At 44.3% G+C, this 144,179-nt stretch overlaps 1 protein-coding gene across 3 annotated transcripts; it reads right to left on the bottom strand.

Annotated features, from left to right (window-relative positions):
- Positions 1 to 28,504: 28,504 nt before the first annotated feature.
- Positions 28,505 to 142,592, bottom strand: AJAP1 (adherens junctions associated protein 1). 3 transcript variants are annotated; one of them, XM_054009418.1, is made up of 6 exons: positions 142,510 to 142,592; positions 93,973 to 94,733; positions 50,433 to 50,520; positions 45,154 to 45,396; positions 42,975 to 43,106; positions 28,505 to 34,182 (listed from the first exon to the last, which is right to left on the bottom strand). In XM_054009418.1, exons 1-5 carry the CDS (start codon positions 142,536 to 142,538, stop codon positions 43,034 to 43,036), a joined length of 1,194 nt encoding a protein of 397 aa, XP_053865393.1. In that variant the 5' UTR covers positions 142,539 to 142,592; the 3' UTR covers positions 28,505 to 34,182; positions 42,975 to 43,033. The 3 variants fall into 3 exon arrangements, with proteins under 3 accessions (XP_053865393.1, XP_053865392.1, XP_053865394.1); XM_054009417.1 differs by having other exon boundaries at positions 93,973 to 94,751; positions 142,510 to 142,591; XM_054009419.1 differs by lacking the exon at positions 42,975 to 43,106 and having other exon boundaries at positions 93,973 to 94,751; positions 142,510 to 142,591.
- Positions 142,593 to 144,179: the final 1,587 nt, after the last annotated feature.

Genomic DNA, 144,179 nt, shown 5'->3' with positions numbered 1-144,179 from the left:
ACCTGGGGTGCACACCTGCCTGGCTGCTGACTGCGTCTGGTTTTGTTGTCACCCTTGCAGCACTGCGTCTCAGAATGAGGAGCTGTCACTAAGGGGTCGCACTTTCAAATATGCAGCCAAGTGTATTCAGCTCCTGCCAGGAAAAGGACAATCCTTCTGCAGGGGGACAATGATGAGGGCTGGACTGGCCCAGTCTTGAGCGAAACTAGTGGGAGGGGAAGTTCTCCCCCGTGCTAGGATCAGGCTCAGTTCTCTATTTGCAGCGATCAAATGCACAAGTTGTCATTTCCAGGGGAGTGAGTTTGTAGGCTCATTCTAGAGAAAGTCAAAGTATCAACCTTTCCTCCAGTATACACAGCTTTCTGTGCTCCAAAGCAATGAGACAAATCCCTCTCTCTCTCCCTCCTGCACTCCTCAGGACAAAGCCGTGAACCATCATGAATTTACCCCATCTGGAATTTCAGTGTTGTCACAGCCAGAAATAACCTTTCATCCCAAACTAAATGAGAAAGGCAAAGCGATATGCTGCTGAGAAATAGTTTATTATAAAAGGTATGTTGATGTGACCCTACTGTGTGCCTATATAATCATGTGATTATCATATCATTTGCTTTACCAATGTATCTAAGCCACAGGTTTTGCTTAATAACTGCAAATGGATCCCAGCTAAGTATAGTTCAGTTTATTCTGCTGAGCCTCTAACATTGCTGTCCTTCTCTCTGCTCAGCCAACTAGAGCAAGGAAGAGCAACTGCGGTGATCATTTTTCTATTCCAGCCTCTTCTGGTTTATTTTGTAGGAACAAAGCAATGCAATGAAACAAGCAGACAGTGATTTACTTAACCCCATGTTTGGAGGTAGTGAATCTCCCATGGATATCTTTGTCCGTCTTTGCTGCCGCCACATGTTTCCTGACAACTGTGTGCCCTGAAGCAATATCAGAAAGTCTAAATTGCCATTGATTTGCTTCCTGTTTTCCCATTCCTCGTGCTGTCTTTGAAATATGCGACATTTTATCCCTGTGAATCACCGACTCATGATAGTTAGGAGGGAGCCAGAGTGTGGTGTTATCCAATCTGCCCCTGTCCTCAAGCTTCCTGGGGGTGGATCGGGCTGGGGTGGAAGAGAAGAAGGAAAAGTGTTGTTCTTGGTGGTTTTGGAAGAGCTTTACATGGGCGTCATTCTCTATGAATTTTGTTTGTATTTTTAACAACCGAATAGGTCCCAGATTTCAGGATAATCCATTTAGCCATTCAAATAGAGAAATTATATAATCTGTAGTAAACTCTCATCCAGCTCAGACTGGAAGATCTGACATGCTATCCGCCAGCCTTGTGAACTGATAGCTAGCCAGATGGGCACCACTCCGTTAACTTCAGTGGTGTTTCAGCCCTTTACAGTAGCTTAGAATTTGGCCTGGACATTTTTCTCTGCCATCCACACAGATTGGGTTTTTTTTTATACTTATTTTCATCTTATCCTTGCTATTGAATAAGAACAATTTCCCTCCTACAGCATCCCGTCAGGTAGTTTGGTGCCAGAATTGTATCCATACCATTTTGAGATGAAAATAGGAGACAGACTTGCTGAAAGTCTCTGGGTAAGGATAAAAGGGGTAAAAAACAAGGGTGATGTCATGGTAGGGGTCTACTACAGACCACCTAACCCGGAAGAAGAGGTGGATGAGGCTTTTTTTAAACAACTAACAAAATCATCTAAAGCACAGGACTTGGTGGTGATGGGGGACTTCAACTAATCAGACATCTCTTGGGAAAATAACACAGCAGGGCACAGATTATCCAATAAGTTCTTGAAATGTATTGAAGACATTTTTTTATTTCAGAAGGTGGAGAAAGCTACTAGGGGAGAGGTTGTTCTAGATTTGATTTTGACAAATAGGGAGGAACTGGTTGAGAACTTGAATGCGGAAGGCAGCTTGGATGCAAGTGATAATAAAATGATAGAGTTCATAATTCTAAGGAACGGTATGGGGGAGAACAGAAAATAAAGACAATGGATTTCAACAAGGTAGACTTTAACAAACTCAGGGAATTGGTAGGTAAGATCCCATGGGAAACAAATCTAAGGGGAAAAACAATTAAAGACAGTTGGCAGTTTTTCAAAGAGACATTATTAAGGGCACGAGCAAATTATCCCACTGCGTAGGAAAGATAGGAAGTATGGCAAGAGACCACCCTGGCTTAACCAAAAGATCTTCAATGATCTAAAATTCAAAAAAGAGTCCACAAAAAGTGGAAACTCAGTCAAATGACAAAGGATGAATATAAACAAATAACACAAGTATGTAGAGACAAAATTAGAAAGGCCAAGGCACAAAACAAGATCAAACTAGCTAGAGACATAAAGGGTAACAAGAAAACATTCTACAAATATATTAGAAGCAAGAGGAAGACCAAGGACAGGGTAGGCCTGTTACTCAATGGGGGGGGGACAATAACAGAAAATGTGAAAATGGCAGTGGTGCTTAATGACTTCTTTGCTTCGATTTTCACCAAAAAGGTTGGTGGTGATTGGACGTCTAACATAGTGAATACCAGTGAAAATGAGGTAGGATCAGAAGACACTAAAATGGGGAAATAACAAGTTAAAAATTACTTAGACAAATTAGATGTCTTCAAGTCACCAAGGCCTGATGAAATGCATCCTAGAATACTCAAAAAGAACAGGAGTACTTGTGGCACCTTAGAGACTAACAAGAAGAAGTGGGCTGTAGTCCACGAAAGCTTATGCTCTAATAAATTTGTTAGTCTCTAAGGTGCCACAAGTATTCCTGTTCTTTTTGCGGATACAGACTAACACGGCTGCTACTCTGAAACCTAGAATACTCAAAGAGCTGACGGAGGAGGTATCTGAGCATTAGCGATTATCTTTGAAAAGTCATGGAAGATGGGAGAGATTCAAGAAGACTGGACAAGGACAAATATAGTGGCCATCTATGAAAAGGGAAATAAGGACAACCCAGGGTATTACAGACCAGTCAGCTTAACTTCAGTACCTGGAAAGATAATGGAGCAAATAATTAAGCAATCAGTTCACAAACATCTACAAGATAAGGTGATAAGTAACTGTCAGCATGGATTTTTCAAGAACAAATTGCGTCAAACCAACCTGATGGCTCATTACCCTGTCAAAGAAAGCTTTGTGGATAGGGGGGAAGCGGTAGACGTGGTATATCTTGACTTTAGTAAAGCTTTTGATATTGTCTCGCATGACCGTCTCATAAACAAACGAGGGAAATGCAACCTAGATGGAGCTACTATAAGGTGGGTACAAAACTGATTGAAAAACTGTTCCCAAAGAGAAGTTATCAGTGGTGCACAGTCAAGCTGGAAGGGCATAACGAGTGGGATCCTGCAGGGATCAGTTCTGGGTCCGGTTCTGTTCAATATCTTCATCTATGATTTAGATAATGGCATAGAGAGTACACTTATAAAGTTTGTGGATGATACCAAGCTGGGAGGGGTTGCAAGTGCTTTGGAGGATTGGATTAAAATTCAAAATGATCAGGACAAACTGGAGAAATGGTTTGAAGTAAATTGAATTTCATCCTATAAGAACAAATGCAAAGTACTCCATTTAGGAAGGAACACTCAGTTACCCACATACAAAATGGGAAATGATTGCCTAGGAAGGAGTATTGTGGAAAGGGATTTGGGGGTCATAGTGGACCACAAGCGAAATATGAGTCAACAGTGTAATGCCGTTGCAAAAAAAAGTGAACGTCGTTGTGGGATATATTAGCAGGAGTGTTGTAAGCAAGACACGAGATGTAATTCTTCCACTCTACTGTGCGCTGATTAGGCCTCAGTTGGAGATTGTGTCCAGTTCCGGGCACCACATTTCAGGAAGGATGTAGACAAATTGGAGAAAGTCCAGAAAAGAACAACAAAAATGATTAAAGGTCTAGAATACGTGACTGTTGAGAGAAGACTGAAAAAATTCTGTTTATTTAGTCTGGAAAAGAGAAGACTGGGAGGAGACATGATAACAGTTTTCAAGTCCATAAAAAGTTGTTACAAGGAGGAGGGAGAAAAATTGTTTTTCTTAACCTCTAAGGATAGAACAAGAAGCAATGGGCTTAAATTGCAGCCAAGGAGGTTTAGGTTGGACATTAGGAAAAACTTCCTAACTGTTAGGGTGGTTAAGCACTGGAATAAATTGCCTAGGGAGGTTGTGGAATCTCCATCACTGGGGATTTTAAGAGCAGATTGGACAAACACATGTGAGAGATGGTCACTTAGTCCTGCCATGAGTGCAGAGGACTGGAGTAGATGACCTCTCGGGGTCCCTTCCAGTCCTATGATTCTATGATTTTCCCAGGCTGCATGAGTCTGGTGTTATTAGAAGCAGAGCCCTTCAGCACTATAACTATTACTAAGGAGAGCTGAGCACCTTACTGGATCTTGCTTTTGGCGCAACATTTTCAAAAGCGGTCAGCAATTGTGGGTCCCTAACCTGGAAATCTTTGAAAAATGACATATAATGATCCTGAGTGGGTGTGTATGGAAATCGTCATGTACACTCAACGGAGTGAGATGTGCTCCTTCTTGGCATGGTAATGTATCATAGCCTGGCTCCCTTTGCAGCTAATATTTAATATCAGAGCCAATGTATTACAGTGATAGAAATTCGGAGGGTGTTACCAAGCTTACATCATCCCCATCTCCGCTGGTGCAGCTCATCTATCAGCCTTCCAAACAACTGAGAAAATACCAGTGCAAAACTAACAAATAAAACATTCCCAAATCTAGATGTATTTGGCTGATAGTAAAATGAGTCCCTTCTGGATAGCTCTCCAGTTTCACTGAAAGCGAACGTTTGTCTGAGATCATGGCTAACTGTTGCCGTGTGCTGGTTTATGGCCTGTTACAGGAATATTGCTCTTATTATTGTATAAATGGATTTGGCCACATTCCATTCTGGTATGTTTACAGCTGCTGGTCTGGATGTCTGCACAGCTTCTGAGGGAAGAAAGAGGGAAATACGAATGAAATAGGAAAAAAAATAAATGTCAAGCTGGGATTTTTATAGACTGAGGACAAAATGCTAGCTAGCCTTTTAAACTCTGTGAGGTGGAGAAGGATGTGCTGGTAACTGAAAACATGAGGCCAGAGGGTTAGAGCAGAATTCAGCTCTTCTTAGCAGCAGGCAGATCTAGCACCTGGCTATTTACATTCTCAACATCATGAGGCAGTCGTGTTTCACCGCGTTTGGCTGTTGTATTAATGTTGATGGAATACATGATCCCAAAGAGTTAAAGGTGTGAGCATGACCCTGCTACGGTCCAACATTAAACAGTTTTAAACAAGGCTTGGGGTTTGGAACACAGAGACTTTAGCCTGCTTAGTATCATGGCAAACCACTATTAATATTTTAACGTTTATTAAAGACTGAGAAAAGAAGGAAACAATTAAAATATTTGAAGTGTAAAGTATTAAGTAAGGCTTTTATGTTAACATTTGTTGCTCCCTTTTTCTTTAGTTTTAGTCAGTTTTTAGAAAGACTCTGACAGTGTTTAAAATGATATTAAAGATGGCACTAACCATTCTTTTTGGGGAAAAGAGAAAAAGTTCATTGAAATGGGCTGGATCTGTTGGTAAAGATTAATCCATTTCCCAGGAGACAAAGCAAGGCGAGCACACACTAAAGAGGAAAACAAAAAAAACAGAGACAGAAAATGCAGCTTCTGGCTTCAGCATTGACTCTCCCTGGCAGCCTCGCTGTCGGAGACACACACACACAGCACAGTCTTGTCTGCCACTGAGATCTGGCAAAGGTGTGCCAGCACTGGGCTCCTTAGAACATTGCTGCGTGTGACAGAGCTTCACCAGGTGTAGATCAGCCTCACTCCACTGAATTCAAAGGGGAGACCTGATTTACACCAATGGAAAATCTGGCCCCAGGAGGCTTTTGCTGGGTAAATTGCTCTCAGCAATGAGTAGATTAGAACTCGCTACCGGAATTAGGTATTAACATTGCTGCCCCCTTGAAACCTATGGTGATTTTCCAGCAAAAAGAAAATGGTGACTCTGTCAACGCCGTCTGGCATGTTTTTCCCACACCAGCTTGATGGGCTTTTGGGGCAGCAACCAGAAAGGAACTCATGGGAACCAGCCCCTTTGGGGTGGGTCTGGGAGCACTGGAGAGGTACTGGATCTGTGCAGAAGTGCCTTCAGCAAATGTCCTGATGGTATTCACTGGAGGCCTCCTACACGGAGGATAGCCCAGGACTAATGCTGCTTAGATTTTGAGGCCTGTGGGGAATCACGGCACATGGAGGCAGTTTTGCCAAAAGATTGAATAAACCAGATTAACGTTGGAGAGTGGGTGCTAGATCGAGCTGGGTGAGCAATGTTTCTGTATTGCTCCCTCTAGAAACCAAAGTCCTAAGTTAAAAGTAAAGGGCAATACTCCCAGATGGAATCACTACGTGATATATTGACCCATACTCTGCAGCTCAAATCATTAAGCGATATACTTCCCAAAACCCCCCAGCTGGAATCACTAAGCGATACCAACCAGCTAAGCAGTAGACTCACCAATACTTACCATTTGGAGAATAAGTACTAGAGAAAGCAATCAGCTGCTCTCTGATTTAAACTGACTGAAATCAATTGTTGTAGGAGGAGAGAGTGGTCAACCATGCTAAAGCCCTTTGACAGGTCAATAAATATTGCACCTGTCAAGAGACTTTAATCCACAGAGGAGGAAATGTTTCCAACAATGTATTTGTTTTTCAAGTGAACATAGTGTGTGAGATGCTTGGATGGAGTGTACCAGTACTATGTACTCCATCCACCCTGCAGCCTATACATCACAGAGCTCTGACCTTCAGCAAACTGCTAATCAAGTCGTAGGCTCCACACACAGATCTCTTCATGCCCTTCAGTGCTGACCTACAGCACCCTTTCTTTTCTAGTTCTCTGCTCTCTGCACAACTCTGCCAAAGCACCACTCACAGCATCTCCATATTTCCGTCCTGAGGCCCCTGTTCTCCAGTGGACTCCTGCACTGCACATGTAAGGGAGAGCTCCCTTGTGCAAACCTGGCTTGCTTTTGTTCTTGGAGGTAAGAAACCTTTTCAACGTGGAGACGTGGCAAAGCCTTAGCTCAACTCTTTCTGGCAAGCGCTGTCGAAGCAGGAGTTCCGGTCTCTGCACCGTTTCTCCGTGAAAACAGGCTAAACTCAGCAGCTCCTGGGTACCACCTGCTGCCCCTTCTCCAGACTGTCCATCCATTGAAAACAAAACAAAAGGGAAAGGAAAGGGTTGATCTTCACTCTATCACATTAACTTTACAAGTCATGGCGAGGCAGACGTGATTCCTCACAGCTGGGAACAGCCATTTTGGCGGAGAAATAAATTTTCTCCAGGGATCGCAATTTGACTTAGAAATCAGTTGAGTACCTACTGGTCAGTCACATTCAATTTCCACTCCACATTCATCTTCTTAGTCCGGGTTTTTAGGAGGCAGTCTCCTGAGACGCCTGCAAATACCATTTCCATTTCCCCTTCTCCTAGGGAGCAGGTTTGAAAGAGAGCCTGGCTCAGCCAAGCTTTAAAGAAAAGTAGTGAGTGGTTCTAATGAGCCCCTCCGAGAGATCCATCAGGTTCCCCGTCATGGAGGAGAGAAATGCAGTTCCAGAACAAACCAATACAGGGATTTCATGCACAGTCAGTTCCTGGACAGGCCTCACGGGTGCCACTTTTCTTGTCTTCCCTCCATGTTCTTCCCAGCATATCTGGCGCACGGCTGACTCCCACTGCCCAAGGCAGAGCAATTCGTTGCCAAGTGAGATTTGCTTGGATGAGCAGCCGGTTGGGGGTGGCGAGCAGATTGCTCAGTGCGCCATTCCCATTGCTGCATGTATTTCACATCCTCAGATACTCATCACTCGAGCTTCAATCTCTGTATGGGACAAAACCAACAAGCCCCCAAAACATGTGGCCTAGTGAAAGCCTGACATGAGACTGAGATAAATGTGAGTTCTGTGATTGTGCGTTTCAGTTAATAGTATCTCTACAGTATAAACAGATCTAAAAATACAGAGAGAATTTCATTATGGTAAGTTTATTAAAAACATATAGACAGGTCACTCCTGGCCGAACTCTGAGCTGGTCAGAGCCTGTAAGATCAGATCACGTCACCCTCAGTAGAACCACCACTGGATCTAAAATCAACATGGCGCTTGCAACCCTGCTAATCCCATTCACACCCACTTCCTGAGCCTTGCTTTTAATAAATCACAGTCGAATAGGAATGCTTATGTTTCAAGGAAACATCTCAAATCATTTATATGCTCTTCTACCTCCTTCTCCATTTCCCAGTTTCCCTCCTCATACTCTCCCTGGGTGTGGCTGTATTAAGCAAACCCAAATTTGGAAGCCACTGGTCCAGAAAGACCATTTTAGGGAGCAGAATGATTTTGCTTGGACTTTTAGCTTTGCCTTTTTGTCCCTGCAAAGGAAATATGTAGTGCTTATGGACCCCATCCTGGACCTCTAAGTCAATCAGTCTAGCTTTTGAACTAGCTGTACCAAACCAGGACTGGGTTAATACCGCTGAACATGGCCAAGTTTCTCAGCTCTGCTGAATTCTCTTATCTTCCACTGACACCCTCTTTTCCACCTCTGGTATAAGAAAATAATTTACACTGTCAATCATTCTGTAATGAAAACTTCAAGACAGGTTGCCTTTCTGGAAGACCTGATTTCGTCAAACACAAGTTATTAGGCTCTAGACAAGGGGTAACTGGGTGAAATTCTCTGGCTGGTGTTACACAAGAGGTCAGACTAGGTTATTTTATGGTCCTGTCTGACTTAAAATCTATGAACATAGGCACAAAAAGCTTATCCATTTGATGGACTGGATCCATTGCTCTGTTGGTCCATAGTCAGTTCTAGACCGCCTAGTTGACATGAGTAAGACTGGTGAAGTCAATGAAGCTGCTTCGGTGAGTGAGGTGAGTCCTAAATTTGGCTCTACATTTATAAATCCTCATATTTGTTGGTAGAACCTTTGTTCACAAGTGCAACCTCACAATACGAGCATCAGAAGCTTTGGACGGGGATTTGTTTGGGGTGGAGAAAGCTAGAGAAAAATCCTCCCCTCTAAGCGACAGGTGTTCTGTTCCAAAAGCTCACTAAGTTGCCACATAGGGATGGTATTTGGCCCCTACTCCCTTTACGATTTTTGCTCTGGTGTGTATTCTCATTGGGTAAATACCTTGTGACATACTGTTTGCCTCGGCCTGCAGCTTGGTTGTGGATAACACAGCTAATTTAGGGCCAGATTATTCTCCTTGCTATGCACGGCAGCTCTGTTTGCTGCAACGTAGTTGTCATATTCTGCATCTGAAAGTCTCTAGGTTTGCATTGCCTCGATGTTTTTCATGTGGAATTAGGAGAGGACACTGCAACACAGACCTGCACATCGGAGAGGGGAATTACTATGTCATTGCCCAGATACAGTGATATGGTGATTGGCACGCTGCAAATACTCTTTCTAAATTGTTCGCTATAAATATATCAGGGCAAAAACACCAGGGAGGGAGAAGAGCTATTTAAGCTAAAGGACAATGCTGCCACAAGAACAAATGGACTAACTGGGCCATGAATAAATTCAGGCTGAAAACTAGAAGAAGTTTCTAACCATCTGATGAGTGAGGTTCCCGAACAGCCTCCCAGTATAAGTAACGAGAGCAAACAACCTAACTAATTGTATGCAGGAGCTTGATAAAATTTTGAAGTGGATTATCTGATGGGGTTCCTGTGATAGCAGGGGACTGGAGTCCACGACCCAGGAAGTGGCTTCCGGGCCTATGTTCCTAAATACCCCAGATAGATGGACAGACCAGGCCAGATGGATTTTGCATGTAGCCACCGAGTATGATAATGCAGCCAGAGACTGCAGGTGTCTTTTTATGATTATTATAATTATTATTTCCCTCCCAAAATTGTCTTTAGCTGTTGCTCTCTCAGAATTCCTTCTCCTAAATGAATTTCTTCCATAATTCAACACTTTGCTGAGAGACTTTGCAGCTTGAAACTGCTTATTACCAGCAATTGCCTTGAAATAGTAAAGCGCTTTTGAAATGTTAGCTATTCACTGGGAGTGCACGTTCCTTAATATGAACAACGTACATAGAAAAAGGAGCCTTGCTTCTTGAGCCAAGTGCTCACCAGACACTTTGAGTGCCTCAGATGGGAACTATTATAGGCATTTACGTCAGCTAAACATTCTAAACCTGCGTATGTGTTCGCTCACAGCAGGTATAACTGTGCATTAGTCCATTAAATCCATTGGACCTTGGCCCATGTACACCAGCTGAGGATCCATCCCCCAGTCTCCATCAGTGTCAAGTCAGTTTTCAAAGTGGAGGCAAGGGATGCAGCACAAAAATCACATTGACATTAGCAGAGGAAATTAAATTGCACATGCAACTCCCTTGCTGGTGCTTTTGAGGTTTATTCCAGACAATTGTGCTAAGCCTATTAATGTTAGAGTGTCTGGTTTTACTCTTCCTAGTGGGGGTTGTGTCATAGCCCCTGATTCAAGGGTACATTCAGTAACACAGTACAGTGCGAATGGAGAAGCACTCCATTCCTAGCTCAGACTTTCCTTTTCCACACCAGAGCTTTTACCAGGAGGCTCAGCACTTAGAAGAGTCCCCATGAACTGGCTGCCATGATTGGTGTCCTTAAGCAATGATAAAACTACCTCTTGCCTTCCAGAGACAGGAAAAGAAATGACCTTTTGTGTGTATCACCTTTTTTGGACATCCTAGAGTTCACAGAGTTAGCAATCAAATGCCACCACATTTAACCCATGCATAGAACAACTTCCAGCAGAGGCAACTGTAGCGTAGACCCAAGTTGATCAGCTAGGAGGAACTCACCCAGTGCAGCTTCTACCTGGGGGCTCTGGGGATTGCAAGTCAAGTCTCATCTACAATAACATGCAGGACATACAGAGACGGTGTGGTCAAGGGATAGGGCATCTCTTCTTGGTTGCGTTGACTCCAACATCTGGCCACCAGCTGGCTGACACAGCACGACATACATCTTCCCCAAAGATGTTATTTAAGTGGAAGCAAGGCTGACAGAGAGTCTATTACATATCAGATCCGCTGATGTCTTCATGGGACTGTATGTTTTACTATACAACTAATGACCGTTGAAAAGAATAGGACATATGGAGATCTTGGATCTAAGACCCATCAGCTCCGATGATGTACTAAAACGTTTAGTAAGAAATACCACTCAATTTAGCACATGTGCAGCATGTATTGAACAAAAACAACAAGGAGTCTGGTGGCACCTTAAAGACTAACAGAAGCACCTCCTGTTGCTTCGGTTCTGAGCCCTGATGCCTTTCCTGGATGAGTGAAGAATGATCCAAAATTATACAGACAATTTGTAACATCCAGCCAGAGAGCCAGAAATCTCAATAACCAGCTTAAATGATTTTAACATCATTAAATCACTCTGTACCCCGCCAAGCTTCCTCAGATATATTACTAAGGGTACAGAGACAATGGACAGCCAGGTGCACTCCATGTTGCGCTCTCTCACAATTTTATCCCCAGTCTCCTGCTGTTTGGGGTTTTTTTTTTTCTTAAAGCCTCATGGTTGCAGAGAAAAGCTTGAAACCATGACACAAACGTATCCTGACATCTCAAAAAGAAGAACAGGAGTACTTGTGGCACCTTAGAGACTAACAAATTTATTAGAGCATAAGCTTTCGTGGACTACAGCCCACTTCTTCGGATGCATCTCAGTAACCAGTAGGCCCACTGGAGACACCCTCAATTTGTATTATTTTTTTAAACTCATGATTTTAAAGCCAATCGCATGATCTGGGGAGCTTGACTTGTTATTGTTTGATCCCTTGATGCAGGCGATACTGGGGAGTTGGATGGCTCAGCGCATTGTTAAATTGAAAACAATTTTCCAATTCTAGGTTGCTGGTTTGCTGGCCTGATTCCAGCCCTGGCTAGTAGTGCACTAATCACTACATTACCAGATCATCTGATTATTTCCATGCCTAGTTTTTGAACAAACAACTTTATTAACAGCAGTTTAAAACCTTACTTTAACAGTGTAGTGTCATTTATTCACCACTAGGTGGCAATCATACATTAATTGTATCTTACTTGAAAACATATGAACATAAGAACGGCCCTACTGGGTTAGACCAAAGGTCCATCTAGCCCAGTATCCTGCCTTCCGACAGCGGCCAATGCCAGGTGCCCCAGAGGGAATGAACAGAACGGGTGATCATCTTGTATAATCTTTGCATTCTGTATCAAGGAAACACAGTATTTTAGTTTAAATACAGTTAAGCACGAGTAGAGAGACATAGAGGCCATTATCTCAGTAACTGCGGGAGAAAATAAATTAAGTTTTCAGAACCCCCCCCCCCACCACACACACACACAAATAAGCCAAATTTGAATCAATTTTACACAACTTTATATTGAGCGCCCACATTTCTTTAAGTGGTGTTTTGCCCAGAACTGAGTGTTTCACTGTCTTTTGTTGCTCCAAACCAAGCCTGACACTCAGGAGTGAGGAAGACTGCCACACAAATCAGCTAGCCGAATGACCTTGGCACCGAGGGTATTGGATACTGTCTATTAATGCCTAAGCTCTGTGCTAGTTAACAGCTTGTGCTGCTGCCAGACTCCATCGGGGCTGGGTCAGAATTCACTGCAGACGAGCGCAGGATGACAGCTTACATATGGCACTGAGACGGTTGTGTGGCATTTGCATCTGCAAAAATTCCTCTGCTGACATCTTTCTTGCTTGACATGAGAGGATAATGGGACACATAATTGCACATAATATGAGCAACCCCTTCACCACCCCAAATAAAATGCTTTTCATGTTTGCTAAAGGCAAAGAGGCCAAATTAGGTATTTTTGAAGTGTGTGTAGTTACGTGTGAGTGGTTAGTACCTGCTCCTGGAAAAATCAGAAACTCCTTTTTCAAAATAATATGTTGACTGGTGCTTAAAATACCTCTGGCAATTACTTCTCTCTAGTATAATTACAATCATTAAGCATGGATAATGGTTAGCGCTGATGTTTAGAAGAATAATGCACCAATATAGTAAAGCTTTATTTCCCACTGTATTCCTACAGTTGTGTGAGCTAGGACTTGCTGTAAAGCCTTTTATGGGAGCTAGTGTAGTCTAGTACTAGGGAAACATGGTCAGGACTCCTGGGTTCCATGCTTGGCTTTGCCACTAACTCACTGCATGACCTTGGGTGAGTCACTTAATGACTCTGTGCCTTGGTTCTCACCTGAACAATGGGGATAATTCTGGCCCCATGAGATTGTTTTGAGTTGTAATTAATTAATGCTTGTTAAGCATTTGGAGAACTTTGGATGAAAGGGGCAGCTGCATGAGTATTCCTGTCACTTACTGACCATGGATCCGAGAAATGTCAGCTCTAATTAACAGGCAGCAAAGTTCTTGTCCTCATAGCTGATCTATGATGGGTTTGAAAAGCCCAGCCAGAGAAGCTGGTTCAAACAAAGAATCTCACAATGGCCTATTAACATTGACAGTGAAAAGCAATCTCACTGGGCCAGCGCGCAGAATTGTAGTAAGTGTTTCCTTGGGCTGGAAATGTTTATAGGTTGTGCTGGGAGCAGCGAGCTATGGGGATTTGGAGTGACAATGGGGTGTAGAAGGAGGATGCATCACAAAAAGGGCAGATACCCAGGGACTGAAGCCAGCGGATCTCATTCCTGCTGTCATCATAAGAAGAGGAGGTGTTAGGGAAATGTGCTGTGGGTAAACCCAAGGCCTGGTGGGGTAAGAGGGCATTTCCATCAAGAGAACTGCCTTTGGTTTCTGGGCCTGGGCCACTTCTGGGTGAGCAAAGGAGCCGTTGTTCCAAAATTCATTTTAGGCAGGCACACCTGGAAGGGAGGCTGGGAGTCGCATACAGAGATTGCTCTCTGCTGTAATCCCTCTGAGTAGAGTCGATTCTTGGGACAGAGTTGGTCCCTGGGAGCCGGGCAATAGCACCTGGCTGAGATGCCTGAACAAAGGGAATGCTTGCGTGTGACGGCTGATCACCTCTGTTCCAGGCCTTGTGCGCACGAGGAATATACCCAGCCCCTGCATCCCTGATTTCTCTGACAACAGGTAACCAACTTCCAAGCCTGACATCTGCTACCATTCGGCCGACGGGGTGACTGTACATGTGCGTCCTCCTCTCCAGCCCTGCAGACTCTGCAGCTGTCATGCGGAAATGGGTCACCTGTGTGAAGGATGCCCAGGCCTGGGAGGACAAACTGCTCAAGTGTGCCTTTGGCCCTCACCTCCCTTTCCTGGGGCAGACACGGCCTGCTGAGCTTTCTCCAAGGCAAACGCTTTATTTCCTGATTCTATTCCAGCATTAAGAGGCCCGAAAATCCCCTGCCCTGCACTGAACAATGGCAGGGCCCTGAACGCTGGGTCCATGTCCTGCCACCCCCAGGGACATGGCTGTGGCCTGGCTTTGCAGTTTGCAGGGGTCGATGAGCACTGCCTTCCTGCCTGCAGTGCTAGGAGACTCACTTGTTTGTGCTTTATGGGCTTGATTGCAGCAGGGGACAGATCTTTCCCACCCCCTGCGCTTGGCCTGGTGGGGCGCGTCCACGGGCTGTTTCCCGAAACTCACTCTCCTGGGCCAGCAGCACAGATGTTGTACAAACAGCTGTGAAGATCCCCTCCGGGCCAGTCACATGGGTGGGGATGCTGAAGCTGGGCCATTTGTGGTGCAGTCATACTTTCTGGGCTCCCTTCTCCCCTCAGCTCATAGCTGCAGCCAAGTATCTCAGACTCCACGAGGGTCTTGCAGTGCGGCCCTGTCCTGTGCGGCAAGCGCAGCTCTCCCCGAGCCCTGCACAGCGTGCCCCGCTCCCTCTGTAAACGACGGGTGGCTGCGGCATTAATCTGTGTCTGTCTCTCCTGGCTCCCGCCCCACCCTTCCTTCTGAACCTCAAGGCACCAACTTGTCAAGACGGAAGATGCTGTTTCGATGTGCTGCCCACCCGCACAGCCACGTTCGCCGAGCGCTCTGCCAAGCGATGAGGCAGAGCATATGGCCCATAGATATTAAAAACTGCAAGAGGAGGAGGACTGGCTGGCTCAGGGGGATTGGGAATGGGAGAAAAAGCCTTTTCCCTCTCTGGTTCTGCTTCCAACCTGGCCCAGGTAGAGAACACGGGAACGTGGCTGCCCTGGGATGCTGTGTGCGATGTGTCCAGGGTCCCCGCTGGCCAGCTGCTGTGGGGAGAGATGGATCTGCACAAGTCACGCTTATCTCTTTTGCTGGCGGTCTGAGTCTGAAAGCCAAGGTCTGAGGAGTAATGAGGGCCGTGTGACTGTCTGTCCCTCAGAGACAGGGCCCTCCTGAGGCACAGAGAGGAAGGATGGTCCCAGCAGTTTGGGCACTAGCCTAGCACATGGGAAACCTTGGTTCAAGTTTCTGCTCCTCCAGAGACTTCCTGTGTGATCTTGGGGGAGTCAATGAGACTGGGAAGCTGGGGTATGACTGTCTTCCCCCCAGACCCCGCTAGCCAACTGCAGTCTCATGCCAGCGGGCACACTGGCAACACCTTATTGAAAGGTCAAAGGGCATCCACAGAGCATGGCAGGCTAGTGTGAGTTGACAGATTGCTGCAGTCTAATTGCTCGTGCAGCCAAGCCCTGCGTCTCCCCGTCTATACAATGGGGATACCAGCACTGCTCTGCCTCACAGGCGGGCTGGGAAGATATAGACATGAAAGACGGAGACATGCGCAGGTACTGCAGTAATGGGCGTCCAAGAAGAACCTTAGATAGATGTACTTTATTCAGGAATGTAGCAGAAAGGCACCAGTCGTCGAAGGGATTCTTGGGCCAGTAACTAAGGCATGTCTAGCTCTGTAGGGACTGTGGTGGCTTGAGGACTGTGATCTTTACTGGGACATAAATATGAGGCAAAAATAAAGCTGCTGATAATAAAATGGTGACATGTCTGCTGCTTTTCTCTTGCAGAGTTATTGGTTGCCTAAGTCCATTAGAGAAGCTGTATTCTGTATGAAACACATTCAAATATAGAAAAGCACAGAACACAATATTGCTCCAGCCATTCATCTCCAGCATCAACTTCCATAATATCTGATCTCCTGTATTGCAGAGCTCAGAATAATATTTTTCATTTGCTCTTAGAGAAATGACACTCACAATAACTCAAGCTGCTAAATACGTCTCCTGGCATGATCAATAGCAAGGAATGGAATAAAATTCCAGCACAGTATTTCATACTGTAAATTTCACTTGCATATCAATGTACAGTGCTCCCCTGATTGAGATACATAGCGTCAGGTTTAGTCTCATTCTGTTAGCCTCTATACATCTTCGTGGTGATCAAAGCGGACAGTTTGGTCCAAAAACGAGCATCTCGTTTTGCCCCTCACTACTTCCCCATCTAACAGGGTGTTGACAAATCAGGATGTGTAATATCCACAATATCCAGTTCCACTTTCCACGTGCCATTGGGTGTGATGTTTGGCACAGGAGAGGATAAAACATTCATGTTGTTCCAACCTTTTTTCTTTCTTTCCTTTGCTACCTCTGCATATCCAAATCACTCCAACATTTCCTTGTTGGTTTTCAGATGGTAAGGAAAGACCCAGCTTTAATGTCTATGAGAATTAAAAAGCATCTCTTTTATATCAGTCTGAAGGGTAGAAGGTATTCCCACCTCCATAGCCCTGCTGATCACTGGCTGAAAGTATCAGCAAGGGCGGCCAGTTGGGTCAGTAAAGGGTTCTCAAAACAAACAGAGCCAGACCCTCAACTGGTGTAAATCATTCCAGCTCCAGTGAAATCAGCCTAGCTCTGCTGACTGATTTCCACCAGCTGAGATCTGGCACATGATTGATTAGACATGTAAAATTAAAGGGAAAAAGGCTTTCAGCATGCAGAGTGTCTGATGACATGGCATGGTGCACAGGAAGGTTCGCTTTGCCAAGAGTTTGTGGTGCTGTGAGCATAATGGGAACAATCATACAGCAGAGCTTCAGTAAAACAAGGTAGTCTGCCTCCAACACATCTTTGCATCATTAATGAAGCAGGAATGCAACCTAATTAACATGACTGGAGCTTCTCAGAGTCACCACGTGGATTCCTGCTTTGCTCTGTGAGGACAGCTTGGCCGCAGCCACAGGCCAACAGAGTGCAGCAATTATTGAAATATCATCTCTTCACTGCATCCATGCTGCTAAATCACGCTGCTAGTCTACTACAGTATTTATCACAGCGCTTTATGGTGGGCGAGTTTATAGATTGCAACACAGCAGGCAAATGGGTCACTTCTCAGAGGGAGAACCCCCCAGAGCAGGGTTTTTTTTTTCCAGATGGAAGGAATTAGTGGGATTGCAGTGTTAAGTCAACAAATGCATCTGTATCATTGGCTGACATTAGCACAGCTCTTCTTGCAGTGAAGCATACAGGAGCTTTCTAGTTTGGTTACTCAGTCTATGTTGCCACAGGCTGCAGTGTGCAGAAGGCAGATACGAAGCAAGGAAAGTTGAGAGGCAAATACAGACGCAAAAAAGATAATCAATCCGAATAGCACTTGTAGGTGGCCTTTAAAAAAAAAAAAAAAAAAGAAGCAGCTTTTATCCAGAAGTTACCAGGCCATTTGATTCACAGCCCTTGGGCAAACTGACACCATGCTCCAAACAGCCACTCCTGGTGCTGCAAGGAGCCATCCTTATCAGGGCAGGCAAAGCCATGCTGCGCTTTGAAAGCCGCCAGTATCACGGCACAGCTTGGGTAGAGTGAACCTGGGCAAATCGTGAGGAAAATTTTCATTGGGAACATGCTTGTGAAATCCAAATTGCAGTGTGATCTGCCATGCTCCAGTGCAGTGCTGCTTTGCTTGTGCAAACAAGCTTCAGTGTCCGGGAGGATATTCTGTTGGTGCAAGGATGGGTAGAAATGCATGAACACCCATATTCCTGGGTTGATTAGTGGATTAGTACCAGAAGTGGCCCAGGCTCAGGTACCTGCTATGTACTGGCTTTAACCCTCTTCCACCAAAGCACTAAAGCATGTTCTTACATCCCTTTGATTTTAAAATTGAATTTTTGGGGGACCTGAGTGTTTCTTCAGTTCCACTGTGTATGTGTACTGGTCTGAGACAGCCACAGCTATGTAAGATATTTGGCTGACATAAGAGCTCTTAAAGGCTCTAATTCTTCAATTAGGTCATCCTCAGACACCAAAACTGGATGCAGCAGTTCTCATTTATCTTTCATGTGAGCTATAAGCGATGCCTTCCTAGGGAAAAAAATTAAACAGCTGACAAAAAGGAGGGTCTAGGATCATGTTCAGTAACAATCTTCAGAGCAACTGATCCGAACGTGTGATTTGAACCATAGAAATTGACTTGCTACTGTGCATCCTGAGAACAATAAAGCCAAGACTCTCACGGTGCATTCATTTGTTTTCACAATAGATTAGGGATGTTGTTTGACTGTCTTTAGAATTGCCTTCCAGGATGATGAGTCTTTGAACAGGAGAGTGCACAATCAGGATCCAACACACCTTCAACACACAGATGTGTTTAGGAAATAGCTCTCTGCACATACGCAGTTCTGCTTTCTGGCTGGGGTCCACTCTCCAGACATGCTGGGTTTCCATGTATGTCCTCTCAAAGCACACTGGCTTTGTGCAGCTCTTTTCTAATCCCACAGGTAGCTGTGTTTGCAGACATTCCAACTAAAAAGGGAATTAGGTTCCTCACCTAGACATAATGATGAACCAAGAGGACATGGAGCTCAGAGGAATTCCCTCAGCATCTTGGCAATGGGACAGGATCAGGAGAAACCCAGAGTGGGTTATTGAACTGTCCCTGGCACCGCCTCGGATGCTCATACTCTGATTTGGCATCTGGATGCTCAAATGATCAGTGTCTCCTCAGGTGTCACCCAAATGTGGCCTGCAGTGATATCATAGGAGGCAGGAACGTGATGGAGCAGGGGTGTCTTGCCGTGACTCTTGGTGTGCTGTGGTTTTAATGATCTGGGCAAACAAAGATTACATGAGCCAGTCAGAGTGCAGCTGCAAAACAGTCAAAATAGGTTCAGTCTAAAGGCAAGAAACGAAAACCACAAATCTCCATTATTATTATCCATTTCATCCTCAATTGGCATATAATAAATATCACTTTCACAGTAAAATATACATCAACTTGCAATAAATATCCACTTTCTATGTATAATATGTATCTAGGTTAAGCGGGTATAGAATAGATGCTTATCTTATTGCATAGCTGTTTATTTAAAACATCTTTAAGGATGTTCAATTAACTTGATAACTGTCCCATGAAATTTTAAATGACTTCCCTGTTTCAGGCCCTTTAACCCCTCCCAAAAGGACTCTCAGGAGTGATGGAGTCCCATGTTATACAAGGGGAAGGAGACCTGATGGATTGCATGGGCTCATCCATAACAGTGGGAGCTTGGTTTGAACAGCACATGTGCTGAAAAACAACCCCAGTGAAACCCATGAGAATACTGTCCACGGGCTTGGATTGCAATGATGCTTTTCGTGCTGTCCCACCAGTGGCAGGACAGCTATGTTGTTTGCTGTGATTTACTTAATCCAGTGTCATGCTGACAGGGGACATCTGAGGCACTACAAGTGCATTGCTCAAGCATCAAGATCTCATGACACCACATATAGCTAAGTAGCACATTATGAGGTGCTTTAATTTCAGATTCAGAGGGTAGAAATACTACAGGCCGAGAGCAGAGATGTGTCCTTGACTCAAGCAGCAGCACTCAACTTTTGTACGTAAGATCCCCGAGTTCAAATGTTATCACTTAGCTTTGACTTTGTAACTGGTCTATCTCTTGCCATTAAATGAGCTAATTTAATTCTGCAACATGCTTCGTTAATGTGCGGCCAAGGGAGCACACACAGTTCCTCCATGGTAATTGCAAAGGGACTTATAAGGAGCAGCCTGGACTGCACTAGCATGGAACAACTTTCGACTCCCTAGTTATGCTGTCCTCTTGCAGCTTCATGGAGAAAATAGGAACCAGGACTTGGAATTCGCTGGGAAAGGCTGTGCATGGTCAAAACATTGATCAATTTACTGAACCATCTGTGTTGAACAGTGTGTGTGTGTTTTTCTGCAAACATTATTGACCCCTGAAGTTATTTAAACCCAAAGTTCTTAGCAGATGGGTCAGCCTGCCCTCCCGCCCCCATGCATTTAATGGGACTGCTCCTTACATCGTCCTCCTTAATATCTCCTTTAACCTGTCCATGACCCTCTGTATTCAGGGTGCTGTGAGCACTTCCCTATGCTGCTGGCTTGGATGGTTAAGTTCCCACAGCTGGACTTGTCCTGTTGAATTATTTCCATGTGTCTTTCATAGCTGGCCCCACTGGGTGTCAGGGAAGGCAGGGTGCAAGAGAGCATTTTGTAAGGACAGTCCTGGATTAGCCAGGTGGGGAAAGGCTAAACGCCTTGATAGATCTTTTCTGCCTCTAACTGTAGCAATTTGAGAACTCTCCCTTTCAGGAAATGTCAGCACATTCCAGCCTTTGTGAGGTCTGACATGACTATAAGAATTGGACTGTTTCCCTAAGGTGCACTGCAAAAATACCATCTTCAGCTCATGCTTGTTAGTAAATGAGTTTATTTTAATTGTGTCCAGGCTTTTTTGTTGGCTTTTGTTTTAATTCGTTAAAATGACCAAAATGGTCCTATTGTTTCTGTTTGTTGACGACAGTGATGAGCCTCATTCATCAATCTGTCTGAGGTCATTATGCCTTTTGCGGATTAATGAGGCTCTTTTCCCCCCTCTTGAATAGGAGGTTATTTCTCGGTCATTCATCTGAGGAATGCACAACTCTGAAAGAAAGTAAAAACTGCTAGGAAAACAAGAAAAGACAATTTGTATGGCATTGTGTAAACTACAGATATTCAGCGTGAGCAGAAAGAAACCATTCATGAGGGGAGATGCATAAATTACTGCAGTTCTCAGGCTGCTGCAGGATGCAGTGTGCGGCTGTAATTGATGAGGCTATTAATAATTCTGCTACAGAATGAAATTGCAGCCTTACCTTTGCCAAGTCTGGCACTGCCCATTCCACACTTTGGGTTGCTTCCGAGAGAAAGGCGGTCACAAAGAAAAAGGATGCATCATGTGGGCTTATGTCTTTAGCTTTTCAAATGCAGGCACAAAATGTGAGTATGCAGCTTGCTGTGTTCGCTAGTCCCATGTTTTTGCTTGCTGATGGTAGTCAGGTGTGCAAGCAGGTTTGGACATACAAATCCTTGTGCCTGTGGTGGTAGTGAGCAGCTATCCAATCAGCATACAGGAGAGCCCCTGTATACATGCAAATATGGGGTGTGCGCTCACTATAGATGCAAGTCAATAAAGCTGGTCAAAACACTTATGTTTTTTCCTCCATGTAAGATTTTGAAAGAAATGATTTTATTCAAAATTTTAATTTTTTTGCAGGAAAATTTGTAAATGAAACTAAATGGAATGTTTGTTTCATTTTGTTTCAAATTGAAATTCTCTCTCTCTTTTTTTGTTTCCTTAAAATAAAAAATATTTTAAATTTCAATTTTTTGTTTCTCCCCTTTTTTCACCATTGGCTGCAATAGAAAAACTTGTTTCTAGGGTTTGTTTTTTTCTCTCTTCCATTTTCCTTTTTCCCTTAACTTCCTTCAACTCCTTTTGAAATTGCCAACGTTTTCCAGTTTGTGAAAACCAAAATGAAACAAAAAATTCAGTTGGACATGAAACAGAATGAAAACAAATTCTTTTACTTCTGAAGTAAATTTACTTTACTACTGAAATATAGGAAAAATATTCAAAAATGACAATTTCCTATGGCATTTTTCTTTAATGAAACCACATTTTTTTTGGCAGGAAAACTTTTTGACTGACAATTCTCAGCCAGCCTGTCAGTAAGTCTCTTGTGGCAATCCGGGCCCACAGCACTACCCCATATTTGAGAAGGGATGACCCGTGACAGGATGAACTGTCCTTTTCTTCTTTTCTTTCTTTTTTGCTTCCGTTCTGGTGAGAATGAGATCTACACTGTAAATACAGAATGAAATGGGCGACAGGGGATGGATCACTTGGTGATTACCTGTTCTGTTCATTCCCTCTGGGGCACTTGGCGCTGGCCACTGTTGGAAGACAGGAGACTGGGCTAGATGGACCCTTGGTCTGACCCAGTATGGCCGTTCTTGTGTTCTTATAAAATGAATGTGGAGCTTCAAGTCTGAGCGTCTTCCCCTCGCTTGCTCTCTGCTCTTGTCTCTGACTACATTGCCCCAGCCCCTCTGCTCTGCCAATGGTGCCAGCTTCCTCCACCCATCTTCCTCTCATAAACACGTAGAGCCTTTGCCCATGCTGTCCCTTACAGAAGGGAGGCCTACTCTCAATAAGGCCTCCTCCACATCCTTCCGTAAGACTCCCCTCAGCCCGGGTGCCCAAATGAAGCTGGCTTGAGGGGCAGAAGGGATCAGTTGGCATTTTCACAGTGCAGAGAGTGTGGTAACTTGATGTAGGCCAGCAGCAAAATAGTATCCCCTAGGAACAAAGAGAGGACAACTCCTTCTGTGGGCTACGCCTCAGGTGGCACCGCTACACAGGGCTTGTGCCACATCCCCGATCTCCTCCTTAACCTGCGAGCTCTTCAAGGCAGTGGCCATGCCTCTCTGTGTCACTGCCGAGAGCCATCCAGGAACAGGCCCTGATCCTGACCAGCCCCTTTGCTCTCCCCATTTGAAGGGCCAGATTCTGTCTCCCTTACTGATGCCAAGGGGGGCATGGATCAGTGTTCATGTCCCACTCCCCATCAGCACCCTGGGCCAGGGAAGCTAATGATCCAACCAGCGGCCCAAGTTTGGTGATGAATTCTAGTCATGTGCCACGTGAGGCACATTGCGTATAGGCTAAGAAGAAGACTGATGCGGAGGGGTACCGTCCTGCCCAGGCCAGGTACTAGTGCACACCAGTAAGGCTGGGAGCACTGGGCCCGGCATTTTGTGTGGGAAGTTGCTGACACCTCAGACTGTGGAGAGAGCCGCGAGTCAGAGCTGAGCCAAGTCATTGCCACCCACCCAGACACTTGTGTACATCTGTGTGACAGTGTGTTCCAGAGAGGCAGATTGTGCCATCTATCAGCCTCTCAAAGCCAGCCAGCCATGCCTCTTACAGACATGCATCATAGCTGTCCTGGGTGCAAGGGCGAGTTTCACCGGAGAAGTGCCAGATTCACAGGTTGGCAGGCTCAAGGCCTGTCCTGATCCACACGAAGGAGGCATCCTGGGGAGAGGCTGGTCAAATTCCAGCCACAGCACCCTGACCATATGCCTCATGTCCACTCGTGGTGGCCAGAGAGAAGCTGAGTGTCCTATTGAGCCCTGGGGCTGATATTACCACCTAGTGGTGATGTGATAACATGCCTAGCAGGAATGGATGCACATAGTTAACTATTATTACGTAATACCATACAAGATGTCACAGGAGCTGGATGCAGAAGGCAAACAGCGACCCACTGTAGAACTAGACCCTGGAGCCCATTTCCCAAATGGCGGTCTGAGGATGCAGGGTGGTGTCCAGCCAATCTCTAGTTTAGAGTTAAAAAAAACAAGTTAATAGGAATTTTGTGCCTCAGCTTGTTGGCAGCACTCATGATGGGCTGGATCCTGTTGCTGAAAAAATAAAATTGTGCAGCATAAGCTCCCAGAAACATACTGTCACTGAGATCCGGCGTATACAGAGAACTCAGAATGCCTGCTGCTAGGAAGATGTTCCAGCCCCTTGATATTTAGCCAGAGAGAACTTCCAGCTGCTCACGGCCATTGGCGAAACTGCAGAGACTGACAGGTGTTTTCTTCCATTCAAATTACAGATATTGTATCTGCGGGCAAAGCACCACAGATTCACGGGCTCTTTTCTGGGCAATCCAGAATCAGATAAGAATCCAAGGATTTAACAGTGGGCTCTGGGCCTGTCTAACCTCTGTGATTTCAGTGGGTGCATTGATTGCTCTCTATGCTTCTCCCTTGGATCTTTGTTAATTCCCCTACCCTCGGCTAAATGACTGATAATATTTTGAAACATACAGGAGAATATTAAGGGATGCAAAGCACATTGAGAATAATGGGGAATAAATGGTTTGCTACTTTTCTCAAATATTAACTTTTGATTGTGGGAATAAAATTACCACCACAAGTACAATAAGGCAAACAATAGTAGCTCCTTCATCATTAATTTCTGTAGGCTCTCAAATTATTTGCAACATCTTTGAAGAGTTTTTTTGTGAATATTTAAAGAATTGTGATCATAGGAACCTAAAGTCAAAACTGTTTTTTTTTCTCATCTTGTTTTTTTAATAGCAACATCAGAGTACTAAATATACACAGGGAAATTGTAATAGGGTCGCATATACAGTGCTTTCCAAGTACATAGCTTTGAAATACAGAAACAAATTAAAAAACACTCTTGGATAAAATAGTTCACCTGTATGGAATCACAGCCATTCGACTCCCTCCAAAAACCCATTGTCATTTATTAGTAGTAATATGGCCATGATATGCTTAGAAAAGGATAGTACAACATTAAACTGACACAACGGTTTAAAGCCGTTAAGACTGATACACTACGTACATGTATGTGAGTTTATGTGTGTGTGCATGTAGATAATGTGTGTGTGTGTGTGTGTGTGTAAGTGTGTGTAGTTGGGTGGGTGTATATCCACATATGGTATATAATTTTTGCAGAAAAATAACACGAGGTATTCCATATGTAAAATTGTGGTTACCAAGTAAAAGATTCCTTACATTAGACTTTTTTTTGGCAAAAATGAAGATAAACTGTAAACTTTTTTGTACATGTGCTAATAAAGCAATAATAATCATAATAATTAATACATAAAAATAAAAAATAAACCCCTCTGAACCTAAAATCATCTTGATCAGAAAACTGTGCCCTTAGTGTATGTTTTGTGCAAGATATATTTTTTCCACACATTAAGTATGTGTCTACAAATGTTGCAAATAAGAAAGAGTGTGCGGGAAGCATCATGTGACTTCTGCAGTATAAACTGGACCCCAGTTGGGCTTTTAAAATGGGGAGGGATTTCTTACTGGTTTGCAAATCTCTTGCATATTTCATATCTGATTGAATGAATTTTCCAACTGCATTATATATGAAGGACATGGGTGAATTATATATATAATGTGTAGAATATTTACTGTTTGACTAATCTTTTAGCTCCATTGCACTCCTTCAGAACAAACTGCCAGTGGAAAAGAAGTAAACTGAAACAAATCTTTAAAATAATATTTCAGACTGTTTGAGCCATTTTGCCAACTGGGCAGATGTGGTGGGAGAAATGGCCATATTTTAAGGTACAAGGAGATATCTGGATATTTGTAAAGATGCTGCTCAATGAAGACAATTATTTTTCACTTTGGCTGGAGGACAATAAAACCACATCAGCATTTACCCAAATCTCGCCATTGCTGAAAGATGCACATCTTTCCAAGTGATGCTAACACCAGTTGCTACCTTTTGAAAATATTCAGTTTGCAATAAATTAAGGAATTAAGTGTTCTCCCACTAGTGATTGGCAATGTTCTGGATAAGCAGCCAAAAGACTGGATGCTTGTCTGACTCTGTCTGGCATGGAAATGAGGCTGGAAGTACTAGCATGAGTTGCCTTCTATTTCCAGGTAACACCAGCAGATAAGAGAGCCTTGGGCCTGATCAAAAATCCTGATCTAAAGACTCCCATTGACTTCAGAGAACTTTAGAACAGGCTCCAGGTCCTGAAGTTCTTCCTAAATTTTTGCTCAGTCCTTACTGGGGGAAAATCCCCACTGAAGTCCATGGGAGCTTTTTCTGAGCAAGTAAAAAAGAAGGCTCTGGTCCGTCAAACGTCTCCTGATGCAACTAGTCCCAGCTCAGATCTGTTACAATTGTCAGGAAAAGGCCTGGATATGGATTTGGTACAAAAAATGAACCAAACTGTTCTGAACCTTAGAGTAAGTTCCTGTTGCAGGTTTAGCTTCAGGGCAAAAGGACTGGCAGCTTCCTGGTGTATGTAACCCTCTGACTCGGACCTCTTACCTTTACTGAGAGAGAGTCACATGCACTAGGGAGAGAGTAGATTGCTGCAAATTTTGGAATCCTATAGCAACTTAATTGTTGTAGTGTATTTGTTTGTTCTTTGTCAAATAAAATGAAATGAATGGAAACTGAAAGAGGTGAACTGAAATTGTCTGGCATGACAAACACCACAGTTCTTTGTTTGAACTGCATTATCTGCAATGCACTGAGATGAAAAATCAAATGTATATTTTTAAGGATATGACACACTCAGGGTATATGATGTAATGAAATACACATACTTCTGGCTTACAACCTGTATCTTGTGTTGTACACATATCTGGATATCACCGCAATCCATGGGTGTCTTATCTGTAATGTTGCCATGGTCTCTGAGAATGCCTGCAGACCAGCAGACAACAAGGCATTCCCTAGTGCAGTGCTACTGATTGGACATAATAATACTTAGCACTTACATTGTGCTGAACATGTTCAAAGCAGAATACAGACAGCAGATAATTAATGCTCACAACACCTCTGCCAGGTAGATTTGGGAAGCGTTGTTATCCTCCATGTGAAGGAAAAGAGGCAGAGAGAGAGTTTAAGTGAATTGTCCCAAATCCCTCAGTAAGTCTCTGGCAGAGCTGAGATTAGGTCAGGAGTTTTTGACTCCCAACCCTTGCTCATTGAGTGCTGCCTCTCTAAACCTCTTGTCCATCTATACATTCTGTTGTGACATCACATTGCTAGTACTTTGTTATGGCTTTCTGGGAACATGGGCCCTGCTCCCAGCAGGTGCTGAGCTCTCTCCAATCCCACTGAAATCAGCTCTATTCACTTGAAGAAGGAGTTTTCCAAACTGGGTCCAGTAAGTGCTTAGAACCTAGCAGAATCAGGCCCGGGAACATAAACTGAAAACAATTCCAGAAAGAAACATTCTAAAGTTTGCATATATATATTATATATCCCACATATGCAGCAACAGAACTCTGTCATGGAGTTCTGCTGAAAAGCAGCCCATCCTTTCTGTTTTGAGTGTCAGCAGAACCCTTTGATGGAACTCTAGTCTTAGTATTCTGTATGGTTACTTATTGACATTTAGTGTCTATAAGTCTATTCACAATAAATATATACCCCATATTCCATAGCGTGGCATTGTTGCAAAGCATATCTCCCTTGAAATATAAGGCATATTTACAGGAGACTTGCTCTGACATTGGTTGCCCGTGAGTGGAAAAAGCTATTGCCCCAAGTAAATGTAAATAAAACTAAAATGTCCAGGATCTTCGTGCTCTATTTTGATGTACAGGATATCACACCACCCTATGGAAAAGGGATTTGGTTCTGATTGCAATACTAAATACTTACTTAGGCCTGATCCTACAAACATCCACCCCATGTTTTCTCACAGGAGTAAGTCCCATTGAACTCAGTGGAACTACACGCATGAGGAAAGTAATTCTATAGCATAAGCATTTGACTCTTCATCGCTAAAGGATTTGGGGCCAGATGTTCCACTAGTGACAACTGAAGTCAATGGAACTATGCCATTTACCACCCGCCCTGGATGTGGCCTACGTGCTCACCAGAAAGGGGAAGCATTGAAAGATGATAGCATGCTGCTGTTGTAAGATTCCCATGGAGAAATCTGGCTGAAGGCATAACGTAAATCTAAACAGAGGAATGTACCTGCTGACTCCTATCATCAGATACAGAGTGTGGGGGAACCTGTTCTCTCTAAAGTAACAGAAAAAGAATTGGTAAGCATCTATTCCACACAGCCATATAATTCTACTTTTTTTTTTTTTTGGCTTCCATTAGATACAAGGAATGAATTAAACCTAATTTGTTGTTTTTTAGTTGAACATATAAAAGGCCAGGACATTAGAATTCTGCACGGTGAACCGTTGTATTTGCAGTTTTGAATTCTAGGTCTCCTGCCAGTAGGTCTGATGGCTGGTCCCTTTATTGGTTTGTTTAGCATGCATAGGGATGTGAATATTTTTTTTGATAAAGTGCAAGTGCTGTTGGTCCTTACAAATAAGGGAAGTTTGTGCATGTTGTTTTATTTTCTGTTTTGCCACTGTCTGGTCTCACAGTGACCAAATCTGTCCCTTTGCAGACTGTATGGAAGGCTTCTGAAATCGTATTTGAGTCTCCTGAGGTCCAAGGTATTCTCTCTTGTGGATGCTTATCTAGATGATTATCCCATGGGAGTTTGGGCCCTCCTGCTTACCGCACATGGGATACAAAGTTCACTCCATTCCCTACTATAGTCTATTCCTGCAGTCTAGTTCAGACTAACGCCATAGATGTAAAAATACATAACAATGCTTCAAACATTTTGGAATAAGGGATTTGAAATATATTTTATGATGTCAAACTGCCATTAGGATTACATTGGAATACCCACAAGTACTACTCAGTGCAGCCAACAGATACAAATAAATAGAAGATCAATGGGTAAAGGTACAAAACACAGTCTTCATAGTTGAAAGAGGGTCAACGCTATATAAGTAAAACAAAAAAGGAAAATTCATATACTCTGTGCTGGCGAGTTTTGATAGTTTTTGAGGGCTGCACTGTTTACACTGGTAAAATACAAAAGCCCCCATATACTGAATCAACAGATTGCACCAAAGTAATCACCCGAAAATCACATTAATCGTGCAAGTTTTGGTTTAACTGCTTGCTTAAAAAAAGTGTTGCTTATTAGGTATATCGCTAATTGTGATCAGTGCCTCTACAGTCTGTTGAGTGCACTAGGTGGTGCTAAGGACTGCTTAACCCTCGTTGTATGGAAGTTGTGATATGCTGACAGACTCGGGTAGGACTCTGAGGCGTGCATGCTGGGGGGTCTCAGTCTCATCTCACTTAAAGGTGCTTTACTGGTGTAACTCCACTGACACCAATGGAGTCACTCCTGATTTACACCAGCGTGAGCTAGAGGAGAATGAGGCCCGTATATATATATAGAAATAATAATGCTGATTAGTAGAATTATTAATCAAAACAGGGTAGTCAGTTATGCTTATTAATTAAGCTTTCGGCACTACTAAAGCAATCTAGTGTGTTCACAGCCTCTCCTCCATGAATGTAGTGCTTGCATCATTATGTCTGGGATGTCACACTGGATGAGCATAGCACCTCAGTGAATTTGAATGTAGGGGCTGGTCTACAATGGGGGAGGGAGGGATCGATCTAAGATACGCAACTTCAGCTACGAGAATAGCGTAGCTGAAGTCGATGTATCTTAGATCGAATTAAAATTACTTACTTCGCACCTCTCACCAAGCTGGAGTTCAGCAGTTGACGGGAGAGCGATCAGGGATTGATTTATCGCGTCTACACTACACGCGATAAATCGATCCCTGATAGATCGATCGCTACCCGTACGTCTGGCGGGTAGCGTAGACGTACCCTAGTAGGAGGTAGACGTCAGGCTGTTACGTGGCATGGGTAACACTCCACTGGTGACTGGAGAAAGGTCAGACAGGATCTGCCCCGCTGGCAGTAATGTTTTGGAAAGACGGACGCAAAGCCCTGAATACACGTACATTATATTTCCAAGGGAAGTTTGTTGAAGGTGCTTCAGTCCTTTGATGTGAAATTCTCCCCTGTATAGAGAACAGGAAACAAAGACTGTGTACCACTTAAATCCTGCTTAATAGGCTATACATGGGACTTCAGTGGTGCTCAGGGGTGAAGTTCTTTAAAAAGTAGCCCTGGGAGATCCTGGAATTACAGATCAGCAAACTTCACCCTGCTACAATAGAAGAGTCTAACTAATCACAAAAGTAGAGTACTTGGGGAAGTATATGTAATCTAACACGTCTGTCTAGCCTTGGAGTTGTTTGAAATAGTTAGCAGATAATGTCACAGAGGAGCACAATTTACTTGTATTTTCTGAAACATTTTGCTGAAGTCACCCGTAAAATATTATTAAGGGGAAAATTTCTGATCCCCTAACTCACACTGAACAGTGCCTGACTGTGAGTAGTCTCATTGGAGTCAAGTGGTGTTTACTCAACTTAAGAGGATCAGAATTTGGCCCTCAGGCAATAAATGACCATAGTATCAGGAGAAAAGTTTTGTCATGGAATAAAAACTGATTAGGTGCTCTATAAAACATAATGCTAGTGTATAACAGCAGCACACAGTGGAGAGAGATTAGTAATAGGTTACTTTGGGGGTTAATATTCATAGGGAAAATGGAGGCCGAGTTGATGAAGTTTGCTGATTAATTGTTTTATAAAACCTGTGAAGGACAGTGAGAAACTTAAGCTGGATGTAGACAATTAAATGTTGAGCAGCACAATGGCAGATAAAATTTAACATGGAAAAAAATAACATCATGCACATTGACAAAATTCTATTATACTTTTCATAGATATCACCAGAGTGGCTCTAGAGTGGCTGGGTCTTCTGAGAAAAAGAATGTAGGGCATGAATCAAAGTCCATCAGAGTCACTGGGAGTCTTTCCAATGTCTTCAAAGGGCTTTGAGTCAGGTCCATAAATGTTCTGGTGGAGCAGGGCAAGGAAGATTTCCTCCCAGAGATCAGCAGCAGATTAGAAAAACACAGGTGCATTAAAAATGGATAGAAAGTAATATAGAAAGACAAGCGATTGCATGAGTTATAATGTTTCACAGGTGCAATGTGCACCATCACCTAGATATAATGAGGAGTGTTTTCACTCTCTTCTAAAATAATTTAAATGTTGAATGTAATACAGAAATTGAGTCTAGTACCTAATGTATAAATATAGATGTAGCTCTGGATAAGCCCAACGTTGAGAGAGCAGTTTAGAAAGGGGACTTAGGGGCTTTGGGTTAAAAAAGCTGCTCTCAATTACCTTGATGTAGAGTAACTCCATTGACATTTATTTCACTGGTTACTCCAGGTTTACATCAGAATCACTAGAGCAAAGTTTGGTATTTTAGACATGTCAGGTCATATTAACTATTTGTGGTGGATGCTTCAGCTAAAATCATTCAGATGCCACTATCTAAAAAAAATTAGCTACAAGCCTTGGGAATTTGAGAAGCAATTTGTGAAATGGGGGATGCCCTCTTTCAGGCATGGGAGGGGGGCAGATTTTAAGGAGAGGAGGAGCCTCTGAAAACTGTTTTCTAAAGTCTATCTTGACGAGTCGCCAGTTATTGTCAAGGTGTGCACACAACGGGACACCTGTCAATCTGTAGAAGCAGTCCCTGGATAGATATCAGCAGCTGTAAGTGGGGTGGAGCTGTTCCCACACCTGGTATTTAAAGATGACAGCCAAACTTAACTTTGGGTTTGATCTAGCTATCCAGCATGTCGCCGCCTGCTGCACTACTGCCAATTATCAGAAGCCCAATCCTACTGCAAAGGTTAAAACAGCAAATTTTAGTGCATAGGTCAACATGTTCAAAATAGTTTATTACCCTTAGCAAAAAAGAATATCCCGAGAATGGACACTGAAAGGATCATGTGATACATTATTAGAAAGTAAGAGACTGGAGCTGATTAAGCAAAAGCATAATTTATCGCAAGAAATTTGCCTTCACCTTTTCTGCTGGCGGAATCTCTGTGAGCAGACTGATACATTCATTCAGTTTTATCCATTATACAAAATAATTTGAGGTCTTTTTTACTGGCTGTGTAGTTCTTTATCAGCATTTGCTATTCATGCTACAGACATAATCTAAGCCCAAGGAAGTCAACAGAAGGACACCACTGACTTCAATGGGCTTTAGATCAGGTCCAATGTTGGTTAGTTGTTATTGGCCGAAGGAGTCACAAAGAATTGTTTTTCTTCTCTGATAGGATGAGAGTGCAGGCTTTTCTGGCATGAATAATCACACAAAGAAATCTGAAATTCAGTCTCCAAGAGTACTCACGTCTGACTTAGAAATTCACTTTATGGCAACAAAACACCATCAGTCGCAAGCTCACAGGAAGCAAACACCGAAGAGGCATACCCAGAGCCACAGCCACAGTGAATGTATTTAAAAATCAGCCTGAATATTTGCCCGCCTGTTTTGGGAAGTACTCTGCAGCTCCACGAGGGAACAAGGACTGTAAAACGCTACTTCACCCATCATCTATGCAGTGGCTTCGTGTAATATGGTGATTCATAATTTGCCATGATAAGATGAGACTGATATGAGTGAAATACAATAGTGTCAACAGTGGAACCTTCTCCTACATTTCCCAACAAACTGAGTAATGTTTAAAACTTGTCCCTGGCCAGCCCCTAGATATAACACCATAAATATACAAATAGGGGTCAGGGCACTATAAAACAGAGGAAACTCAGAGTTGTTTTCAGGGTTTCCTTCTAGGCTCCTTCTTGATTCATTAATCCAAAAGCTAAAAAATGTTCTCCACTCAATTTCCCTGGGCAACCACTAAAACACCTATACCTGGCTTAAAGTGAGAGTAACCCTTGCTGCTGGTTTCAACTGTTCATTTCTGTGAAGCTTCTTCAGTATTTATTGTTTAATGAATGGATACAGGTGCTGATGCAGCATTCAGACTCTGCTTTTAGATTTTCAGCAGTCCAGTCCAGTGTATCTTCTCAGCCTCATATGTCTTACCATAAACTAGAAAGTGCTATGGCGAGCTGATCACTTTGGTGACTTTACAGATGCAATGTCTAGTGACTGGGGCTGAGGAATGGAAGGGGGGAATTTGTCTTTGTCAAAAATTACCTCATGCTATTTTCTTTGTGGTAAAATCAACAATCTTGGCCAGCGCACAATGGTTTACATGGAGCAGAAGCCATGCCACTTCAATCGTATCAGCCGGAATTTGGAATGAAGTCTGGTTTTAAATTTACCCTCCAAACACAGAATGCACTTCTAGCTCCTTGCTATTTCATAGAAGGGCTGTTACTTGAATTCTGGGCTAAGATCTGAAAGTATCTGAAGGGCCGTGCTCATGGGCTCTTCTACAGATTACTTGCCTGTGTGGTTTAAATTTGGGGATTTTTTTTAAATTTCACAATAACTGGAATGTACTTTGTGAATTTGGCCCAGAGGCATCTATACTTTAACTGTATTCAAAACACATCTTAATTCTGCTTTTGTTTCAAAACAGCCCCAAATACTATTAACCATTCTCTTTCTTTTGAGAACTGTCAGAACCAACTGATTATATAAATGACCATTGCCATACGTTTCTTCTTTAGGTCTAACATAATCCCTTCTGGGTCTTGCTAGCACTCTGGCAACTCTACAATGGATAGGAGAACTGTCACTTTAACAGAGTTTCAGTACCTTCTCAGGGAATCCTCTATGAGCAATGGTTTATTGGGCCTGGCAAATAATTTGTTCCCTAGTGGAAATTTTATTTCAAATATGTGTGTGTGTGTGTGTATATATATATATATATATATATATATATGTTTTAAAGGCAAGCTGCCAAAGTAGAAAACATCAGTTTATTTAGTTCACACTAAGAATGTTAAAGAAATCAGATTTGTAACCCATGACACAATTTTTTAAAAATGAATATTTAAGATTTTCAAAAATTGCTACAGTACAAAAAGTGTTTGTGTTTGTGTGTGTGTGTGTTTGTATCTATATATATTTATATCTATATGTATATATGTATATTAACCAGAAATACTGACTCTATCAGAAGAGATTCCCCACCCCGATTTTCTCTAATATTTCTATGTGTAATTCACTTAGCTTCAGCTTCTTGTGAAGTCTTTCAGATCAGTACATGGCACATAATGGTATTATTGGCACAGGTTCAGAATCACAGTCCATATCCCAAACTCCAGATGTTCAGTCCTTTTCTTTATTTCGTCTTAAGTTCCTCTTTCTTCATGGGCTTCTTTGCTTGCACATTTTTTTCTCTTCTCCCATAAATGCGCGCTTTGAAAATGCAGTTTCCTACAGGTGTGTTCATTTTTATAAAAATATATTTGGCACATAGAGTGCTGCTGTTTGAGTCTCCTACTGGTAAACAGAAATGGTAGGTATAGGTAACCCTTTTTTTTTTTTACAGGTTCACCAATGGAATCCTGTTAAGGATGAAAAGAAAATAAAGATTAAATTATAACGGGTAAATTTAGCCAGAATATATTTGGGTTTTTTTGGTAATGTCTCAGTCACGCATGTTTTCATGAATACTTGGCTAGTTTCTTTTCCCTACATTAAAACCATCATTATTAATATTTATCCTCTTAAGACACTGGATGCTTCCATCTTTCATGAAACTTAGTACCACAATAAGATTTATGGATATAAATGAAAATGGTAATTGGTAAGTGTCCCAATGGTAATAGTTCATAGTCAAAGAATGATGTTAGGGATAGATTCTATCACCCAGACTGGGACATTTAGTCTTACTACAAAATGAATCACTAAACATCACACAGAAATGACATGCTGAGCTCCTGCGTCAGTTAAAACTGTTGCATCCAAAATGTATGCCACTTCATTTGTTTGCCTGCGGTAGCTTTTCTCTGTATACACTACAGAGCATTAACTCACTTTCCAGTTTCGTTCATACTAGACTCCTCCTGGGAAGGACAAAGTAACCTGGCTGCTAGACTCATTACTGTATGAGTAAACTGAGCCCATTAATATCTTACTGGTTGGCTGGAAAGCTACAAAAGCCCACAGTTATGAGGAAGGGTTGCAGGGTAACATGAGGAAGAGCATCAGGTGCTTCTCATTTAGTCGAGCTTGCTGAGCAGAAAAATCCATATTGTAAATACACAACCACACAGTCAGCTTGATGTACATGGATAGGCTAAGCCTGCCGGCCAGGAGTTAACAAATTCACTGCTTGCCTGGGGACCTTTACCAAAATGAGGGACCCGAAGCCCTGATGTTTGACGGAGAGCCACCATGCAGCAGCAATTACACGACTATTAAAATACCTTAAGAAAATCTTTTCTGGTGGTTTTGCTAGTCACACCAGAAGCAGTAAACACTGGAAGGTCTCAATAGGGATGCATATTGCCATGTGCTTTCCAACCCAACTTTACAAAACGAAGAAGTTGGGATATTTTGGATAATGTTCTTAAAATACCCCCAGACTTTGGGGCCAGCCGCTCAATGGCAAGCCGGCCCTTTTGCACTTCTCTTCTGGTCCAAAGGATCTTGAAAGCAGCTGAATCTCCCGGGCAGTCAGCTCCTACCTCACTTAACTCTGCAATCCCTGCCATGAGGGGCCAGGTTAGAGGGAATGTGGGCAAAATGCTACTGCACCAACTGTACTCAATTGATGAACAGTGACTTAGGGGGCCATAGCCATCTACTTTTGAGGGTACCGTGTTCAGGGGCAAAACTGAATCTAGAACCAGGGACCCATAACTAGGTCCTCTGTGGCCTGGCACGTACCCAGACTGTTCTACCCAGCGAATTCCTGGATCTTCAAATCTTGTTAATGGTCACACATCACTAGCAGTAGTATTGCATATTTCTGTTATGAGACTGATCTAGCACATTCATTGTTTTTAAATAAGAATTTCAGATTGGCTTATCTACTTAAACATCTCTTGAAAATCTTCAGATTTGTACGGCTCACCTAAAACTCGAGTGTGTTTTGGGGGAAAGATGTGTGGGTAGAGATGCTTCTTGAGAACAGTGCGAATGACTCAGCAGCTTAGCTGCTCTTATTTTACACTTTCTCGTAAATATGTTTTCCAAAATATAATTTATTTCTGATCATCCTTGAATTCTAGACCCTTTCACATTCAGACTAAGCACCATATTGAGTGGCTTGGCAAATGCGAAGAAGAATATGAGCATTAACACGATTTTCTAAAGTTTAAATGCCTTAAAGGAATCCATAGAAAATTGGTTAAACACAAATTTCTCTTTAGCTGTTTATTTGTCCTTTTCTTAAAGCTCGCTCACAACATAATATTCTTTAAATCTTCTATATGGAAATTGTTGCTTCTATTAATGAGCATGTTAGTGTTTGAATGTGCATGTATGTGCTGCATATATACGGTATGCATGTGTGTTTTTGCCTATATGCACATATATGTGTGGGCTGTTATTTATGTCTATGTGTGAATATATGATTTGTGCTTAGTGGTGGGTTTTCCATGCATATGGTGACTACCTATGTATGTGTATGTGTAGACATGATGTATGCACACCTTTTCGTATGGTCTGTGGGGCATGTACATATGTAATTTTTGCATGTAATTGAGAGTGCAAATGTGTGCAAACATGACATGTAATGAGTGCATGTGTGTGTGCGTGAGTGAAATTTTCATAACACTTTAAATGCTTCAAATATGCATTTAATTTAGATTTAAGAAGACAAGATTGTATGTTAAATAAATACTACATCATAATTAAAATATATTTATAGAGGCTTAACTGCCATGTAAGAGATATATATCTCATTTAGTTATTAAACATTAATTAAATCTTCACAATTAATTGATAATTATTGTCTTTTAGATAAGTATCTTATTAAATCAAAAGGGTCTTTCCTCCGTAATGATTACTCTGACTAAGGTGAATGGAGAGGAACAAGTCCTCAAACACCTTCCTTCTTATTAATTATTGTAGCATGTAGAGGTCTGAGCATTGTGCTGGATGCTAAACAAAATCATTGTAAGAGACAATCCCTACCCCCATAGAGCTTACATCCTAAATAGACAAGCTAGACAAAGGACATATCATCATCACGACCATTTAATAAGGGAGAACTGGGGCAAACAGAGACTTCTGTAAGGGCTGGGACTTGAACCCAAGTTTCTGGGAGACCAGTCTAGTACCTTCACTGCAAGACTAGTCTTTCTTTGACTCACAGACTTTAGGGTCAGAAGGGACCATTATGATCGTCTAGTCTGACCTCCTGCACAACACAGACCACAGAATCTCACCCACCCACTCCTGTAACAAACCCCTGACCTATGTCTGAGCTACTGAAGTCCTCAACTTGTGGTTTAAAGACTTCAAGGTGCAGAGAATCCTCCAGCGAGTGACCTGTGCCCCATGTTGCAGGGGAAGGTGAAAACCCCTCAGGACCTCTGCCAATCTGCCCTGGAGGAAAATTCCTTCCCGACCCCAAATACGGCCATCAGCTAAACCATGAGCATGTGGGCAAGGCTCACCAGCCAGACACCCAGGAAAGAATTATCTGTAATATCTCAGATCCCACCCTATCTAGTGTCCCATCACAGGCCTTTATGAAACAGGCACCCCATGCTAAACACACACTACACTATAATTTCTGCCCTCTGTTACAACTGGGCAAACCCATGACAGTTATAACCGAGGGCAAAAATGTGGCCCTCTATATTTACCTTAAGTATTTACTGAGGATTAAGATACTTGTTTGCTTTCCTTTTCTTTGTTTCTATCAGGAGAGAGATGATATTCACCGCTTTCCTCTAATGCTAATATCATACTGACATCATTCAAACGCACACCTTGAATACCGCATGCACTTCTGGTCACCCCCTACCAAAAAAAGATAGATTAGAATTGGAAAAAGTACAGAGAAGGGCAACAAAAATGATTGGGTGGATGGAACAGCTTTCATATGAGGAGAGATTAAAAAAACTGGGACTGTTTGATTTAGAAAAGAGACAACTAAGGGGGGATATGATAGAGGTCTATAAAATTCTGAATGGTGTGGAGAAAGTGAATAGGGAAGTGTTATTTACCCCTTCACATAATATAAGAACCAGGTGTCACCCAATGAAATTAATAGGCAGTAGTTTTAAAACAAACAGGGAAATACTTCTTCACACAATGCACAGACAATCAGTGGAACTTGTTGCCAGGGGATGTTGTGAAGGCCAAAAATATAACTGGTTCAAATAAGAATGAGAGAAGTTCATGGAGGACAGGTCCATCAATGGCAATTAGCCAAGACAGTCAAGGACACAACCCCATGCTCTGGGTGTCCCTAAACCTCTGAGTGCCAGAAGCTGGGACTGGATGACAGGGGGTGGGTCACTCAATAAATTGCCCTGTTCTGTTCATTCCCTCTGAAGTATCTGGGCACAGCCACTGTCAGAAGACAGGATAGTGGGCCACATGGACCATTGGTCTGACCCAGTATGGTTATCCTTATGTTTTTACACTGGTACAACTGTGTCTAACCTACTGCTTTTGCTGGCATAATTTATACCGGTGCCCTGAGCAAAATAATCTATACCAGCAAAAGCAATTTTATGCTGGTGTAACTGTGTTTATACTAGGGCTAGTGCTGTTGTCATGTCACCACAAATCACTGATAGTGCTGCCCTGACAAAAGCTTCTGGTGTAGAACTGACTTAGATCTCTACCTGAGTGTTAGGAACTGATTTGTCATGCAGTGGAGATGACTTCCCGATGGTTTCTCAGTGACCTTTCCGTGGGACTCTGAAAGTGCTATGCAACAGAGGGGCCTGTGGCACCTTTGAGACTAACAGAAGTATTGGGAGCATAAGCTTTCGTGGGTAAGAACCTCACTTCTTCAGATGCAAGGCAAGGTGCCACAGGACCCTCTGTTGCTTTTTACAGATTCAGACTAACACGGCTACCCCTCTGATACTTGAAAGTGCTATTACTCTTAGAAGAAGATGATTCTCTGGTTGTTGTTTTTTTAAACGCTTCTAATTTAAGCTCGCTTGTTCTTTAGTTTAAGACCACAAGCTATTGGTAGATGTCCTTGGTCAATAAGGGTTTCCGCCTGCAAGGTGCTGGACAGCTTGCCATGATCCAGTAAAGCATTTAAGCACAAGAGCCAGGCTGTTCTGTTCAGCACAGCCTGAGTGCTCTGCCCCTGGCAGGACTGGAGCCAAACAGCACGTGGCTGGCACAGTACATTTATTCTGGCCTATGTTCTCTCTGTGCCCTGGTTGCCCAAGTGCAAAATATCTCCTAAAAGAGAAAGTCAAAGACTATCAAGAACTTGTTTCAAATTTACCCTTTGTACCTTTCTCATTTTTTTTATCTGTAACCAGAAAAAACAGGTCGTCTGTAATTTGTTTGATGTTTTTTAATGCAAACTGTTCAATTCTCTTGCTGGAAGGGGACTACAGAAATATCAGCTTTCACCCATGGAAAGCACTGAAGTCTTAATTAACTGGATTCTTTAGAATACTTAATCTCGTGTAACAGGTCTGTATATGCAATGCTGTTATTCTTCAGAAGACAAGCCGGGATATTTTATGATGACTCATTATCTGTTAATATTAATACAAAAATGTGCTGTTGTTAGGCAGAATGAGGGCATCACAGCAGCAGGGAATTCAAAGCAGAGAATTACCGTAAAGTGCTGTGACTTCTACCTACTCTGTGAAAGCTGGGACAGTTTCAGCCCTACAATACTGCTAGCATTTTAGAATCCCAAATAGTCATTTATATAATAATAATTCTTAACACTTACATAATCATGTACAAATGGCATTTAATTAATGCACTGTAATCTGTATGTAATATTTAGATTGCATTCTGAAGGGCCCCTGTGTGCAAACTAGGTCAGCAATTGATGTGCCTTACAGAATTTTATATGATCTCATTCCATGTTGTTTAGTCAAACACAGCAGGAAGCCAGAATTCAGGACAGGAACCAGGTGAAACACCAAATTTTGATTCACAGGAGTTTGTGCAATACCATTCAGTGTCTATCTCTGAGATACTCTGAATTTCAGTTTTGAACAAAGGCCAAGAATCAAAATGAAATTCAGCCAAATCAACCACGTTTTGTCTGGTTCCAGGTCAAACCCATGTAAAATCTCTGTCATTTTCAAGATGTCCACTGGAAATTGTAGTCTGTTCCAGGGTCCCCAGAAATTCCTCCTAAATTAGCAAACCTCGGAAGGTCACAAACTTGGCCTGCGTTCCAGGTTTGTAATTGGAACTGGATGAACTATTCATCAAATTTCAAACTTTTTGGTTTGCAAATCCCCTGTGAGCAGATCACAATTACTATTCATTGTCCTAACTTATTCATATTCAGCTAATGTTTAAGGAGAACATATTTTAGCCTCTGAGTTGCTCACAAATTTTTCACCGCTGGTGGTCTTTTTAGTATTCAGCAGCTGCCTTTAACTTTCAGTCGGAACTAGTTGTTTCACCTGATTTCAGTTAATTTACAAAAGCTCTGTGCAGACACACCCATGTGTTCTCTTCTTGGCTCTTCATCATTTCCCTCTCTAGCCACATACCTGCTCTGTGCCTCAGTTTCCAAATCTGTGAATTGGGATAATAACTACTAATGAAGAGTGCTCTGAGGTGTAATTAATTAACACTTGTAAAATGCTTTGAGCTCCTCTGAGGAAAGGTACTAGAAATGTTCAGTCTGATATAATTGATATTATTCCATAAACAATACTATGATTTAGGGAGACTTTCACCACTGGATGTTGAACAATGCCCTGTGGGTGGCCTGGGTCATGCTACAGCCAGTCCAATCCTGCCTTTCTTACACACCCCAAACTCTCAAAGAAAGAGGTTTAAATGCTCTGGGAAAAGGAATGCAGGATCCAGGGGTTGCCTGTATCTAAGTGGTTTTGCTCTCTCTAGCAAATCTTTCCAACTCTCCTGAGATGCAGCTGGTTAAAGTCGACTTACTCAGCTTCAGGCTGCTTTGCTGGTACTATCAAATCCAGCCAAGAAGATATTCACACTTGCAGCAGATGGCTGCAGATTGAAGTCAGCAAGAACTTCTAAATACATTTTACACCACACACAGTCCTAGAAATAGGAGCTGGGAACCAGTCTTAAGCTCACCATTTCTCATTGCATTTTGAAGGGTCAGTCCAGTGACAGCGCAGTAGAATGACAAGTAACAATTCCCAAGTTAGCCAATCAAATATAGCCAATGTAGCCGATCCTTGTTCTAAGGACACTTTGTCTTAGCTGGACCAAACTGAATACTTTAAGGTTCACATGTCACTACCTAAGGTCCCGATCCTGCAGAACCTTATGTCTGTGAGTAGCCCCTAGAGTAGCCTAGAAGGCTCTCTAGCCTACATGTTGTGTGGGATTAAATCGTCATGACACTATTGAAATGTTTTTTTAAAAAAAGACAGAGTCCAGACCTGTAGACTCTTGCTATCCCCATTGAATTTGGAGGGCTGGATAGAAAGGGACATGGAACTAAACCATCCTTGCTTTGAGTATTAAACACAGCAAAATTGACCTAGAGGTCAAACCCATCCTGGTTAATCCATCTGCAGTCCCCAGAGCTCTCTGTACACCTCCAGAAATATTCTGCAGCATGCTTTGGAAAATAAGGTGCTTGGGGCATCGATACATCCTGGGATTCGGAGCTTTATAATTTGACTCACATGCCGCTCATTAATGAGGCGGCCTGTTGACATTTACCTCCTGCACCCCCTGGAAAGGAATTTCTGTACATGTGGGGAAAGAACGTTTATCCATTACTGACCTGAGTCCCAGTCATGTCAGGGTGTGTGTGATAGCTTACAAGGTGTAGTGTGTTTATCATATTATCTTTCTAATGTCATGGAAAAGCCCTGCATCCATCTGGCTCTGATTGGTACAGAGATTTTACCACAACAAAAATGAAACTCCTCCAGCCATAAACCAGGTTCTTGGTTGCCATGTTCATTTTCAACTACAAAAGGAGTGTCATTTGCAGCTTTAATCAGCATGATAATTACAGCATTGCAGACAAAGAAGAAAGACTCTGATGCGAATCCTGATAAAATATTTGCTGTCTGGTATATCCCGTCCTAATCAATGCACTTAGTTAGGTGCACATTTCACCTTGCCTGCCCAGACAAAACCATACCAAGCCACAGCAGAGACTATTAACTTTTTATTCTCTTTCCATTCTAATCTAATTATATTTCTGTGTTCAAAAACTGAGCATCATGTTAAAAAGGTTATTTCGAGTAAGTCACAGTTAGGGAACGTTGGAAATTTCATTTAGAGTGAATATGTGATTCATTACAGCAGGGATTTGGAACTGACCAATTAATTTGCCTGTGCGCATGGCTCAAACTGGCAGTGCTGCCCTACAGTAAAATGCCACATAGTTAATCCTAATTGCTTTTCCTCCCACTGCTATCTGCAATGCCACCTTCCCAAGGAAAAAAGGAGGAGGAGGAAATGGCACAAGCTAAAAAAACCAACAACAACAAAAGAGAGAGGGAGAGATCTGCAAAACAATGTTTTTTCTACTAGTTTGGGAGTATCAGCCCCCAAGCTCTGAAGACTCCCCAGACAGACTAAGTGATGGCAGATATGGTTTCCTGCAAGGTAAAGAAGGGGTTTGTCGCTACTGTTGCAGTGGAAGCATGACAAGGTCGCTTATTCCAGAATCCCAGCCATTTCAGCTCTAGGTTATCAACGGACTACGCACAGAACACGTGCAGTCTCTGGAGTTCCATCATGCAACAAAAAAGTTAATCACAAAAGGAGGCCATTTAATAGCACTGATGTTCACAACATTTGCTGAGAGCAAACCAGTTCTAGAGATGTTCCCACATGGGACTCAAAGTCTGGATCCAGAGGTGAACTTCTAAAAGGTTAAGTGTGCTCTCATCTGGGTGTGCTAGTTTGGCCCTCTAAAGAGGCAGAGGCCATCACTCCAGGAAATCCAGGGGTGAATGGGTCTTGAGTTCCAGTTCATGCCCGCCTCTAATTCACCAAATGGAAAAGCCATTTTGGTACCAAGTCCCCCTTTTATCTTAGAAGACATTTACCGTCCCCTGCACAGGACACCTAGGTCAAGTCAAATGTTTAAAAAAAGAATCAGCTAGTGGTAAGCGTCACACAGGGAATACAATGGTGAAGGAGACCTCGCTATGCACAGAAATGTTCATAGTTATGTGAGGTGGAGTGGTTGGAAAAAAAAATGTGTAAGAGTGGTACGTACCAGGAAATAGACACATGGCGTCTGCCCTGCCCCCAGGAAGTAAAACAGACTTCGGCCAGTCAGCAGGAGATTTCAAACCATTTCTCAGACACAAAGGCCACAGGAATTAGATGCCGATCAGAAGAAGAGGGTCTGCAGCGAGCAGAAAAATGGGCTTGCGCGTGCTGGTACGTAACACACAACAAGCAAGCCTCATCAGGCCTGCTGCCAAAATTAGCGTTTCGTTGGTTTGTTTTTTTTTTTAAGAGGAAAAAAATTCTCTAAAATAATGCTTTGAATGGGTTTATTGGCCTTTGCAATTGAGGGTTGCACAAAGAAGATGAACTTTAATGCCATGTGTTTTCAGTGGAAATGGAAAATATTGAAATAAGGTAACTCTTAAGCCAATTAAGGATGCAAATCTGGGGGGTTTTAGACAGTCCAAAGATGAGTCACAGTATCTCCGTGTTTTTTAAGTATCTTTTTGTCTCTCCTTTTCTCCTGAGCTACTTTCCTGTTTTTCCCAGCTGCAGTGCATGATTGTCGTCCCGATACTGCAATGACAAATAGAGATTGGTCACCTGGAAAAATGCAGTCCATAAGGGGGACAGCTGGTTTGTTGCTGGGAGAACATATGACTTTGCCATTATTAGTGACTTATAATGTGACTGCTCAGACTGAACCAGGCTTCAGAGAAAAGTGTGGAGGCCAATATATTCCAACAAAGCATTACCTTAAGACAAAAAAGCAATGAACCCTTTCCAACCAATGCTCATATACCAATGGACGGCGTTAATAGCAGCGCAAACAATAGACACTGACAGTGATTAGCACCATGCAGAGACAGGACAGGAAAACAGAACAAAAATCTCCCCCCCTTTGTGCCCCAGCATTGGTGGCTGGGGTTCATGTGAGAATTAACATATACATACACTCAATGAAATGGTTTGAAAATCCTTGCCAATTCTCTGCCTCCCAAGATCGGAGGAAATCCCAGAATATGACAGCTAGCAAAATTCCACACACACACACACAAAGATATTTAAAAATATGTTTATTATAATTGTTTGTCTTTAGATTTCTGCTCTTCATGCACTTAGGATAAGGGACTTTATAATAAATATCCCTTAGAGTTCAACATGGTTATATATTTGAAGAAGGTTTTGGGGGGTGGGGGTGGGGGGTGGGAGTTATTATTTTTTCACTTCCAATAAATTGTTTTCTAGCTTTGACAGCAAACATACATTTACTGTGCGGAGCAATTCTGGAAAATCTCTGCACCAATCAATAGTGAAAATCCTCCTCCTAAAAAACATAAACAAAACTAGCAACATACCCAGCACCCCATGCAATTAACCCTTTACTAGAAGGCTAACATTTTTAGTGTTTCTTTGTGGGTAAAGGTAACTTACCAAGTTCTCCAATCAGCCTCACTTTCCACACAGACAATAGACATATAGAAGAATGGCTCAAATCTTTAATTCCATATTCTGTCAACTCCCCCTTATTAATGTATCATTATTTCATACCAGACAAAATGGATTCATGCAGCCTATTCTTGTGTTAATCACATTGTCACTTAAATCTGAATAGCTTGCCAGATGCCACTTAAAAAAGCAGCATAGAAATTCGGGAAGATAGATTTGAGGTAAATTTCCTTGCTGGAAGTGGGAGAGGGGAGTTGAAAAATGTGTGGTACTATGCAACAGCACAGCTTAACAAGATGTGTTCCAGGTGAGCCTAGCTGGCATTGCAAGGACAAAAGCAGTACTTAAAATTGCCATTTTACAGGCATTAAACATAATAGATGGGCTATGGCTATGGGTCACATAGGCCATGAGTAATCATTTGTCCTCATTTTGAAGACGGAGAAGTTTGATATTCCCGGTTCTACATAGTAGATGGTGCTAACCAAACCAGACCCATAGCTGGCAAATGTTTCTAACTGACTCGTTAAATCTGGGAAGGAAAATGCACATCATGGCTTAAGGAACCATTGGAATCCAATGATGACAATTTCCTTCACTACTGGATTTTGTCGATATTGATTATTAATTGGAATTTCTGTTACATATCAAAATAATAACTTGAGTGTAATCGCTTAAGGAGATTTTTTTGAACCCCAAATAAATTTGAATCCTCTAAATGTAAATGTGCATGAGAGATTGTCGAGTAAGAGACTGCTCAATGCCTGTCTTACCTGTTTCCATTGAACGTTGTTTTATAATCACCGGGCGAGTGTAACATCTCCTCTGTATACACTGGCATTGGTGTCCTGACGCACTCGTGGGAGCACTGGAGTGTTTCATTGTAGGCTGTGAATATGTCCAGGTTACTGGGCACACGGGCTGGAGTGAAGTCCGTCAAGTTCTGGCAACTCTCTTCCTGTTGATTGATTTTGCGTTGGTGGCTGTTCCGCCGTGTGTTTCCACTTTGCACACAACTGGGTGTTAAATTTTTTTTAAAGAAAGAAAGAAAGAGAAAAGAAAAAGAAAAACCACAACCCAAAATGCAACTATATCCTTGAGAGAGGAACTTACATTATCTACCATTAATTATACATAATTTAATATTAGATTATAATTCACAAGCACTTTGGAAAGACCAGCCATAATCAAGCAATCAATTTCCTTTATTTATTTTATTTTTTATGTTTAAATTTAAATTTTAAATGTGAGCCATTTATTCTCAGAAGAATTACTGAGATAAGTGGTGCAGCCATATTTGCAAGAAGTTAGAGCTTTCTTTGCACAAAGATTTTAAACAAGAACAATCAACTTAACCCTTTTGTGTCCTTGAAGCTGTTGTACAGAGAACAAGTTCCTGCCATTATTTGCCACATGTCCCAGTGCTTCTCTCACAGACCATGTACAGATACATTGGATATGGTTCAGTCATTGATTCTGAAGCCTCATGTAATCACGCCTGACAACTCATTGGTGTGTTAGTCTACAGGGGAGATTCTATACTTCAGCCCCTTCCACCTATTGCAGCTCGTGAGTTTGACATGGGATGTTATTCTTCCTTCTAGAAACGTACTGTATTTCCAGATCTATATAGGCACAAAATAGGGCACCTGCTACACAGACATTACATGTCCTGGACAATTTGGAGAACCATATGTACAGTCATACAATTCAAAGATAGCGAGCTGCAGTAGGTGGAAGGGGCTGAAGTATAGAATCTCCCCTGTAGACTAACACACCAATGAGTTGTCAGGCGTGATTACATGAGGCTTCAGAATCAATGACTGAACCATATCCAATGTATCAGCACAATACTCAGAAGCCTGAACAGACCAGCACAAGATCAAAATAAATGGTGGAAACTGGTGGACGCCCAGGCACCCGAAGGTGCATGAGGATAAAGAAGAGAAAGATGTACAGCCATTTGTTATTACAAATAACAATAATGGGAGGAAAGGCTAGAGAGAAAAGGGAGGGAGGGGATCCTTAAGACTGATCAGGAATATTTACATCTAGAGGTAGGCTAACCTCTAAAGTTATAGTTTCAGGATAAGCATTGGAGTGCTTTGCTCAACTCCGTTGTTTTCCCTATCCCCTAAGAAAAAGCTTCTTGTGAGACTTACAGCCCCTTTGGTTTGGGCTGAGTTAGAAATACTGAAAAATTAGCCTCCCACATGCTAGTGTCAGTATTTTTCATTGGCACAATCATTGGAGGGACCTTCTCTCACCACCAGCCTTTTAACTATCCTGCCTGATGTGGTTGAAACACTCATGTATTTTCACTCCTGGAGTGAAATCCTGGCCCCACTGAAGTCAATGGTAAAGCTCAGATTGACTTGATTGGGATCAGGATTTCATCCTTGATCTCTCCCACACCCTAGTCCAGCCAAGAATAGTTGTATTTCTAGTATTTCCAGTTCCAAAAGAGCCCAGGATCGTTAGAATTAGTTCTGAAGTTTTAAAAGGACATGGGGTCATTTTCACACTTGTGATGCCATACCTACGATAGCAACCACCGTGGCTTTCCAAGGTTTAAATATCATCATTGCAAAAGATATAATTGAGGCGAAGAACTTAGTAGAATTCAGAAAAAGATTAGGGGCTAAATTCTTTGCTGGCATAATTCCATTTCAATGGATTTACACCAACAGAGAATTTGAGTGTAGGCATTTGTATGGATAATGGGAATATTACGCTTGATAGAATATTGTTTTACTTTCAGATCATAAGAAAACAAGCTAGCTGATGCAGGTGAATAAGAACCTTTCCCTTGAGAGCACATTATTCCATAATTGTCCATTATGGGCATTCATCCAAACCATCTGCTACTGGCCACTGCTGGAGCCAGAATACTGGAATACATGGACCCTGGTCTGATGTTGTCTGGCTGTTTTTATGTTGTTCTAAATAAGCCTAAAGTTTCAGACTTAGGTGCTAAAGCTAGTTGCCTCAATCCTGAATAGAAATGACGTAATGTGCAAAACTATTGAGCATTGACTTCAGCGGCACATCAGAGGGCTCGGCACTGCAGTAAATCCGGCCACTTTTATTTAGTAAAATATGGATTTATTAAGATCCTGACTTTTTCCATGTTGGCTCGAAAATGCTAGCGATAAGTATCAAGTGGGAATTTCAAAGATGCCTGAGGAAATTAGGCAATCAAGTCCCACTGAAAGTCAAGGGGAATTAGACACCGAGGTATGTTATTGGATGGGATTTTCAAAAGCCTCTAACTCTCTAAACTAGATTCACGGCCGGCAGAAGCAGGAGCAATCCCACTGATGTTAATAAAGTTACACCCACTTACACCAATGATTGGTTTGGCCCCTTGTGTACATCCAGACGTCCGCCCATAATGGTGATCTGTACAGTTTCCATTGATTTCTCAAACTGAAATAGACACCTGCTGACGGTAAGCAGTTCCCATATTACGAATTTACACAGATAATATAAACTTTGCACTGCACAGAGCAATCATTCATCTCAAAGGGTTTAGAAAGTGGGTAAACTACTAACCCCATTTCATACAACTGACAACTGAGTCACAGCGTGGTTACATGACTTGCCCAAAGTCACAGTCAGTCTGTGGCACGAAGGGGTTCACAATCTACACATATTATCTCCCTGGCTACCACTCTTGTTACTGTACCACATTGCCTTCCTTGGTATATACAAGGGCTCAAAATACAATTTGACAAAGATTAGAGCTGCATAAATAGATCACAATGCCACAGGGATTTTGGCTCTGTTTTGCTCTTGCGCATATCTCGGAGTGAGATTTCCTGATATTTTAGCTGTTGTTTGAAATTATCCAACACTGTTTTGTTTTGGCAGATTTTTTCCCCCACACTGGACTGATCACAAGCAGTTCTCTCCAAGCCTTGCTATTTGACCTGTGCTAATTAGTTGACATTGGTCACATAAATCATGTAGTATTGTTTCAGTTTTCTGTTTTGATGAGTGTATAACAGTCTAGTTTGTCAGGAAAGAGAGGAGGGAAATGGCAAAAATATTTGTTGAACGTTTTCCTGGGTTTTTTTTTCATTGAAATATTGATGAGTTTTTGAACAATATTTTAAAAATTAAACGGATGCTAAATTAGTTGAAAAAAGGGGGGAGGGCAAAAATCACATGGATTCTCCTCCTTTTTCCAAGTTTTGTCATCAAAATGTGAAATTTTGATCTTTTTTTTTTTTCATCTATATTTTGAAATCCACAAAAGTTGGCCAGGTCTAATAAGCACTTCTGTTGTGAATTTAAAATTAGCTTTCTGCAAATGCTGGTACATGAAACTCTGACATCCTCTTTCTGTGAGCATCCATGCCAGGAAAATTGAATTGCAGAAAGCGGACAGAAGAGAGCTACCTGCATGTCCAAAGCAAACTCCTTTATAAATTTGAGTAAATATTCTCCCAGAAAGTTTTGCAGTATTTGTCCAGCTCTAAGAAATACCAATGCCCTCCAAGAAGTCGTTAGGCACCTAGAAACAGAGGCATCCAAAATCACTAGTGATTTGAGAAATTCTTGCCTTGTAATACATATTTTAATGGCATGTGGAAGTATATATCTCTGCTACAGGGCTGACAAAAACACTTCCTCTAAGAACGTTACAAACATTTTCAACCATTTTATTTTTGTAAGACTCTAACAATACCCAATTGGGCGAGAAGGTGTGTATATTCTAACTACACAGGACATAAGATGAGCCTTCTCAATTCTGTTTAATAAGGGGATTCCTGATGATCAGACTTTTCAATATATTTCTAGTGTCAATATCTTATTTTACCCAATCACCTGAGGAGAATACTGGGATCACCTGCGGGAAATTACAGTATATGACAGATAAGCTTTGAAGCTATTAGAGAATATAGTTGCTGGGAGGAAAAAAACGACAGTAGACGAGAACTGTGTAGAAGAGAAGCAGAGTTACGCTGCATTTTTTTCAGATTACCCATGGGTGCAATAGCATTATTACATCCAGCAAAACTGACCTCAAAGTAGGACAATTTCTCTTGGAAAATAGGTAACGGCAGGAATGCCTGAAGCTAAGAACTAACCTATTTTACTATGTGCATAGCTGATGTTGAGGAATAAATGAGAGCAAATTAGGCTAGAGGAGTGTATGGGCACTCTAGGGGATGTGGTGAATGTAAAACTGGATGCATTCAAGAGGCTCAGAAGATGCATTCAGTCCCTAGAGCCACAGAAAAGGTCAGAAAATATAATTATTATATGCTGAGCCAGTCTTGTGTTTAAAGGAATAGCTTAGGTTCAGACAGTAACTCAGCAATAAAGTCATTCTATTCAGGGCAGGGGGCATTACCCTGGTGGGGAAACCCAGAGCAGTAGAGTAAATTACTCTGTCCTCGCCAGAAGATACCACTGTTGAGCACCTAAACTAAGAGTGTGCAATACCATCCTTTGCCAGTGTGAAGTCCAAGGGGTATTATGATGTGAAGCTGAATCACTTAGCTCTGGCAATATGCAAACTTCTCAGATGTAGGGGCCTTAAAATGAGATGCAGTTGTGTAACCTGCATTTTGACGTATGACTCTGGGGGTGTGAGTGCATTGACTAGCAGTAGTCATAGAGTGCCAACGCTCTTTCTCCCACCACAGGGCTTAGCTGATACATTAGTGGTGGGGGTGTTTTTTCAGGTGCCCATATGGTGGGCACAAGCTGTTTTGTTTTCCATTCTTGCAAACATGGCTGGATAGTGCAAGCTTGGGCATAATACCAAATTCTAAGTTCTAAATAAAAAGACAGACTTCAAAGAGAGTTGAGGGCCCTTCTTTGAAAATCTCAACCTAAACAAAGATTATTTTTAATTTCTCTGCAATTCTCTGGGGCTCATTCCCATGATATCTGAGCATCTATTGATTTTTTTTTTAATTCTTTGCAATTCAAAGGAATCATTATTCCTGTCCCTCCCTCCTCATCCCCCGTCTAACCCTCCACGCACTCCAGCACCAGCCCCAACACTCAGGCCAAACAGATTTCCAGTGGTCCTTACCAATTTTTTAAGACCAGAGTTGTTATCAGAGCAGCTATGACCATGATGAGGGACACTGTGATTGTGATGATCTGATGGACTGCCAGACCTGTGAAGAAAAATCAACAGAGAGTGGAGATAGATAGGAAACAAAAGGAATCCAGGATAAGAATGAGCAAAAACCCAAACTGCAGTTGAATTCCTTGGTAAAACTTCAAGCTCTGCTCAAGTCAAGACTGCCAAGCTCTGGGAAGCAGATGCAGAGCCAGCAACAAGGCTACAATTCCACCAGGTTGTGTGGGGATGACACAAGAGTGCCAAGCCTGAGAAGGGTATACAGGCTGGGGACCCCAAAACGGTGGTTCTGTAACTCACAGTGTCCCTGTGTGCTTGGACCTGAGTCTGCACTGGCCACCTCTCCCTTAGAAAGCACAGCAGGTTCCCATTGCTCCTTCCACCAGTCACCTCGCTACCCTCCAGATGCTGCCTCTTCCCTATCTGCCCCTTAGACCCCACGGGCTCCTGGCACTGCCCCCTCCCCGTCTTTACTAACAGGCTCCCAGGGCCACAAGGCTCCCACGACCTCTGCTTCCATTTCCTCCAATCAGCCTTTCAGGATTCTCACTGCTGCTTCTCCAGGACTCTGCCTCTCTCTCTCTGCTCCCAGCAGCTCAAGACATTGTGACTCACTCTATGGTGTATCCTCTTTGCGTCCCGAGCAGCTCAGAGCCCCCACACTGCTGTCCCCCTCGTCCCTACCTGAGTGCCACTGCCTGCTCCAGCACGACGGAGTGGCCTAAGCCCTGGGCGTGGCACCACATTCATAAACGCGCAGGGCGGGGTTCTGTAATTCACGGGGAATGAAAGAGTTTAATTGATTGAAACTGACTGGCTGGGATTCAGACTCTCTAGAGAGCCTGAGTCCGGCTCTGGTACGAACTACATCCCAGGGAGGCTGTTGGGGTGCTTCCTGCCACCAGCATGGGAGTATGACAGTATGTAATTCAGTGAGACAGGGAATATGAATGACATTTACATGCACCACCAATCGCTGCTGCCTTCCCCAAAAAACCCTAATAACCGTCGGGTGGCACTGGGAAATAACTCTCTCCCTGTAAACCCTGCTTCGTCCACTGAGGTCTCCCTGTCTCCGAGTTTGCTGCGTGTATCCACCCTCAGGGGGATAGCATGAGATATTAATTCTCTCCCTGCTCCCGCCAGCTCCTCTTCCCATTCCTTACAGTCCATTAGGGCCAGATGGGGATACCTTTATTGCTGTGGAATGGGAAACAGCCCTGCTGAAGTCACAGCATGAGCTGCTACTCCACAGCAGAGGATCACAGTCCGGCCCTAAGTATTTTGCATAAATAATGATTTTTAATAACCTTTTTTCAGTGAGGTTGGTTTAGCTGAAAAGTGTTTGGACTAACCCCTTGGGCATCAAAGCCCTCCCAAAAGGCTGCTAGCGCAAGGACAGTGGCCACACAAGCCAGACAGAGCGAAAACGCAGCCCCATTCCCAGGCAGGTCTGTCTATCTCCTGAGTGCCCACTGCAGTGTTAGCTCCTGACACCTATCCCCTAAAAATGAGAGCAAGACTCATTCACTCTCCCAAATCATTTCACTCAGCGCCAGCGAGCCGCCATCAGACAGCAGCAACTTAATTTTCTGTCTTGCATTATATAAAATAATCTTTTAACCAGGCTTCTTATTTTCTATCCCCTCAACTATGTTGCTTGTCAGGCTGAATTAGGCATGAAGAACTGAAGAAACATAAAGACATATACCCTCTGGAGGAAAGAAGGAAACTTTGGTACAGTTTTGTAGCGAGAATGGGATTAACCATAGATAGCACTTAGTACTGTAATTATTATCACTTAGAAGGTCAGATGGGCTCATTTTCTCCTAATTCACCTTGCACGGGGTATAATTTTGGCTCGTGCATCATTCCTAATGAGTAGTTTGAAAACAAAAGCATCTCAGTGTACAGTAGGTTTGTGGCTTTGTGCGTGTGTTACAGTTGCAATTTTGCAATGAAATGATTTTGCTGGCTGCCGCCCAAGGACGCTGTCTTTTGCAAACAGATGTTAGAGCTCCAGTGAATATTATCCTGGTGTAAGATACTTGTAATAAATAAATAAATGCAAGTGTGGCACTGAAAGCAGCAAATGTATGTATGTGTATAATCCACTGGTTTGATTGTTTCCATGTCTTGATAGAAAGTACTCGGTGCCAAGGGATTCCCAACCTGCTTCCTGGGGGTAAATCCCACATTCAGAAAGATCTAGTACAATGGGCAGCTCCTTAGCTGATGTAAATTGTCATAGCTTCAGCTGAAGTCACCGTACTATTACGACAACTTACCCCAGCTTCGGATCTAGGCCAAAGCATCCTCTATTGGATTAATGAAATACTCTGAAGCAAAATTTCCCATAGTCTGAGTTTCGCAGTCTGTAGTGAAAGAGGCAGGGGGGCTGACTAGCTAGGAAGGGCTTGTCTACATGTGGAAATTGATCGGCATGGTTATTGCAGAATAGGCGATCCAGACTAGGCCCTTGTGTGAAGTGCACTAATTATTCCAGAAGACTGTTCATAAGAGGGCCTTTACCTTCTCCCCCATGCTGGCCATGTGTCAGATGCAGCCAAGGTTCTGCTTGTTTCTTGCCCCTCTCCAACCATTCTCTACTCCCCTGCTCTAGGAAGGGAATATACAGGTGAACAGCCCTGTTTATTCCTGCATACCTGGACCCAAAGTCTGGGTAGCCCTTGCAGGCATGAAAAGGGGGCTCTCATTCCCTCCTATTCCGTATAGTCCGCGTCACAATCTAGCCCTGTATTTACTGCTTTACTCTTTGATAAACAGGAAAAGGGGGGGAAGAAGGCGTATTTGATTAATGTGTCTCATCAGGATTTATGACTCTCATTATTACTAGTGTGACATCGCTAGTATCTTCCCCTGTCAGGGAAGGGACGGCCCCTACACGCACCAGCCAGGAGATGTGCTCTAGAAGCTTATTGACAGCTGAGACCACCTGGATGATGGCACTGTTATACCACCAAGAGAAGTCAGACATGGAGACAAGTATCTGGAGCCGTTTGCATGTGCTACTGGCTTTCACCTTAACTCTGAGTTGTTGCCCGCACATATTCAAAGTACCGCTAATTTTCCAGAAATGTCACTGAAATTTGTTTCTGACCCGAAGACGAGTGAAAGACATGGACCAATACCTGACAGCTGAAGTCTATTGTGACATCTGTTAGCTTCCGAGCAGAGGGAAAACGCCCTTCACACGTCACCCAGGAAGAGAGATGTCACAACAGAGAACAGCCATTATGTAGCTTGTTTCCTTCCAGATTCCGCAACCCTTATTCACACTAATTAGTTCTTACCTAGGAGGTCAATGGGATTACTCACTTACCTCACAACTGTAGAGAGCCACATTTCCAAAGGCCCCTCTGACAGATACATCCTTCTCTCTTCCACTCTCTTAGCCGGGAGACTCAAGATTACCCATGTGCACTAAAGACCCAGAAATAGATCTTCCGCTGATGTAAATAGGCATCGCTCCATAGTAGTGAATGTAAGGATGCTAATTTACATCTGCTGAGGATCTGGCCCTCGAGATTCTGTCTATCCACGTATCTGTCTGCCTCCATATTTATGCTTTGCTGATCTGAGCACCAGTGCTCCATGTACACTACTCAGTATTGTTATTTATTTTTCATTACTCAAGTTTAAACTGCAGCAGCCTCACTTTCCATCTGGCAGCCTCCTGGAGGAGGTGGACTTTTACTCAACATTGCAGTAAAGGGATAAAATATCGAAGCTGTTTATAGCATGTTGAAAACATCAGTGAGAAGTGACATCTTTTTAAGAAGTGGTGCAGACTTCTGTGCCAAGATGCATACCAAGTATAAATCAAACACTCAGAAATGTGAACTCTGACAGTTTAATACAACACCACCAAGGTCACCTTTAACAAGCCAGATTTACCAACACTTTCACTGCCAAGTGCTTGGGTAGATAGCTTGAAATGGACTGGATACTTCCCCACGCCCCAAAAGTTGGTTTGTTAGATATGACAGAGAGCAGAAATACCACTTAGAACCAGAGGATGGAGCCAGCTCTGGTGAGTACCCTGCTAGGACCAGGCACCTGGAAAGGAGCTGTGACACAGAGACCCATTGATGGTTAACTATTCTGTCAGCAAAAACAACGAGGAATCTTTGTGGCACCTTAGAGATTAACAAATTTATTTGAGCATAAGCTTTCATGGGCTATAACCAGTTCATCAGATGCATGGATGAAGTGAGTTTTAGCCCACGAAAGCTTATGGCCAAATAAATTTGTTGGTCTGTATAGCAAAAACAATGAAGAATCCTTGTGGCACCTTAGAGACTAACCCGGCTCCCCTCTGAAACCTATTCTGTCAGCAACTCTTGTCAGATCGCTTTGTTTTGAAGATACCTGGTCCCCTCGGTAACCCAGCATGAGAGATAGTAGGCTAACGCTTCCCCTCCTTTGAATGTAATCCTAGCATTTAGAAGAATATCTACCAAAAATCCAGTCCCATGGACGTGAATGAAATACGGGAAGTTTTTCAGGAGAAACATCCTGTGGAGTTTGCTGTTAATGCAAGGACAGTCATTGCAGCATCAACGCTTAGAAAGATATGGGTAAAAGCAAAACGATGGTGCACAAAAAGCCTTGAGCTGAAAGGAGGAACTTGGTGTCCATTCATGCTTCTGGTGGCTGCGTCAGCAGAGGAACATATGCTGCAGATTCAGGTTTCGACAACGTTGGGAGGAGGTTTATTCAGGCACAGTGCTCACCAGTCCCTGCCAGAAGGAACTACCCATACTCCCACAGAGCCATGGCCGGGGAGGCGTGAGGGGTGGGGGACGAGTGGAAGACACGGACATAAAGATCTAAACAAGACACCACATCCAGATTCACTAACTTAACCATGGGAGGCTGACTGAGAACAAGGGCTAGCTCAGTGCAACCAAGTACTACACCACCCACCCGGGCCTTAATCTCAACCTACGCTGATATGCAGAGCTGATACGATGCCTATCAGCTGTGTTGGGGGAAATGTCCATTCACAGGTGGAGATGCTTACAAGAGAAACTCCGGAAAGCTGGAAAGTTCCTAGGGTGCATCAGATGAACTCATCCCCCTGTGGACACTGCAGCCATGGTCTATCTCTAGGCCATTCTTACTAGGTGCTGGTGAAGGTGACTAAGGTGTCCGATTGGTCCTACTGTTCCATTATTATTATATTAGTGCCTGGGCCCCAACTGAAATGGGGGCCTTATTGTGGTAGGTGCTGTACATACACACAGCACAAGTCAATCCTGGGTCCGAAGGCCTTGCAGTGTAAAAGACAAAGGAGGAGAGGGGGAACAGACACACAGAAGTGGAGCGATTTGTCCAAGGGCAGTAATGTAGCCAGCCGCAGACCCCAGTTGTCCCCGCTGCCTCTCAGTTGTTGCTGTTTAATATTCCTTATAACAAGTAAACAATTAAATTCCATTTCCAGATTTTAAGATGCCAGGACTGTCCCAGTGCCCGCACAGCCACTTCTGGTTTCCATCAAACTTTTACTGTCAGGCATTATTATTCCAACATATTTAGTAGTTCTTTGTATTCCTCCGTGATTGCACATTGAGTTTTAATGTGGCTGAGAATCAGTTGTCATGCACATAATGAAAAATTATACATGGAATAATGGCTGGGGACAGATGGGTCAGCAAGTTATAAATCAATCAATAGGATTCCCCCCCTTGATGGCTGTATTGTTGTGGTTTGTAATAAAATCAAACCCTGCAGACTGATGTGTAACTTGATAATCCCTCTGCCTCAAGCCATTGTTTCTTTAATAGTGCACAATACAATGTAATAGTGCTATAGACAGAAAACGCATTTTAAATTAAAATTAAAATGACATTAACATCTATATATCTATATCTTGCTTCAGGGAGATGTATCTATCTCTATCCATATCTAGATCTCCCTGAAGCAAGAAGAGAAGGGTTAAACTCAGCCCTGGAATGAGTAATTTTTATTAACTTCTCCTCAGGAAGGTGGGGAGGCGGGGGATGTGTTTAAATGATCGAGAAAAGGTGCATTAAAAGAGACTCGTTTTGTGAACTCAAATATTTTATGGGGCTCACAGACCCGCCAGTTCCATGGAGCTTGTCTGTTTCTGGTAATAAAGGCGAACAAAACGAATCACCAGAGGTGCTGAGAACGTGTGTCACCCGATCCCTATGCACCATCCCCTCAAATAATGTTTAAACCAGGCCCACTCCTTCCTGTTTGAAATCATGCCGAGCTTGCCCTGCAGCTACTCCTAGTTGGGTCTGTGCTAGCCACATCATGCTCTCTGTCCACAAGGATTGGGTCGGTCTAGGGCTGCCTGGACTGCAGGCACCAGCAACGGGTTCTCTCTGCTTGGGCAGGAGGCACCATTCCAGACACACATTCATACCTCCCCTATCTCACGCTGCAGGAGCCCTCCAAGAGCCTGAGATGGCCCAGGTGCCTCTTAGCCATTTAGGGTGGAGAACCTTTCCAAGCCTGCCTCTCCTCAGGCTTGCTGTCAAGGACCTTGGGATCACGGGGGCCCTGAGGAAGTGTGAGATGTTTCTACAGAAACCACCTCCCCATACCTCACTGTCCTCTTCCCTCAGCCACTAGCACCTGTTTGTGTTATGACCAACTCCCTTTCTTCCTCCCTGCTGATCAGGACAGTGTCTCTGCAAGAGGAAACTTTTCTCCTCTCCCTTCAGTGTGTCAGAATCTCCTGAAGAATTTGGTCGTCTTCATTCTGACCCTGTTTTGTGTTTCTGGCTCTGTTCTGGTGCCAGTGACCCTCTCTTCAGGAGCATTCTCCAGAACAGACAGTTGTGAGGCCTGCCTCATGGCCCCATAATCCAAAGCAGTCACTCTGCACCAACGACCCACTGCAGTTCCCATTGTGCAGCAGAGGTTCTCAGCTGACAGGCCACCTAATGAGCAAAATTGGTGGAGTTTGGGCTTTGGTTTTCCTTCTCTTACTGACCTCAGGGTGTAGGTAGGTAAAATGTCTCCTCTGCCAGCACACAGCCAGAGAAGGCTCAATCTACTCAAAGTGCTAATGCTGTGAGACAGTCAGCAGGGATTGAGAACCGGAGGAGGCGGAAACCGACTGCGGTGCTGACATTTTGAAAGCACTCAGGGATTAGCAGCTTGCTTTCCACATTACCCCAGTCTTGTCATTTGCAGAAATATCAGATGTCAGGATTTCAGTCACCAGCTGAGACTTGCAGCGTTAAAAACAATAAAAGCAAAGAGGGAGCTGGTACACAGAAAGAAGCACACTCTCAGCATTTGCCAGCATCTTAGGGGCATGGGAGTGAAAGTCTGATGTGCAGAACTTGAAGCAGGAGTGGAATTTCAGAATGTCTTAAAAAGGGACAGGAGACCATTAGGGGAGGGGGAGGAGGAGGGACTGGGCAGATGTCACTGGTGATAAAGTCATAGCTAGCGAGGGGGGCAGTACATTTTATAGAGGCACAGTAAAGTGAAATAACTTCCTCATGGTCACAGAGAACCAGTCTCAGAGTCAGGACGAGACCCAACGTCCCTTGACTCCCAGTTCTATGCTCTAACCACTAGACAAGGCTTCCTTCCCTTAGCATCCCCACTTCTTTGCCATTAGATGATCAAACCCCATAGGGGATATTTTAGGTCTAGCTTAGCTCATGGTTCCTTCCAATGCATGTCTAGATTGGCTAGATATTTTTGGCAGGAGGCAGGGAGGTTAGATGCACAGACTCCTTTCAGCAACAAAGACTGTCACAGTCGTAAACAAAGCTAAGTGCTAGCCACAATGACTAAGAATGATCCATTTTGCTAACAACGCCTCCTCACTCTAAGCACCAAATTCAGAAAGCAGACCCCTTCCCGTTCCACCTCGACAGTAAAATGAAGCACAGGCTGTTGGGTCCAGCAGCTCGGGGACCTGGCGATCAGATACAAGGCTAGTTATTAGTCAGGAGCAGCTAAAAATCATTATTGCCTGACTGCAGCTGCTCAGTGACCTACGTGAAATGGTTTGGTATCACTGTCTCAGTCTAATTCCTAATGAACTGGTGGCCTCAGCATGGTATCCCCAGGCAGCAACGGCTGCTCTTTCGGGAAGTCTCAGCTCTGAGGCGGAGGACAGCATGGGCCGTGGAGGACACATTCCCTGCTGTGCTCTAGAAGAGGCCCTGTCCAGGTCCTGGGGAAGGTACTTTGACAGAGAGGCAGAAGAGTGCAGGTCCGGGCAGCTCACAATGCTCTTTGGGAGAGTTTGGCTTTCTGGGAGCAGCACCTCTTTCCAGCTCCGACTCACTTAAAAGTATGGGCAGTGGAATGCTCAAGAATGTACGTATTTCCGATGTTCAAGGGTTTTCCCCCCTTCTCAATCATGGGGGAATTGCCTCATCTCTCCCCGCTCCTAACGGCAGGGGTGGCAGTTGGCCAGTGCACCAGCAATGTCTGTGTGGTGAGAAATGGAATAGATGGAGGTGAGACTAGGGTATTTTTTGTCCCCAAACTCAAGCTTCAATTCTGCAGATGACCCATTTCCTTAATTTACTCCCAGTTACATTTCAGTGTTTCAAGCAAACTATACCACGGTTCTGCTTGTGGAGAATGGCTGCCCATCAGTGCCAGCAAGAGGGTCAATGGCTCCAAAGGGTAATACACTCACGATCTCCATCAAATGATCCTGGTTTGTAACGATGGAAAGACGACTTTCCCAGTACAAGGGGCATCTCTGCATTCCCAACCAGGCAAAGAGCACTCAAGCATTATTATTATTAATAATAATATTATAATTAATATTACATTATTCGTCATGTACTTGGTTGACTCCTATTGACAGTGCTTTCCTTCATGGAGTGCTTCTCCATTCTCTATTCCCACCGCCAACTCCCACTGAATTCAATGGGATCTGCAAGTGCTCAGCTGTTATGGACTAAAGCCATATCTGATGTGCCCAAGATAACACAACCAGGCAACAGCAGAGCTATGAATGGGAGTCAGGAGTCCTGACTGCTAGATCCCAGTCCTAGCCAGCAGACAAGCCACACTCACTGATTCACTCACTAGCTGGCTCCTTTTGCTTGGTTATAAAGTGAATAACTCTTCTGCGCAGGCCTTGCTTTTACCAATCAGTTAGCCCTGGTGAATGACAGGCAGCAGCTATGTCAAATCATCAGGTCTAATTTACTCATAAAGTGAGACTGGGGGTGGGGAATGAAGAGGAAACAGCAAAACTTCATCTGTGTCTGGTTAAATGCTTCCAAACAAGAGCATGGCTGGGTCCAGCGGACTATCTCCAGCGCCCCCTGAGTCCACTGGGGCTTTAATGCAGCCAGGCAGCAGGAGGAAGATAGTTATCTCAGCGTTTCATTAAAATCTCTATGGAGCAGGGAAAGTTTGGTGAAATTGCTTTGTTACTTTGAAAGGGAGGGGTGGGGGAACAAGTGCAGAAGCTAAATATCAATCGCCTTCCCACGGGGTTCTGCAGGGATTTCTGAAAGGTTTCCTGGTGGGCAATGCTATTAAGTGAAATAGCAGCCACTGTGTTTACACTGCCAGCTTCCATTTCATTAAAAACAGTAAAAGATAAAGGGACACATAAAATAAAGCCCAAGCAACAACACAGTCGATGTCTTGGCTGCACACTCGGTCAGCATTTTCAGGTGCAATTCCTACAGGGAACCCTCGTCATCTAGCAGGCCGTTTACTAGCAGCAAAAAGCTGCAGAAGGACAGAGAAGGGCAGGATGTCAAGATGGGCAGTCATGTCAGGGCGTGGATTCCATCTGGTGGCACGGAACTTGGTCATTCATCCAGCCGTCAGAGGAATGCCAGAGGTATCGGCTCAGCAGAGCTCCTGGAAATCAAGGGCAGAGGAGGTGAAGGGAGGGGAACCTAATCCTAAATATCAACAGAGGTGTCTCGAGATTTTGAGGCTGCCATGACGACAATGGGAACAACCCACAAGGGTTTTGACTCACAGACATGCGTTCGGTCTCCGGTTTTGTGTCTGTAGGAATGAAATATGTGTTTTCCCACACTGAGTTAGGGCAATTTTTGCTCAGCGAGGTACTGGAGGTGCTTGGGGAAGTTCTACACTAGAACCTACCATTTGAAGCCATGTCGCTCTTGGCCGGTGGAATCTATTGGGAAGACATTTGTTCCATTGTTGGTGGAGACTGTCCTTGCCTCCCCCACATACCCTAACCAGAGCCAGGCCCTGACAACTGCTCGTGTATTGCTCTGTCTCCAACCTTCCTTTTGTGATGGAGAAGAGGTGATGGGGCTTTCACTCTTTGACCTCTTCCAATGGGACAAGGGAGTTCCAGAAAGTCCAGCAGTAATTGAAAGTCCTTGTGACATCAAGAGCGCCGGACACTCCAGTCTGAACCAAAACCCTCTGAAGTTATTGAGATCCTTTCCACTCAATGTATCTAGATCAGGCCCTCGGGGCGGGGGTGGGCTTCTATAGCAACCTTGACTCCTAAATGCCACGTAACAGTTTTGTGACAATGGAATGAAGGCAGAGTACAGAATGAGACCCCACCAGCTACCCCATGAGAGAGACTGGCCAGTGCAAAGGGGTCATCTATACCAGTGGTTCTCAAACTAGGGCTGCCGCTTGTTCAGGGAAAGCCCCTGGTGGGCCGGGCTGGTTTGTTTACCTGCCGCGTCTGCAGGTTCGGCCGATCGTGGCTCCCACTGGCCGCGGTTCGCCGTACCAGGCCAATGGGGGCTGCAGGAAGGGTGGCCAGTATGTCCCTCGGCCCGCGCCGCTTCCTGCAGCCCCCATTGGCCTGGAGCAGCGAACCACAGCCAGTGGGAGCCGCGATTGGCTGAACCTGCGGACGCGGCAGGTAAACAAACCGGCGGCCCTAGTTTGAGAACCACTGTTCTATACTAACCCTGCCCAGAGTATGCTCTCAATAGAGCAGGTGGTATTGCAGATCGGATGACCGAATGGATTAGCTCCCCACACCAAAGAGGCACTGTCTAATATGCCTCAATAAATGTTCATGTCGAAGCACAAATGCCACACACGTCCCAAGGTCAGAAGCAATACAAATCCGAGCAGCTGTAAAGTGCAATCAATCTAACTGTATCACACAAAATACCTGGACCTGCTCCCAGTGGGACACTGCTGCAAAAAGCTAAAAAAAAAGGAATGAATTCTAAAAATATACTAGAACATGTTAGTGCTGGATCCCTCTGAAAGGCCAGGAGCTTCGACAACAGGCCCTGCTGCAAGGTTGGGGAGTAGGGAAGAGGTGTTGGAAATGCAGGTGGCTCAGCATCCCAGAGGAGATGTGACTACCCGAGCAGAAGGCACAGAGAGCAGGTTTGAAGAAGGGCTGGGTAATTTTAGATCAGTAGAATAAGAGGAGTTGCCATATGTGCTAGGATTAGAGCTGGGTGACATTTTTCAGCCAAAACTTTTTGCAGTGAAAAATGCATATTTGGCGACACCAAAACATTTTATAAATTAGTGTCTGTTTCACCAAATTGTTTTGGTTGGGGGCGGGGGGGAAATCTGGGTAAAAAATCCAAACATTTCAATTTTTATTTAAGACACAAGCAAATCATTTAAAAATGGTCAAAATCAAAATGAAACATTTTGTCTGACACAAATTTTACTTTTTAGATTTGCAACAAACTTGGGGGGGGGGGAATATTTTTGGTTCAACCTGAAATAATTTGTTTTCCTGATTTTTCAGAACTGCCAGTCAACCAGAAACTTCTGCTATTCACGCTGCTCTAGCTAGGACAAATGGAAATCAAGGCTTAAGTTTCAGGGTGCAAGATGTTCACCACAGGGGTCAGGAAGGATCCTTCCCCCCTCATGTACAACTCTGCATAGATGGGCAGGTGAATTTCAAGAGGCAGAGTAATTACGCAAAAAGAAGAACAGGAGTACTTGTGGCTGGAATCCTGGCCAGGACAACAAGGTCAATGCTACAGGGCAGTGGAAATGCTGCCGTTTGATTCTCAGGGAATGGAAGCAACCATCACTTAGAGTTTTGAATCCGACAAACTTAAATTTCCAAGAGTATCTTCCCCTTCCCCATTTGCATTCTGAGCTATCTTCTTCCTGCCCCGCGTCCTGACAACACAAGGTTGTTGTGTTGCTGTAGGTATGGAATTGCTGTAGGCTACCACAGCTCAATGGTGCCATGGACTCAAGGCAAATAACTACCAATTCATAAATACAAAATTAATGCAAACCAGGTGTCAAAAACACTGCAAAGAAATAAACATGTGACAGCACTGATGGGCATCTGCTTGTCCTTTTGGAAGAAGGAGAGGCTAATAGGGAAGGTGTACTTTCTCTTATTTGCTGAATTAGGGTGACCAGATGTCCCGTTTTTAAAGGGACAGTCCCGTTTTTGGGGACTTTTTCTTATATAGGCACCTATTACCCCCTGTCCTGTTTTTTCACAGTTGCTATCTGGTCACCCTATGCTGAATGCAACATCCTTTCCCGCATGCCCTCAAAGCAGTACATGGTACCATGTAAAGGAAACAAAATGCAATATACGAAGCCTGATCTAAGAGCTTGGGGCATTTCCTCACAGCCACAGTGGACATGGTGTGTTTGAGAGAGAAGGCCAAGGAGAGCAAATCTAGCTATAGGATCTGTGTGGAGGAAAGGAATATGGAGTGTAAAATCAATAGCTGATAAAATAAAACCACCCTTCTTTATTTAGTGAAAGAAGTAAAATGTTTCACTCTGAATGTTAGTAGCTGCGAGTCTGTAACTTTAAATAAATACATAAGAAAACGGAGTGCCCTAGAAATTAAACTTCTGGAGCAAAAGAAGGAAAATAATTGAAAAGGGGAATTATTGTGAGTCATGTGTATTAGTTAATCTTCTTAGCTTGCCTCTCACTTGGCTTTTCCAACTCTACTGCACATGCCAGTCCAAAGCATCACATCTCTCACACGGTCCAAAGAGAGACCCTTGTTAGCGGGCTGTGCCCTGCACCACAAGCAGCTCTGGCTGATCAATTAGTTCTTGTGCCAAGGGGTCAATCTTATTTTACGCAGCATCAGATGTGTTCACTAGAAAGGAACCTCCACGAAGAAATGAGTCTTCAGTCAAGGCAAATGATTTTAACTGCCTTCTGACAACCTGAATGCTAATGAGTGAGGCAAAGCAGGTAAGGAAAATGGGACCTACTGGTTAGAGCAGTGCAGTTAGGGAGACAATGACTGGGAATCAGGATTCCTGGATTACTTTTCCAGCTCTGGGAGAGAGTTTGTTCTATTGGTTGGAGCAGAGGCCGGGGAGTCAGGACTCACGGGTTCTATTCTTGGTTCTTGGAGGGAGCATGGTCTAGCGATTAGAACAAGGATGAAGTGCCAAAATTCCTGGATTCTGTTCCCAGCTCTGCTGCTGACTCCCCAAGTGATTTGTGCCTTGTTTTACCCACCTCCAAAATGGGTATAATTACATCTGTCTGACAAAACTGCTGTGAAGCTTAATTAGATAAAGTTTCTAAAGCACTTTCATAGCCTTAAGCAAAAAGTACTATATGCATGCTAAGTGTTGTCGGGATTTAAATATAATGCACTGCTGAAGGGAATCATCTACAATTACTGCAAATAGCAATCCAATTCTTCTTGCTAACGTTTCAAGACAGAATGCCCTGATGCATTTGAAGGGGAATATAACAATATATAAATTCACAAAGTCCCCGTGATGGAGATGGCCGGGGGAACGTTTCCTTTTCTGGCATTACAGTATATTAGTAATCTGTTATTCAGTAAGAAGTGGTAAGAAGCATTATTTTTTTCTAGTGCTGAATAATCTTGTTGAAAATTCATCAGCACAAAGACTGTCAGACAACTTCCAAAGGTCTGTGCCGTGTATAAAGTTGATAGGCTTAATACATACACGTGATGCATCTTTAGCTATGACACAAGGTGATCTGTGCTGTGTGTTGTAGGCGCAGAAGCTGAAGTCTGTAATAGTTACAGGAGAGTTTCCATTATTTTCTGATTCCTTGTCACTCTGACAGAAGAGTCTGATTGAAATACGGAGCATCAGTCAGAATCATGAAATAAAATAAAGTCCAGAATTTCCTAAATTTAGTATAGCCGCCTTACAAATATTTTCATTAGTAAGGAACATAATCCCGAAAGGAGGCCGGGAACAAACTGATAAAATGACAGGGGAGAAATTCTGTTGACCTGAGTGGGGCCAGGAGTTTTGCCAGGATTTCACCCAGTGTGTTTTCTTCTACGTAACGATCACATTTTTCAAACACTACCTAAGCTGCTATGAGCTGAGCTAGCTAGTGTCTGGCTAGACAGTAGATTCATAGATTCTAGGACTGGAAGAGACCTCGAGAGGTCATCGAGTCCAGTCCCCTGCCCGCATGGCAGGACCAAATACTGTCTAGACCATCCCTGATAGACATTTATCTAACCTACTCTTAAATATCTCCAGAGATGGAGATTCCACAACCTCCCTAGGCAATTTATTCCAGTGTTTAACCACCCTGACAATTAGGAACTTTTTCCTAATGTCCAACCTAGACCTCCCTTGCTGCAGTTTAAGCCCATTGCTTCTTGTTCTATCCTTAGAGGCTAAGGTGAACAAGTTTTCTCCCTCCTGCTTATGACACCCTTTTAGATACCTGAAAACTGCTATCATGTCCCCTCTCAGTCTTCTCTTTTCCAAACTAAACAAACCCAATTCTTTCAGCCTTCCTTCATAGGTCATGTTCTCAAGTAACTAGGGACACCATGAAATCTACTTTGATTTTTCCATTCATCATTCAAATGAAGACACTGAGAAATGGATCCCTAACAGACATCTCAGTACATCAGAGTTCCCAGTGTGCTAGGTGCTGTATACATACGTAATAAGAAACCTCCCTGCTCTGAGCTGCTCAGTGACTAAACAGACAAGACAGACAAGGAGTGGGATTACCCAATAACTTGCCCAAGGGAAACTGTGGCAGTTCGAAATTGAACCCAGCTCTCTTGACTTCCAATCCAGGGCCTTAGCCAGCTCTAGAGGGGAAGGATTGTCTCATGGTTAATAATAACAACCCCTGTTGTTATCAGTATGTTTCTAATCTTATCAGAAATAATAATAATGGAACATTGTTCAATGTGTCATTCTAGTCTTGCATCGTAAGGAGCCATGAATTCCCTTCTTTGGGGTCCTCCTGTACAGGGATATTATCTTTAACAAGCCCCTTCATTTACTTATTCTTTCAGCAAAGGTTGTCAGTTTGAATCTCTGCGGGCAAAGCCCCAACAGCTGAGTTGGAAATGGCAAGATATTACTCTGTACATCATCCAGTAGCCTCCAGCCAGCTGTGCACTAAACCTTGAGCCATCAGAGAGCATTATTACATAAGCAGCTCAGATATTTGCAGCAAGGTACTTCAGACTAGATTAAACTGTTTCACTCTGTGAAACAGTTTTATGTTGGCTTCAAGCACTAAGAAGAGCCATGTGACACGATCAATATTGAGTTTGCAAATTTTTGCATGTGGAAACTGAAGATTTTTTGGTGAGCTTTGCTCAGCTTGGTCAAGGTCAATCTTTGGAAATTTCCCTCAGCCAGCAGAGTTGTGCACAGGAGAGAATGAATGAATTCCACCGTACAGCAAAATGCATGTTTGCATAGGTTTGCCTGAAATGCAGATGTGCCATTTACTAAGCAAATAAACCGGGTTTGTTTTCACACTGAATGATAGATTTTAGTCTGTCAAAGGCTATTTTCATTTTTTGTTGAAAATGACAACAACAAAAAATTGTGAAACTTTGCTATATTTGCAGAACAGAAAAAATTTGACAATTAGGATTTCCCCCCAACTGCTGCTGCACATATTTCCTCTAGTTCCAGTTTGTAAGTCCCATACATTGCCCTGTACATGAACCTCACCAAAACTGAACTTGCTACTTAAACACCTCTTGAAGCTGACACCTTCCTAAATTTCAAATGATAAACTGTGATCGACTTTGATTATGCAAACCTGTCCAGAATACTTAGGGCATGACCCAAAGCCCAGTGAAGTCAGTAGGAGATTTTCTATTGGTTTTGATAGGGTTTGGATCAAGCCATTAGTTTGGTAAGGAAAAGTCATCAGATGAGAGATAGGAGGGGTATAAAATAATTAATCATGTGGTCAATCAATGACTCCTGTGTAAAGAGGAACCATATGAAAGGCATTATCTTTCTGCACATAACAAATAATAATAATATTTAGCTCCAATATGGTGCTTTTCATTGGTAGATCTCAAAGTGCTTAAAATGTTCCATTTTACAGATAGGAAAACTGAGGCAATTAGCCATGAAGTGACTTTCACAAGGTCACCCAGCAGGTCAATGGCAGAGCTGGGAATATAACCCAAATTTCCTGAGTCCCAGTGCAGTACTCGAGCCACTAGGCCATATGGTCTCTCAAAGTGCGTGACCTATGGAACTCTCTGCCACATGATAGTACTGAGGCAAAGAACTTGGCAAAATTAAAAACAACACAACTGGAACTGTATATGAAAAAGAATGTCTGCAGTGAACCTAGTTATGAAAATAATATAGGGTTTATTTATCCTTATGCTTCACTTTATAAACTCATCAACAGCTTGGGTGTGGACCTGGCTTGTTTTTCTTTAAATTTTATCATGAAGCACTAGCACAATTTTGGGTGCCATAAAAATTAAGTCATTATCGTCCTCCATAACACCTCCAACCCCGCCCACTTGCAATCCTTCATCCGCTGGGGAACCCCAAACTCAAAATGAACCTCATATTCAAGCAAGGGCTTTTGCATATCGAGGTTACTACTGAGACCAAAGCAGAAGTGCTCAAATAGCAGGAGAGACCCTATTCTTGAGAGCTTCTCAGCCCACTTCTGCAGATTCCAGGGGTTTGCACAGTTTGAATAAAGCAAAGCTCTCACTGAGTCAAAGATTTCACCCTGAACCGATGGAGGTTGGCCCACTATTATGGATCCAGTCCTGTCCTGGGAAGTGCTAAATGTCTTCATCTGTTGACTTCAAGGGACCTGAGAATGCTCAGTACCCTTGGGAAATCATGGCCCCTACGGTAAAATGCAGACCCACCATTCCTGTCACAGTGAAGGGACATAGCACCTTGGAAAATCAAGCTTTAGTGGAAAGGATTTCTCTGAGGGGTGATTGTAGCGAATGGGGCTATTGTCATTAATCAGGAGAGCTGGCTGAAACTTTTCATTCATAGAGTGTTTTTTCTGATGAAAAATGGCATTTCATAGAAACAATTTTTTGTGTTGAAAATGTTCATTTTCCTTGGCATTTACTGAGTTTTAATTTAAACCTTGTTTTCCCCAGGTGTTTGGATTTTTCAATGATACTGCCCCAAAATTACAAGGAAAATGAACAATTTTCCATTTCAATTAAAAATGTTCACAACCTCCTCTTCCCACAAAAATCCTCAGTTTCTGAGCCAGCTCTATTAACCAGGCGTTATTTACTTCTTTGTGAAGGTTTTACTGGGAAACAAAGCAGTTCAAAAGACAAATCCCAAGTTTAACTTGATTCCAACTTCACGAGATCAACTTTCTTCGAATGCAGCTGATTGCTGTGCGTGAGCTGGAGGCCTGCAATTTCTCTAGTTGCTTTCACCGCTCGGTCTCTGGGAAGCAGCATAACTGTCTCCATGTTTAATGAATACTGTTATCATCATCTTAAAAAGATTGACATGCAAACAGCACTGGGAGGAACTTTGTTTGCATTAGTAATTGGAAGTGTGCAGGTGACAAGCTCGGAAGACAGAAAGCCACACGCCTCCTTTCGAGACAATTTGTAGCAAGTATTTCATATGATGTGTCTACAGTATTCGAACATATTGGGCTGAAGTCTCTATTACTTAATAGCTGCTCAGGTATTTGTGTTCCTTTCCCTGTTATACGTGAAAGAAAACATCAGATAAACATCGGTAGGGAAATAAATATGGTTGGAAAGTGTCACCACCAAGACTACGGCAGTTACTATATGACGAAATGATAACTCCCACTGTGGAGACGTGGGAGAGAGAGGAAATACATTTTCCTTCTGTATTTTCTTCTCTATGCATGAAAAAAATAACAAAATGAGATCTGAAGGGGCTAAGGGTGGTGAACTGGGTTGGGTGCTCTACAGGGCAAGAGATATTGAAGTAGTAGTAGTGCTGGTATCATTTTTTTTATATAAATTAATCCTTTATTGGACGCTGGAAGGACAATATATAAGATATTGTGTTCATCCTATCTTAAATTAATTTTTAAATCGCTGTTTCTAACAATCCTAGCTAAGCTTGACACTCAAATAAATTCCTTATTATTGTAGGGTCCTGATACTTGTTGAAATATAGGCACACACTGGGTCAATATGGTTTGAAAGCTTGTAAATGAGATTAGGTTCTTCTTGTAGGGTTACTCCTGAGGATGATTAGTTATTATAGGGTTTGCTTGAGAATGTAGGTTGTGCACAAGCATCTGTTACTGTGGTGTTTGCTCAGAAGGGCCCGAAACTCACTATGGCTTAAGGAACAGAGAGTCCACGAAAGCTTATGCTCCCAATACTTCTGTTAGTCTTAAAGGTGCCACAGGACCCTCTGTTGCTTTTTACAGATTCAGACTGATACGGCTCCCCCTCTGTTACTTGTCACTATGGCTTGGTACTGAAGGTTTGCCCAGCAGCTTATTATTGTGAGGTTGTTCAGGAGTGCTGGGTTCAGACCTGTGCAACTCTTTGAAAGTCTCTACGATGTAAATAAAGAAAGCTGCTAACACTTTAAACTGTAAAGCTCCAGTGTCACCTAAGTCCTTTTTTAACAACTATGGAAATAGTAATTAACATGTAATTAAATAGTCACCTATGTAGTAAATGGGCTGATAATTACATAGCATGAACCATATTATTACTGGATAAATACAGGGATATTTCTTTCTCTGATACAGTGACATAAGTCTCACAGGAAATACCTTGAGCTGTACAAAGTGTAATTACCTAATAATCACGGTGGGGCTGCAAATCCTTTACTGCTTCAGGGCATTTACCAGTAAAACTGACTCCGTGACCATGTAACTCAACAGTAATTACAGGAGAGGTGTGTAATGGAATTTAAAGTGTGGCCACAGAACTGGTACTCATGTTAGGGGAAGAAGGTTTAAAAGTATCAGAAGACTGGAGGGGATGCAAGCTGTTCTTTGAGCCCCATCTCTCAGAGGCTCCTGAGTGTGCTGGAGGTTTCGACTCTCCCGTGGCCCTGGTACAGGTCTCAGCTGGGACTGGCGGTGTTATCCCAATGATGCTGATTTGTAACTCATCCAAGAGCAGGGTGAAGATGCTTTCTGATCACCCTGGCCAGTGCACAGTGCCTTCATGGCAAAGAGACATCCTCTTACATCTCTGTTTTATTAGACACATTCATTATAAATGGGCAGAAAAAAATTTGCTTTCTAGAGAGCCTTAAATACTGTCAAACACTGCTCTGGTACATAATGAGAGCGATAATGAGTTGGGCCACAACCTCTGCCCTTCTGTCTCCAAATGAAAGGACGAGGATCCTCTTTTCCTCCTGCTTCTATCCTGTAGCATTTTGCACTGGGAACCTTTGAGAGAGTGAGATGAAGCATGTTTCAGAACCTTAGATAAGTCAGTTCTTTATGGCAGGCTCCCCCTTTGGGCATGGGGAGGTCTTGCCCTCAAGCTGCAGGGACAAAATAAGATGTGTAATTTACGAGAGTAGTAACCACCAGTGGAGCTGTCACCATGATTCACAGGTGTCATCTCTGCCAGTATAGACCAGGAAATTTACAAACCTAAGTCACTTGTTTCATACTGGCAGTCTGAAACAGTCGCCACAGACCCTGGGGCCAGGACTTGGAAATGGCAGTCATTACTCCTTCGAGGTGTCCAGCACAGACCATTCTTGGCAAGCTTCCCATCCAGTTAGGAGCAGCTCAGACTGTGATCTGCTCATTTGGGCTTGGAATTAATTTCAGCTTCATTAGGCACTGATTTTGGCAGGGATGTTAATTTGATTTTGCTGGACTTTAGAAGAATATTACCCACACTGACGTAGAAAGAAGGCCCAATATCCATTCACATGAATACCATTGCACATACTTCCATTCAGACACGCACTCATACACACAGAGATGTAAACATACACACAACAGGCTGTCGAATCCACTCCCAAATTCCCTACACTATCTCCGACACACAAAACAAAATGCAGTTTATGCACTAGAAGCAGAAAATAATAGTTTTTTTAAAAAGACTACACAGAGTTAATATCACAGACTCCAGCAAAATGATGGAAGGAACCATCAAGTCCAACCCACTGTGCTGAGCCAAGATCAAGTGAACCCTGACCATCCCTGACAGGTGTTTGTCCAGCCTGGTCTTAAAAACCTCCAGTGAGGCCAGAAATTGCAGAACCTCCCTTGGAAGCCTGTTCCAGAGCTTAACTCCCCTGAGAGTTAAAGTCTTTCCTAGTAGCTCACATAAATCTCCCTTGCTGTAGATTAAGCCCATTACTTCCTGTCCTACCTTCAGTGCACACGGAGAACAACTGATCACTATCCTCTTTATAACAGCCCTTGACATGACTGTTATCAGGTCCCCCTAAGTCTTCTTTTCTCAAGACTAAATCTGCCCGGCATTTTTAGCCTTTCCTTATGTGGCAGGTTTTGTAAACCTTTTATCTTTTTTGTTGCTCTCCTCTGGATTCCCTCCAATTTGTCCACATCTTTCTGAAAGCGAGGTGCCCAGAACTGGACAACATACTCCAGCTGAAGCCTCCGCAGTGCTGAGTAGAGTGGGACAATTACCTCCTGTGGATTTTATTAGCCTTCTTCCCAACTGCATCACATTATTGACTGATATTCAATTTGTGATCCACTGTAACCTCCAGATCCTTTTCAGCAGTACTAAGCACCTTGCCAGGTATTCCCCATTTTGTATTTGTGCATTTGAGTTTTCCTTCCCATGTGAAGTACTTTACATTTGTCTTTACTGAATTTCAGCTTATTGATTTCAGACCAATTCTCTAATTTGCCAAGGTCATTTTGAATTATAATCCTGTCCTCCAAAGTGACTGCAACCCTTTCTAGCTTGGTGTCAGCTGCAAATTGTATAGTCTCAACTCTTATTATCTCACCTCCATTAATGAACATATTGAACAGTATCAGACCCAGGACTGACCCCTGTGGGGCCACACTATATACGCCCTCCCAGTTTGACAGCGAACCATTGATAGCTACTCTTTGAGTATGGTCTTTCAACCCATTGTGCACTCACCTTATAGTAAGTTCATCTAGACCACATTTCCCTACTTTACTTATGAGAATGTCATGCAGGGCCAGGCCAAAAGCCTTCTAAAACCAAGATTCATCACATCTACCGCTTCCTCCCCACCCATTAGGCCAGTTCACACCTTTCAGCTCGGTGCAGTCTGCAGTCCTTGGGATTGGCCGCCAGATAGCTCAGTACCAGTACAACTAATTTCATGAGAAAACTTATTTGGGACTAATGTTCTGCAGTGCTCTGACTAGAAAAGGAAGGACGTGCAGTAAGCGGAAGTCCTTAATTAAAAACAAAGGGGCCCCCTCTGCCTTCTTTTGAAAGCATTGGTTAGGAAAACCATATTTTGCATTTTCCCAGTCAAAACAGCTACGATCTGCAAGTGTTTACAGACTCTCACCGATGCCTACAACCTGCACAAACTTCTAAACAGAAGTTCTTGGCTTTATTTTGGAGGATATGAATCTTGATTTACTGTTAATGGTAGAAATGTAACAGATGCTTTGAATACCTGCTCCTTGTCAGCAATGAGAGCTTTCTTCACATTTAGCACCTAAGTACTCTCAGCTCATCTGTTCCAATGACTCCTGCTTCTCGGAATGAGCTGTACCTTGAGTTCCCCCCCCCAAACTGGTTTGGGAATGTTCTTCTCAAGAACACCCTGAGTAGTTGAAGACAATTTTTGTGGTTAAAAAAATATTGAAAAAAGGTTAGATTGCAAAAGCGAAGTTTGTTAGCACCCCACATGCGCCAGGGAGTGGGGCTGATGATTCAGTAGGGGCAGGTGCAGTCAGACTTGACAGTTGCTGGTTTGTTACAGGTGCTAAGTAACATATCTAGGGTTACATCATGAGGTCATAACTACTTAATAAACCCACCTCGAGCTTCACGTCCCAATCCCTCAGGTTATCCTCCCACGCACAACCCACACCCTACACACGTTGATTTCCCCGTATCGTCCCAATCCCAACCTGCCCTTTGCACACCCCAAGAGCACCACCCCACCCATGTACCATGCCTGACAACTTCAAACACACACCACCTACCCTGTCCTACTACACACTGTGAAACCCAAATCCACTACCTGTGTACTTCATCCATCCTTCTGAACATACCAGAGCCCTCCTTTTGTCTTCCCACCTCCCGCACACCCCCAAATACTCTCACATGCCAGTACCTCCTTCTACCTACATTGCAACCCTTCTGACATCATACAATGTTCTTCTCCCAAAGCTACAAGCCAAACCCATCACACACATCCCTCCATTTCTACCCCTACTGTCCATCCCCCAAACCCTCCCTCCATACACCCCCTGCATACCTTTACAAATACTCCCTCATCTCCTAGCTCCCTCCTACTCACAAACACACATACACCTATTTTTTTCCCATTTCTCTCTCCTCCTGGAGCAATTTGTAAGAAAATGTATTGCGCTGCACTTACCGACCACATTAAAATGGATGTCTCTAGAGTTCTCTTTGTAATACCCCGGGTGAAAACGGCTGTCTTGCTTAATCTTATTATAATTACGTCATCAAATCAGAATCACCAGGCAGTTTTATTGAAGCTGGGAGGCCAATTATTTCTAGATCAATTTTAATAGGTATGTCAAGGGGTTCTCCTGAGTGGACCCTGCCTGGATGTGGCTGACCCCGCCTGAGCTGCAGATAGGAAATCCATCATGTGTCACGTGTCTCTCATATTTGCTTCATTCAGTGTATCATGGAAAATAAAAATTGGGGAAAGAATCCATGTGTTTGTCTGCTGATGAAGCAGACACAGATGCTAAAAGCATAAGGTGAGGGAGATGCACCCAGCGTCCAGTACAGATGCATTTGCTTTGTCTGTGGGAAACTACGAGAGTATGGGGTTCTTCCCTTTGACAAAGATACTGTCACCTTCGTAACAACATGGACAACCAGGCATCCTATACAGCAAACAGGGAAAGATTAAGAACAGGCAGGCAGGCAGTCCTGGAACACAGCTGGCACGGGATTTGTAAATAGGGCTGGCACGTCATGAAACCTCAGTGTTGCAGATGCATCAACACTGGAATATCAGCCCGTGCACAGGCTACTGAATCCAGAGCAGGAAAAAAGCAACACCCGAGGCCTGCTCCTCCAGTGCCTTCCACCTTGTGTTGTCATTTATGTCTGTGCAAAATGAGTGTCAAGAGACTGTGAAAAGCTACCCCCTATGAGGGAATGCGGAATTCTGATCTGGTAGCATTTTCTATCCACTTGGCACAAGAGACACAGAGCAGGGTAGGGAGAATCAGGCCCTTTGTGTTTGCAATTTTACCTCTCTTAATCACCTCTTTCCTTTCTCTCAGATAAGCGAAATGTATTGAGCTTCTTATGCTGAGAGTCTTAACCATATCTTTGTTAAGCTAATCAGACCGATTTTAAGAAGTGACCTGATCATAGACTCTAGGTACCTCCATGGGGAAGATATTTCTGATAGCAGACGGCTCTTTTATCAAGCAGAAAGAGGCAGAACAAGATCCAACCGTTGGAAGCTGAAGCCAGAAAAATTCAGACTAGAAATAAGGTGCAATTTTTTTTAATAGTCAGGGTAACTGACCCTTGGAACAGCTTACCAAGGTGGATTCTCCCTCATTCAGAATCTTTCAATCGAGACTGGATGTCTTCCTAACTGATGTGCTATAGCTCAAACAGAAGTTATGGCTAGGTGAGTTTACTGGGTGAGGTTCTCTGGCCTATGCTGATGCAGGAGGTCAGACATAATGGCTCATTCTATGAATCGTAAAGATATTATCTGACTCATCCTCTTAACACCCTCAGAAGGGAGGCAGGTAGCATCCCAGCTTGGGCCAGTGCTCCACTCTGGACAGACTCTAGTCTGTCCTGTTGGATCCCACGTGCTTCTAAGCCCCCTGGACCTGGAAAGTGACAGGTCACTGTTCCTAGCTCTGGGTCACTCAGACGCACTTCCACCTGGAGACCCCAAGCCTGACATGGTTCTTGAGCAGTGGGACCCCGCACTCCAGCCACCTTAAACCCTGGAGCCATGCCCCAGCCCTCCTGAGCCCCCACTTGCTCATACACATTCCCTGAGAGTTCTCTCTCACTGTGGGGCTCAGAGCTCCTCAATTAGTCATTTCAGGGACAGTGTTAGTAAAGCAAGGGAGAGAGGGCTAGCAAAGGGATTTCTTAACCACAGGCACTTTACTCTTAACAAAAGTGTAACTCCATGCTCATCAGTCCGGTGACGGTTAGGGTTAGGCTCCTGCCTGCCTTAGCCTGGTCTTCTTGCATGTCACAGTGGCCTGTTCCCCCCACTCCGCCCCACAGAAGGAACTTCCCCTTATATATATGCTCTGACCCCTTTGGGCCATGTCCCTGAGGAACTTCAGCCCTGCCCCTCAGCCAGGTTTCTGTGGACGAGCCAGTAAATGAGAGTTAATCTGAGTTGATGGCCCTAGATTACTCTGTGCTGGCTTCTCAGACTGTTGTAGGGGCTTGACACCCCACCGAACAACTAAGTGGATGCTCTAATCCACACTGGAGGTTGCAATAAAACAGGAAGGTCACGCTCCAGAATGAAGGTTGCAATACAAAGTGGAAACAAAATGGTGTGCACAAAACTAGATGGCGTTTGCAGTTTGATACAGACCTTCCCACCCTGTCACAGGCAGGTATTACAATGTCCATCGTCCTGATGGGAAAGCAAAGGCAGAGAAGTTAAGGGACTTGCCCAAGAACTCACACTGAGCCAGTGACAGAGCTGGGAGTAGAACTCGGATTTAACACTCTGTCCTTGGCTTGCTGGGTGACCTTGAGAGAGACAGTTAAAGCTTCCCTTGCCTCGTTTTCTCCATCTGCAAAATCAGGAGGATCACACTCTTGCGTGCTGAATACACGCAAAGTGCTTTGAGTTCCTCCAATGAAGTTGCTATAGGAAAGCAAAGTTTAATATTCTGATTTGACTCCCCAACCCTTTCTACATAGCAAACACTCCTGGACAGGCCATTTCTCACTCCCTGTTGTATTCTAGTGGCTTCTCTGATGGAAGAAGTGAAGGCAGAAAAGGCAGAGCACAGCTGGGCTAAGGGACAGGTTGTCAAAAGCAGGGCTCAGGGAGCAGAATACCTGGGATGTCGGTCCAGCTAGAGGCTGACTCCAGCCTATTATTAAGGGAAATGTCATGTATCCATAAGAGAATCAAAATGGTAATTGGATCCCATCTGTGCACGGGGCCTCTAGCAGGAAAACCCTAATTGTCCCCAGCCTTGCTGCTGGGAAGCCAGGGCTGCTGCCTCTGTCACAGTCTGTGGATGAGTTGGGGCTCTTTTGGTTCTGAGATGAGGTGGTAAATGGCAGGCCTGGGTGTGACAATCTTTGATTTCCACGTGTCTACAAGGGCAGCCCCAGTTCCCGGGGGGACAGTCCTCATTCCCATTCAAGGAGAAATTCTTCAGGGGAGCAGAATAATCTCTCTAATGAGAAGCTCATCAAATGGTGCTTCGCCCCTTGCTTCCATGGGAGAGGTGCTTCCAGGAACACAGAACCTAAGGCGGTCTGAGACTTCAAGGGCTGGGGGTGGCCAGTGACTCATGCCCTTCCCAGCAAGCTCTAGTCAATAATAGAGAACACATGCTGGGCAGCATGAAATCACACGTGCAAGATGAGGCCCCACTACCTCATCCTCCTTGGAAAAGAATCTGTCTACACGTCCTTTCTGTTGGGGGACAGAGGACATGAAAAACACCACCAGCGATTGGTGTCAGAAACCAGCTAGTTTAGCCAAGCAGAGGAGTGGAGGCAAAGGGCATCTCTGCCTCTTCAGAACTGATTTCAAAATCTGTTCCAAATCAAATTGACTTTCTGACTTATTTCCACGGTGAGTTACCAGGACAGCATCACGACCTTGAGTTAGCACTCCCAGCTTGAGGGACACAGGAGGTTCCAGCAGGCTGGTGCGGAATCCAAAAATGTGATGTCTACTGTTGCTGCCCAGTAAGCTCTAATTCTGCATGACACTCGTCCCAATATACAGGAATATCAAGCACTTGCTCATGCCTAGGACCCTACCAAATTCACGGCCATGAGAAACACATCACGGATGGTGAAATCTGATCTCCCACCATGAAATCTGGTCTTTTGTGTGCTTTTACCCTATACTATACAGATTTCACAGGGGAGACCAGTGTTTCTCAAATTGAGGGTTTTGACCCAAAAGGGAGTTGGAGGGGGGGGTCACAAGGTTAGTTTAGGGGGGTCATGGTACACCCACCCTTACTTCTGCACTGACTGTAGAGCTGGGCGCCCGCAGAGCGGCGGCTGTTGGCCAGGTGACCAGCTCTAAAGGCAACACCACGCCAGCAGCAGCGCAGAAGTAAGTGTGGCAATACCGTACCTTGCCACTGTTATTTCTGCGCTGCTGCCTTCAGAGCTGGGCGGATGGACAGTGGTGGCTGCTGACTGAGGGCCCAGCTCTGTAGGCAGCAGCACAGAACTAAGGGTGGCAACACCATGCCATGCCATCCTTACTTCTGTGCTGCTACTGGCGGTGGCTCTGCCTTCAGAGCTGGGCTCCCAGCCACCAGCTGCCGCTCTCCAGCTGCTCAGCTCTGAAGGCAGCGCCGCCACCAGCAGCAGCGGAGAAGTCAGGGTAGCAGTACTGCAACCTCCCCCCCCCCCCGATACAGTATCCTTGCAACCCTCTCTCAGCTCTTTTTGGGGTCCAAAATGGGACCAAAGGAACCTCTCCCTGGCTGAGGCCCTAGAAGTTGTGCTAAGCTTGTCTCAGGTCTCTGTCACTCTCTACATGCCAATCTAAAGATTCATTCTTTGGCTTCCGCAGTCATCACCACTTCCTTGAGAGGGGAAGGATGGTCCAATGGTTAGGGCCTTGGATGTGGGAGACCTAGATTCAATTCCCTGCTCTGCCAGGGGCTTCCTGTGTGACCTTGGACAAGTCACTTAGCCTCTCTCTGCCTCAGTTTCCCATCTGTACAATGGGGATAATAGCACTGCCCTACCTCACGGGGCGTTGTGAGGATAAATGTGTGAAAAGCTGTGTAGTGCTTTGAGATCTACTGATGAAAAGTGCTGTATAAGAAAAAGGCATAACAATTATATGCTCAGTATTTTATGTCTCTGTATTCTCCGATGATACAAAAGACATGGCAATGACATTCATTTTCTGAAGATGAGTGTGAACCCCTTCCTGATCTTCAGTGGCCTTACCTTATAAATAAAACCATATTCATGTGTTGTTATCATAGACACGTTCCATCAATGAATGTGTCATGACCCCCTTGTAGCTATCATGAACAAAAATGGTCTGTTTCCATGCTCAATCAATAACACGTGCCTACGTTTCTAATTAGTACTTGCAAGCAAGAGACTCTAACTAAGGCTTTGATTGAGGGGAAAAACAGGAGATTAAAAATGAACAAATATCAAGTTCGTTTTGCTACCTAGATAATGAGGCAGCACAGAAATTGGAAACTGCTTAAATGAGATTGTGTTCCATGAGCTTTCTTGGAGTAGGCAGCATTCAACACAACATCCTGTACCATGGCATATATTCTTTCCTTTCGCTGCATGTCTCCACAGCATTCATGGGAGATAAATATGCACCTTTCACTTCACACTAGCAGTAACAGGATGCAAGTTTTCGCTCTGTAAACAGGCTCTTTTTTACAGATGAATACTGGGAGGAAAACTAAGCACAAGGCAGATAACAGCCAAAACTCACGCTGTTCGCATTATTGCTGCCACATCAGATTCAAGTGAATAGCAGTATCTCCGGTTGAGATAACAAATAATGTGTGAACCATGTATAGAGTGCCTTTCTTCCTGAAGGATCCCTAAGAATTTACAGACTTTACATGCAAGAATCACTTCCCCCAACACTGAAATGCAGCCACTTCTAGGGTGAAGTGCAGCAGCTGTTTAACAGTCCATTGCAGTAATTTAGGATGGAAACTAAAGAAGAATCCCACAGCCAAATGAAACCACAGGCATAAAGTTATGTTGGCAGAATTTAGTTACCCAAGTTGGAGTTTGGCCACAACACCAGCACTATCAGCTTCATTCATTTTTAAAAACACTTCTAGGCCTGATTTTCCCTAACTTACGCTGATGCAAATCAGAAGTAACTTCACTGACATCAAAGAATTACTCCATGCCGGAAAAACTGTCAAAGGCATTTCTGCTGTAAACATCACTTTATTTCTTTGTCAATTACTTACTAACAACGTACTTGTTTTCCAGGATAGTAAATGAGCTAAAATATACATCCTCCCATGGCATCCTCAATTCAAATTCCTTGAGTTCTACACAGTTCATCTGCATTATACATTATATATTACTCCACTGTGTGTGTATACACACACACAGTATTCATGTTAAGTATCTTTGCAGAGAGCACATTTTGTAAATCTCATTTTTACTGTGCAAGAGAAAATTCACTACTCAAGAGGCAGTTGCCTGGTTTGGTTTCCTGAAATTCATAATTCTGTTCGCAGATGAATTATTACATAAACTGCTCTGAGCACTTGCTGACAGGACAGGATTCTGCTAGAAAATGCCAAAATCATCAGTGTTGTGGCAGCTGAAAAAAAGTGACAGCTCAGGGGTCTCCACGTTTTTCCTTCTGTGGATTTACACACTCAGAGATTTCCCATGCCCCACCTCCTCTCCCCTCACATCATGTCAACACTCATCTCTCAGTCTCCCGCCATAATGGAGATTTGGGGAGGTAAGGGCATACTGCACAGGACTAGCCAACACAATCCCCTTGTCACAGGCTTGTGTGAAGTATGGCTCACGTTGTCATATCACTCCTTGCGTTGATTTCCCAGAACTGCGTGTCCCTTGCAGTTTGTTCCCAGCACTTGGCATCCAGACTCAATCAATGCTGAGTTAATAAAGAGCTCAAGAACAACAAAACAGGGTCAGGAGCAGAAGAGGCTCGTTAGATGGCAGTTTTTGTTCACAATATTGTTAGCTTGTTGCCCTGGCCCAAATCTCTAGCTTGAGTCAAATGATGCCTTAAATTGGAGCTAGCTGTCAGGGTGGGGGTTGAAGTTTGAGCACCACTGCCACTGGTGCTAGTGAGTGAAGTGTGGATGCAGCAGCTGATTTTCAACAACTCTTCTGCTGCTACTCAAATCACTCCGTGTAGCTGGAGTGTTGTTAGCTCTAGCTAGCAGAGGGCAAGTGAGAGCAAACTGTTGCAGTGAAGGAAAGCCCTCTGCGGCTGGGGGAGGAAGTAGTGCCTGGGGAACCCTAGAATAGGATGGGGGGAATAATAGGTTTCTGTGCCAGAGCTGCCCAGTCCAGGCTGGCAGGGACATAAGCAAAGGTGCTGCAGTGGGAGGGTTGGGAGTGTATGATACGCAGTAGGCCCTGACTAGACTAGAGATTAAAGGTGTGATGTCTGCCTGTGCTAGTTGGGTAGTGGAGTTAGAGCCTAGGGTGACCCAGTGTAGGCCAGACAAGTAACCTTACCAGTAAATCAGCATGTCTCGGTCAGGCACCGAGAGCATGGGCTAGCACTATGCTGGCTGCTTGATTTGCCTTGACTGAAGGAAAAGGAGAGGAAGGAGAATTCAGCAAACCAAAAACAAGGCTCCTTGAAGCTTCCTTTGGTTGTTTCCTTGATTGGAAGGTGAAAGGAGAGAGACTCCTCCAGTTTTGTCAAGAAAGGGGATCCTGGATCCTTAAAGCAACGATGTTGGGGCTTATTGTCGCAGATAAATTCCTGTGCTACAGCAAGTCTCACCAGGTGCATCTTCAAATGAAATGGACGAGTTATCGTTTTCTTTCTCACATGCACACAGGTGGGTGGGCCCATACATACGTGGACACAACACACACGACCGCTTTTCACATGCCAAAAACTGCTCAGCCCACAAATGCATTCATTTCACACTGCCTTGGCTCCAGTTACAGCTCTTTCCAAATTCCTTGATCTTTAGGAAAAGCTGGATCAACTGGGGAGGTGATGGACTGCCTTAAAAAGAAGTTTTGAGAAACCTCCAAGTGGGAGGAAAAAAGCCAATTGCATTTCTTGTGCCTCACACACACAAAAAGCTCTTTTCTCCCTGGTGTTATAAGGAGGGTCCTCCAGCTGCCTTGCTGTGATAATTAATTGGCATGTAAACCCGAATCTGGCAGAGGCTTTTGCAGAAAGATCACAGAGGTCGTCCTAACTGCTCAGTTCTGAACGAAGTGCCATAAAACCTCATTTAGGAAGAGCCTGAGCATGTAATAAACTGGGTAGCTCTCATATATATGGGACCTTCTAGCTCTCGGATCTCCTTTGTAAATAATACCAGGATGGGATTTGTTACACTCAGCTGCGAAGTAGCAGCAACTAAAGAAATAATTTTTTTTTTATTCTTCAGAAAAAATAGTGATAGCTTGTCAACAGCATCTCCAGCTCCCCTCCAACTGGGCAATGGGCATAAAGTGCATGCGCTGCTGCCCGCTCAAACAGGCAAAAAACCCGAGCGTATTAATTCATAACAGTCTTCTCTCTCACCCACACACACTCTTACTCTTTACTCCTGGGGGAATTCTGCACCACTGCACGTGCACAGAATTTATGTCCCCCACAGATTTCTTTGCTTCACCACAGAAAAATGACTTTCTAGTGGGGAAGCAAAAGAAGCCACAAGAGCAGTCACTCAATGTGACCATCCCCAGCAGTGTGTTTCGGGTGCAGCTGGCAGAGAGGTAAATCATTGTGGGGTAGGACTGGGGAAGACTCAGCTGGTGGCTCCTACCCTGTGCCAGGCTCAGCTGCTAGTCCGGACTGGGCTGGGGAGGACGGGACTTCCTCTTCCCCTGCACGGCATCCAGGGCCAGCTCAGACCCACCCTAAGATTTCTCCCCCGGCTGTAGGAAGCTCTGAAAATTCTCTTCTCCCCCCCCCCATGCTTCCTGCACCCATCGCTCCTCAGCTGCAGGGGGAGGGATCACTGTACAGGGACCTGCTCCTCCATCTGCCCAACCCCTGTATATCCAGACCTCCCTCATACCCAGACTCTTCCACCGAGCCTCAGGGCCCTAACACCCAGAACCCCCCTGACGAGACCCACTCCCTCTGCACCTGGACCACCCCGACGAGCCACCCACACCCAGATCACCACTCTACTGAGCCCCAACCAGCTGCACCTGGATCCCCACCCCGCTGAGGCCCATTCCCCAAGCATCTGGGAGAGTAAACCTGGACCATCCCTGGCAGGTGTTTGTCTAACCCGTTCTTAAAAAACCTCCAATGATGAGATTCCACAGCCACATTTGGAAGCCTATTTCAGAGCTTAACCACCCTTAGAGTTAGCAAGTTTTTCCTAATATCTAACCTAAATCTCCCTTGCTGCAAATTAAGATAACTTCTTGTCCTGTCTTCAAATATGTTATGGGATGCTAAGAGGATGGTGATCAATTGTTCTCCATGTCCACTGAAGAGTGTTCTCAGGTTCCCCATCAGTCTTCTTTTCTCAAGACCAAACATTCCCAGTTTTGGTAACCTTTCTTCTCAGGTCAGGTTTTCTAAACCTTTTATCATTCTGGTAGCACTGCTCTGGACTCTCTCCAATTTCCCTCATCTTTCTTAAAATGTGGTGCCCCAAACTGGACACAGTATTCCAGATAAGGTCCCAGATAAGTGAGATGGGACAACTACCTCCCAGGTCTTCTATATGACACTCTTGTTAATATGCCCCAGAAAATTAGCCCTTTTTGTGCCTGCATCACATTGTGGACTCACCTTTAGTTTGTGATACACCGTAACCCCCAGATCCTTTTCAGCAGTACCACTGCCTAGCCAGTTATGCAGTTGATTTTTCCTTTGTAAGTGTTGTGCTTTTCTCTTGTCTTTATTGACTTTCATCTAGTTAAATTCCATGGAATCCATGGCCATTTGCATAGTCATAGTTCAAAAGTGCAGTAGGGTGCAGGGAGTGGGAACAGCTGAAGATGCCTGGTGTGCTGACAATGTTTAGCAGTGAGATGAAAAGGGGGGAGGACCCCCCATGGGGAGGAGCGTGGCTGGCCGGAATCTGCACCGAGGAGAAGAATGGATGAAGGTCTGTAGCCACAAGGAAGGGGTAGCACTTCTGCTTTGGCCTATTCAAGGTCTAGGTTAGGACCTGGCCAAGCCAACCTAACCATAGCCCTGTGAGTATGGGTTTGGAGGGTCAGGCCCCACCTGCCAAACCAGAGAGCAAGCAAACACTTAGCACTGGAACAAAAGTGCCCTTCCCTGCCTGGAGGTGAACAGGGAGGAAAATGAGCTGGCTGACCAGGTAATAAAAGCACAGCTCATTTCCGGTTAACTTGAGCACGTACAGAGCTATTTTAGACCTTGGACAGAGGTTTCCATCAGCAGAGAATACAGCCAATATAAACCTGCAAATCAATAGACTTCCCGGTGAGCACTTAAGAGAGTTTGTCTTTCTTTCCTTTTCTTCTGTCTGCTGGACTCACCACTGCAGTATTGATGGGCTGTTCACAGGCAAATGCAAGAAGCTGGGGTAACACGCTTGTCAGACGATTAAAAGTGACAGGCACTGCTGCTCGTGGAGCTACATTGTGGACTTGAAGGGCCAGACCTCAGCGGTGGCCAATTGGCACATTCCCACTGCAGTGAATGAAGCTGTGCTGAATTTACATCAGACAAGGATCTGGATCTTTCCACTGGTATCATCTGAAGCTGCAGTGGGGGACAGAAGTGGCCGAGATTTTCCAGGCTATTCAGACCCGAGGCGATCGTGAAGCTGCTCATTCAGTTGCAACAGTAGGTATTGTTTGCGTGAGGGGGAGGCCACAGAGATCAGTCTGTCCCTTTCAGAAGGAAAACACCTAATCCCCCTGAGTGATGTGGGAGGTACAGGACCTGTTCGTTCCTGCAGGTAGGTCACAAAACCCCACAGGGAGATAAAACACTTGTGTTCAAGGTTCAGTGGCTGCAACCTAATAAACGACAGCCACACAGATCTACCTCACCTGTGCCGTGACTGCTACCCCTGTACTGTGTATCGTTGCATTTGTCCCCCCGCCCCGCTGAAAGCTCAGCCCCACACCCCCACACACACACCCTGACTTCAGGGTTCAAACTCCACACCCCAGGAAATGTCACCTCTTCACTCTTCCCCTCCTAGGCTAGGTGCTATGACCTCTCCCCCTAGCTGTCAACCCCTCCCCCCCAAACATCTCAGAGGTGGTGACCCAACTCTGGCCTACTTGTGTGAGTCACTGCAACCCAGCCCCTCTGGGTTGCAAACATACTGTGCATAGCCAATAGTGCAGCCACACCGTACGTGAATGCAGTAGAGGAAATAGCACCATTACCAGAGGAGATGGTCCTCAGGGAAACACACTGCAGAGACAGGCAGGGCATTTCAACAGATGGAGAGCTAAGAGTCTTGCTTGCCCCTTGCACAACGGAGTGGTGCCCCTTTGCTCTGCATTAGTGGAGTTGTGATTAGGCGGGGTGCCTCACACAGCAGCCAAGGAGCAGAGAATTGTAAGCACCAGTAACTCACTATCATTGTCAAATCCACCTGCACTGTTAATACAATTTAAACCAGCCACCTCTTGAGGTAAATTTACTGTCTCCCAGTACATTTTTCCTAACCTCATTTCTCTCACTCCTTTCTGCTGCTACTGGAGCTCCCAGGTCTGCAGCAGATCATGATGTCTTAGCAGAGCAGATCAAAGAGGCAGTTCTCTTCCAACTGCTCAGGGTTTTCTTTTAAACATATTTGAGCTTTAATTAATTCTTTTGAAGCCTTTGGCATGCGCCATCTGATTGCTCATCCAGCACCCCCTATCCTACACCCGCTTTTTGAAGATGGGGGTCATTTCTCAGTGGGGCAGCAGAATATTTTTGTTCTTATGTAGTCATTTTAAATTCTTAGTGAACTGAGTTGGGTTTTGGGATGGAGGAGGGGGTTCTGGATTCCAGCTGACAGCCCTGGAGACTGAAGCCCTCTGGGCAGTACCAATCAAGGTCCCCCCCCACCCCCCCACGTGCCTCCACTGATGGAGAAAACTCCTACGAGGGGTGACGGGCACAGGCAGACTGGACCGAGGTGGAGGATGATGCTCGTACCCAGTCAATCTTGACCTCTTTCCCCACTCTCAACAAGGGTGCTAATTAATACCAGCTGCAGTGTTCATGTGTGATGTAGACACCTGTCCATTAAGAACGGGACTAAGACACTGACCACTTTTCAAACAGCTATTCAGAGCAGCAGACTGCACAGAGAGCTATGCTGCTGTATGCCTTAGAAAGCACTTACAGGTTTAATTACTTTATTCTAATCATAATAAAAAGAAAGCTTCAGAGAACTCACTGAGCGCCAGACATGCCCACACTCCAAAAAAAAAAAAAAAAAAGCCCTCTTTTTCTTTTAGCCTAGCCAGTAGGAAAAGAGGATATTCAGCATTTTGCAAAAGACACCAGGTTTTGCATAGACCATCACTTCTGCCCTGTATTAAAAGCCCCATTACAACCTTTGTGTCTGGCAGCGCTATGGAATTTTAATTATTTCTTTCTTTCCATGCTCTATTGTAAAATGATTATGACAGCCCCCCTCCCTGCAAAAGGGAGGTGTACCTTCTGAAAAGCATAATCGTAAACTATGCCCGGGTGAATACATTCCTGGAGTACCACACACAGAACAAATTGGGGTTGCACACAGATAAACATACCTGATTTTATTTGCCCCAATGGGAAAACAAAAAGCCTTGCACAATTAAATCCACCATCCCCGACTAGCCTTTCTATTCATGTATATATTTTAAGTATATTAAACATACTCACTTTTCTATCTTTTTCCTACTTACCGGCAGAATATTTTCTATTCCACACGAGTTTACCTTAAGAGCTTGCTTTGCAGCTAGTGGCTCACATATAAATCTTGTTTTCTGGTTTCCCTTTATTCAGTAAGGCGGGGGAGAGAGAGAATTTTTGCCTAAGAGGGTTGGTTTTGAAAGAAAAACAAACCATATATTGAATGCAGCATTTTACCTGTTCTGTCCCTGGGAGTCCAGCCTTCCAACACAAATCTGCAAGGTCTCTAAGGTAACGATATGTGGCACCAATGACATTCAGAGGACAATAGGTGCACCTCATTACTACTGATAGAGGATGAAGGTACTGAAGCAGAGGATGGGAAGGACTGCCTGGTTTGGAAAATGCTGAGAGACACTGTATGAAGGGAACGAGCACAGCACTCAGCAACCAGTGCAGATTCTATATTCACAGTGAGACCCTCACAGATTTGGACCAGAATAAAAATTAGTAAATTAAAATCTCTGGCCAGGACCCTGCAAACACCTGGGTATATGAGCAATCTCACAAACTCTCTGAGACAGGCCCATCTTTTTGTTTTTTGTTTGTACAGTGCCCCGCTCAATGGGGTGTTGGTCAATGGCCTGGACCCATAAGGACTCCCACAATATAAATAAACATTAATACTATAACAACAGTGGACGGCTCCAATGGGTATATCTGAATGCACGAGTCAGTGTTTGCACAACTAGTGTCGACGCATGTGTCAGTGGAGTCTACCTAACCTACCTACCTTCAAAGAAAATGAAGTATAATTTCCATAGAATAATTCTCCCTTGAAAGTATGAAAGTCTGCAAATGAACAGGTCTGGGTACGGCCACTTCACCCAGACTATTTCATCCTTTCTTCACTTGCTATTTTCCCACGCAAGTAAGTTCCCACCCAGTCCTCTGGGTTTTGAAACAATGATGTATTGTTAGCTATACAGCGAGGTATTAATATGCTAGGTATTTAATCAGAATTAACAATCTCAAAACTAATTTAAAACCAAGGTGCATTACTACATGTCAGGGCTCCAGGCATTTTCTGTTACTGCACTACAGTCATTGAATAGAAAGACTTTTTATGAATAAAGTGGAAGCCAGTTACCTTTGGATTACTGGATGTATTCAATACATTGTTCCCAATACTTGAATCTGGCTGAGGCGGTCGGGTGGGCTAACGTGACTATACATCACCTTTTTGTTTCCTTGATTTCCAGAGCTACTGGGGACTGATTTGTCCCTGACAGTCATTTAGAACTGCATCTGGGCTATTCTACCCTATGTCCGCTGGTAACAGTCCCAGTGGGGCCTTTTTGCCATCCAAGTGTTCTTGGGATGCAGCAGCACTCTGGCCCCAGACACACCTGGAGGGAAGGAGAGGCGATTTTTGTCAATGCTAAGGCATGCAGGGTTCCCCCCCTGCCGGGAGAAGTTCGGTCACTTTGTTAAGGCAATTTACGGCCCTTTTGACACCAAATGTTCCAGAGGGGCTCAAATGGGAGACAAAATCTGGCCCCCAGGGTCTTCTAGATGCAGATCTTGTTCACTGGCAAGGCTATTGCTAATGTTCAACAAACACCTGCACTACTTTAAAATAATAATAATAGTAAAATGCATGATGGCCGATCACACTGGACACAGACCCATTAACAAAGATATAACTGAGGGGCAGAGCACCGCTGGGGATTAATGATCAGATGGATGGATCTGATGTCCTGGGATCTTGTTCCCCGAGGAAATACCAAGATTTCCCCAAGGCCTTTATTGTTAATACACACTGAGCAGGAAAGACGAAAGATAGTTGGTGTTGGTCCTGCTTTGAGCAGGGGATTAGACTAGATGACCTCCTGAGGTCTCTTCCTACCCTACTCTTCTATGATTCTATGACATAGCATAGGTGTACAGGTGCTTCTATGGATGATGTAGTGGCAACTGCTACATTCAGAGCATTTCTAGAGAATATGAATATTCAATAACTTTGTTTAGTCATATCTTTCTGTACCATTCATCCCATACTCAACCTTAAAGTACAGGAACCACATGTTTCTCTCTTACCGTGGTTAAATCTGGACTGACTCCGATGTCTTAGTATGTGTATACTACATGTGTATGTGTGCGTGTTCGTGTCTGTTCATGTGTGTGTACGTGTGCATGACAGAAATGGAGGGAGAGAGACATTTTCATGAGGTAAACAGCATTCAATCCATATGAAATGGTGTGGGATTGGAACAGAGGTTTTGTTGTAGTCCAGCTGAGTTTGATTATTTGTTTGCCGCTCTGCGGTACAATCCACGGCCTTTCACATCCTCCTCCTCCTCCTCTATTACCTCTTTATTTCTCTTCAGTTGAATCTTTCAGGGAGTAAACACTATAGAAATCTTTACTTTCTGGATCTGTTATGGAAAACAGAAGTGTTCCAGCCTTGAGAGCAAAAGTCTCTTTACTTATCCATTCTGCTTATTGTAGCACTAATGTAACAAGACTGCCAGACAATGATTTGTAATGTTCACTGAACTAGACAAAAAAGTACAGACGAGTTGCATAGTCTTAATTTCTAACCATATGGTACTTCCAGGCAAAGTATAACTACTTCCATTGCCTCAGCCTCGTATAGCAGAGAGCAGCAGAATTTGAAAAATGCATGGCCTTACATATGTATGTCATTATAAAGATAGGATACTTTACTCAGTGCTTAAAGACATAGTTGGTTGCTGCCTTTCCATGCAGAAGTGACGGGGGATGCAGGGAGACCCCACTGCTACTGTAATGTTTCTTCTGACTTAACGCAGCTGCAGCACAGCAATACTCGGTATTTCTCACACACTGTAGGAGCAAACCACCAGGGCCTGGGACATAATTTGGAGTCCCAGTGGGAAGCTGAGCAGGTGCAATCAGTAAGTACCTGTATAGGGTATTTGTTTTAAAAGCGGGGGAGTTATATTAGATGTTGGAGCAATATTTATTTTACCTAGGTTTCCTTCTCTGAAGATGCTCCATCCCAGCTCATACCCCTTAACCATCACTGGAGTTTGGAGGAAGATCTGGCCCAGACTGTGTGTATATACCTATGTCCTCTAATTTATTTCATCAGTTTCCCACTGTGTACTGGTTTCCATCAAACATTTACTCTCTACACCCACTGCACCCCCAATAGAATTTTAACCTTTTGTGCCCCAGTGTATGTATCATGAACCATCTTGGGGGAGGTTTTTATTTTTTTTTTGTGGTGGTTTAAAATAAAAACCTAAAAAACTGCAAGTCCTTATTAGGATTTGACCTAGGAAGTGGGAAAGAGCTGAGTGGAAAGCTTCCTCCGTCCTCCCCACCCCACCCCAAAAAAATCTCTGAGGCAGCCGGCATATTTAATGTGGATAAAGAAAACAAAGGGATATTCAGAGTTTAGGTTTTATTCAAGTTAGGGTGGACAGGCTAAGGTCAGAAAAGTCCTTTAGCCAGCAACAGTATTTTATTGTATTCACTTGTTCAGTAAAAGAGGCCAATTAACGAAAACTCAAATCATTCTGAAAACTCCCTAATGAGAGTTAAGAGCTAAAAGATAAAAGTTTCAATTCCCGGATGTCTTAGAAGCACAGGCTGAGCGTGAGCCTTCAGGGGACTGGAACAGGATGGGAGAATTGGGAGAGGCTGGCTTGGATCTTGAGTCTCTCAGCACAGGCTACGTGGAGGCCGGGCAGGATGAAGACCTGTTGATCTGTGCAGATCCACTAGCATTCTGTGAATCACTGTCCCCTGCAGAGCCCACAGGAACAACCTGGTGACTGTAGCCTCAAGCAGCTGGAGGAGGGATACTCAATTTGGCAAGGGGCACAGGACTCAGCCCTGGGTGACTAACAACCCTGGATTTAAACCCCGAATGTAGGGTTCAGGAGATGCACCTTCTTGCCCTTTCAGTTGTGATTCTCATTAGAACAGCGTCCAGCTCTCACAAAGACTGCAAAGCTGAGGTTAGGAAGCGGTTCAGACACCCACAAACGGTAAAAATCCCAACAAGAGCCACATCAGTCAGACCACAGCAAAACTTTGTGATTGTCAGCACGTCAACATGGTAAAGGATGTTAGAGGCGTCATGCTGACAAGGACAAAGCAGCTGGAGGAACATCCTTGAAAAGGAGTAAGCGAATTCCAGCACAAAAATAAAAATTACAAAGCATTGTTCCATCTAGGTCCGTGCTATCTCATCCTTGAGTTTTGATTGATCTGAGCTGGAGAACAAACTCTGAATAGCTATGAAGATCAAAGGGTTTTCTTTCATTAGAACATGCCTACGTTTGTCTCCTTGTGTGTTTGTATATTGTAGGGCCTCACTGTACAGCAGTTAAACGTGCCTCACGCACAACTGCAGAGCCGCTAGAATTCTAGCCGACGTTTATAGAAGTGACTATTGATTTTAGGTGCCTCAAGTTTTGGAAGCCCGACTTGAGAGATCTGAAAGGGGTCTGATAGTCAGAAAGTCTGAGTGTGCACCTGTGACGGGGTGTGCTCTCCACACCCGCCCTGAGAGAGTTGACTAAGGACAGGTGGGCCCGATCAACCAATTAAGCTGCAAATGGGGGAGATTTAGGCTGTGCAGAGGGCACTAATTAGTAGGAAGCTCATCTGTGAGGGAACAGGCAGGGCTCCTATCAAGCCAGGAGGCTGGTGATAGTGTAGGAGGCAGGAGGGGACCAGGGCTGGGGTGGGGGGGCAGCCAAAAAATTTTTTGCTTGGGGTGGCAAAAAATCTAGAGCCGGCCCTGAAGAGAACGGGGGTGCTGAACTAGGTGGAGCTAATCCCCAGAACTGCCAGAAGGAAGCCCTCCATTGGTGAGTAGAGCACCCCATAACACTACCCTTTACGGATGGGTAAACTGCAGTACTGAGTGGTTATGTTATTTCCTCAATTTAACAGACTCAGTCAGCGTCCGAGCCAGGAACCGAACTCAGGAATCCTTCTAGAGGTCTGCTCCAGCTACTGTCTAATGGTGGACAACACTTCCAGACTGAACCTCCGGAGGTCAATCACCAGTACAAATTTAAGACTTTGCTACAATCACTGTGGGCACTTCTGAGCCAAACCAGGAGCACAAATTCATTGTGGAGTGGCTCTGCTGAAGTCAGTGTACTGAACAGAGCAACTCAACCAAACGTACAATGGTGAGAAAAGCAAATAAAAACACCACCTCAATATCCCAATCCTACATTCTACTGGATCTATTGAGATCATTTCTCTGTCATCCTAGTGGGCAGGAGAGAAATCTGCTGAAGGCCAGTTTGTTCACTGACAATTATCAGTAGTCATTTGATAGCTCAAGTAGAAACACATTGCAATGTTCCCCTGAATAGTGATATATATCTGTCAGATACCCTTACCGAATTGCCAGTATTATCTTCAAACTACTCAGTAAGCCTTGGGCAATTCCGAAATATCGTAACATTGGCTACCTGATATAAAGACCAGAGGAGAAGGCAACAACTCAGACGCAAGCTACTGACCTAGGTAATGTGCCTAGATCACAGAGCGGTGTCCCAGATACAGGACCACTGACTGGCAACACAGTCAATGAACCTTGACATTACAGGGATAATGAATGATGAGTCACATTTTAGACAAAAAGTCTGTCATCTGTCCAGGGTGAGGAACACTCTCCTCTGACTCATTCCTCTGATATCCCAGGAGCTGAACAATACCCTGTAATACTTTGAGAGTGTTATACCATTTGTAATTAAGTCACAGCAATAAGCAGGAATTTGCTCAGTGCAAATATGTGTGGAAGGCACCAATATGATTTCAGATGCGTGTGTACAAATGTAGTTAGCTACAGATGTAAGTATTGCTAATAACAATAGGACTTGATACTATCTACTTTGAAAACAACACGCGGTTTGGAAGTAAATCTTAACATTCCATCAAATGTCTTAATATGAACTGATTAGATTTCTTGTGCTGGAAAGTGTGATTGATATTCTGTCTCTAACTGAGCCAGCTGGGGCTGACATTTCCACTGCTGTGTAGGCTGGGCTCCTTTTCACAGATCTGAATAACTTCTTGAAGTTAGGAGTGACATTGTTTCTGAAGAGGGTTTATTAGAGAAATTAATCAGGATGGAGATTGCATTATGAAACCCTATAATTCTTTCTCAGATAAGCATCTGACTTATTGGACTACTCACCATCAATGTAATGTGAATTAATTTGCCAAGCTACATAATATTGTCCCACAGGATAACTTTAGTAATAAATAAATATAATTTGGAATACATGAAAACTGCCTTCCCACCCATACCCACACAGCAAATGGTGTCGGTGGAAAATAGTATATTTTCCTAAATATTACTAAATACTATAGTAAATGAGTGCTGCACTGAATTTGATTAAGCTTGTGGATTTATAGAGGCAATAGGCAAACTCTCTGTACACTCCTAGCAAATGTCTTACATAAAGATGATGGATCAGAGTTCTCATTTGCTTATCTAGTGTTCATTTTTTAATGCCCAATTCCTCTCCATTTTCTGCAACATTCTTACCCGACAGAAGACCTTGCCTCTAACACAACCCCAGGGTGGTTGTTATTAAAATGATTTACTTGTATTGAGGTAGCACCAAGAGTCCTGGACCAGGACCCCTTATTGCTAGGTGTTGTGTCCCAGTACTAAGCACTAATCAATGCTCCATGCCTGTAGCCTGACCCCATTACTAGCTTCCTCAGGGACACTAGGTAATCCAAAGTGCTGCGCTGATGGGTTGTTTTTATTTTTAATATCATACACTGTACATGATGCTGAAGAGTATCGGGAGCATTTGAGATCCCAGGCTAACACTTACACTGCAGTCTGATCAGAAACCAACTCGATCACTGAGATGTTGCAAGCCCACAGCCCCTGGTAGAGGCTAGATGGAGACTCTGATGGTGAGCCTGAATTACTCTGAACAAACTAGTCACCGTGAACAGTTTAATGAAGGATTTATCCCCTGATTCTAGTAAGAAATTAGAACATAAGAACATGGGTTTTTTGCAGATTTTTTACCAATACATTAATTAATCACAATAACTTGAGGAATGTTGTAAGTGAACACGCTTCAGCACATGGATTGCTCAATGCGACTGTTTTATTTGCATATTCAGAACTTGGTGTGTCTGATCACCTACGTCAAGTGAAGTTGTTTCTATTCCTGAGGCCAAAAAAGAGCTTCTGAGATGGCCTGCACACATTTATCATCGACACCCATACGTATGTATCACAACATGGATACTTACAGCACGTTCTCTAACTGAGAACATTCTTGCAAACACAAACTCACTCAACAAATGTTCGTGAAGAACAAATGAGAAGAGTCCTGAATAGAAATTAAAGGAATCGGTAGCTCTCATTGAAACAAAGGTTTGTGATTTCTTTAGCAGCATTCTCCCAGCTCAAATTGCACTAAAGTAACCTTTGTGTCCAGTCTGCATGAGAAATAAGTACTATTGTAAGGCAGAAAACAATTATGAGAATGACTTCAGCAGGCGTTGCTGAATGCTTCTGTGTAATGAAAAACTGCATCTAAATTAAGGGAAGAATAGTGAAAACCACACTCATTGTTTTCTCTGCAGTCACCAAAGCTGAAATGCTAACAATCTATGTTGTTTGCATATTGTACTGTGCCAGAGTGCCACATTAATATACTGATTATTATTACACTTTTCAGGGATTGTTAAGACTTGCATGTTGCATATAGAATCTGTCTGCAGTTCAGAGCTAGCAACCATAGTGTGTAGATGATTAGTGACATATTGTATGAAAGGGACTAGAAAGAAATATGTGAGCAGCAAAATATTTTGTTGGACAAACACCCCAAAATCTGGACGCTTCTTGAGTTTGCAAAACCAGGCTGCAAATCTTGTTGGGATAGTCTTTCCAGTGAGATTTCCTGTTGCTGATTAGGCCCAAAATACTGCTATATTCCCGGGGAACCCAAGAAGGCAGAGGAAGATTGAAATACAATAGAAAGATTAAAAAAATGTTTTGCAAATCACAAAAAATGTTTGATCTGAATTTCAGATAAAAATTCAGATCAGTTTTCATTTTATCCAAAGCTGTTCACCCACCTTTCCCTAACTGAAAATTGCTTAACTGTTTTGAAACCTGGACATTATACTATAATGTTCTCTTTTATTACTCCTTAATGATGATTGCAGCCTGGTAAAGCAAACACAATATGAAGCCTTCGTCACACACTGCACCTTGTTTAATATTGTGGCATTGGCCCACACTACAGTCTCCTCATTGGTGCCCATCATATAGGATACACCTCTGCCCTCGGCAATAGGTTCTTTGCTCTTACTCGGCCCGATCAACAGTTAAAACAAAATCCTGTAAACAGACAGAAAATACCTGTAGTGTCTCCCATTATCTTAGGTGGACGGGCTTCTTTTCCATTGCTCTTGTGGCTGGTGTAGGGTTCCGTTGTGCTAATCCTGCCAGGGTTGTTCTTGTGTGTGTTAAGCCCTGGCACAGGTGATGCTGGGAACCCCTTAGACTGTACAGTGGTGGAAGTAGTGGTGGTGGTGGTTGCCACAGTAGTCGTTCTGGTTTGTAAAGCAGAAGTTGTGGTGGTGCCATAATTCCCAGGGAACGTACTGGTTTCTATGGAGTCCTCTTCCCCTGTTGGGCCCCATACAATTACTTCAGGCACCGTGGTGGGCCTGCTGTCTCTGTGATCAAAATTGCTTCCTCGGAGGTGCCTTTTCCCCCTTTTCAAATGAGTCTGCTGGTCTGTACTCCTGCTGCTCCCATCTACAACAGAAGGGGCTGATTTTGCAGTAGTGGAATGCTTGGACTGCATGCTTTTATAAAGAAGGCCTGCTAACTGGTCTGTGGCTTTGTGTGGCCTTTTTGAATGATATGTTTGTATTTGCCCATGAGATCGTTCAGGATGAGAAGAAACATGGTTCCAAAAAGGGCCAGGAATCCTCAGTTGCTGTCCATTTTTAAAACTCCACAGAGGACTATGGGACAATCTATGCCAGTGAGAAGGCCTTTGCAGGAGCCTAAACCCTTGGCCTTGGGCTACAGATTCACAGATGGTGAAATCCATGGCTAGTTGAAACATGGCTATTAATATCCAAGCATGGCTTCCTACCGGGCAACCTGACCTGCGGACAGACATCGAACTGTATTAGAAAAAGAGAAAGAAAATGATTTATGTAACAGATTAGAATGCAATGTTTGTGTATCTATTAGAGTAGCATGCCAGGTTTACCCATGTTGAGAAGAAAAATCTGATAACCAGACCAGAAGAAATATAATGAAAATGACTTCTGTAGCTTCAAAAGAATAAGCCATCTGCTTTTCTACATATTAAGGGCAACATTTTCAGACGTGACCTCAAGGTGTCTTAAGTTGAACCCCCAAAACTTGGGGCATCCAAAATCAATGTCCAGTTTTGAAATTTTGGCCTAAATATTTTTTAAGTAGGGGTATGAAACAGAACCCGTACACTGCCATGCTTTGAATGACTCAAGAATGGATTCTACTATGAAAAGTCCTTAGCAATATGTCTCGTGTCTGCATTTCTGAACTCAGCAATCTTAGCTGAACTGTATATTAGCTAGATACAGTATATAACAGATATTCATGCTCCCAACATTCAGTCTCTTTATTCACAAACTTAAATCTAACTCGAATGGAGTAGAGGTATCGCCAGTCATGGCCAGGTTGAGAAGGAGACTCATGTTACTAATCCTGGCATAAAAGATTTGACTTCATTAACCCAAATCTACCTCTAAGGTCCAGATCCTGCAGCCGATGGTGTGCACAGACGGCTGGGCCTCACTGACTTCAAGGATACTCCACACTGCTTGCATGAAACACATTGCAAATTTGGGGCTGCCTTTGTAGTTATGAAAAATAAACATTTCACTTGCTGGTAAGATGTCTCCCCCGGCTTTCTGTGTAATTAATTAATTATCAATGTACAGATTCACACCAGAAGCCTTCAATAACAGTGCCTTCACAGGAGTCATTTTCATTCTCTTCCTTGCCTTTAAATATGTTGTTTATCTATAAATTCACATATTTTAATGTTTGCATCTCAAATGCGGGTTTTCCATATCAAATTATTATTTTTTCTAATTAAAACAAAAAACCTTTCCCAACATCTCCTTCCTATTTATCTGCCTGGAGTCCATGCCCATTAGATGTAAGGAGATGAGATAATTAAATTAGAAAGTCAGCAGCAAGAGTTTTCTGAACTCAGAGACAGAAAATATATCAACGTACAACAAATTAACTTTTTCTGAAACTTCAGGGTTGAATCCAGTACGATGAAATTCTCTCTCTCTCTCTCTCACACACACATGCATGCAGGCAAATTGACTGATCCATTTTCCCTACCTGCAGCGTTCTCACAAGCTCCCAAAGTAGACCTGACATTTCACACTAATTAAATCCAATCCCAAATCCAGGCCACGAAAGCCATAAGGAAAGTAGCCCACAGGAAATGAAACCTCGTTCTTCTGCAGAACGTCAGTGTTGCTGATCTTCAGGAACTGTGCTGTCAGCAATGATGAAATTGGCATGGCAACATTCTAGATCTGGGTACATACCTAACTTCATTCAAAATACAGATACCAATAGCTATGCCACGGACAGTCTAGCAAGAGTACCAAGCTACAGTGTGCCACTTACACAAGTACAGTTCCAATACACAGCTTTAAAACAACATAACATTATATTAATGATGAGTTTAGTTTCCTTATGGGATCACTGTTTATATCCTTCTACCTCTGTTGTCAACAGCATCTAGGAAAACTGACCTAATGGGTCACTTCTCTCCTTTCTGTGATGACGTGATCCTGGAATAAGAGTCTGTGTTTCCTTTTTACACTGCACCTCCACGGGGCTGTAAAACATTTTATGAAATGAAACAGAACCAGACAGGACAGAAAAATAGATGAACTACAGCCTGCTGACTGTACATAACGAATGATCAGATCTGGCATGATCAGAGAGGTATACAGACTTAGAATATTGTCAGTTCCCTGGCCTGTTTTGTTTTAAGTGGTTTTCTATTCTTCTTAAAGTGCTTGGAATGCAAATTTGTTAATCAGCTACAGGCTAAGAGCGGCTGTACTCTTGCTCTGCATGTGTATCCCAATTGTTATTAATCAGGTGCTTCAAACAGAGCAGCTATCTCCAGAGTTCATTTACCAGGCTGACCTGCTTGGCTAAGCAATGCAATACACTGTATATTACATCATTAACTACCAGTTTACATCCCTGCAGCACACCCTGTGCTCTAGGTTTTATTAAGGGGTCTGGTATGTTACAGGCAATAAAGAAAGTGCAGTGGGGTGCACTTTAATTTTAATTAGTCTTTGCACATAAAATGAATAGCTGTACCTTGCATTGAATTGTCACCATAAGTCACTTTTTTATTTTGCTCTCATTTAAAATACTCAGTCTTTCTTTCATATTGAAGCATTGCTTCTTCTCCACTTTTATTCCAAGCTACAAAGTTTTCAGTTTTAACCTCCCCCACCCCCCTAAAGTTTTACTTAACTAATCTGAAGTACAGTCTGCTAAAATAATAATCAGCACAATGTCTGAGATAGACGCCCATATCCTTTTCTCTTAAGAATCATTGGGCCAAATCACAGATTCATAGATTCCATAGACCATTATGATCTTCTACTCTAACCTCCTGTAGAATACAGGCAAGAGAACTTCTCCAGGATAATTCCTAGAGCAGATCTGTTAGAGAAACATCCCATCTTGATTTTAAAATGACCAGTGATGCAAAATCCAGCATCACACACGGTAAGCACTTCCAGTGGTTAATTACTCTTACCATTAAAACTCCTGAAATCTTTAGTTGGCTTTATACAGCATTTACACAAGGAAAGCTGGGACTGCAGTCAGTGGGAGTTAATAGGTGCCTTTCATGAATAAATGGACTAACCCTTTCCTGCCTGACATCCTGTGCAGTCATTCATGCGAGTGCAAAGCAGAGACGAATCCCTACCATTCTTTTATGGTAATACTTTTACACCCATGTGGTGCCTGAGTAAATGAAGGTAGATAAGAATAAGGCCCAGACACTCAGAAACACAGTCCACCGCCACTTTAAAAAGCTACCGCTCTATGTAGGGACATATTTTCCAAATCACATCCTCCTCTTCTTTCTTAGAAGTCATTGTACTTGCAAACAGAGGTGGTCAAAACTTTTCATTCAAAACTTTTGTCTTCTTGAAACTTTCCAATTATCCAACAGAAAAACGGAATGCCCCCCAAATGAACTCTCTTTGGGTTTTTTGTTTTTTTTTTGGTTTCCCCTCATTTCACTGCCTTGTTCCTTTCACATCTTTGTTCCATTTTCTCCTTATTTCAGCCAAAGAAAATGGGGTTTGGTTTTGTAAAATGTTCGGCTTGAGATTTTTTTCCTTGAAAAATCACATCTAAAAATTGTCATGAATTTTGCTCTGCCCTCATGCTTTTCCCCCACAACTGAAACAGAAGCACAAATCTGAGTACTTGCACCTCCGAGTACCTGATCGTGCCCCCTCTACTCTTTTAGGTCCCCAAAAAGGGAGGCTAGACACTTCCTTCTTTGGAGCCTTACTATCATCCTTTCAGGCAACTGCAAAATTGAGAGAGACTCTCCCCTTGAATTAGAAAACAAAACAATGTCCGACACAGCACAGCATCATCTGATGGGCCAAACCATTAGGACCCCAACGAAAGGGAATGTTTTTGTGAGAACCCAATAAGAACCTCACTCGTGCCACTATGTATGAAGATGTGAGATTCCCTTGGCAATGCAGTTATCATGTAGAAAGACACTGTTCCTACACCAGCGATCTTACAACTGAATTTAAGATAAGGTACGATGAGTGTAGCAAACATAAAGAGGGGACCTGTCATCGGTAACAAAAATGAGATCATGTAATTACCATTAGCCATTCCAAAATCTCTTAATATTGATTTGTTTTTAAATAAATAAATCCTCTCTCCCCACCTGGCAAGCACTGGCCAGTAGATTTCTTGTAGGAGTCATAGTAGAAATGGGTCTTGAGGAGAGATGTGAAAGAGGAGAGGGTAGTGGCTTTGCAGATTGGCATAAGGAGGGCATTCCATACATAAGGGCAGCATGGAAGAAAGCATGGAGCTGTCCATGGGCATTCAAAGCTGGCACCATCCTACTAAAAGGACAGTTAAGCTCTGGAACAGGCTTGGAAGGGAGGCTGTGGAAACCCTGAGGGCCAATGGAGATTTTTAAGAACAGGCTGAAGAAATACTTGTCAGGGATGGTCTAGGTTTACTTGGTCCTGCCTTCATGCAGGGGGCGGGACTAGATAGCGTCTCAAAGTCCCTTCAGCCTTACATTTCTATGATTCTAAGACCACTGGGAAAGCAGAGGGGAGGGCATTACAACAGCTGACCATCAGGGATGGGCAGAATAATGAAAATGCCTTAAAGAGAGACAAGAAGCTTGGCTCTGATGCGGTGGAGAATGGGAAGTCAGAGTAGAGATGCAAAGCAGGCGGAGCGGTGTGGTTATAGCAGCACTCTGAAGTATCACTCAGGGCAAGAGGAGAAAAGCCAAAGGGAGCCGCTAAACCATCCAGGGGTCTTCACAGCGGCTGCTGCATTATACCAGCCCGCCTCTGGGTGGCTGGACCATTCTGCCGAGATGCAGCCTTTCCCCACCGAGTCACTGGTGTAAGCCCAGCTCTAGCCAGCAGCAATCCAAGCAGTTATTATCTGCGGGCGGTTTGGCAGAGCATGCCAAAGGAGCTAGTCAGCTCTGTCCAGCTCCTTGTAGACATGTGCCTTAATCAGATTAAAAACCACAGTACAACTGGCACCAGATGCCCCCTTGCTGGAGAGAAGCCAAGGACAGAATGGGCAGGGGAGATAGCATTCCTGTCTCATACCTATGCATGGCCCCTGCTGCTGAGGGGAAGCCTGATCTATAGGTCTCTAGGGGTGGCATCTTTTTCCCAAAACTCAGTTCAGTTTTATTGTTTTTTCTGTTTGTTTTCCATACAGTAATCTGATTCCTGATGCTCTGAGAGATTTCAGGACATGACTGCACACTCACCAGCTTTCCTCATGTTCTCTGCACTAAGCTGCAAACTCTTTGAGATGGCTGAACTCACGTTCTGATAGGAGTATATCTCATGGCACATAATGGAGCTACTGGCCAGAGTTGTTGTTTTGTTATTAGAAAAGTTCAAATCTGTTATTTTATTCATCATACATTTTTATGGGATTTGTACCAGGGTTTGTTCTCTGGAGTCAAACATGCAGCATGGTCCCCTGCTGGATTTTCAAAGCTTCGCTTTATCATACCTGCTATGTGAAAGTAATTACATTCCAGCATAAGGGCCATTTCCCATATGCTGCATGTCAGTAGCTCAGTAGGTAACACCCACTCTCTGCTGGTTAGAAGCCAGGAGTTCAGTTTTCCAATGAGAACTTTAAACACAGATTCACCTTAATAATATTCACAGCCCTGCTGTCATTCTAATGGCATGTCAGACTCCATTTCGGTCTTTGTCTAACTTTTTTATATGATTTAGAATTTCTCCTTGCAAGGAATGAGAGATGCAGTCTGCCTTCCTTGACAACATCTCTTTCTTAAGAAGTACATTCTTATGGCATATGCAGACCAACACACATACACAGTCACTCGGTGTTTGGCTGTTTCTCAAGAAGAAAACAGGATGGGAACAATGCGCTTTTGTTAGTAGCCTCTAAATGCTGACAGCCAAGCCCAGTCCAGCCATAATCTGATTGTGGCCACACTTCAGCTGCTGTGATCTTCCCAATGACCCATCCGAACTCTCCCTGGCTTTGGGTTCACAGCCTACAAGAATATGGTATATTCTACACTCATTCATAGATTCATAGATTATAGGACTGGAAGGGACCTCGAGAGGTCATCGAGTCCAGTCCCCTGCTCGCATGGCAGGACCAAATACTGTCTAGACCATCCCTGATAGACATTTATCTAACCTACTCTTAAATATCTCCAGAGACGGAGATTCCACAACCTCCCTAGGCAATTTGTTCCAGTGTTTAACCACCCTGACAGTTAGGAACTTTTTCCTAATGTCCAACCTAGACCTCCCTTGCTGCAGTTTAAGCCCACTGCTTCTTGTTCTATCCTTAGAGGCTAAGGTGAACAAGTTTTCTCCCTCCTCCTTATGACACCCTTTTAGATACCTGAAAACTGCTATCATGTCCCCTCTCAGTCTTCTCTTTTCCAAACTAAACAAACCCAGTTCTTTCAGCCTTCCTTCATAGGTCATGTTCTCAAGACCTTTAATCATTCTTGTTGCTCTTCTTTGGACCCTTTCCAATTTCTCCACATCTTTTTTAAAATGCGGCGCCCAGAACTGGACACTCCTCATATTTCCCTTGTTCATTTGTCACACGACCAAGCTGAAATAATAGGGCCAGGTCCTCAGCTCATGTAAATCAGCACCGCTCCATGGACATCAACAGAGTCACGTCGAGCTACATTAGCTGAGAATCTGGCCTAATATCTCCTTGTTGCTCTGTTTCTAGGAACACCAGGGCAGTAAAACAAAAATGCTAACTTCAGGCTCATAGTTACTAGTCTACATACTGTACACAAGCATACCGTTAGCTGACCCTGCTGCATTGCCAAAATATACGTAGCAGAGTGCAATTAGCTAGCCCCAAACAATGCCAAAATCCCAATACGAGTATGCAGCATGCCAGTCACCAGCCCAACCAGCACGCTGGGGCTAGAAGTAAACCAGTAAAAAGCAGTGCCAGTATGGACACAGGAACACGTAGGCAACCCGGAGAAGGATTGCAAATGGCAAGGAGGTTTAGCAGATATTAACATAAGAGTGCAGCGAAAACCAGCCCCAACACAGCAAAAATAAGCACTCGAACCACATGCACAGGCTCCTAGCATCGTTCCCAGACTCAACCCTGCCCTTAGAGTATAAGCTCACCAGGGCAGAGACCAGAACTTCCTGGGGGTGGTCAGTGCCTTGCACACTCCATGCACTGCTGGAATGCAAAGACCAGGAATGCTAATAATGGCTGGCTGGCTGGCTGGCATCTGACCCTGTCCCAGTTTTATGTGGACATCCCAATTAGCCTCACTTTTTACAGTACATTTGAGTGGGGTCAGGTCAGGGGACTTTACTCTAAATGACACTTTGCTAGCCAAGCAAACTTCCCAGTTGCCTAATGGTGCCCCTCAAGAAGAAGCATTTGGGGCAGGAGTCTAAAGCCCCATCACCTTGCAGGAGGGAATCTTATGTGACCCCCATTCTTCCTAGGGTTTCCAACAGCGGAGAAGGTAAAATGTCTTTCAGAATAAATAGCAATGTGTAGGAGTTCTGGTTGTCTTGGCAACACGCCACTCCACTGTTCAAAACTAACAATGGGGACTCTGTGGCAGTCAATCCAAAGGAACAAGCGAGGCGCACTTCAGTGCCAGTGCCCCTTGGTGCCCTGCAAGAAGGGCGCTCCTCCCCTCAGCTCTTGGTGCACCGTGTGTTAGGAGGTTAGAACCCATGAGTTCTGACTCCTGCTCTCCCACTCTTTGCCCCTGACCCACTAAATAGCAGTGGGGAAGTCATATTCCCATTCTGTGCCTCTGCTATCCCATCTCTACAATGAAGCTGATCACATTCACTGGCCGCACATGGGCTTTAGGGGTTAACTGATGGTTGTAAATTGCTTTGAGATCCTCACTGGTTGGCTATCACAGTAATAGGTGGCTTAGATAGAGTCATCCTTGGCTATAAGGTTATTATTAATTATTAATTACCATCAATTAACATGAATTGGTTCTGTTCTGTGGGAAGGGCTCTGGGATTGGACAGCATCTCTCTGTCTACTTCAGGTATTTCTAACTCAAATTTGCATTAAACTTTCAGGGGGAACCATAGGAAAAGGTGGAACCTGGATCTGGGTAACTTTGCATCCCATTCGTAGGCATCCCTCCCTCATAAAGCAAGCTAAAGACAAGATTAATGCATCCACCAATAACTGCCTCCCTCTTGCTCCTCATCCTCAAAATCACAGGTCGGGATCCATGTTGTGAGTTCTCAAATTGGCCTGGAAGCCCCTTTGTCAGGTGATGGTGCTCAGGATGGTGAAGACTAGAACCACTGGACCAGCTCCTGCCTTTAGAGTTAGTCCATTGCTTAACAATTTGTTAGTTACTAGGGATACTAGTCCATAGTGGAAGATCTTCATAAGGTTTTGAGCATTCTCTAGGTGGAATCCGTCAGATAATAAATACTCTTCAGATTAGCCCAAGACTAGCCCATCCATTCTGAGATGCAGGACTACTGGGACATGCATCATTGTCAGTCACACAGAAATGGCTACGCTCCCCCCCCCCACCCTCTTCAGTTATGCTACCTACATCTTCTTCACTGATAGCAGATCGAAGCAAGAACAGTTTTAAGGAAAACATTCTCGGCAGTTGGAATAATTTATTGCCAAATACCCCAAAGGGAGGCATTTTATTCCATTAGAAAAGGGTCAATAGGCTGAAGGTACACATCACTGAGAGGCTGGTGCACTTGGAGATGCAGTTCAAGTTCTAAATTAGGTTAAACAGTCTGATGTGCTGAGACATGCAGACTGGAATATAAGGGGATGTGCTGCATGCCAAGAACAAGGCACAGTGGCAGAGCTGCGTGTGTGTGTGTGTGTGTGTGTGTGTGTGTGTGTGTGTGTGTGTGTGTGTGTGTGTGTGTGTGTGTGTGTGTATCCGGGGAAATGAAATAGCAGGGGGTGCTGCAGCCCAGGCATGAGATGCAATGGCAGGGCTTGCAGATGTGTTATCAGTACACTGCTTGGAGTTTGCAAAAGTTCAATATTGCAATGAATTTTTTCAGAGAATTCTGAATTTCAATGAAAATAAGGAAAATATTGAACATTTATGCAATATTTATTCCCCATTTCTCAACCAGCTATACAGCTGTCCTGAATTTTTGGAGTTTCTAAGAAAAAATTTCATCAACATTTTGAATTTCAATTTTTTAAAAATGGGAAACAATGTCAATGACATTTTGTATCATCCCCCTACCCCCCATCTTTCTCACAATCAGTCCCTTGCATTATGAGCCCTAAATTCACTCACATAATGCAAGGCAAAGAAAGCTTTAGCTTTCCACAGGAACCCCAACTCCTGCAAACATTCACCTGTATGCTTAACTTTAAGCACAAGAGTGGTAAGTATTTTCCAGATTGGGGCTAACATGAAACATTATCAGGAACTGTCCCAATGGCTCTGGCACCAATTAAAACTGTTGATGGAAAAGTTTAATTCCAAGAAGAGAATATGTCAGGCTGGCTGTGACAGGCTTCCAGAGTACATTATCTATTGCAATACATCTTTCTTATCAAAAAATAGATTGGCTTTCTTGCTAGTTTATAATTAGTCGTGAAATTAAATTATAGTGCGTCAAAGGCACAACGTCTAGGATTAAACACTATGATAATTACAAGTCTGTTATTTAGATTTTAATTAGGTTCTTTTTCTTTTAACTTGATTGTAAGAAAGAAGGTAGACTGATGGCTGGTGGGGGAGTGAAGGACTCTGAGAGAAAGTGGATGTGTGGGGAATGTGAGGTTCATGCCCAAGGCCAGGGGATGGTGGCAGCTCTGACAGGTTGGTTGCATGGCTAGGGCAGAATCTGGGGATAGGTGGTAGACAGAAGGGTGGAGGTGGGAAACCAAGGGAGAGGGCTCAGGCATTGCTGTTCAGCAGAAAAGGAACTAAAGGATGAGGACAATGAAGCAAATTGCTGTCCTCACTGTACCACTGCAGAGAACAGCAATGCAATGCCCATACAAGAGGAAGACAAGGGCCAGCAACAGCAGCACCTGCAGTAAAAGTAACTTTTCCAGGGCAAGGCAAGATGCACAGGGCCCATCCTCTGGCTGCCATCACTGCGTCACACATAGCTGCTGCAGAGGAAATCACAGCCAGGGTTCCTTCCGGGTCGCCCAAAGGGCACACAAGGCAGCAGCCATTCCACTATCTGAGAGAGGGTGAAGTACGTTCTCCCTACCCTATAACCAGCCACTGTCACTGCCCCAGGAATAGGGGGGAGCAAGACCCCACTCTTGTCTGACCCCTTTCTGGGGAGGCTAGCACCTGCAATTCCCTGCAGAGGGCTGTGTTCCCCTTGCACCTCTGAGTAGGGCCCAGAATGGGGGCACGAGGCAGCAACCTGTGAGTCTGAGAGGGAGCAAGGCTAGTAGCATTCAAGTGACTGCAGCCACCCCGTGACTGTGACTATAAAGGGCAGGGTTTGTGTCTAATCTAAGGTAACTGAAGATACTAAGGGATGGAGTTTGGCCGTGACTGTTCTCACTGAGGCAGGGCCGGCTCCAGGCACCAGCTTGGCAAGCAGGTGCTTGGGGCGGCCACTCCAGAGAGGGGCGGCAGGTCCAGCTATTCGTCGGCAATTCGGCGGATGGTCCCTCACTCCCGATCGGAGCAAAGGACCTTCCGCCGAATTGCCGCTGCAGATCACAAAACCCTGGAGCCGGCCCTGCACTGAGGAATCATTAATTCTCAGCAGTGAGGGAGTGTTTTAGCTCAGGATAGAGACACTGGGGGAATAGGGGTACCCTGGGATATCCTCCCTAGGGGGAGTCACTTTACCCAGCATACTGATTCCAGGGGATGTTCTCTTTGTCTCCAGGATAAAGCTACTGGAGGCCAAACTCGTCCTGGTGCCGCCGAAGTACGTGGAGTTCCCCAGGATGGATTTGGCTCTGGGGTAGTAAGTTTGGCAGGGATATTCTTGCTTGAGAGCGAGATGCCCCCGGGAAGGTGCCTATCTTGCTACACTGGTTTTAGCCCCGGGCCGACCAGAGATGCGTTATTTACTAGAAGCCGCACTGCCACTGCAGGAAAACCCCTGCCTTCTGACAGACATCCATTCTGACCGCTTCATCAGAGCAAACACAGAGCCAGGGCCCACAGAACTGAGCCAACGGGGAAATGTGGCGTGTGCGAGAAGTGGTGAAAAAACAATATTGGGGAATAGCTTTGCTGGGAAGGCCCCTCCACCCCTAGCCCCTCTCCCGGGCATGAAGGCTGACGGTCCAGCTTTTGACGCATTCTCCTTTACCTGTCCCCTAATGTCAGCCAAGGAGGTTCTTCTCCTCTCCTTCACACTAATCATTTCTGACATACATTTGGCAACCGTATCGGTGAGAATCTGCCTGTAGTGTTCTAGGTCAGCTTCACCTGAGAGAGACAGAGAGGTGGGCATGGTGCCTTTGAATTGGGGGTCTGACCGCTGTGACATGCACCTCTATGATCCTGCAATAGAACTAACTCCAGGCACTTCTTCTACCCGCATCCACAGCGTCTTCAGCATGCCCTGGAATGGCCTCCAGCAGCCGACAGATAAGGATGATCACGCTAAGGGCTCACTGGCACGACAAGCTGAACAACGGCAGTGCACAGCTGTTGGTAGCGGGGTCCACTTTCCCACACGGTGTTTGGTCTCAGTGTGGACTGGACACACCATTTACAGGAGCGAGCGTGGCAGGTAACTGTTTAGAGCTAGGCCACAGTTCCCTGATGGGGTCCAGGGTCCCCGCTGCGCTGCAGATAAATCCATGGCACAGCCACAGGACTTATTTCTGGAATTAAGGATCATGAAAAAATTCATCAGAGAACAAAATTCCTGCAGCTCAGTCCCTAGTTCCTGCAAGTGCTGAGCGGAGATTCCTGCACTCAGGGCTCTACGGGGGAAAAGGGGGTTACATTTGCAGGTGTCAGAGGCTGCCAATGCTGTCTCTTCCAAGGACCTAGAGTGGGACTGAACTCACAGCCAAGGCCAGCACACCCCCAAATGCAGGTGCTGAAAGCTCATCACCTAAATCTGTATTTAGGCAACTGAATAAGAGTGGCCTGTTTTGCAGCTGGGCAACCACAGCTTTTACTGCCTTCAACAGGAGCTGTGGGTACTCAGCACTAGTGAAAATCAAGCCACCTGCTTAGATGCCTGGATATGAGTTTTGGTGCCTAATTTTAGGCTGACAAGCTTGAGAGTTACAGCCTATTTGCTTGGCTGGTTCCTCCCTGTATCAGCTTTGCTGGTATCCACTATCCGTGCAAGGAGGCAAGTTTACTCCTTCATGGATGGCCCCTTTTCCTGCCAGATCAAGCAGTAGAGCCTTAATCTTGCATTTGTGGCATCAGTGCATTGCTATTTTTGTCATCCCAACTTCAAATTTATAACTTTGCTGCAGGATCCAAGGCAGGTTGACAGGGAGGGTTCCTCTGTTTAAACATGATTGTGTTCCATATTCTGAACACAGAGCAAAGCATTTCTGAAAAACCAAGTGTCTGGCTGTCTGCTTTAAGTGATATGTTTGAAAGTTTCCCCCAGTATGAAAGTCCCTCTTTAAATTCTTCCAAACAGAGCAATTTGCTTTGATGAAGTAGAAAGTTGGCACTTAAGAAACAATAATTTCAGGCTCTCGGCAAGCTGCACTCTTCGCTTATCTTGAAAAGTCCAGTCCTGTGCTTTCATGTCCAAGGCTCAAGTCTGCTGATGATGATGCAGCCAAACTCAGAAATTTGGGGGAGTTGGAAACAAATAATTTCAAATGGCTCCACTCCACGCTCATGCCAGGGCAATATCATTTTGAAAACTGTGCTTTTGCTGCAGCAGCTCCATGCCCTCTCTGCTGGCAAAGTTTTTTATTCCCCATCCATTCAGTGGCAAGAATGTATGTTTCCTCCCTCGTCATCCAAGGTCAGGGATGGGAGAAGCAGTCCCTAAAACCTGCACCCATTTTTAAAGCTAAACTCAAACTGATGCATGCTTGAAGAGTCTTAAATGTCCTAATCTACTTTGTTCACTTTCAGGCTCTGGCTTAAACCAGAACCAGAGTTGCCAAACATTATTTGTGCTGTACTCCCTGCTGCAGTGGGAACAAGAAGTGCCGGAAAAACTCCTAGGAAAACCTGGTCAAACTAAGTTCTCAGCCCAGTTTCCAGGCTCAGGAGGTGTAGAAGGTTTGGGTCAGCAGCCAACCATTTATAATGCTGCTTCCAAAAAGAAATGACCCTTTTAAAGTCTATGCCGTAGCTCCCCTGGGCCGGGCTGAGGAAGCCTAGATACCCAGAGAAGCTCTTTCCCCTGAGCTTGCTGCATCTGTAGTGGGAACATCATGTAGCGATCGATAGCCAGGAGGCCTTGAGAAGTTCTGGATTCTAGTCCTGGCTCTGAGCACCCCTAGTCATATCACCTCCTTGTGTCACATTTTCCCCATCAGTAAAAACAGGGATTGGAATGAGTCCCTGCCTCAGAGGAGTGCTGTGATGCTCAGCTAATGTCCTTCAGATCCCTGAACGCTCCGAGATCCTTGGATGAGAGATGCTGTGTAAGCGCAAGGCTATTATTGCTGTTGTTATTATTCTCTATACGCTAAATGCCCACCTATGCCCTTGACTGTGTGCCATGGATAAGTGGGTGGCACAGTGGACAGCAAATACAGCCCCGGCCTCTCTCAGCCTGTCTGACAGAATCCTGAGCGAGGTGGCTTGTGTCCTTTCATTCTGAAATCTACCTCCTCATGACAGATCGGGGTCCATAGTTTGTGTATCAGTTTCACAATCTGACCCTCACACACATCCTTTAGATACGTGAGTGGTTATCTTATGGGTCGGAAAAGATAATGAGCAGTAAAGAAAAGTTTGTGTTTGTTTTTTCCAAAGAAGATAATGATGCAATTTGTATTTCCTAGTATAATAATATCACCAGGGTTTCTGAACTTGGCATTGAGCGATATCCTGCAAACAGAAACCTTAAAAAACAATTTCATTCAAAACAATGAAGACGGTTGGAGTAAATTACCTTCTGTCCTGACTCGCAACATTAGCTTCCTATTTTGCATTTGCATTCACATGCTCATATCAACTGCACCTTTGGCTGCTAATTTAGAAAATAGGTGCTTTCCATGTAATGAATTAGCAAGTGAACATGCAATCAGGCAACTCTTTGGCAAAAGAACAACAATCTAACTGCTTAATCAGTGGGATTCATATGGGGCTTCATGTATTTATTTAGTTAGTTAGCCCAGACTGCCTTTGAATTTTCCCTTTGAAAAGGAGCATTGTTCTCGCCTTAGTGGAGAGAGGATTTCTTCTTCCTCTTCAAAGGCGGATCCCATTACAAATGTTCTTTCCCTCCTTTTGATATGATCCCTGCAATATTCTAGTGGAAACTTACAGGCCTCTTGAGACTGTAATGGATCTCCGAGGATAGTACACCCTTTGAGGAGGCCAGCTGTGGGGCTAGTGGGGAGGAGGCAGGGATACACTGAGATTCTGCTGTCTTGGCTGCCTGTGTTCTGTGTTGTCACTACAGTCTATTCTGACTTCTTCTGTGGCAGATGGTTGGCCAGAGCTAAGCAGCTCCAGAGGGCAGGGCAATCTCTGATGCTCTTTCCTTCCAATCGACCGGCTACTTGTTGCTGCTTCAGAAGTGCTATGCAAGTCCCTGGCACAGTTGCCATTTGGATGACAACTAGAAATAAACGGAGATTAACTGGTTAAATAGACAAGGATTCTCCAAACTGTAAATAACATTGACCTGAAAGCAGCATTTGTAGACAGGGCCCAGCACAGCTGGCCAAACCCTCTGTGAGTTCAATCCCGTATGTGGTATTGGTCCCCAAGGCGGTATCAGACTTGTCAGACATATAGAGAGTACAATAAGCTACAGTATAGCACAAGGAGCCAACCTCTGCAAAGTGCAGAATGGGCTGAGTTCTCTTTGAGTTACAGCTGACAGCTCTGTCCATTTCTTATCCACAAGTCATCTTCTATCTCTAGTGTGAACTGCCAACCACAAGCGTTTTATTCCAGTGCCCAGAGGAAGGATGATCTTGTGGTTGAGGCACTGGACTGGGACTCAGAGATCTGGATTCAGTTCTCTGCCCTGCAGCAGATTCCCCATGTGACCTTGGGCCAGTCATTCAGCCTCTCTGGGCCTCAGTTTCCCCTCAGTAAAAGGGGGATAATAGTGCTTTTCTTTGCCTGTCTTCTCCATTACCACTGCGTGGTCTTCAGGGCAGGAGTATCTCTTGTTGTGTGTTTGTATCACATTAGGTCAGTGGGTCCCTGGTCTCGTATTACAATAATGCCAACCGAGTAATTCATAGTAATAAACAATCAAATCTTCCCTCTAAGAGGACAAGGTGCTCTGGCTCCAGGGGAGCAGGTGCCCAGCATTGCTCTTCCGTGGCCCAGCAATGTGGTGTGGAGGGCAAACGTAGCACATCGCAGGTAACTCTCCTTGGCTGAAAGGAGAAAATGCTGAGACGTGAGGCCTCGAGGAAATGAGGATAGCGCCTATTGAGTCCCTGACTTTGCACTAGCTAATTTCTTTATCCCAGCTACTTGTGCTTCTGTGACTCAGGGAGCAGGCGGTCAAAACTGTCTGAAGCTGCCCTTACTGGGCAAGAAAGAGATCCTTTCAGAAAAGCTGGTATTTTGGGAAAATGCCTGTTTTCTAATTCACTGGGTGCCATGTTTTCAGGTCTGTAAAATCCAGCTCTGTTTTGGGAAGTGACATTGTTTTGGAAATTATCCACTTCTGCGTCACTGGGGGCAGCTTCCAATTGCTGCATGCCCAGAGAACGGCTAGTCTCTGTTGGTCTGTCTCAGCTATTTCTCACACGGAATCAAAGGCTTAGCAGGGGCTGTGCAACAGAGCGGCTGCAAATGGCCCTGCCAGAGAGTTATCAAACACAAGCCAGTTCACTGAGACATCTTTGAATAACCTGCTGCTGGAAACTATTGAAAGCCACTGAAAACCCGTGAGTAGGACCATGGGGCAAAATCGACGTCAGATCTCAGCCAGCTGCGTTGTTTAGCATTCTACAGACCTACCAGACATGCTGAGCCAAACGCTACCCTGGTGCAAGAGAGCACAGCTTCTCGAAGTGAGCGGAAATGCTCAAATACCATGGTGTTTAGTACCATAGAAGAGTAAATAAATGGAGATGCGGTCAGCCCACAATGTGTCATTTATATCTCCACCCACAGAACACGGGCTTAACTTCCTGCTCCTACACACGTCTATCATGGAGTGTGGTTGGTTTTGGTTTTGATTTTTTACAGCATAGGATTCATGAGAGCAAATGACACAGGACCGAGCATGAGAGAGTGCTCTGAGATTCACCAACAGCAAAGAAACTCACAAGAGAGTTGCACTCAGAAAAGGGAATAAACCAAATATACGCTTAACATTTATGATGAACAGCAAGAGGGAAATGGGGGGAACGAGTATTTCATATTGGGTTTGGGGTGAAATGTTCTTAGATCTAGAAGGTCAAACACATACACACCCTCCATGTGCCTCTTGAAGTCCCTGACTATACCTAGATGGACTCAACAAACCGAAATTAATGAAGAAATCACTTCCTACCAACTTTGTATTAATCATGTGACCAATAGCAGGCCTAGGACTAGAGAAGAAGGCTCTTTTCCTTGAGAGAGATGCCTCTCAGACTAATATCCTTCCTTCACAAAGGGCTATGGGCTCCCAGCAAGATGAAGGTGGAATCCCAGGAGAGCTACTAACATCCTATGTGGCAGGAAAGGGGTTAATCCCAGCAGCTGACAAATTAAGATACTCACTGTGTGCCCACCAGACTCGAAATCCCTGATTTTGGTAATCTGTCAAAGCAATTAACTAGGATCATGGCCACAGAATGGCTTAAACAAATTGCAACACACAAATTGTCACCAGCTTGCAGGCCATTTGCAAATCCATTTCACTGAAGCCTCAAAAGCGTCACTGGAGTGTAGGGTAGGCAATGGCACAGAAATGCTCATTTGCATCCTTTTCATAGGCTACTTATTTCCCATGAAAAAAGGGGGCCTCTCATTCCCGTGGCGGTGGAGACACTTCGCAGGCCGCATTGAAAATGCAGAGATCTGCTGATTTTTAATGCAGAATTATACAAATGGAACTGTTCTTCCATTTCACGATTGCGTTAAGTAATGTATTGATATTGCACATAGAATCAAGGTTATGTCCTTGTTTTTGATGATTTATTAACTCAGAGCAGTTTACAGCTCCAAAGACCAAGCAAAACTAAGATAAAAAATATTGCCACAAAAGCCAGAAGTACAACCACTTCTGTAACGAGAGCTGTAAAATGATGTTAGCTTCTGTTCCAGCAAAATGTGGCTTCCTCACAGCAGCCTGACTTTAATAAGGCAGATACTGTCTGTATACTAAAGAGAAAGAAGAAGCATCTTTGCCAGGACAGTTTTATTTCTTGCAATGAAGTGCAGAAAATGATTTCTTATGAGAGAAATTTACAAGAATTCATTATCTTACTGTGAAAAAAAAAAGCCATGTCTCAAAGGATGACTTTCACACTGGCAGGATGGAGAGGCGAATGTCGCTGCAGACAGCAGTTTACATGGCCTGTATTTGTCTGTGCTCCCTTTGTTGGTACTGAGTTATCTATGTTTGTGCTGCAGCTTTTCTCTTTCCTCAGCTCAACTTCTCTTTGTGCCAAACCCTGAAGTGTATTCGCTGTCCTGTGTTTATGAACCTACAATACATGGCAATTCAGCACTGTGATTTCACTGAAAGAGTGAATGGCAAAGGTAACTGGGCTGGGAAGGAAGAAGACAGGAAGATCCTGTTCAAATACAAAGTGCAAACCCAGGAAGTAAGACTGTGGAAAACACAATAAAGGTACACTAAAGAGCCCCAGAAATTAGCAACAGAACAGATTTAACAGGTCACATCTCTCAGCCAGTAAAGGGTCTCTCCCTGTAGTATATTTCCCAGTGACGGGCCCAGTCTAGTTTTCCATATTTCCAGTGATGAAGAATGAATTTACTTTGATATACAGTTTAGGAAAATTGTTCCTCAAAGGAAGGTCACCCTTCAATGGTGAAAGCTATCCACGAGTAGCTTAAGAGAAACACATGCATTCATGTGCCCGGACCACACAGACTTCAGACCCATTTGTGTGGAGGCTAATAAGAGGGAGGAATCTGAATATTTTACTCTTCTCTGCTCTTGTCACATTTTGGATTCATTTGATCCCTCTCAAGGTTAATAGAAGCTTCAGTCCGCATCGAGGAAAGATGGCCCCGAAGAATATGAATCAGGTCAGCCACTTGGGGGCATTTTAAAGAAAGCCCCACATCATGGGATACACAAAAGATATTGACCAGGGCAGCTGCTCAGACTAGCCATTCATTTCCCTTGGCTTTCTGGCACCCGGTCATGGCTCAGTACATTGCAGCCCCAGCACCTCATCCTTAGCTATCTGCCAACGGTCTGGAAGTAGCAGCCTGAACATTGACAGGATACAGAGAGCTAAACTCTCTCTGCAAGCTCTCTGGTTGTTTTTGAAATGCAGGCCCAGAGCCTGAGCGGGTGTAAATCCTTGTAGCTCCACTGACTTTGATTGGGCTACACCAATTGACCCCTTGGCTTGCAGTATTTAACCAAGTGCAGCATTCAGCATTGGCAATGGGGTTGAGATCCGAAGGCACAGAGATGACTTAGGCACCCGGCTCCCACTGACTGTCAGGGGTGGTTTGGTACCTAGCTCTGTCTCTGTGTCTCTGTTAGGGTTGAAAACTTTCTCATCACACAAAACCGAACTTCCAAGCCCCGCCCCTTCCCCAAGGCCACGTCCCCTGCTCACTACATTCCCCCTCCCTCGGTGGCTCACTCTCCCCCACCCTCGCTCACTTTCACTGGGCTGGGGTGTGCGAGGGGGTGAGGGCTGTAACTGGGGGTGTGGGCTCCAGGGTGGGGACAGAAATGAGAGGTTCAGGGTGTGGTAGGGGGCTCTGGGTTGGTGCAGGGCTTGGGGTGTGGGAGGGGGTGAAGGCTCTGGGGTGGGGTTGGGGCTGAGGGGTTTGAAGTGCAGGAGGGAGCTCCAGGCTGGGGGGTGAGACAGAGGAGTTCAGGATGTGGGAGGGAGCTCTGGGGTGGGACAGGGGTTGGGGTGCAGGGAGGTGAGGGCTCCATCTGCAGGTGCAGGCTCTGGGATGAGGCCAGGAATGAGGGTTTTGGGGTGCAGGAGAGGGCTCAGGGCTGAGGCAGGGGATTGGGGCACGGGGTTGGGGCCCGGGCTTACCTCCGGTGGCTCCCAGTAAGTGGCACAGTGCAGGGGCTAAGGCAGGCTTCCTGCTTGTCCTGTCTCTGTGCTGCACCCAGAAGCGGCCAGCCGGTCCGGCTCCTAGGCGGAGGAAGGGCAGGCGGCTGTGCACGCTACTCTCGCCTGCAGGCACCACCCCCGCAACTCCCATTGGCCGTGGTTCCTGGCTAATGGGAGTGTGGAGCTGGTGCTTGGGGTGAGGGCAGCATGCGGAGCCCTGTGCCCACCCAGAAGCTGTTGCTGGCCGCTTCCGGGGCACAGCACGGAGCCAGGACAGGTAGGGACTAGCCTGCCTTAGCCCTGCAGCACCGCCGACCGGACTTTTAACGGTGCTGCAGTGCTGACCGGAGCCACCAGGGTCCCTTTTCGACTGGGTGTTCTGGTCGAAAACTGGTCACCCTAATCGCTTCAATCATTCTCCCCGAGACGCTAATTCCACAACCCGTACTCACGTGACTAATGCTGTACTCCCAAAAGAGTACCTCTCAGATCAACGTGACAAAGCCTGGCAGAAAAGGGCTGGTAGGGTTTATAGTCCCTTGTGTTATCTGGAGTCAGATATTGTTTCATAATATGTTTATAGTTATTAGAAAACGTGGCTCTATAAACACTTAAAGCTGAGATCAGCTATGAAGTCCCCAAAGCTGACATATTGAAGTATCCAGGTAAATTAAATGGGCCACATCAATACATGTTTACATTACAGAACTCAGCTTCAGGATTACCCCCTGATAAAAGCATTATTTAACAAAATAACTTTAAAGATGTGTAAAGCTGCTTAATTTCTCCCTCTCTCCCCAGGAGCTATTAAACTGGCAACATTTGGATAGGCTGGGATTTAATATGGAGGGAAATTAGCAGAAACAGCTGCACTCTGGATGCTTTGCTTGAATATTCAAAGACCAAAAAGATTGTATCCATCTCCTGAAGTCTTTACAGAGGATGCAGAACCAGGTCACCCTAAGGTAGGAAGAGGAGGAGTCATTTAACACCAAGCTCTCTCAAGAAGAGAACTGGTGAAACGGAGGGCGTGGGGATATTGTGCATCAGACAGCTCACATGGGGCTCAAACCACCAGGGTGCTTGGCACCCTCTCCTCTCGCTGAAGGAGATGGGAAGCTGCGAGCTCTCCGCATCACACAGGATGGGCCAGCTCAAGAATGGCTGAGCAAAGCATGTTGGTCTGAGACTGCGAAGTGTGTACAAACGAGTCCTGTGGTTCGGGTCCCGGAGAATTTTCACACCTCAGGAGTCTCAAGCAGGGGGTCCAAAATCTCAACATTCAGAAGAGCCAAAACTGCCCAGCATCCAAAACCATCCAAACTACCCCATGATATTCATCAATCACCTGCACTCAGCTCCAGCTAGGTCTGCTGGGCAGTCTCATATGCCAGAGCAAACCTCTCAAGGGGCTTCAGGTTTTTTTTTAAAAAAACAGAAACCAAGTGAATTTCACAAGGCTTTGGGGTTTGTGGCACGCTCTTCACACGGCGCTCATGTCCAATACCTGGTTTGGGGTGAACCACAGAAAGTTCAGGCCAGGTTCAAACTAGCCAAACTGCCTTGGTGCATCTAAACTAGGAAAACTAGTAACTGTTTGCCATGTGCACTGCAGCACCTCATTGCTACCAAGAGTGTAAGAACTAGTCTAGAGAGGGCTAAGGGATTTTTACCATCAATTTATATAGGGTTACACTTTAGACAGCTCTTGGTACGATTGTATTGCTGCTGGAAAACAGGTGCTGATTTCCTACCACAGACAAGACCCTGTAGCCTGCGAAGCGGGCTGAAAATCTCAGGGTAAGAGGCAAGATGACAAGCAGGGCCGGTTGTAGATGGAACCACCATGAGAATACTTTTTTTCTCAGAGTAGCCTAGCACTGATCCCAGTTTTGGCAGAAACAAGATGTGAGAGAGCCACAGCCAGAGATTGCACAACATAACCAAAGGTTCGGCCAGAGGTTTTTTTTTCTAAAAAAGGTTTTGGGTGTTGAAGACAATGAGTCTTGGAGCATATGGGAGCGGAAGGGATTGGGATGAGAGCTGGGAACAAAGTCCTGTTCCCTAAACTTGTCCACTCTTCCCAGTGCCTAATGCAGAAGCTAGCAGAATATCAACAGCATAAACCAGGCATAAAGAAAACCGTTATGTTCCCAGAGGCACTTGGGTATTCAGACCAGAATTCGCTGAATAAACAAGAACACTCCTAGCTCTATCAAACAGGGTAAACAGCAAAAATAACCATTCCCATTAGGTTCATTTAGTCAAATCTTTTAATGTAAATGGATGAACTAGCTCAGTAAACCGCCTTATGTAGTCATAGGTGGAGCCCACCAACATCCCCACCCACACAGGTTCCCTCTGGGGTGTGGTGTTCCACCAGCAGCCCTCCTGTGAGCTCAGAGAACAGCATTCACTATCTCCTTACATGGACTCACTCGGGACGGGAGGGAAGAGGCTCTTTGCAGCGTGTTCCCCCAGTGCTATCACCACGCGAGAGGAGCTACACTATGTCCCGAAGGCACTGCTTCTGTGAGAGCATAGGAGTGTTTGCAAGATCAGGTAAGAACCTGTGCAGGAAATCAGGGTCTGGGTCTCCTGAACATCCAACAACCAGTTCTATGCTTAATGTTGCATGTTGCCGTTTTCCCCTTTTAAGTTCTTTCAGGCTTGGCCTTTTCAAAGGAGCCAAAGAGAGGTAGGCACCCGCCTGCCACTGAATGTCAGTGGGATGTAGCCATCCAGTTCCTACAGGCGTCGTTGAAGACCCCAGCCTAAAAATCTACACGTAATTCCTCTGCTTCAGGTGTATTATGCTGTCCCAAACATCTCGAGGATACGGATATGGAGAGAGGATGGTGCAGATGTGAGAAGTGGAGAGCAGAGGGAGAGCAGTGTAGTGATATAGCATTTCTGCAACAATCTGGAGCTCCCCTGACTGCAAATAAATAATCTTCAAATGTGAATAGACATCAGAGTGAAAGGTCATAATTAGGGTTGGTCGAATTTTATTGTTTACATGGGTAACTCCTTGATGTTTATTTTTAAGCATTTTTTTTTCCAATTTTTATCTAATTAAATTTTCACAGTTGCAGGTAATTATGGCAGGGGTCAGACAATAATTATTTAATGACAGTAGATGTTGGGAGTCAAAAAGTTAAAGCTTTATAACCATTAAAACACAAATGATCCAACATCCCATGTCAAAATAGACATAGTAAATATGTTCAGATCAAACTCCAATAAGTTCTCAAGTAGCATTTTTCTTATCTATACATTTTGATTATTATTGGTGGCAATATATTTTCATTGGTTTGTGTGTGTACGGTGAAATCAACATTTACTGACATTTACTGGTAAAAATCTAATCTTTCCAAGCCTAGTCATAATTAATACCCAGTGGTCTTTTGCATCTGCTGATGTACTGAGCACAGACCCAATCATATCAGATGTGATAATAACTCACAACACAGTACGCCAAGTCTATCCCTCAGTGCAACTCCTTTAACATCAGTGGAGTTGCACCAGGGATGAATTTGGCCAGTCAAGATCCTTTCCAATTCAGCACTTATATCTAAACCATTATTAACTCTATCAGTCCTGTTGGTATCCAGGAAGCAGGCAGGCGGAGCCCGCTCACTGCTAAAGGACCTCCCCCCAGCCTAAGGGTCCACAGGTCCGTGATATCAAATAATTGCGGGGGACAACTAATGAGATAACAGGAACGGGAGTGAGGTCTCAACAGCAATCCAACACGTCTTAAGGCTTCTGGCACACACTGATGGAAATCAAGGGTAACACCACTGAAGTCAGATGAGTTACCCCAAGGTAAAATCACCATGGGAGGAGATTTAGATCCTGTGTCTGTGCCTTATACTGAACTGAGAAGAGATTTCCAAAACCAAGCGATGGTCCAGCTAAGGTTGGCTAAGGATATGGACCTTGTTTAGCAGACATCTGAAGCCCTGCATTGCCAGTCCTCGGAGCCCAGACAAGGCCATGGGGAAGGTGAAGTTCATCTCTGTACCAGAGGAATATTTTTGACCTCTCAGTGGTATGAGAAACATTTTTTCCTGCTTTCCCCTTCAATGTGCTACAAGTCTAGGCAGACCGTGTGTGGGGAACACTAGAGAATTATGAGTTTAGCTCACAAAGGCTAGCTGCTTAATCTCTATTAATGCCATGGGCCAAATTTTTCAAAGCTGGAGGCTTAAAATTAGGTTCCTAAATTCATATTTTCAGAGTTACTGAGCACTCGCATTGATGTCCATGAGATTTGTGGGTGCTCAGCACTTCTGAAAAATCAGACACATATCAGACCTATAGCTAGGTGCTTAAATTGGTCTTTAGGTGCTAACTTCAGGCACCCAGATTTGAAAATGTTGGCCATGGCCTTGTTATTCACAAATTCATCTACAGGACACGGGGAAATAAGTACAGACTGGCACACACAGGGCTCAATTCTCTGCTGAGGTCTGCACCCAATGTCACAGCAGCACATTGTGCAGTCTTCATGGCTAGTGACCTGCATTGACATGCATGGGAGTGAGCAGAGAGTGATTCATAGGGCACCAAGCAATAGCTGTGCACAGGCGCTGGGCTCATGTAGCACCAGATAATTCAAATTAAGATCCTTTAGGAAAAAAAATTACTTGAGATTTGCTGTAACTAACATGAAAAAAATGTCAGACACAAATCTCCAGGTGCTTTCACTGCTCTCATGGGTTTATTTCAGGCTTTGGGGTGAAAGGGAAGGGTGGTGAAACAAGGGAAGAGCCACGTGAAATCTACATCTGAATTTTAAGGGACGACATCTCACCACAGACACCTCCTTATAAAATCCAAGCTGGGTTATTCACAGGTTGCTCTGACCTGCTGCTGCTCTGAGCAGTTTATGCCCCACCATAGACACTCTAGGTCCCCGCAGGAAGATTCTTTGGGTTATAATTTCATCCTTCGGAAATCACAGGGCAGTGCTGGGAAAGCTGTAGGACTCATGGTCTCAACATCTCTCTTTTCTGTGTGACAGGCTTCACTTCTATTGAAAGGGGCAGAAAAAGGCAATTAAAGATGCTACCAGCTGGGCCTGAAAAATAGAAGTTCTGAGGAAGGGCTACAGGAGCTGGGTTTTCTTCTTGGAAACGCTGTGAGCAATTAAAAAGAAAAACGGGCCTCGGGTGGAACCTCGGATCTGACACCCCGACCTTCACAGTAGTGGAAAATTCAGATTCTGTTCTGCAAAGGTTCTTTCCCTGCGCTCAGCTCTGTAGTATCTGAGCGCCTTCCAGCCGTGCATTGCGCAGAATGACTAACGTCTATCATGTGTCACTTGTTCTCCACGGGAGGAAGTGTATGCAGGGCCGGCTCCAGGCACCAGATGAGAAAGCACGTGCCTGGGGCGGCGCATTGTAAGGGGCGTCATTCCGGCCAATTTTGGGGCGATCCCCACCGCTCACCGTGCCGCCAGGCTCCCGGGATGCGCCACTCCCCGCCGCCTGCATTGGCCTCCGCTTCCCGCGCCGCTCTGAGCCCGGCCCGGCCGAGCTGCCTTTAAAGGAGTGGCTGAGTCAGCACCTCCTGCAGCCCCCGGGGCCTCTGCCTGCCCGGCTGGGAGAAACACCCCAAGGCCGGAGGGCTGCCCACGGGGGAAGGAGCGGGTGGGTTCCGCCCTTCACCCCCCTGCAAGCTGCCTTGACCGCCCTCCACGCGCTCCCTGCGGCTGCCATTATTTATTTATTTATTTATTGCCTGGGGCGGCAAAAAAGCTAGAGCCGGCCCTGAGTGTATGTAGTGCGATGTCGGGACCTTGTGGCTCAGGTCCTGTCTCTATAATGGACCCAAAACATCCAAAGACACCCAATGTTGGGGGAAGTGTGGATCCACTTGCAAACCTGGATCCAGAACTGATCAGCAAAGCAAGGGCCTGTGTCTGATTAAAGCTGCTTTATCACACCGGTGAGACTGTCCAGAATTAAAGCACGCCACCAAAAATTAAGGAAACTTGAAGGGAAGTTGTGCAAAAGTGTTCCATGCGGAGGGTAAAGGATGGTGTCACTAGGATGAGGATAGAGGCAAAGAGAATATGAAGAGTATATAGGAAGGAAATAGCTGGTGTCTGGAGAAGGAAAACGGATCGGAGGACAAGAGCGGTGGCTGGTGAAATAGCAAGGTGGGGATAAAATCGATTGAAAAAGGTGCCAGTAAGTTTGTGTGGAACACCTCTTTCTGTTCTTAAAGTCCCTAGGATCTTGTGGTAGGAGCTCAATCCCTTCAATCCTCCAACAAGGCAGCAGGGAATACGGCGGCACGCCCCAGACCGCCCATGGCCCAGCACTCAGTATCACCATGTACTCTAGTCCCAAATGAGGGATGAATGGATGTGAAATGCTGCCCATTCTGGTCTGGCAGCATCAGGTACCCCCATTGCACTGGTGCCAACAACTGTTCCTGGAGCAGGGCGGTGGAGAATCAGGCCCCCCATATAAAGTGATCAGGAAAATACCTCATTTTTGAATGATTAGCTGGCAAATACAAGAGGAAATAAAATGCATCAATGGGCACACGGGAGGGCCAGAATTTCACAGCCACAGGCCCCAGAAAGAGGCTGAAGAGATTCAAGAGAGAAACAAATCTCATGAGTTCTCAGGGCTATGGCTCTACTTTTCAGCTCATCAGAGCAGCACCCTCTAGTGCAGATTGTGCCTAGCATATCTCTCCTTCCCTGGTGAACGTCCATTCTCTTAAAGACAGGGACCATTTAAGGAAATCACTGATAGCTCCTCTCCTCTGACTCTGTTCTCTGTTGCAGTCTGCAACAATTTTGCACGCTGTCAGTGTTTCTGAAAATGCAGGCTTCCAAAGGAGTTTTCCAAACACTGCATGTATTTAATGTGCTCGGGAAGGACAGTAGGGCATTTCATCCAACTGTCTGAAATAACACTCAGTGTTTGTCCAGTCTTGACAAAGGGGTTTTGTATGAGTTGGCTGTTTAAACTAAAAACTGCACCTGTCTCTTTGATTTATTTAACTCTTCCCCCTACGATTCTGAACTAGTAATGGCTACCAGGGAGAATCAAGGAGGGAGCTGCAGTTCAAACAGAACATTCTTGAAAATCTGTCTTAGTAATAATTCCAAATCCACTAGAAAGCTTCTAGAAAAGCTGTACTCCTTAACTCCGATTTTCAGGTTACAAAGCTCCAAAAACAAACCAAAGGGAAATGCAGTTTACTGGTTCTCCCTCCACTGGAAGCCATTGTATTTATTAGCAAGCACCAGGCCTTCACTGGGTGCAAATATAAATACCTAATTAGTAGCAGTATATCTGGCTCTTGGCATGACAGACACGCATGTATTCAAAATATAAATATGTTGGAAAGACAAAGCAGGGATCCACAACACAGAGAAAACAGATACTATTCAGTATACAGCAGAGTAACTGCAAAAGCAATAATTAAATTTCAAAAATGAACATGACCTGCACGTTTATAACGAGCTATCACATTATGTTATTGGGTAGGCTAAGGATATACTGTCTATTCACTTTATACTCCCTAATTAGCAGGCATCTAATTGAATCCATTTGGAATCCCAAGACATGCAGCATATAGGAATGTCCTTACAGGAGCTCCCATAGGACAGTAACTAGATTTGACTCCTTCTTGCTGCAGCACTGAATGGCAAGTGCCTTTGTCAGAAGGCCTAGCATGCACCCAGAGAACAAAAACACAAGAGCTACTTTGATAGCCAGGCATTGGGGATTTTCACCATTTTGTACAATTGTTGGCTTTTACAGAGTACATGGAAAATAAAAGTTACTTAAGAACTATCCCAATAAATTGTGCAACTAAGAAAAGGCAGAGAAATTAAAATAAATAGGAAGGTCTGGGGATTGTTGAGCTTTTTTTTTTTTTAATTAAATAAGCCCAGGAAATAGATTTGTAAAGAGCTGAAAGCGTCATGTCTGTGGGATTAGAAATGACACACAGGACATGAATCACCTCAGTGTTACCTCAGTTCAATTGCAGTGGAACCCTATTGAAACCAGGGGAGTTATACTGGCACAAAACCCAGCTAACGTCCTGGTGACTCAGAACCATTGTCTGTGTCGGTTTAATGGACTGTTTGAAGTGTGTTTAGTGACCTCCGCTCATTTCTCAATGGGTAGGCCCACACCACACAAGCCACAACCACCGCTGCCCCCTTTTCAGGCAGACTAAGCAGAGAAAGATTGCATTAGCCTGGAAAACTTCTCTTATCCCGAGAGTGGGACCGTCCAACCCAGAGCTGTTGTCAGTGCATGTCGGGGAAGCTTGCACGCTCTGTGCTTATCTCCTGTTCATACCCAGAGGGCTTAGAGAACCTCACCTGAGCATTAAAACACACAAAAGTTGTGTTTTTAAAGGAAAACAACCATGACCTATGTATTAAACCAATAAACCAAAGTGTTTAGAGATTATCTCTACTGCTATGAGGAATAAATAAAAACAGGATACTTTAGCTTCAGGCCCAGGCAAGTTCTGAATGATATTGATTTGACTGACCAGACTAAATACATATTCCTTTCAAAATTACAGGTCTGATAATTCCCCAGATGATCAAACAGCATCTTGATGAGCTTTTACCTCAGAGTCCCACTGCCCATCATGGCTCACAAACTACGATGCTGTTGCTCTTTCCCAGGGGATCTGGGGCGCAGGACGATGAATGACAGTAAAGCAGGGCTGAGCGAGGAAGGCAGCATGGTCCACTGGCGAGAGGGCACGCCTGAGCACTCAAAGGACCTGGGTTTTATGCTGGTTACTACTGCATGACCTTCAACAGATTGCTTCCTCTTCGTTTCCCTTATTAGGGGATAAGGCAGATTCTAACAGCTGCCCTCTAATTCAACCAGAAGTTATGGGGCTTGATGCCCCTCCCGCCTACTTTCTTTCCCCTGACTCTGGTGTTGACTCCCTCCATTCCTGACTCTTTTGCTTCTCTATCCCACTTAATCGCCAACCCTGGCTCACTCCCAGTACTCACATCCCCTGCTTCTGCTCCGGGCATCTCTGGAGGGACTCCCATGACCACGCACAGTCCTCCTGCACTACTAATGCACTCGCTTCTCTCTTTTAGATCAGCTGTCGCCACTGTCAAACAGCACTTCCCCCTCTCCCCCACCTTTCATCTGTCTGTGACGGGATGTCTACCTGGGAGCTGGAGGCATAATTTAGAACATAAGCATGGCCATCCTGGGTCAGACCATCTCACCCAGTATGCTGTCTTCCAACAGTGGCCAATGCCAGGTGCCCCAGAGGGAATGAACAGAACAGGTGATCATCAAGTGATACATCCCGTCACCCATTCCCAGCTTATGGCAAACAGAGGCTAGGGACACCATCCCTGCCCATCCTGGCTAGTAGCCATTAATTTATCTAGTTCTTTTTTGAACCCTGTTATAGTCTTGGCCTTCACAACATCCTCTGGCAAAGAGATCCACAGGTTGACTGTGCATTGTGTGAAAAAAATACTTCCTTTTGTTTGTTTTAAACCTGCCGCCTATTAATTTCATTTGGTGACCTCTAGTTTATGTGTTATGAGGAATAAATAACACTTCCTTATTTACTTTCTCCACATCACTCATGATTTTATAGACCTCTATCATATCCCCCCTTAGCCGTCTCTTTTCCAAGCTGAAAAGTTCCAGTCTTATTAATCTCTCCTCATACGGAAGCCGTTCCATACCCCTAATAATTTTTGTTGCCCTTTTCTAAACCTTTTCCAATTCCACTATATCTTTTTTGAGACGGGGAGACCACATCTGCATGCAATATTCAAGATGTGGGCGTATCATGGATGTATATAGAGGCAATATGATATTTTCTGTCTTATTATCTTAATGATTCCCAACATTTCCAGCTCGAATAGACACATGCGTGCTACCTTTCAATGAGCTAGTGCGCTAAACATATCAGTGAAGCCACGGTAGCACAGGCAGCAGAACAGGCTGGCTGCTGCCAAGTACAATCCCATCAAAGACCTCTAAGTGCATACTCTGGCAGCTAGCCTATCCCGCCAGCTGTGGCCACGCTGCAATTTTTAGCATGCTAGCACCATCAAAGCTAGAACACATGCATGTACTCCACATTACATCCCCAGCTCTGGTGTAGACGCACCCTCAGATTATCAACTCTTTGGCGCAGGGACCTTGTCTTCCTCTGTGTTTGTTCAGCACCAAGCCCATTGTGGGCAGTATAAATAATAATAGTAACAGTGTGATACAAGCCATACTATTGTTTCAGGGGGTTATTTTATTACATACCCTTTGTAACAAATGCTATCAAATTTGCTGTCATTGCTCCAAAGCTGAGCAAATGCAATATTCATTTTTTCATCAAGAAGTTGAAAAGTAAAGTTGCCAGATTTAGTTTATTGGCATCCTTGATGCAGACACTGATCGATGTGGCTGTATGAGGAACCAGTGTTTTCCCTGTAGCTACAAATGAAAAATGAGCTTTTTTTCTGACAGGATTCTCTGCCTTGCTCTTGAATTTTCAGACTTTTTCACATGTTTATTGCCTGTCTAATCAATTTACGAACCCACCAGATTTTCTGCAGAATGATCAAGCTTTTTTTATGTGACAAAATAAACAAATCAACATTTTAAAAGCTGGGTAGAAATCCAGTTAGCCCTTGGAAAGGTGACAGTTTGGGTTTGCTTTTCATAAAAGAACAGGCTAGTGAAAGGAAGACTTTTGTAACTTCTGTGGACAACACTTATAATCTATGCTCTAGGACATAATCCTGCACTGTCTCCTGTAGTGGGACTGGATGTTTTAAAAGGGCTGTTCTATCTCGAACACTGGTATCCCTGGGACCACTGGAAGCTTCAGAGCTCCTGACCATTTCAAAGTAAGAAGCATTATTGTATGGAACCTTAATAAATAAAAATATGATTATAGTACTAGCAACAATTGTGTAGCACTTTCAACCTATGAGGTACTTTACAAGCATTAAATAGTTAACCCTCACAACCCCATGCAAAGTAGGTGACAGAAGTATTCTTCCCCTTTTACAGATGGGGAAAATGGGGTACAGAAGCTCTGTCCCAAGACCCTAAGGAATCAATGTCAGAGCCAGGATTAGAACTCAAAAATTCCTCATTCCAAGGCTTGAACTCACACCACTAAAATATGCATGTTACTGTATTAAATATAATTGTTTCAGGGGCTCCCAGACCCCCATGGATCCAGTGCCTCTTTCACTCATCTAGCCCTGGTGATGGACAATGACCCATGGCCCTCATTCAATAACTTACTTGATCATGTTCCTAATTTTAAGCATGTGAACAGAACCTCTGACTCCAATGGGACTGCTCACATGCTTCAAATTAGGCATGTGCTTAAATTAGTTGCTGAATTGAAGCCAAAGGTTATTTCTATAGAGCAAATGCTCTGGACAGGCTAGCCTGCCTGCGCTAGCTTGAATCCAGCGAAAGCGGGTAACAATACTGGTGAAGACAGCACAGCACAGGTGGTACAAGCGTGGCACAGACACTGGGCACATACGTCTTTGCTGCTGTTATTACCCACACTATCTGGATTCAAGCTAGCTCCAGTAGGCTAACACATACACAGCTCTTGCTGTGTAGACATACCCTAAGTCCATTGTGTAGTCACTTTTTCACAATGGCCTTACACAATCATGTACACGCACGCGTTACCGGGGCTTAGATGGACATTGACAATAATTGGTCCTGATTCTGATCTGGTACAGGGTGCGAGTCCACTGAAGTCAATGGAGTTACACCGCTGTAACTGAGCTCAGACTCTGACCCTCTGATTTTAAAGTAGCAGGTACTTTTGCAAGCTCGTGCACAGTGCATCAAGAATTCTGAACCTCACCCCAAGGAAACGAATGAAGGACAAAAGAGTGGTGGCAAAAAAAGACCCAAGGACAGTTGAAGAAGCAAGAGACAATGGAACCTCTACACACATTTACAGAACACAACAGGAACAAGAAAAGCCAGAACATTTAAAATATCAGCATAAGAGACTAGAAGAAATGAAGGCATGATCTCTGGTGCAGAAAGAAAGGAGAGGCGCCACGGAGAGCCAGCCAGCCAGCCCAGCAACCTGCAGTGCTGTTGTTATTCGGTAATGTCAGTCCCACAAGCTCTGTTGCAAACGGTAGCTTCTTTGATCATTGCTTCCCTGCAGCTGCTCATTACATGTCAGATGATTCTGTTCAATGCTGATGTGATCAGTGAGAACACAAGTCTCCGCAATGCCTCGGTGTCCTCTCTACTCAGAAGGCAACAGTCAAGGAGGGGGCGAAGGGGTGGGGGGAAGTTTGCCTTGTTCTTCTTAATGAATCTTCCACCTCACTGCACATCTGCTGTGATACCTGGTAATTTAGCCACTCCTGAAAACCTACATCAGCAAGGAAAGAGTCGAGTTGAATTGTTACTACATTATATGTCATTGTAGCTGCTACAGCTGGTGATGTCCAGGTCTGAGTGGGACGCTATTCAATCCAGCAAATACTTAGCACTGAGAGTAGTGCTTACCAGTGTGCTCAGTTACTCTCAGAAGTAAGCACTACATTCAGTTGTGTTTGCAGGGTTGGGTCTTAAAATACATGGGGCCTCGGTTTTCCTCTTACCTTCACCAGTGTAAATCAGGAGTAATTCCACTGAATTCAATGGAATAACACGGGTTTAAAACCAGTTCAAGTGAGAGAGGACCCGGCCCCTTCAATTTTGTCTACAGGAAGTCAAAGAAGTTTCCCTTTTAGATGAAACCAAACAGAAACTGTGCATGAAAATGATGTAATTGGAGACTTTAGCAAACCTTCCAGAACAGGTCTTTTGCCTTCAAAAATCCATGGCCTCTCAACTCCAGTTGCTGCATCTTCATCCAAGTCATTTTTTTCTTATTAAAGAGCCCTGCCTCATTTCCTGGGCACATCAATCATGCACGAGAGAAATTAGGCAGGCTTTCTGAGCTAGAACAAGCAAGGTTCCGTTTAGGTGCTGAAAAAGAGTGAGAGAGATTCAGACATAGTCATGCCACTGACTTCAAAAGCATGTCCGCCCTGGTGCAACAAGGCTATGGATACAAAGATATGGCTACAAAACCAAGGGTAGAATATAATAATTACTATTATTATCTGTGTCGCAGTAGTACCTAAGCATAGATCAAGGCCGTATTGTGCTGGGAGCTGTACAAACATGGGGCAAAGGCAGTCTCTTCTGTACTGAGTTTGTATCTAGCAGAAGAAACGTGGTTAATTTACTCTGAGTAGAACAAGAGGCAGCAGGGACAGGGATACCCTACACAGTGCAATAGCTGAACTGTTTGCTAATTGTTTATTATTTATACAGTGCTATGGGTAAGCATGGGGCTTAACCACTTTGCCAGCATCCAGGTTTTCAAAATAACATTACACAGCTATAACGACCAATGTTGAGAACCCTGGAAAGTCTCACGTCAGCCCATTCTGCTGTGCCAGGGAGGTCCTTGTCTGTTCCAGTTTCTGCTCTAGTGTTGCTCTCATCCCTAAAAGCATAAGTTTCGATTAAAAAAAACACACATCTTTGAAGACTGCTGAAACTGCTGACTGCTGATTGTGGCTTGCTTCTGGAAGACTTTTATAGCTCGGTTCTATTAAATAGAAAATGAAAACAAGCTAAAAAGATGGAGAAAAACAAAACGTCTAAGACACCAAGAGCAATCCCCAGGAGAATGATTCTGACCTCTTCACACAGAGGTCCACAACATTCCTTTAGTGTAAAGCAAGTTCTTTTTCTTCTTCTTTTTTTCCTTTTTGTGGAGAATAGAAATTCTCTTTGCAACGGCCATCTTAGTACACACAGAGAAGAAGATCACAGCTACATCTTGGCAGCATGCAGACTTTTGACTAAGGCAATAATGGTTACAGTAACAGCAGGGGTGAACTTCTGCAGGATAAAGGTGAACGTGAATCATCAGAGGCATTATTTTTTGTAAGGAGCATGTTTGTGGGCACAGATGCTGTCAAGTCTAATTGCTAGTCAAATATTAGATTGAGCTGCAATTTGTTTAAAAAAAGAAAGACTTTTGCAAGACATATAAAACCTTTCAAATAATTCTCTGCAAAGGAAAGTCCAGGGTCTCAACCCGGCAGACTGGTGATGATGATGAGGGGTTTCTCCTTCCTCGTTGCTTTATTTCAAGCTTTACAGTTTATTCAATCTTGTTATTGCTTAATCTCCTCAAGCCACAGATGCAGCCTGACCTCAGCTTCTTGTAGGCATTTCCTTAGGAAAGGGCAGACTTGCAGGCCACCATTCCTTGCCTTCCATTGCTTCACATTGCTGTGCCGGAAACGCCTTTACATCTTCTCCCCTCACCCATGGGGATACATTGCACACACTGCACCACGGGGACACATCGCACGCACACTGCACCACATGGACACACTGCACCACGGGGACACATTGCACCACGGGGACACACTGCACACATTGCACCACGGGGACACACTGCACAACGCGGACACATCGCACACACTGCACCATGGGGACACATTGCACCACGGGGACACATCGCACACATCGCACCAAAGGGACACACCACAGGGACACATCGCACCATGGGGACACATTGCACACATCGCACCACAGGGACACATCGCACACATCGCACCACAGGGACACATCGCACACACTGCACCACAGGGACACACTGCACCAGGGGGACACATTGCACACATTAGTTCTAGGCATTCACGCTGGTGTCACAGTGACTTTAATAGCCATCTGGCTCTTGATTTCAGAAAGTGAAGGCAGCAGTGAAGGTGCTGTTCTTAAGGGCTCACCCCTCGCACCATTGGCTTGTGCATGCAACACAAGCTGTGTTCTGTCATGGGTTCTTCCCCCAAGAATACTCCAAATGTACCCATCTTACACCACTTTAACTCCATTGACTTCAACAGTTACTTCTAATTTACACTGATGTGAGAGGAGAATTAGGCCCCTTGACTGGGCTCTGGTGACAGACTTCACGTGAACTATGAGCAGGAGCCTAAAATATCCTCCCCACACACGCACTTTTATTTTGACTGTATATGTTTGAAGCAAGTTTTACAGGGCAATGCGCCCTTGGCAATACTTGGCCAGAAGGGGCTACCCCCATGAGTTGAGTAACCAATAGAGACTCCTCCTGAACAAATAGTTTCAGTGAAAACGGATGGTTGAATCTTCTCAACCTGATTTTGCCTACATGGACACATCATCCTGTGCTACCATTATGGGAGAATGGACTAAATAATCTAATAGGTCCCTTCCATCTCTAAATCGCTAATCTATATCATACTGCAATTTCTGATACCTGAAAAGCTATAACCTCATCTTGCATTATGGCCGTCCCCTCTTACATTCCCTGGGGAAAAAAGAGAATAGGGGACTCACTGGAGCCTCGCAGGCCAACGTGAAACTAGTATTGAGTCAATCCCTGCCCCCTCTAAAATACAAGAACCCTTGGTCCAGTCTTCTGTACTTCACCATCACTATGCGATGCTTTCACAGAGAATAGGGTAAACTCAGCTCTTGATGGGAACAGAACTTATCTTTGCAAAAGACCCAACAATACGCATGGGAGCAACCTTGTCCCCACAATTGTTTGCACCTGCAAACAATGAAGGTACAGCTGGGAGCACCAGGGCATGTGTGATCTGAGAGACCAGTGCCGTGTCCACGTGACAGCAGGTTTGCAATGCTTAGGGGCCTGGACCTTTTCAGTTCAGAGAAGGATGAAAGGAAAGTATAATGAATTTAATCCTTTCCTCTTAAAAGCTATTTATGCTGCCTAGCCTCAAGGTAAAGCCCATAACAAATGTTTCCGTTCTGTTGCATCAAAACTATCAAAATTAATTTTGGCAGAGAATGTGTCACTTTGACTGGAACCCAGAATAAGTTTTGAATTTTTCACTTCCTAGAAGTTCAGTGCTAAAGAGAAGTACAGAGCCTCTTAAAAAGTCAAGGAACAATAAGGCATGTAAAGCATCCCCCCATTCATTCATGAGAAAACCTATTAAATGTCAACTGCTTGTAGCAAAATGAGCTTATTCCTTTTGGAGATGCAGCTTTTTTAAAATAAAAAATTCCAACATGTGAAGTTCCAAGCAGAGAAAAAGTTTATTAAAAACACAGGAGGTTTAGCACAGGGTAAGTGACACACACGTGCTCTTCAGAGATTCACAATGGGGCATCTCAACTGGTCAAGTGAAAGTGATTCCAAAGGGGCAGAGGCAGATGTAGATGTCTGATCACACTGCTGAAAAAGCAGGAAATGATTATTCATTCATTTCCTGTTTGCTTCCATGGCATTAATCACTGCAGTTTCATTGGGTACTGAAGTGGATGTTCTAATCCATGTCAATTTAGCATTAATTAACACTCCATTATTTAAAGCCTTGTTTGAGGGGAAGGAGGAGGTGACATCATAACACAAGGTCTTGTGTCATTTTAGGGAACTAATTATAGGGAGGCAAACATTACACCTGGAAAAGGTGACATTGCCAATACCTTAACACCTGGTGCACTAAGCCTTCTACAGCATGCAGGGTCAAGTCTAGGGGCCTAAGTACAAAGCTAGGAGTTGTGAGTTCTAGTCCAAGCTCTGGCACTTATCCTAAATAATAGACATTAAAGTGGCAAAACATACAGGTCTGACTATTTGCTCTTAAGCTACCCAGACATGTCTTGCTTCCTGAAGGGTGATCAACCATTCCTTGTAACTCTTGAGTGCCACAGTTTCTAATATAGTTACTCAGTTAACCTGCCATTCACATCTCTTATTTATAGAGCTATAAACCAATGCTTAAGAGTTTATCATAGCAATGTGCTTCTTAAAACCTGCTGCTGCTGTAGAAATGTATGTTTTGCTAAAGTGCCCTATAGATGGGAGTGAATGATTGCCGAGAGATTGTGGTTAAATTCCATAAAACCATGTTTTTATTTGAGTACAATAAAAAGACTAGAAAGTGGCTGCATTTAAGTTCTGGGACACATGTCTTGGATTTTATACCATTAAAGCTTTATACATTCCAATTCTCACTCAGGGCCTAAAACTGCCCAGTCTGGGAGTTGCACCGCTGACTTCAATGTGTAGGATCAAACCCTCAGTTCCCCTCTTACTTACAGTGTCTCAAACATACTCAGCCCTCCACTCTCTCTCTCTCTCTCTCTCTCTCTCTCTCTCTCTCTCACACACACACACACACACACACACACACACACACACACACACACACACACACACACACACACACACACACACACACCATCTTCCTTCCTTTCTCACTCACTCCACACACGCCCTCTGTCACACACACAGCTACATCTGCACAAGCTCCCTCGTGTGCTCATTTCTGCCTGACTGAGGCACACTCACATACGTTCACTCGGTCCTTCAGCTCACGAACACAGGCTCACACACACCATGCCAGCACAAACCTTATTCCTTTTGCAAGAGGCTCTTTACTGCTGACAGACAGGGCCAGATTCTGAGCTTTTTAAATCAGTTTTTACAGAGCCATTACTCAGGCAAAACTCCCTTGGAGTTCGATAGGGATTTCACTAGATTAAAGGCTGAGAAACATTTCAGTGTTTGGCCCTGCTGCCCAGCTTCGATACATCCATTGCACTGACAGCATTTTGTACTGTGGGCAGTTAAAAACATGCTCAGAGGTAAATTCAGTCCATACCCCTTTTCTGCCTGTGCACCACACTTCTCTTGCTGGATGTGTACAGAGCCTCCTTCTTCATTACAGAAATACAGAAACATTTTGTGATACTTGCAGGCAAGGGCTCAGAACAAGAGGAAACACTAAGAAATGGCATTTATATCCTACAGCAGCAAGCACAAATTCACATGCTGTATCATGTGAAAAGAGCACTGTATTTATGATTGTTGGTGGTATTACTCATCAGAATGTATTAGGTACCAGCAGCTATTATAAGAAAGAATACAATGCAATTGCCGATGCAATAACATTTCCATTAAATTACAGCTTGTGAGAAAGACCTTCAGAGCATGTTTTTTTTTTAAAAAAAAGATCACGTTAGTTGACTTCAAATATAATTCCTTCCTTTGTATTTATAAGCCACAATTCTTCAGAGATGGCACTTTTCAGATTAAAGTTGAAAATGAACATTTCTAGGAACAATGTCAAATGCTTTATGCCCAGAGAGAGTTGGGGTGTTTTTTTGTATTTTTTTTTTACCTAAGTTTGATGTCTTCATGATAACTAGCAAAGAGGGGGTGGGTGCTGCATTGCTCAGGGAGATCACCAAACGGACACGGTAGCTTTTATCCTCTAACTTCAATTCAGTACAAGCCAGCAGCTATTGTCAATTATTAGAGAGGAAAGATAGTACAGTCATTAGGAGCATAATCTGGGACTTCAGACACCTGGGTACAATTTCCTGCTATTCTAATTTCCTATGGGCCCTTGAGCAAGTCATTTAGACCCTGATCCTCAAAGATATTTAGGTGTCAAACCTCCACTGATTTGAATGAAAGTCAGGAGCCTAAATACCTTTGAGGATTAGGGCCTTGGTCTCTCTGTGCCTCGGTTCCCCATCTGTAAAATGGGGACAATAACACTGCCCTGCTTCACAGTGGTGGTGTGAGAATAAATACATTAGACTGCAAGGCCCTCCGACACTGCAGTGATGGGAGCCAGCTAAATACATGAGATCAATAGATGTTCAGGTATCCACACAAAATAACTGCTGGGGCCCATACAGTGTAGTTGCAGCCATGTCGGTCCCAGGCTATTAGGGAGACATGGTGGGACAGGCAATATCTTTTATTGGACCAACTTCTGTGGGGTGAGAGGGACAAGCTTTCCGTGCAGCTCAAAAGCTTGTCTCTCTCCCCAACAGAAGTTGGTCCAATAAAAGATATTGCCTCCCCCTGGATCCCAACAGCACCAAAAATGGAATCAAAACTGGGAACCCAGCTGTCAGTCTGAGCCGAGAGCCAAGGGCAGAAAGGGCCGTGCAAACTGAGCTCCATTCTGACCCCTACAGGGGGGTTCTCCAGACATGGTCAGAGGCACAGCAGGGCAGGGTGTATAGTCTTGCCTGTACCCTGGTGACTCCACACCTTCCACCAGCCCTAGAATTCACAAAACAACTTAAAACAAAAAAATAATATAACTGCCATGGGCAATGGAAGGAGAGGGAGTAACAGGGGCCAGATTCTGCTCCGATACACCAGAGTAAATCCAGAAAAATCAATGGAGTAGGTCCAGTTTAAACCCCTGTAGATGAGAGAAGGAGTCTATACCCCTGGTGTATAGACCCCTTCAGCAGCTGGCCTGAACAGCAGATCTAACTCAGGTATTTGCCCTCTCTTCATTGATTGTCAGAGAGCCCAGCCTAGGTGGGGAGGGCGGGGCTGGGCTCAGCTGGAGTGGAATATGCTATCTGCACAGGTTATAAGAGAAGCAAGCTCAGAAGCATTTCTCTCTGGCTATATGCTGGGCTGGGAGGGTGACCCTGTGCTGAGAAACAGTGTTGTCTTAATGCAGCTGAACCCTGATGTCACAGGCTGTCTCTTCCCCTTCTCACCACTTGAGCTGTAGCAGGCAATGATAAGATTTGAGGCATCACTCTGGCAGAGGCCATTATCTCTATTCTAGCTGCCTCTATTTCTTTTCAGTGTCCCCACTGCCTGGGATCATGCTTATTTCAGGCACAATGGTGCATCCATCTCTAGCAAGCCTGGTTTCTCTCCCTCTTATTGTTGTTGCTTGGCATCAGAAATGCTGCATCATTGAGCACAGATAGAAGGAAATGTTAAGGAAATTAATCTCCATCTTCTCCTAATTCCCCTGCATTTGGGGTTCTCCTCTGATGTCTTCATCCCAGCTTTGGACATCAGGAGACTGAAAGGGCTGGCTGGGCAAGGAACTTAAACTCCCTTTTGCCATATGCTCTCTGCTCCTTATAGTTATCACACACCCTGAAACTTGTAACTAGCATTACAAATTCTCCAAGTAATTAGCCTGAGCCAACACCTGAGATCATTAAAATCCACAGGAAATCACAGACAAACCAACCACTATCTACTGATCCATCCTGTTAGGTCTGAAATGTTCTCCTTGGAAAGGGGCCTTCCAGATGAAATATTAGTCTTCAAAACCTTGAAGAAAAGATTTTTCTTACTGCTTGGTTCAGGTGACTCTCCAGACCTCCAGGTGCTGCTGCTCAGATGAACGTTAATGTGTATGACACACTGCAATGACAGATCATGCTCTCCTTAGGTACCAAGGTTTCTCTTTAAATAATCTTTGAAAGAGAAGAATGGAAGCACTGAGGCTCCCCTGAAATTGCAGGATGTCTATTATTTGGAATATTAAGGGACATTCCCAAGGTGTTTTCTGGAGACCAGGTTCCCTGGAGTTAGAAGGGGGAACAGTCAGAACATTGAGGCAGGGTAGCAGATGTCGGTGCTGGACCCAGCTGGTTGCTTCTGGGGGGGAACTGGGAGGTTTAATTTAGGAATAAAACTAAGGAGTTGAGGGGAACAAATAGGTCCATCTAGTCCTGTCTCTGACAGTGGCCGGTACCATATGCTTCAGAATAAGGGGCAAGAAACGCCGCAGTAGGCAGATGTGAGATAATCATACTAACCCCTAATAGCCAGAGGCTGGTGTAAACCTGAAGCATGAGGTGACAAGAGTCCATGGAAGGAGTAATGGAAGAAGGAGTCTGTAAGGAAGGTCCCAAAGTTTTGCTAGTAGGGACCGAGACTTTATGCTCCTAAGCCCCCTCCATCTTTACTCCTTGCTCAGTGTTCAAGGGGAAGCTGACAACGACCTCAAGCTCCTCACCAATATGAGCTGAGGGAAAATTTCTTTCTTACTTTGTAGTTAGCAAGTTCAACCCTGTGCCATGTGAGCCCCTGTGCCCAAATACTATGGTGACTGGGTACGTCAGAAACACCTTGAGAGACAGATGAGATTAAATTAAATAGCATGATTCTTCACTGCTCAATATTCAATCCCATTTTATACCCTGAGTCACCCACTGATACCTGCCTTCCGTGTTTTCTTCATTCCCAGTAATGTGGAACCTGTTAGGCCAGAGAAGCTCTGAGCCAAGGAATGCCAACGGGTAACCCCCTTCAGGAGAAAGAAAGCCAAGAGAGACCTTTTCTTTAAAGTGTACCATGCACCTTGGTTTGACACTGTGTTTATTTCAGAAATGTCTGTATGCTCCCTTGTGTAACGGCAACCAACGCTGCTAATATAAATTGTGTTTTCTTCCATATCACTCATTTTCACTCATTTACCTAGTAAACCTAATCAAAAAGGATCTGCTTCCTAATAGTCTTGTGCACCTTAGAGAAACTGAGACGTTTATGTTGTTGGGTCAGAGCTGAACTGTCAAGGGTCTGCTTGAAAACAGTTCATTCTTAGAGGGTCTGTAATACTAAAACCACACAGCTCTTTCCCTGTATTATTTAATTAAAATACTTCCCAGAATTATTGAATATATGCTGCAGGAAGAAGAATTTCTATTATTTTTTAGTTAATGATCTATCTATCTTAGACACTATGGTGATGGGTGGCACTGTAAAATCCTAAGCACGTATCTCTTAATAGATATGTACTAACCAGCTTAAAGCCATTCCAAGAAAATGCTGGAGGCAGGTTTTAATGCAGAATTGACTAGTGCAGATGCTGAGACCAGAGAAGAAATTGATAAAAGCTGGAAAGTAGTAGAGATTCAATGCCAGGCAAAATATCAATTCAGAAAGAATCCCCCTAAAACTAAAATTAATGTTGAAGGATAAAGGTGGGTAAATCTCCCACAGTTAAGTTCAGGCAACAGAGATTGAGTTTAAACCTCTCAGCAGTCCAAATTCCATCAACATTGTTCAGAGCGAAATTAAATTAAGTGCATCCCTATCATAAGAAATGATGTCAGTTCTAACCATCAAGCTCTATAGCAGAGGTCAAAATAAAATGAGAGTCAAAAGAAATATGCATTGCTGTTCTGACTTTTTCTTTAAAGGGACAGCTGGGTTCAGAGGTTTGTCTTATAGCTATTTATAACTGGTAAACACTTGTTCTATTTCCAAGTGACTTCAGTGCAGTAGCCAGGTGCTCAGGACTTTCAGACAGATCAGGCCTCGTTGGGCACCCAAAACCACTGGTCACTTTTGAAAATCTTGGCCATGAGCTCTCTCTGCTTCAGTGTCACCATGCATAAAATGGGAGATGTTCATCTCTGGGACTATTTAGTGGGCAGTATTGGACATTTAGAGCCAGGTCCCATCTTTGGCAAGTCCAAAGGAAAATCAAGAAAAAGCCTTCCTCATCCATTCCCACCTCATTTTCGCTAGGCTTCTAAATAAATAATAGGCGATATCCCATCTCCTAGAACTGGAAGGGACCTTGAAAGGTCATGGAGTCCAGCCCCCTGCCTTCACTAGCAGGACCAAGTACTGATTTTTGCCCCAGATCCCTCAGTGGCCCCCTCAAGGATTGAACTCACAACCCTGGGTTTAGCAGGCCAATGCTCAAACCACTGAGCTATCCCTCCCCCTCTGAGTGTCCCTTAGGAGTGGTAGCACCCAGTTTAAGAACCCAAGAGGTGCTTGCCAAGCTGGGACTTGGAGATATTGAGGAGTCTGAATTTCACCACCTATCTTACATCGTGGATCCATTCCCTGGTTGGTCCTGGGCAAGACGGTTTGTTTTGTGGAGAAGGGGGAGGCAGAAGGGGTTCTTTTTATAGTATCCAAACTGGACTGGTCTTGCTTTACTGTAAACCGTTTATCATCAGTCCTAACTAATTACAGTAATGCTTTCCTCCGTTCTGTATGGTATCTGCACACTAGAACCATGTCTTCCATTCTTCCAGGCTGTGCATATTTAATTCCCTTAATATTTCCTCCTAGTCAGTCTCCTATTAGCTATGTTTAAAGGTGTAAGCATATTTTCATAATGAATCTCAGACATGCCCAGAGCGACCACATATATCCTATAAAGCTGCTGAGTGAGGCAGCTCGGCTCATGTCTCTCCGCTGCTTGTATACATACATAAACGGCACTGGGTAACAATGAGGCCTCTTGGGCCAGACTTCAAACAGAAACATTGAGATCCGGCATACAGTCGGCTTTCCGAGCTAATCTTCACAGCCGTTTAGACTCCGCTTGCACGTTACCCTTTGAAGAAAATTTAGCAATGACTTAGTTTAAACATATGACTGTTATATAAGGCAAACTGAAGCAGTACTGTTCAAAAGCCTGGAGCCGATGGGCAGCCAGTTGATCATTCTAACATCGCATTTATCCATACAACAATCCAAGGTATCATTTGGATGGATACGGATGAGCTGCCGTGCACACTTCCAAAAGACGACTTGGGGAAATCTAGGAATCAGTGGGTTATTGTGTGAGCGAACGTTGGACTGGCAAGTAGCCTTCCTAGGGCCAGCCTTTTAGGACAGCACTCGGGCATGTCTAATGCAGAAATCACTGCTGCTCCATGGTTCGCGCATAGGAGAGAAATGCAAGCTGGACCCCTCCCCGGAGAACACGAGGTACAATCTCTATGAAGCTCCTAGGCGCTCTCAGCCCGGGGAACGGAATAAAAACCTCCAAAGCATCTGCAGGGTGAGGTTCCTGCTCAGTGACTCAGCCAGCTTCCCAGCTATCACTCTGTTGAATACACACACTAAAAGGCAATACTGTGATGATTCCAATATTATTACAACAATTATTCATACCATCAGGAAGAGGGGTGTTAATATCAGCACATCTCCCTTTTTCTCATCTGTGAAATTGCTGCCTGTTACAAGGTATGAACTGCTGCATAAAAGTGCAGTTTATTCAAGTATTATTGTAGCTGATAACTATCATAGTCGCTGACACTAGATGAATTTCTGTGGCAATCAATTCATCCAGCAACAGCTTGCTGGGACTCAGACACAGCATGGATTTACTAGAAGTGAAAACCTCTTTAGTGGAAACCATTAACTCCCACTATTTGGTATTCGCACTAGCACGGAGGATGCAAGGTTCACATCTTTGATGGCTGGCTGAATCTATGTGAACTTGATGTGAGACGTGCACATTCACTTTTTGTTTCAGCACTAACTATAGTGCCCATAAAGTTATCTCAACACAAATATGCCAGGTGATATGCTTTTAGGGACTTGTTTTACGTAACAAAAAGGAAACTGCAGGCAACATATTTATTTATACCACCAATAGGTTTTGATCTGAAAATGCTGTGAAGACTATGCAATATTGTTTAAAATATCCAATTTCCACCCAAAGAAGGAATGTTGACAGCTACAGCTAAACGAAAAAAGAGCTAATATGTGAAACCCCAATTTTGTTGGGTTTATACATACATAGCTGCAGTCCAATTTACCATAGGACAATCTCATTTCTGGACATGGCACTATAGATCATGTCTCTGACTGGGATGGGATGGATCAGGGTAGTTGCAGAGCTGGTCAGGATAACAACTATTAATGGAAGCTCTTGGTGGCTGGGGGGAAATTAGAAAATTGTTAAAAGAAGTTGGGTCTCTTGAGGATCACTCACTCTCTCTGTCCAGAAGAATTTTGGAAGTGGAAAGTTCCCATTTTAAAAAATGGAGAAGCTAGAACTGAAGATAAACTAGAGTTAAAAGTCTAGGAATTAGTCTTGTTCCTACTTGCTTTAGGAGCACAACTGGTCTCCAAGCTGTCAACTACTGCTCCAGACCCTGCAGCTTTGCCCTTGGAGCAGGAAAAATCAGTTTATTGGGGGACCAGAGAAACATCCCTCTGTCATAGGGGCCTAGAGGGGGAGAAGGTGCTGGGATGAGCTGGGAGCTGGAAGGGTCTTTTGCTTTTTTTGATGTTGCTTCCCTAGTGGCTCTTCAAGGAAAATGAGAAAAATTACAGGGGAAAGGTCAGAAATAAAGCCGGAACATAATTAGAGTTGAAGCAGAAGCTGGTGAGAGAGGCTACAGCAGCAGAAAAGGTTAGGAGTAAAGTTACTTGTTATCTCTTATTAAAAATAAAACAGAGGCAGAGAGAGAGAGCTGATAAGGCCAAGCAGGAACTACAGTACCAAGGAGATGGAAATGTGTGTGGGACTCCAGAGGAATAACAAAGGAATCCCTAAAGTGATCAGGAGAGGGAAGTGATAGCCAGGGCTTTCCTGTTGACAGTTTAAGGCTTAACCACTGAAGAGCAGAGGTCTGCGATGTTTCCATGAGTATTGTCTTCTGCAAATTCCAGCCTGACACCACAACCCTGCCTACTTCACTTTTGCCTTCACCTTCTAGTCAATTCAAGTTGGGAGAAGCAATGAAAAATATCTTTCATATTTGACCTAGCAGTAATTCCATAGGGTCATTGTGGACACAATTTGCATACCACAGACACATTAAAGACCTCATCCTTGCTGCTAAACAGCATCTCCCTCACTGATTGATTGTGACAGCCTGAAGATGCTTGAAGGGCTGGGATGTTACAATAGATGCAGGAAGACGGACTTGTGGGCAGAGGGCAGGGGATGCGGTCAAAGGTGCATGATACATTTACTGGGCACCTGGCTCTTGAATTAATCACGTGGCTGTCACCACTCCAGATATAGGGGGTGGCTGCGTATATATTAACCTCACAGTAAGAAATAGAGCTCAGGGAAAATCATATCAAATATATAAAAATAAACAATAAAACCTCTCCATACTCCAGAGCTTAAGCCAGAGCTTGATTAAAAGTCAATGGACAGTTCTGTCTCTTAGGGCCTGGTCCCAAACCCAGTGAAGTCAGTGGGAAAGCCCCCATTAGCATCAAAGGGCTTTGGATCAGATGTTTAAGGTCTCTGATATCCTAAACACAGCTCCCTCAAAATTCAGTCCACACTGCCTACTTTGTTGGACTCTCAAGGCTCACCATCAACAAAAAAAGCCCTGTTCCTAATGAGACCAGGGCTGTGCTGCAGACACACAATGACTAAGTGATGGAAAAGACCTCTTGTCTCATGTTATCAATGCCCCTGCTAGGTTAGGATGGTTCACTACCTTCATCTCAACCTGTCCATTTCAGCAGCCTCACAGCCCTCCTCCCCCAGTTTTCAATTGCAGGGTGACAGCTGCATAGCACAATTTTATAAGTAGTTTGTACTGGTGCTATACAGCAAAGCAAACCATCATGCAAAGGGGAGCAAGTTGGAATGAGCAGAGAAGTCTGTCCAGCAGACACTTGGACCCACAGCTCCCTACAGCAAGAGCCTGGAAGAGGCTATATGACTGTCCCACCAGGAAAATAAAAACATTCACATTAATAATGTTCTTCCAAACAGCAGTCGCATCTTATTTTCGTGACTTAAACTCTATCTTACCCATTTGACCAAAATCATAGTACAATCCTCTTTAATTTCACTTAGGCATGTCTTGCTGGGAGTCATAGAGCAACGTAGTATTCTTCACTGGTCATTTTTTCTATATTGCCACTTTAAATTTAACCCCACTAAAACACAACGAACGTAAAGAAAAATAATGATTCTTTTAATAATTCAAACATCAGCAGAAAGAATTATGCTTTTGCTTCCTATATGCAGCATTATAGTAAGAACAAGACTTCAGCCAGATGACTTTGCAGCAGTAATAGAAATGTGTTATATAACACTTAGATTCTGTTCCCCTTGAATTGTAGTTCTTGATTAATCTAAAACTTGCACCCATCTGTCTATCTGTCTGTCTACTTACCTCCTTTCCTACCAGCAGTAATCACATGATACCTTTCACTGTACTAAAGAAGCACCTGGAAGCATTGCGAGTTTTCTGATTACTGCTTCGGGAGTTCATAGAAAACAAGAGGCAGAAGGCAAAGCACTGAGCAAATTAGACACTAAATTTGATAGGGGATCAGTCAGAATGATCATTTCCATTTTGTCTGGAACAAAGACTAGCTAGCGTCTGTATGAGTACTTCTCTGAAAGTAGACAAGCCGTCTGGATTCACACTCAACTCGATACCCAACCTCAGCAAGTTCATTATTTAACTCTTTAAAAGGTCCATCATAGCTGCTTTTTTTCTCCTTTGCGAAAGCACAATCTGTGTGAAACGGCCTTTATTTAGTACAGTTCAGTGAAACAGATTTGCTAAATGTTACCAAATATGCTCATTGGAATGTTCACTGCAACACTGCACCTTATGTCCTTCCATAGTGACAGGAAAACTCCCACATAATCCTACATCAGGTTGATACTATCTTGGTACAATAAACCAACTATGTCTACTCTTACATAGAAACTTCCTGGAGTATTTTACAAGATTAGGACTTTACTTCTGCTATAAAGAGTGTGCTATTAACCATTACTCTCAGACTAATACATATATCAGTCTGAGAATAATGGTTAATGCACACACACACACACACACACACAACCCCCAAAACAGACTATTGAGTCACATAGCTTTGCAATGAATCTCTGTCATCATTCACTGGATTTGGAAAGATTTTAGCGGAGGTGGGAGCTTGCTCATAAAATCTGGTTCCTTTTCCTTTCTTTCTCTGTCCAAAGCAAGAGTCTAGTGCATCCCAGTGGAGAGACATAAGAAAAACACATTTGCTTTCACCATTTCCCCCCATCACTCTACAGAGAGTATCAAAACGTTCACTCTCCAAGGAACACAAATACTTGCACACAGAAGTTAAGCCTTCAATACAGCTGGTACCACTTATCCTTAGCATATCTGATGTTATCAGCACTTATAATTTATATATGTGTGTAAATACTGCATACCTATATGCAGAAATCCTTTTATCAGATTAATATCTGAATCCCAATGATTTATTTCAACGTATCACTTTAGAGGCAAGAGAAAGAATTGTTTTCTTCTTCCCTTCTTAAAAGATGATGAACAGGGAGATACTTAAATGCTAGAGTTATTTTATTATACAGCTCTATTCATCCACTGTTTCTTTCTAATTAAACATACAAATACAAAAATATATCAAACAAAGATGTCTGTGTAAATGCTTCCATGTGTACCTACAGACTGTTGCATACGCATTTGTACAACCTATGCAGTATATTCACATGTGTATGTATATACATGGCTATTTACAAACAGATAGTTATATAGACACACGCATTAAACAAGTGCAGTTTTTCAGTCAGCATCACTGCAGCCATCAGCATGTTGATAAAACCTCTGTGCAATGTTTTTATATATCTGTGTATACGCATACTTTTGTAAAGATATCCTCAATGTGCTTGGAGAAGGTATTTTCTCGGTGCGTGGACTACGCCTATATAGAACTATATAAGGACATGGATGCATAGTTTGAAATACACTGATTCCACATACCATAGCATTTTCATCCTCACTAGCCCAATATCGGAATCTGGTCCTACTAAAGTTCCAAGGATAGGGCAAATCAGATCAACACTTCGGCTGAAAAGTAACTACTGACCATGGTTGGCAGTGTCAGGTCTAATCCTTAACTAAACCGATTTCTCTACCATGTATTGATTCACCAGCACCCTGCAAGAGAAAGTGCCCTACAGACGTTAGCCTGGCGAAAACTAAACGGAGGAAGCAAAAGGTCATTTCATCTTGTACCATCCACGCCAACTACGGGAAAAAATGTCTAAAAATGCGATCCCAGGAACCCAGCTACACAAACTCATGAGAATCAAAAATCAACGGGGGGGGGGAGGGGGGGAAGTGCCCTCGCGCCTCTTACCTGATTGCTAAAAGCTGTTTTATCCACATTGTCACGTTTCAAATATTTTAGGATCAGATCTTCATCTCCCCAGCCATTCGTGCCGCCCCACAGTTACACAACAGGTTCAAAAAGAGGGTGGTTTTCGGTGGCTTCTTCCTGCGCTCTCTTTGCCTGGCTTGCAAGGTAGGCTACAGAGCGGAGTACTCCATGTCAGCGGGCTGGGCGCGTGGCAGCGGCTGGGTACCGAGACATCCCTGCTGCAGATTCACACGGCGCGGGGCTCGGGGCCGGCTGGGAGGGAAACAAAGCGGGGCAGGCGGACTCGCTGGCGAGCCCCGCGCGGGTGATGCGCACCCCGGGCTCCTGCCCGCGGGCAGCAGAGGGGAGCAGAGACCGGGGCGGTGTCTAGCCGGAGCCCCACATGGGGGAGGGCGGGCCGGAGAGACGGGGGCAGAGCTCTCCTGCCCGGGGTGTCCCGCTCCCGTCAGGTCGCTCTGCGAAGCGCCGGAGCCCCGCGCTTCCCCCGCCAGGCACCAGCCAGCCCCATGTGCACCTGAGCCGCGTCTCCGGCTCGCGGGAGCCCGGCGCTGCCGGCCGGCGGACAGGCTCGCCAGGTGCCTAGCCCATGGGGGGCGGGCTCGCCGGGCGGGGCTCGCAGGGCCGCGGAGTTGCCGGGGCAGGCGGCAGGGGCGGAGGGTCTCGGTGCAGCCCGCGCGCTCCCCCGGCCGCTCTGCACCGCCCGCCTCCCGGGCAGCGGGTCCCAAGTCCGCGTGGGCCAGCCCCGGCTGACGTCACTCGCCCCCTCCCCCCTGCCGGAGGATGCTGAACCCCGTTAGCAGCAGGACCCCTCCCGACCTCGGGGGCGAGCTGCGTTAGGGTCTGCGCCGCTCCGCCTCGGGGTGTGCCGGGGGGGCTTGCACTGGGGGGACACCAAATGCGCGGGGGGCGTGAGGATTGGCACGGATATGCAGTGCAGTGTAGGGCATGGGTGTGCAGTGGTTAGGGGGACGTAGGAGAGGGGGTTGCGTAGGGGATTGCAGCGCATCTGGGGCTTGCAGTACTAGGGGTACGTAGGGGATTGCAGCGCAGCTGGGGGGTTGCAATACTAGGAGTGCAAAGGGGATTGCAGGGCACATGGGGGTTGCACTACTAGGGGTGCATAGGGGATTGCAATGCATATGGGGGGGGGCGAGTTGCAGGGCTTGAGAGGTTATGCTGTGCGGGGTGACAAGACAGGACACGGGGAGGGCGATTGCACTGCCTGGCAGTTTATCCCGAGATCTGTGCCGTCACCGGCTCCTTTCAATCACCCTCCCTTTAGCCTTTCAGGAGCTACGGAGGGCTGGGATTGGAGCGCGTGATCGTGTTTCCATGGCAACTGGGAGGCTTGTGGAGGAGTGGAAGTTTCCCACCTGGTCCCCAATGCAGCAGGGGGATGAAGGGGCTGGTTAGGAGTGAGGTGGAGGGAACTGAAGGGGGGCAGAAGGACTGCCTGGGCAGTCTGCTGGGGCTGCATGACTGGGAAAGGGCAGAGGGATAGATGCAGATGGGAGTCACCCTTGCAGACACATGCTCACACTTAATTTGCACATGAACTTCTTCCTCCAGCAGTGGCCAGTGCATGATGCTTCAGAGGAGGATAAGCAGTCTGTCGAGCCAGTTGTGCCCCAGTGTGGGAATCACAGGAC

This window comes from Malaclemys terrapin, chromosome 19 (assembly GCF_027887155.1).
Source record: "Malaclemys terrapin pileata isolate rMalTer1 chromosome 19, rMalTer1.hap1, whole genome shotgun sequence".
Lineage (NCBI taxonomy): Eukaryota > Metazoa > Chordata > Testudines > Emydidae > Malaclemys > Malaclemys terrapin.
The sequence above is the reverse complement of the archived record's forward strand: the minus strand, read 5'-3'. Positions and strand labels throughout refer to the sequence as shown.

Excerpts from the sequence above, each read along its gene's own strand:
- AJAP1 (XM_054009417.1), bottom strand. The coding sequence starts at position 142,538 with ATGTGGATAAAACAGCTTTTAGCAATCAG. Across the intron at positions 45,397-50,432 it reads ACTCTGGTCTTAAAAAATTG|TTGTGTGCAAAGTGGAAACA; the intron begins GTAAGGACCACT and ends TTTAACACCCAG. Across the intron at positions 43,107-45,153 it reads ACAACGTTCAATGGAAACAG|ACCCTCTTCTTCTGATCGGC; the intron begins GTAAGACAGGCA and ends TGCTCGCTGCAG.